The sequence below is a fragment of the Amblyomma americanum genome, chromosome 4, assembly GCF_052857255.1.
Source record: "Amblyomma americanum isolate KBUSLIRL-KWMA chromosome 4, ASM5285725v1, whole genome shotgun sequence".
Lineage (NCBI taxonomy): Eukaryota > Metazoa > Arthropoda > Arachnida > Ixodida > Ixodidae > Amblyomma > Amblyomma americanum.
In genome coordinates, this window is record NC_135500.1 from 104,793,108 (window position 1) to 104,915,003 (window position 121,896).

Sequence of the window (121,896 nt, forward strand, 5' to 3'; positions counted from 1 at the left end):
ATATTTTTAGCGAAGATACTAAACAGTACCGCATCATGAAAACGATCGGGCGGCAGAGACGAGGCGATGAGGCCCGGAATGCTTTTTTGTATGCAGTCCATCCGCTACCGGATAGACTGCCCGGTTTAGTCTTACCGCAGGACAACAACAATCTCCCCTCCGTTTTTCCTCATAGCTGCCACATCCTTAAGTGCACGCTGCGAACATTAGAAGGTGCGCGCGCAAGCGCCGTAGGGTCGTGCAATAACTTCCTCGTAACTTACGCACGCCAAAACACCGTCTTTTGTTCACGCAACCCCTCGCGGTCGTTCAGCGTTTCTGGTCGCGCGAGCCGATGTCCATTGCCTACAAAGTGCCAGCGGCTCGTAGACACTCACTGATTCCGACAACCTTGTTCGCCGTGCTGGCGTGTGCTTTTCTTTTTTTTTTCTAAATCCGCGGTGCTCTTTGCCGGGGGCTGAGCGTTCTGAGCCCGTGCGCCCAGCTCTTCGATGAACGTAGGCCGACGCCTGCGCGAGTGGTTGTCAACACTAAAAATAGCGCGTATGCGTATGCGTGCTCGTTTCCGCTTCGGCTTGCGTTTGCGCAGCGGGACCGCTCCGAAGTGGAGCAAGATCGTTCCCGATCGCCCGCCTCTCGGCTCTTTCTGCGTCTGCCTTTATGCCAGCGTAATACGATGTCCGCTCTCGCGCATGCAACACGCCTGCGGAGACGGCATCGACCGGAAGTGAGCGGGTCCGTGGGCTCTTGTTGGGTGCTTTCTAAAAATAAGAGTTAAACGGCGTGACAAAAGTTATGCCGTCAAAGGAGGGACGGGTGATGAGAGATTTGATTTGACCAGTTTAGTCAGGTTTGAGATGCGCCTCCTGGTCTGCCTATCGACGCGATGTTGTCTTCTTAAGGCACGGTTGAAGCGACTATCGCTTACCTACAGCTTTTATATAGACATGGCTTCGATACGTACGTAACAACGTTTTCTTTTCGTGGCACAGCGCTGTGGTGATAATGCACTCATTGCGAGATAAGTGCACAGAAGTGAGATCTTCTTTTGAGTAGTTTACACTTTTGAGTAATATCCGCGTCGAACTGGCCGGTCACAACAGCGAAAAGCTAAGTGACGTAGGCAGGTGACATATCATAAATTGTATGAAATTCAATCAATCAATCAATCAATCAATCAATCAATCAATCAATCAATCAATCAATCAATCAATCAATCAATCAATCAATCAATCAATCAATAATTTTATTTCTTCCTGACAAAAAGATTAGCGGAGGACGAGGAGGGCTCGAAGAAAAAGTGGAAGTTTCCACTTGACGAGCTTCGGGCCCCCTATTTATGAGGCATATACAGTGGAACATTAAGAAACATACATCTTTATACATTAGAAAGTTTAAAAGTCAGTATGTGTAATATGCAATACAAAAATAATATACTCATTTTAGAGCCACAAATAAAGGCCAGTATGTACAAGGAATGCAGCCACGGTAGCACACCAATTCTACAAGAGAATTTCTAAAATACAACAACAATTTCATACACGCTCACTGTCGCGTTAGAAAGGACTTAAGCATATTGTTGGTAATGGTGCTTATGTTAATTCCTTGACAATGAAGGTGGTTTAGTAGGGTCGGTAGGGCATGACGGAGCATTTGTTCAGATAGTCTTAAGCGTGAGTAAGGAATTTTCCAAATTAGATTAGTGTGTGTATTGTAGTGTCGTGTTTGAGGGGTCAAGTTAGCAAGTGTACGGAGAATTTCAAGCGAGTCATGCTTATATCGCTTTGCAAGGTAGAATGAGTACATATGATGGATGGAAAGAATGTCAAATTTAGTGAAAAGTTCGGATGTATGTTCACGATAATGAACATTTGCTATGCTGCGGATCGCTCTTTTGTGTAGGACATGTATGCGATTTAAATTACCAAGTGTTGTTTTACCCCACACTAAGAGACAGTAGTTAACATGTGAAAGGAAAAGTGAATTGTAAATGTGTAATTTAACGGCCGTCGGAAAGTACGATTTATATTTAGTTATGACCCCAGCAGCTTTTGCTATCTGTGTGGTAACGTGGTCAATGTGCGTGTCCCAGGACATATTTTTGTGAAAGTGGACACCAAGACATTTGACAGAATCTACGATTTCTACATCTGCGTCGCCTAAAGTGAACGTCATCTCTGGAGCGCTGGCTGCTTGTGTGGTAGTGAAAATAATGGCCTTTGTTTTATTAGCATTAATCTGTAAAGAGTTTATTTCGCTCCAGGTGGTCAGTTTTTCCAGAGTGTTGTTCATTTCGGATTGAAGAGAATGATAGGAACGACTGCGAAAAAATATTGTCGTGTCATCTGCATATGTTACGTATTCTGCGTTGCTACTAATGCACGTAATATCATTTGTGTACAAGTTAAATAATAGGGGACCAAGTATGCTGCCTTGGGGGACACCTGCTTTTATTGGCTGGCAAGAGGATAGAATTTCCTGTATGGAAACGCACTGCATTCTGTTTTCGAGGTAAGACTTTAAGAGGTCGAGAGGTATTCCACGTATTCCATATACTTCCAGTTTTTTTAACAAAGTAACATGGTTTATGCTATCGAATGCCTTCAAAAAGTCTATATATACACCTGCAATTACATATTTTTCTTCGATTGCGTTCAAAATTATTTCTTTTTGAGCCAAAAGAGCATATTCTGTGGACATTCCTTTTCTAAAGCCAAACTGAGTGGGATTAATTAAATTATGTTTAGTGGCAAACTTGGTAATTCGTATGTGGATGAGTTTTTCTAGACCTTCTGAGAAGACTGGCAGGATGGAAATTGGCCGATAGTTTGTCAGATTATTTTTGTCCCCTTTTTTAAATATAGCGACTACCTTAGCGATTTGCATCTTCCTGGGGAAAGTGCCTGTTGAGAGGCAAATATTGTACAAGTATGTGAGCGGCGACAAAATGAGGTCTAGTGCATATTTTACTGGTTTGATCTGGATATTATCAATATCACAAGCAAAGCTGTTTTTCAGTGAATGGTACACAGCACAGACCTCAGTCTCGCTTGTAGGGTCAATGTAAAAACTTTGTGGATTTCTAATCATTCCATTTATTGCCTCCGAGGAATGTGTGCTGGTGACCAAGTTTAGAAAAAAGGTAATAAATTCCTCTGCTAGCATCGCTCCCTTAATGACTTTATTGTTTAATATGATTTCAATAATATTTTCCTTTACGGGAACTCTATTTAGCAGCACATTAATTTTTTTCCATATATGTTCAGCTTTTGGGGCATTACCAACTTCAAAGTAGTTACATAAATAAACCTGTTTTGCCTTTCGCAGCTTAGCATTAGTTTTGTTTCTATGCCTTTTAAAAATTTCCCAGTCTTTCAGATTGCGAGTGCTTAAGAACCTAGTAAATAGCTTTTCTTTTTTTCTTATTAGTTTCAAACAATCGTTATCGATCCAAGGTTTTCGAATTTTTCTTCTTTTTTTGCATGTTTTCATTGGAAATGAACTTGAGTATGCATCAATAAACAATCTCAGAAAAAGTTCATAAGCACCATCGGCGCTCGGGGAGCTATACACTGGTTCCCAGTTTACCGCAGAAAGGTTTGTGCGAAATGTGTTCAAAGTTTTTTCATTAATTTCTTGAAATGCTTTAATTACATTGGCTCCGTCCGCATGTTTCCTTAGCGCATTTTTAGCGAGTAAGAAAATAGGCAAGTGGTCACTTATGCCGGACGTGATAACGCCACCAAAAACTTTGTGTTCAGGGATGTTTGTGACAAAGACATCCAATAAGGTACACGACGTTGTTGTTATACGTGTAGCGTCTTTGATCACATTGTGGCAGGAGTGTGATAGGAGTAAGGTTTGTAAGCACTGCTGAGTGTTGGATTTAGTTATCAGATCAATATTGAAATCACCACCCAAAAACAAGTTGAGGTTGTTATTGCTTGCATAGTTAAGGATGTCTTCAAGGTGACGAAGAAAAGAGTCAACTACTCCATTAGGAGGACGATACATGACAACTATAAGATACCTTTGACTTATTGCAGTAAGGCACTCTACATCATCGGAAACAATAGAAAACTGATCAAGCACATCACACTCGATACATTTTTTTACGTGCAACAACAGACCGCCACCACCTTTCCGAGTTCGATTCAGACAAAATGTATTGTACCTGTCATCAGTGATATTATCACACTCTGAATGAAGCCAAGCTTCTGTAAGCATTATTACCTCAAAATCGAAGTTAAATTTTTCTAGTAGAATATTAAGAAAATCTTGTTTATTGCGCACTGATCTTATATTAAGGTGAAAGCACTTAATTCCATTTATGTTCTCAGAGGCAGCAATGTGATTTACTTCATGAGGTTCCATCGCCATTCCTGATGACATTCCTGATGAATTGTAACAAGTTTGCAGCAAATTGAATGTTTCGAACATTATGCTGACTTGGAGAATGTAGACATTCGATTCGATTGGATAACAGTCAGCAAGGCTGGTGTGTATTTTTATAAAGAAAAAAAAATGCGACGAATTTATCTTTCCAGAGTTAACACCGGTCAACTACTGCGCCTGCAAGCTACTGGATAGACGAGTATAGAGTAGGCTGTCTCGGTAGTTGAATCATTTATGACTGACCGCGCACCATGTTTGCTCCGGCATTTTATACACTATTAGTTATTCAGCCTTCTCTGGCATAACAAACAAACAGGCCTCTCCACCTTTGCCTTATTCCTGAGTGTACTCTCTGCTTACGATTGTGTTCGGCTGAAGGCCATTTGTTTCAGCTTTCAAGGAACATGCAGCGCATGAGAATTCCTGCTCACCTGATTCGCCTCGTTCAAAAGTTTCTAGCTGGCCGCTAGATTCAAGTGCCCATTAAATGTACATGTGCAGCCTAAAGAGTCTGCCTTGGAGTGCCACGAGGAATCTGATGTCGAAACTCTCCCGTCTGTCACTCGACTCTCTTACATTATCCTGGATCCTCTGCTTCTTAACTAACCGCCAACAGTTCACAGTCGTCGTCGGTCATACATCCGAAACTACTAGAGTAATCGCCGGGGTCCCCCAGGGGTCGGTACTTGCTCCGTTACTGTTTTTAATATTTATCAATGAGCTGCCTTCTGGTATCTCATCAACCGTCCGTCTTTTCGCTGACGATTGTGTCATATATCGCCGCATCAGAAACAGCAGTGATCAGAAAATATTACAGGACGATCTCAGCAGAATCCAAAAGTGGTGCTCAACTGGCTAATGCAGCTCAATGTTTCAAAATGCTAATTCATGCACATTTCACGCAAATGCTCCAATCTCTATTTTTCATGCACCTTGAACTCTATAGCCTTGTCTCAAACTAATTCATACTGGTACCTTGGCATTGAGATAACTACCAGTCTATCATGGGCAGATCACATAACGAAATTATGCGCTAGTGCTTCCAGGACACTTAATTGGATTCATCAGGAGATCACTTGCCCTGTCTCCCCCCGCCATCAGAGAACTAGCATATGTAACATATATTCGCAGCAAACTAGAATACGGCTCAACAATAAGGAACCCTCACCAGGCCTACCTGATTGACTCACTAGAGGCCATCCAAAACCGGAAAGCACGTTTCATCACCTCGCAGTACATACCTCAGCTCAGTGTTACTGTCATGAAATCATCTCTCGGTTTGAAATCATTAGCGCTTCGCCGAAAAATTTGAATTCTCTGCCTCTTCCACAAACTGCACTTTAGCTTTCCAGCACTTCGCGAAAACCTCCTGCGCACTCCGGTACAATCATCGCGCCGCTTATTTAATTACTCTAGCATACAACGCTTGCACAGCTCCACCAATGCATTCAAGAAATCGTTTCTTCCTTGTGCGATTGAATTCTGGAATAACCTACCCGAAAACATTGTTGTTGAGACTAATCCTTCCAACTTTAGGCAGTTACTGATCGAACAATTTCAAGAATAATAAAACATTCCTATACCCGGTATCAGCTACGATGCACGGTAAAACGACCAAAAACTTTGTTGGACACGTTCTATTACTGTAGTGTGTATTTCTGTGTGCTTCCTTCTTCACATTTTCTTTGATTGACTATATTAATTTGTTTCTCTTTTATTTTGCCCAGTTTTCTCAATTTTGCTTGCCTTTTCATAGGTATGACCTTCGGACACTATGTATCCCCCCCTTATTTAATGTCCCTACGGGACCCTTAAGGGTTAAGAAATGATTATGATAAAATTATGAAGTGTGTATTAACCGCTATTGTACATAGTAGTTGAGTCATAAGAGGGCAGCGCAAAAAAAATTGGTGCTGGTTTAGGTTTGGTTAAACCTGGAGCGATGTGATATCTACAGCTGGCCGAGTGGAACTTTGTCACATGACCAACCACGTGACGAACCATGTGATCAGCCACGAAACCGCGCCGCCAGCGTCTGCTCCTCACCTTGTGACCAACCACGTGACAGCTTGGCGGCGCTGTCACAGGGTGGCAGCGCCGCCACGCTGGAAGGATCGAAATGCTACCGTAATGGAGCTATCGCTACTAAACGGCGCGTACCCTACAAGTAACACTGAATACAGGACGGGCGCTGTCCTGTCTTCAGTGTTATTTCTGTGTTCCGTGTTGTTTTTGCGCTGCCCTCTTATGACTCAGATATGAAGAAATTCATCAAACACAAATTTTAGTCTACATCAGATGACATGGCTGCGAGTCTTTTGAGATGCGAGACGCCAGCTAAAGTGGCTAAGCTTTCAGAGAGAGCGGTTTTTGCTAGTGGGAACAACTTCACTACGCTGACATTCTTTCTTTTTTCTTAAAATTACTACTTGATGTACCCGAAAGGAAACTGTGCAAGCGGTCAGTCGTATAATGGAAGGAAGGAGGGTTTCTTAAGGAGCGTATATTATGTGCTACGCTGTTGTCACTGAAGACGGAAAACTGGACTACTTGGAGGTTCATCTTATTGCAAACTAAATATCGCTTCTGATGAGGAATACGAACACCCCGAAGAAAGAAAACAGACCAGGTGGGCGGGGCTGTCACGGGAGCCGGAAAATGCCGCGAAAGGCCTAGACGAGCAGCCATAGTTTGCTCTGCAGTAACTCTTTCTCTGAATCTAAAGTTTAACAGGATTACGGAGGTGAGGAGTGCATTAGTGTCTACGTCCCGGAGGATGTACATAGGTATGAACGCTGCCGGCTGGATCTAACGACCACCATTTGTGCATGCCAACATTCTCCCCCATATCTTCTTGATGACATGCCAGTTGAGATAGTTGTTTAAAAGAGCGCCAAAAGAAGGAGTAACGATAAACAAGTTTCGTGCAAAAGTAGATCACATAACCTGCAAGTTCAAAGATGCGATCCAAAGTCGTCGAGGCTGACCGAAACCTCTCCTCCGGAAGACGGCTAAATAACATCCAAACAGCTTTCTCGGAGCAACGACCCGGACCCGTAAATTGAAACAGATGGATGTGAGAGAGAAACGATGGTAAGGACGACTCGGCACGGACGTCTGGCGAATACTAGTTCGCGCTACGCTTACTTTCGATTATAGAACGGCCGGTATTGAAACAAATAAACAAAAGTGGTATGGGCTTAACGCAGTTAGCCGGAGACATGAGAAAACTTGTGTTCGCTTTTCAGCTGGAGGAAACAAGGGCATGACGTGGTAGCTTTAGTGAGTTTATCTCTAATATACAGAACTGGTCACTCATAGATAAAGGCGAGTCCTCATACCGATAATAGCTCAGTGGCGGAGCGAATAAGCAACAGGTCACTGCACTGGCAGGTGGCTGTTTCTATCAGTTTCTATCACAGTCACCGGTAGGAATTGTGCCCCCAATATTGCTCTTCATAAGCAACCTCTCGCGACCAGTCATTAATTTAACTGCCACCTGCCACGGTGGTCAATTCGCTCAAAATCTGGTGGGCAGGTTTGATGACGCTACAAGGTCACGTGACCTAGGTGGCGTGACCCCTTCCTCACATTGTCTGCAGCTGACACAAGACAAGAACACAAGAGAAGATGACAAGATCTTGCTTGGGCCAGAATATTTCTTTCGCACTTCACAATTGCTTCATTGCTCCACAAGTACGCGGTGGCTTACGGACCTTTCTATAGCTTGACCTAAACAAATGATTTCTTGGGGCACCGCCCTAAGCCTATGTCCACGAAGTATCGAAATATCATTGGTTGAATAAACGTTTTTCCTCCGCCTTCTCCTCCACTAAATAATACGAAACGTAGACTGAAACTCTGTAGATAAAGCTTAAAATAATTTTTCTCCAAAAGCTGCAGGTGGCACTCAGAAGGGCTTCCTGCTGTGCATTACGAGCGCTGACAACCACTGCGGCTGGTTAGCACTCCTTACATGGTAGTTGCTGAAATTTAAATTGGACATAAAACAAAGTGCCCAGTCTATATCAAAACAAAAAAATGAAGTTGATCGAAAACATTCACTAGCGTTCACTCTCACTCCGCCACTTTATGCTCTAAATTGAAGTTTATTTCAAGAGGTTTGCTCAGCATTCAGGCCATTTTAATGATTCTAAAATGTAACGTATTTTTTCAGTGATCTAGACCACCTTGTTAACCGCTGTGATATTTCTGCTAAAGCAGAAAAGCTTCGAGGAGCATTTAGCGCAACAAAAAAATGTTAAACTGCCAATGACAAAGCTCACAGTGGTGCCTCTGCAAGGTTGAAACAATGCAATGAATGCAAACTGAAGCTCCGGTGCAAAACAGAATAAATAAAGCAATTTTAAGTTTCGTTTTGCTGTCTTGTTGGCCGTAGCTTTATACAGTCTTACTTATACTTATCAGTTTCATCGCTCTCCGTGGTATCTATTGCGGATGTGTTACAGGGAGTTTAAAAACATTTATTTCTTAATCTTGCAATGAGCCTTAGTAACCCATTTAAAAATACTGCATATGTTTTCTGAGAAGTAAAACGGAAGATAATTATATTTGTACACCCTTGTTTAAGTAGATTGCTTTCGAAAGAAGAATAAATGCAAATTAACTTTGCCTGTTATAAACAAACTATTCAAACAAAACACCGTGGCTCCGAGCTGTTGGAAATAACACGACAGAGTTAAATACGCCGGCTTTGGAAATTTATGAGACCAAGCTCAGAATGTCGTAGGCGTCGTGAGTGAGCATTTGGCTGCACCCCGACGCAGGTATCTTTGTAACTTCTTAGATTTGCTGGAAAACGCATCACGGTCGAGCTGAGCCATCGCTCAGGAGCCCCAGTGAAAAAATTAAGAAAGCCGTTTAAGCTGAAAACGCGTGCGGCAGCAATCTAGTCTATATGTTGACCTGGGAGCACATGCAACATGCTTTACATCTCAAACAACCTTTTCGGAGGCACCTGAAAGCGAGTACTCTATTTTTGTATTTGTAAAGCAGAGATGGACGTTAGATCCTGTAATACAGTGGCGATGTACGAGAAGTATCCTGTTGGCTTCGAGTTGAAGGGCATTTCCCTACTAAGTATGCCAGATATTCAACACTAATTAATAAAATATGGACTCCTAATCCTTACAGCTTGTTCCGCAATAATGAAAATCACGGCCAAAACACTACGCCGTCTATCAAAACGGGCGTAATCTAGAACTTTGGACTTATCTGCAGTAAGTTTTAAGGTTGTTACTGGAAGGTATAGTAAAAGCTTTCCTCGAAAGTTCGTTCTTATTTTCATTACATTGTTCGAAAGCACTGAAACATCAGGATATCGGGAACTTCCCGCACATATTCAAATGCGAAAAATTATACCATTTGACAGGGAGCGTTCTGAATCTCTTGTTTCATGACTACGACTCTATGCCTATGAGCAATTGAACTTCAGCTGTCTGTCAAAAGCCTAGCCATGGTCTTCACGCCGACAAAATGCAGGCACATTACCATTCATCTGCGGCACATAAAATATGGTTTAGCGCACGATAAACGAACAAAAAACAATTTAGATACGACTGCATTATATGTATAAGTGATGCTAAATTGACATAAAGTCAGTGCACCACCGATTCGCTTTTAATGCAGTTCAGGTTCGGCGAAGAACTTCAGCAAAGGTTTTCTGCACGTTCTACGTGACCCTTCGTCGTTCTTCAGAATTTGCCGTAAGCCCTTGTTTTGTAATCTAAATTATCGTCAGTATTCCCGGGAAGAATTAACTCTACTATTATTGCATTTTAATCTATATGAACTCACTCAAAGAGCGAGCATTCTATGAGCACACCTATATCTACCATCACATGCAGGCCTCAAGCGTGTTGCCGAGTTCTCGTATTAACTTTATTCCTGTAACTTGTGCTACTTCTAAAGATATTCTAGCTTGAGTTTATTATGCTCCATTAAACCCGTTTTGTTCTTGTGAGAGACATCAATTAGAAACAAAAGGAAGCGCGTACTCGCAATAGAGCGAGCTTCTCGTGATAGGGATTTTATAACGGTTGCTGCTGCAATAGGCCATTGAACGCTCTTAGTTCTGGAAGGGCGTGCTTGGATGCATCCAGAGCGAAGCGTACACGGTTGGGAAGCCTTGCTTCACGCGCCTCGATCCGTACTTCCTGGACAGCGCAGAGCTGCCGAAGCGCTAGCATTTTCTGTAACAAGCACTACTCGATTGATGCTGCGCTTGGAATTTACGAGCTTTCCGGTGCACATGGCTGCAAGTTTTTCGTAGTGCATTGCTGCATCCTCTTCCATAGCACTGCAAGGGACGCGTAATTATCCAAAAGTGTGCGCACACACCGCTTGAATGCCGACGGGCTCTTATTATTCTTTTCTTTCATTGCGATTACAAAACATTTACACTATAAAGCATATCTTGGGCTTGAGTTCAGTGGCCGTTACGACACATAGTTGACGAAATGAGAACTGGCGCAAAAAACGAGGACGAAATCAAAAACTAAGAAGGCACAAGCGCCAGGGGATTATAACAAAAAGGTTTAAAAACCCTGTCTTTTTCTGCAAATAAACTTAGTTGGTATTTGGCGCCTGTTCTTCCGCTTTCCATCCTAGTTTAGTTGCGTCAGTTCTCGTTTCTTCAGATATATCGCGAAAGCAAATCTAGGGGATGTGCTTAGAGCACACGGAGAAAACAGGTGATCTGGCGCAAAATTATAGAGCAATTTTCTCGTTTTGTGGGCACAACTAACCCTTTTAGCGAAGCAATTGAACTTAAAATACCAGCATTCACGATGGCAGGAACTGATTATACATCAAACTGTACTTTGCTAACTGAGGCCAAATATCCGCAGGCGAATTGTAAATTGTTTACCGGTGCAGGTGACGCGTAAGAAAAACAGCTTGTTTACGCCGTTTAGACTTTTGTTCGGAAGGCTATATAAGAGACGTTAACGCGTCATCAGTACGGAATGCAAATGTTAACATTTCAAGCGCTTTCATGTTTCTTTATACTGGTAAAAAGAAGAATTGCGTCCGTACTCGTCGTCTTAGGAAATTAAACCAGCAAGTTTACGACCTCTCCTCAATTTTTGACATCCGAGTAAATGCGTTCAGTAAGTTGAACGCAAGAAAATTGCGTATTATCACAAAAACAGGGCAGTTCACCAAAGTAAAATGGCAGATCACAAATAAAAGAGCTGTTCTGCAAGCCCCAGGCAATATAACAATGGAATGAGAACGTACCACTTATAACGAGCCACTTTGAAATTTGTGAAGAATTTGCTTAGCCCACGTCAAAGCAGGGCTCTTATAGTCAGCCTCGCCTTTTGTCCCTCTTACTTCAGTACAGAAGATTTCTATGGAAGTTTCATTGGTGAACATTTACGAAGGCCGCTACTGGTCTCCGGCTAGTTGCCATTATGAAAACCTGAATTTGCGCAGAGCGAAAGGATTCGCATTGTTAGGAGATAAGGGCGTTTAGCGGCCAGCAGAACACGAGTCTATGAGGCGGGGAAGGTTGCCCGCCATAGAAACCAAGTTCAAGGGTGCGAAAGGCCGCAGCATGAAATTAATTATCTGCGAGTTTATTGGCCTCATAACGAAACTATGAATACTCGGAGCAGAGAACTAAAGTGTCTGGTGAATTTCGACGACAGGCCGCACCAGTGGCCCCACGGTTGTATACCTGCCCCGGACCGCGTCACATACAGGCGCCTGTTATCTCAGCCTAAATGTGTTCCCGGAGGCAATCCACTTCTCTGCGCACATTCGCATTTCCATTGGTGTCAAAGGGTTCGGCTTATTTCACCAGGCGGCTGCACGTGATGTTTAAGCGATTTCGGCCGAGATACCGGCGCCTGGGTAACAACGACGGCGCCGCGTTGTTCGGTGCAGCGCGCTCTGTCCTTGCGTCCACAAGCCGGAAGTAGGGGACCGGGTCACTGGGCTCTCCCAGCCCTCATTCGGCGTGAGACGGAGGGTTCGTTGGTGTTGGCGTTGTTTTCGAAACTTCCTGCAGAGATTGTGCCGCGGACGTTGCGAACGTGTAGAGGGCCCGTTCTGCTGAGGGGCTGATACGGCGGACCGATTAATCAAAAAACAAACAATGGGTGTGCTTTCTTCTGTCGCCAGCGTAGTGTGCCGCAGTGAAATGCCTCAGGAGCGACTTCCAATCTGAATAAAGGCTGTCAAACTGACTACTCATTGTCAAATGACGACCTTTCCCTAAAAGCAGGAGCTTTGTACCAATGAGGGCCGGCTGTTCATGGGTGATGTGGGCATAGTACTGCGCCCTCTAGTTGGGCGGAAGCTTGACGCAGTGTTTGCCGTTGATGTTAACCTAAAAGCGGGCCACTCTCTAACATGTGAAAGCACTACTTACGGTTTTTGACACTATAGCAGCCCTGCAGCGATACATTTCAAGAATAAGAGGTTACCTTTATACTAAACATGTAAAGAATAGGCGTGAAAAGTTCATCAAATATGTTTAATGACACTCAGATCCACCTTTTTTTTTTGGTGTCGTGATCTGATATTGGGATACACCCACGGCGTGGTGTCCCAATCCTTATATGAAAGCTGGAATAATCACTTCACTCCTGCGAGACGAAAGGCGGCGCAAGTGCATAACGAGGCCGATGTTTATCTAGATGTGATCTGTGGTGTGTGGGACGGCAAAGAGAAGATTGCATGCTTAGCCAACTGGTTCCGCTTCCGTATACGGGTCTCGCCTATCTTTTTGAATGTACTAATAGCTGAAACCACATGAAAAGAAATAATTTTTCCTTTTTAGCTGCGGCTAGGTATGACTGCAGAAATCTGAAACAAGCGGCAAACTACTAAATTTGAAATCTTTGAGGCTGGCTATTTCACTGGACCAAATTGTAGGCGCTGCATAGTTTTTCAAGAAAAGAAATAAAGAGAAGCTAGGAAAGACGTCCGACACGCACACCCACCGCCCTATCCATGCTGAACGTCTTCCCTGACTTTTCGTCTTTTGTTCTTTTTTTCTTTTTTGTAAAACTATGCAGCGCCTGCAGTTTACCCTAGTGTAAAACAACAAACTAGCCCGAACACAAACTTCACTTGAATTTCACCCTCACATTTATTTGAGATCAAAACGAACAAAGACACAACCAAAAAAAGCCGCAAATGAAGTCAGAAGGGCAACTACAAAGTAATGCCAGATGTAGACCACTACATAGTTCTTCGCCTTTTGTTACCATCTAACGTGTCCCGCTTATGATTCCCCATCTGTACTCTTTATACCTCACCCAAGTTTGACTTCGAACTAAGATGGTAGCCATTGGTTTAAATTTAAAAAACCTGTCTGACTTGGAGCATTTACGACGGACGCTAGGTGAACAAAATAATTAGAGTGAAATACTGAGCGCAGTTCCTTCAAGGGATGTGTGTATAGCGTTCCTCAGTGCTGATATCACTGCCTTTTTATCTATCTGCTCTTCGTACACTGCGGATTGTTGTGTCCCAAGGATGGTTGGAGTTATTAATTTATTTAAGCTAAGGTATAAGGGTGCGTATAGCGCCATTGTGACGTTCCAACGAAACATCAGTGTGTTTTGTTTTTTTTTTCTGGAAATCTGCTAGTAGGGAGACATTAGCATAGTTGTCGATGAAAAAATAAACCGAAGAAAAGGCAATGTTTTTGCTTTACATTTCTGCATTGTACATCAAATATTCTTAAAAAGAAAAGTTTTTCGCCGGCTTGACAGAAACAGAGGGATTTCTCAGCGCCGCATGAACACGCCGGGCTTTGCAGCTTGAGAACTCAACCGGAAAACAACAACTGGGCTGTCATAGCCTAAGCGCATCTCCTAGTGCCGTAACTACTTGTTGTCCAGTGTGCACAATGCCTAAATAACGAAATGCGCCTGCACCTGTGCAATGAACGGCCGCTTAGCGATGAAATGTAACGACTACAGATTTGCTGCTAAATTATGTAGGCCTGTTGTTGTTGGCAGTCTCTAATCACTGATTCTTGATGAATTGAAGAGACGTTGGAGATAAACGAACTGGGCAGCAACAATGTGAGTGCGAACCCTCCAAGAGTTTGTTTTTCTGTTTTCGTCTTTCTTTTTTGTCAATTCTTACTTTTCTCCGATCATCCACTGCTATATTAACATGTATTAGCGCGGCTCGGCCGAAAATCCTACTTTTGTACGACCTCTTGTAGCTAAAACCCTAAACAATGCTTCTCGCTGCATGCAGAGTCAGCTATACGTCATAAAAAAATTGAACAATAAATGGCGCCCCCTAGCTCGCTTCTTTTTAATATTAGGTTGGTGTTCCAATATATTGTGTTCGATCTTTCAAATGCACATAAGTGAGATTTACCGTGGCAGAGACGTATTAGTGTAGAAGTACATCGAAATGCCGGACACCTTTTGCAAGTCTTCAGTGACCCCACCTGCCACAGTGCATGCTTAACAGCCATCCCGTAAACTGGTATATGTCTACGCTAATACGTTTCTGCAATGCTAAAACCCCATTTTTACGAGGTGCGCGACGTCTGTGATTCTATTTGGCCCTCTTCTCTGATCGAATTGCGTTAATCATTGCGCTATATCAATCTCCCCATACACCTTCAATAATGTTCCATGCTGTAGCAGAAATTTCCCTCACTTGAGCAAAAATTCCCCATTTCAAGCCTTTTCTCCCCGGCAGCTGCTTCAAAACTTCGTCGATGTGTGAAATGTGGAAGAAAAAATGCGGTTTCTTAAGTTCCCCAAAACACCGTGCAGCTTTCCTTTTCGCGAAATGCTACCCTTCAGATTCCCGGAAAAGAGAAAGATTCCCTGAACAGAATATCACGGCTCACCGTTACACCGTTCTATTACTGCTTTTAGCGAAGTCGCGACAGACTCAAAGCATTATGAAAAATTACGCTACATTTTATTCACACACAAACGGATGTATTTAGCTTCAATTTTTTTTATTTCTGTGCAGCCGAAACACCGGCATAACTGACACCTTTAATTATATTTTTAACCCCTTTCCTCTCGGAACAGCATTAAAGAATTATAGGTGAAACTCCACGTCATGAGACATGTCAAATGAGCCTGCTCTTAACGCCGGTGTCTTTATGAACCGAAGCTTCGAAGCATTTCCTCCTTTATTTTTACTTCCTTCTGCACTTAGCTTTTGCCTCTCACCTATATGGTCAAGGAAGCTCGCACTGGCCAAATTCAAAACATGTGCCGCTCTCTTCTATTGTTTCGTTCATTTCACGGTTTTGGCGGTAACATTGAAATCTTCCTTTACCCGAACAGGTGGTTTACATTAGACAACCTGTTTTTATTCATGGTATTCAAGCCATTAAAAACACCTCCGAGATATAAGTCGTACCGTAAAATACAGAACCGAAGAGACGGATGGGTACGTGTTGTGTCAGCAGAATATTTTATTCGCGGTAATCCACGTTTGGCTGCCTCGGGTTTTTTTTGCGGAAAAACTAGCCAGCAAAAGAAAGGAAAATGACTTTTTAGAAAATCTTCAAGCATGAAGATTGCTTTTCAGACATTGAGAAGCCTTTAAATGAAAACAAAGGTGTCAGATTAGATCAGAACATGGTTTCTAGATTGATCTTTTACTTCGTATATTGTGAGAAATACACAAACTAGGATGCTAGAATTCAGTAACCAGTGGTTGGCATTACTGATTACGCAGGATGCATGAGTTTACTTCTTGCGGGAATCACTGAGCGTTGGTTTGGTTCGCAAGAAGTGCTAAGCTTCGCGCACACCTACTAACGTAATTGAGCCAAACGGCTAACCACGTGTCCTCGCCTCTCGGCACTCCTTACTCATATGGGCTACTTCCTACCGTTCTCATCTGCTTTTCTCGGTTTCGCTGTATCAGTGATTATCACTGACGTTTTCAAAACAAGGCAGTTTCACACAACGTAATGTTTCACGGTCTGAGTGCTCATCTTATTGTGGTGGTTATGTAGTTTACAGATACCTACGTTAAATTAGGCCGCTATCAAAATCATAGAAGTAATTGGCGGTCTATTAAAGACCGCGTCCTAGAAATTTCAAATTAATTACGTCGAGCTCATACGTTTGACCACAATGACCAAACACATGAGCTCTACATAATTAGCACACATCAGCTCTACATAATTAGTTTGAAATTGCTAGCACAAGTCTTTCAGTGTCAGAGATCGTAGACAAGATTTGGGGGCTATATCACCAGCCACGGAATATTTTATTTATTTATGATGTACTCTGGACCAGATCGGCCCAAGCAGGCAGAGTAAAATACAAAACAATATAGTGCACAAACTGCGACCATGAAAAAAATATCATTCTGATAGAGAAAGCAGATAGCAGAAATGGAGAATAAAAAATTTTGCAGTGAACTCATGCGTCTTAGTATATTGAGGAGACAAATCAAGCATTTTTGACAATCAAATGAAGTGCTGCTTTCAAGCGCTTGGAAGAACGGCAGCATTTGGATCGCGCAATATGTCCGTTACGAACGGAATTTACGCAAGGCTGCTCGTGGCCTTCACTTTGCAGAAAGAGATCACTTTCTTGTGTTGTGTGCCTCGCTCCCACGCAGCGCTAATTCCCCAAAAGTAGGTTTTTCGCAATTAACCCGGTTGTTTTTCTTCGCGCCCCGTAGCTCGAAATCTGGCTCGTTGGCAGTATGTGCTAGCCCCGATCTGCTTGTGCTGACATCGGTATTTGGCGCAGCCGCCTCGGCTGGCCACTCTAGCAGAATTGATGTCCAGCCGATGCTCGATCACGAAGACGAAATTTCCGGGTAAAGATTAAGATTGGGAGAGGGAGGTGTGAGATTGGGAGATTGACACTTTCTTTGTGAAGACTTTGTAAGATTCCGCGAATGCAAAAGCTGGGATCCTCTCTAAAATGAAAACTTATGAGACCACCCGTGTTAATAATTTACAAACGTGATATTTAAAATAAAAAATCTTTGATGGGGCACGAATCTAATTAAAGTAAGGTCTTTTAGAAATTTCGTTAGACCAAATCATGGTAAAATTTGACTGGCCAGTAAAGTTAACGTATACTAATGAAGCAATTGCAGTCATTCTGTCCATTGCTTCTGCTGATGGTGAGGCCATGGTTTCCACTAAAGGTCGGTCTATTGAATTCCTGCTCGTCTCACAGCCAACCTCAAACTAGCTGCTTGAAATTGTTAAAGAAACTCGTATAAAGCTTCCATTCCTCAGCGCTTCTTTTCAAAGGCATCGCAGTTTTCAAAAATCTGGACGACTTTGCATGCGGTATGCATTCTTAATTTGGAATAGCGTTGTAATTGCTCTTCAAATACAGCAGATCCTGCCTTTAGAAGCTGTTCAATCTTCTGGAGGACTTCCTATCGCAGCTGGTATACCTTGCGCGTTGTGGCTGCTCGGGACGCTTGAATAAAATCAATACTTTCAAGTGTTCGTTCATAATGTGCAAAAGGTGAGACCGAAATATTATTTGCGTCTTCCCACCGTTTCTTCATTGCTGCTTCTTACGCTACACTCTAATACTTACCGAGGAATCTTGTGGTACACGCCAAGAAAAAACGCTCCATGAAATTTCGATATCCAAAAGAAAACAACTCCCAATGCATGGCAACACTGATTCGTGTAAAATGTGTACACAAGGGCGATTCTTGTGAAAAGTAAACGGACTACTTTTGACCCACATGGAACGAACTTGCACGACGAAAAGCCTGCGGCCAGCACCTGCGTGGCGGAAATCCAGTGTGCCGTCGCCGTACTGCATCACATGCGGCGAAAAACAGGCGGCCGCCACCGCCATGATTTCTATACTAATAGAAATGGTGTGATTCTATAATCTGAGCAAGATGCTGAAAAAAAATTTTTGAATTTGTAATTCAGCCATTATTTGTTCAACGACGGCAAAGATGGTGAATTACTGTTTAGTTTTTAAAGTTCATTCAATAATTTTTGTCATTTTGCATCAGTACATAGACTGGAGGACGCGCAGAAATCTTCCGGGCTGCCCACACTCTGTACTGGTAATCGTGACCGGGTGTTAGCCGTGGCGTATAGCTGCGCAAGTTGCGCCCGCGTTTTATTGTCCTAGAAAAATTGAAAAATGGTCGTCATGTCTGGGTGGCTGCGATTGATTTATTATTTTACGTGAAATTGGCAGCTTTTGTCATCATGCTCGCCCCACCTGGCTAGCCGAGTCAAATGCGCTGGGCGGAAGTCTGATGCGGCTGCGCCCAGATTGGTTCGCGTTGTCAGCCGGTATTGGCCACTTCCGGCGAGAAGCTGGCCTCTGACATCCCGGCGAACATGTGTAGTTCAGATTGATCGAAGACAAAAAGCCGCCAGCAACGAGACAGACGCCGCCGGGCAGCCTGTGCCGGTTTTAATGCGATAGTGTTAAACGCCCCGTTAAGGAGACAATGCGGCGCCGGCGTTATCGGCGTCGCATTATAGACGTTGTGAGCGAAATATCAAAAGCATGGCTCTTGCAGGTGGTCCCCAGAGATGCAACCTAAGAGGTTGGTTGACCACCTAGGTCACGTGACATTGCAGCGTCATCACAACCTGGCACCGAATAGTGAGCAAGCTGCCTGCTGAGGCAGGTGGCCGTCAAATTGATCATTGGTCTCTCGGGAACAGCAGCATGACCTTCCCAAAGCCCACCGCTGGCAGGAGCTGCCATCGCAGCTCAGTATCGCATCGCTTAACCGCTGCACCACTGCGCCAGGAGCAGTATTTGGACTCCCTAAGACCGGTCAATGTAAGGTAGAGAATGACATTCTGCATATATGGCAATTAAGCCATTACGCTCTCCCGTCATACCTTTTAAGTCGCATGTTAAGTGTTTTCTCCAGTTTTTTGCAGGAAAATCGTTCCATGTGGAGCGGCTTTTAAGGCTCCGTGATAGGTTCGCCAGCGTTGCCGTCGGAGGTATGCGAAGTTGCTCCGCAGTACGCTGGTGTTCCTTTGCGGCTCGGAAACGTTGGCACACAAGCTGAATGCCTGCCAAATTCTGCAATACTGCGCATGAGCGCTCTACGATCTCGCTTCCGTGTTCAGCCGACATATGGCGCCGCATTTCTCGTTTTAGGTGCCTTATTATTTTTTTCCTTACATGCGATAACGCGTTCTTTACCCATTAAAAGGAATGAGATACCAAATTTGGCCGTCTATTTTCTTTGTGTATAAAAGCTAAAAATAAAATTAACTCAGCGCATAGAATCCGCCTTCGCCTAATAAATAAAGCAGAATTGAATATCTCTTACGTTCTATCAGTTTCGACTTAAGCTTTGGAATGTTCACTACGAAGTTTACGTGGAGATCATATCACTTCAAGCGTAAATGGAAAGACAACTGCGCTAACATAGCTCCTTGTTAATTCCTTTCCATTCTGGCTCTTGATGTAAAGCCAGCGCGTATTGCGTTGTATGCAATGTACAGCTATTGGAACCGAAATCTAGAAAGTTATTTTCCTGAGTCCTTGTCTTTTCTTGCTTTGCGTTTTTTAGAAATCATTCAATCATGAACCAACAAGACTAAGTGTCTATCATGGTAAATTTTAAATCACGGCTTTTAACGTCCTTCACCGACACTTAAGTTATGATAGCAGTCGTAGTGAAGGACATCGGATAAATTTAGACCGCCAGAACTTCTTGACTGTGCGGTAATATTGTGCAACACACGGGCGCTTTTGTATATCGCCTGCTTAGAAATACAATCGCCACAGCCGCGGTCAAACCCGGGACATTGCGGTAGCAGCCGAACGTCAGAGCCATTGAGGTGCTACTGTGGAAGCAACCGAGTAATGTCTGAGAGAATAAATTCAATCTCAAGTTATTAACCGGATGCCGGTGCATTTCACGTTGTGATCCACGCGTCTCTTACACACCTCTACAAAGAAGAAAACGCGCTACCAATATTTTGTCTGCACCCATTTCAAATTTCACCACGTGGTCGCTGGGATCATTCGGCTCTGTCCCCCTCAAATTGTTCATACCTCGTCGACTGAGGCCTCGCATGTGCACAAAACGTTAGCGTCAGCTTGTGCGGGAGTCGGGTAAAGCACAAAGGATATCCGCTACTCAATCTGGAGGCCCCCTCAGTGCCTTCATTTCGCAGCACCTACAGACAGCAGTCGCAATGCATAACTTTACGGAAACTAGATTGCCGTAAGATATGGTGATAAGGTGATAGCTATATGGCTAAAGGAAATTGTAAAACCTTTTTCTGCGGGCAAAATCCCTGGGTTTTTAACTACTTTTTTTTTCTCTTCGCAGTCCTAAAGCAGATGCAGGTGACTGAACAGGGTCTAAATTAAGAACAGTGGGATCACTTCCTGCATATATAACCGGTTCACGTTAAGCGGGCTCCCTGTTCCAGTGCAGATTTTATCCAGACAAGATATGATCATGCAAGGGCAAAAGCAAGCTCGTATCAGGATTTGCGTTTCTTTTTCTCTCTTTGGGGGGTGAAGTGCGGTAATAGTCGGAACCCATCGCGTTGATTTACATTGTAGGAGTTCGCAGTGAACCACGCGGAAAAGTAATTTGGGGACAGCGCTTCGATGACAGTTTGCGCTTTCCGGTTACGTGACGAGACTTAAAGTGGCGCTATAGACCGGCTGGCATTCATCAAAACTGGCTCAGAAGGGCGCGCCACTCCCAGAATAAAAGTCCACGACACGGCGCAAGCAGACACGATGTCGCTGCTCACGGCACGGGATAGCGAACGTGATTCGAGCCCACCACTTCGTGCTCGCCGGCCTCAAAGCCTTGTTGCCTCGATAGCCACGAGTTCGGACACTCACACAGGCGCTATGACCTCCGTTCCTTCCAAGCCATTTTCCCACCCAAACCGGAGTAACGCGCCGGACGGCCGTTGCGTAACGTCCGTTGCGTCATCTCTCATCGCGGCGCGGTCTTCCTGTGCTAGGGGGGCAGCTGCGCGGCCAATTTTCATCACAACTGGGTGGACAGGCGTTCCTATAACCCCGAACAGGTGGTTGCGAAGCAGTTGCTCAACCGCGGAGGCCGATTTCCACGCGTGTTGATAGGCGCTCGCACTGTTAGGGCATGCCAGTAGGAGATGTAAGCGGAGCTGGAATGTATGCGAATGAAGGCTTGCTCTTTAGGTCACGTCAGGAGAAGCGAGACTAGAGCAAGTGCGGAAAGAAAAAAGAAGCGCTGTTATGGGTCCTGTCACGTTCTCTGAGCAGTATGCCTCGCGGACATTCGTCGTCATCCCGGGACGCGAATCAGCAAGTCGATCGGTTAGAGGCCGGTCAGGCTTCGATGAATGCACGCAGTGTCGCAATACGCGGTATACTATATGTCCCAGTCACAGAATTACCGGGCCTATAGCTTATGTACTGTGCGAATTTGACGAAGTTACTTTATACTTCTGGGCGTGAGCCCACAAGCAATCCATTCCGAACATGTACCTTACTTAGATGGCAGTTTTAGCGTAGATGTGAATACAAAGTGTATTAAACAAAAATGTTTATCATGCTCAAAGCCACGAGCCTCATCATTATTTATGCGTCCGAATTGCCCGTGTTAGTCGAATATTTTTTCGTTTAGAGTCGTAGTGATGACATATTCTAATGTGCAAATTTCCACAATGTGTTCTGCAATAGATAAAGGTGGGCACCTCATTCTCCACGTGCTGTGAAGGGTCGTGTTCCTGCGCGCTGTGAAACTCGTGGTCGTGAGCAGATAGCTACACACAAGCCTGAAAATAAATGCGGTGCCAAGCACGCAGATTGATGACAATGATTTTTCAGAAATATCCAAGATTCTGCATATGGAGAATTTCTCTGACTTGCGTTTCTGACGCTTTTAATAACCTTCTAATATCTGATGTGAAAGCGGCCAGAAATCGAAGAATATATTTTAAGGCTTCTCAACTTATTCCACTGGGCAAAAAAAATAAACACATATTCTTCATTGATTTTAAAACTACCCTAAGTGTTGTACTTCTAGTCTGTTTAAAGTCGTTTCGCAGCGACTCGGTGAAATAAAACTATAAAGCAATAACAGCTATCACCCCTCCTTTGTAGGATAAATAACTCTTTCGTTATTTAAAAGAGAACAAAAAACGCCTTTATATGCTTTCTTACACAATCGCTCAACCAAAAAAAAAATTCTTCACTAAATAGCGATGTAGGTAGGTAAACAGATTTTCTCGAATTATCAACAGCTTTCGCAATGAGAAATTTTTGAAATTTCGCCTTGAATAAGGGGTGTTTTGTCAGCGTTTGCTAGTTCTTTTTGCGAAGATGCAGGTTCCTAGAACAAAGGTCAGTTAGGGTCTTCGATGTGCTGGTGGAGCGACGACAGCCGATTCCTTATAAATAAAAAAATATGCTTCATTTCAATTTCTTTTGACCTCAGTAATTGGCCTCGAGTTGCCCTTGAGGCATGCATGGCGGCTTACGTCACAAGTGCGAGTATTACTTTGCTTATACGGCTATTTTACTGGGGGCGATTAAGATGATCAGAATGAGTTTCGCCGCCAGATGACAGCGAACACTGGTTTGAAAGAACGAAGAATTTGTCGCTTTTTGAGGGAACGGGTGAAAGCCGTTGTTTAGCGATGCCCAGCCGCACGGCTTGGTCGTCGACGAGTCAGCAAACACGACGACCTATTTGACTTGTGAGACAAGCTTTTTTTGGCAGTAGTTCCTCCATGAAAAGGAATTGCGCGCTGATTATGTCACGAATAGTCCGACGAGCAAGGAGTACATGGGGTGGGTTCAGCGCATTCTGTTGAATGACAAGTGTTTGTGCGCAGCGCATGGGACGTGACTACTCGTATTCGCAGGAAGAAAATTATTTATGGCAGAGAACAGTGAGCGCAGAGTAGTTCCAGACAAGCAATAACATATAAAGAAGTTAGTTCAGCGCAGTTGTGGCTATAACTTGTCTTCCTGCGCCCTCCGCCAGTGCTGCTATTGTCAGAATTATAATAGCCTGAAACCTCGCCCAGCAACGTACTTTGCTCCAGAAATAATCTTCACTAGAAAAGAATTCATGCTTACTCTTCTTCTGAGAGTAAAGTTCGAACATGAGGATATGGTACTACATTTTTCTTCGAAGCTCAATAAGTGGCAAATATATAGTTAGTTTCACTTATGTAATGCAGCTTGCAGGATGGTAGATCGAAGGGATAAAACCTACGAAACTATTTTTCTTGACATCGTGGGAATACACAACATTTGAACACTGCTCTCGCAGATACAATAAACATACTATAATTTCGATCCTGACATATGCATCGTTAGTTCACGGTTATACGTAGCATAGAAAAGTTCCCAGGTATGTAGGAAAGCCTGCGATAAATGTTATTATTGTGGTAATCAGTGTAGTGTTTCCAATTATTCTTGCTTGCTCATGTGCGGTTGGCTAGTTTTGTGATATTTGCGTAACCCTATTTTTGTGTTGTTTTTCTACAGCACATGTGTGACATCAGTCGGCTATATTATCAAGATAGTATTATTATCACCATCATCATCATCATCAGTCTGACTACGCCCACTGAAGGACAACGGTCTTTTCTATATATCTCCAACTAATCGTGTCCTATATTGTCAAGTAATGCTGCAAAAACAGGACGCATAGGTCGCAGTGTCGGATACGTCATTGTTATAAAGTTGAAGAAGAGGCCCTTAAACATGCCCTTTGACTCTTAAACAGACTAAGGATGTGGCAGCCGCCAGTCATAAAAACGTTGTTTTCAAGAAAGTAAAGGATGCGGTAACTCACTTCCTAAGCGACACCAGAATCACACCACGAAAGAAACGAAGCTGGCATCGTCTGTTAAAAAAAGAAATCGACCCAATTCAATACAACGCTTTTATGCTGCTCTACACTGCCTCCCTCATAACTCTGGAATATTCATTACATCAGTTCTAAAAAAAAAGCACCATTTTGTATAAGCTCGACGCTGGTAACGTTGCTTAATGTCATTTGTATGTGCACTGATATTTTCTAAATACCCGGTGGACGGTTACCTTTGTTTTCTTTTAGGACATTCGCAATCTCCACCTACTTGCACCGAGAAAGTAGCACTAGAGGGAAGTGAACTACCTTGAAAAATTGCACCAAGAAACGCTTCGCGCATGGGTTCTTAAAACTATTGATGATACTCTCACCGCTCCTGTCGACCAGAGCGGAACACAACTGAGAGAGAGCCCATATAGTCACGCTCACATTTGCATAACAGCTCTGATCGCTTTCGGCTTGAAGCCGGTGCTAACAGACAACTTGCTTCTCAGGTCCTCGCGCGTGTCCCGGCATGTGGTCCCGCGTGATCACACTCCGGTCAGGAAGTTTCAACTACTGCTTACACGGAAAAGGAAGTAGGACTAAATAGGATGCTGAGAGGTCGGTCACTTGAACTCGTTTAGCACGGGGAGGGCGGCGAAGGCGAAGGTAGCTTTAACAACGAATAATTAATATTCCTAGGATCGTGGTCCCAAACCTGAAAATTGGAGCGGCATACTTCGCTTTTAACTATAGCAATAACCGATGACCCCAGCTTATTTTCTCAGTCACGCCTCGTTTCTAAGAAGTTTCAGTTGACCTCGCCTCAGCGCATTTGCATTTTTTGCGCGACTTAACGCGAATAATCGAAAAAAATTTAGGAGGGCGCTTAAGAGTAGACACGATAGCGCCCGTTCCTTTGTTTTATTTTTTTTAATTACCAGAATATCAGCGCCCATCCCCAACACACCTTACTGTCATACACACAACAACGCGTTCAAATGGTGCCCCTTTAACGCATTTGAACCAACCACCCTTTGTAGCGTGTGCGTTGAGCGCTCGCCAGGCTCGCAGAGGGCCTGAGTCAGAACTCTAATGCTGGCGGATTTCTTTTCTTATTTGAAAGTTCTGCGAATATTTTCGTCACGTTTCTAGGTCATGGCGATGGCTTTGCGTCTGAGCAAGTTGTAAACGTTCTCGCGTAAAACCTTCTTGTTTATTAGTCACGTTCATTTTTTTTGTTGTGCCAAAGAAGCATTTGGCCGGATGATAAATAATTTGACAAGCCCTAAAACCACCATGTAAATATCTTCCACCCTTTTTTAGGCCAAGCAATCAACACCAAAGTTAAATCTAAAAAATCTAATGGTTAGTGCAAAGTAAAAATTAGCGCGCACCCACCACTAGCAAGTGGTCCTCACTTTAGCGGATTGCTTCAAATGTGCGAACCAACATTTTGTGAAAACGATTTGAACACTTTGTGACAAGCATACTTAATTGCACGGTCGAAGTGACTGTGTTCGGTCCGTGTTGTACGACACACAACTTCTGATGATCCAGAATACGTAAACTTTCTCCACAGAAACGCGGTGCGTATAAGTGAACTGACTCCTGGAAGGAAGGCATTACTGATGCGAAGCACCAGTTGATCCCACCCTCATCTGGGATAATCGCATATTTTTATCGCAGATCACATGGCGCTGTTTTTCTTTCTGCCCACGACAAATCTGTATCACAAAAGTACAATTAACCCACAAACTTCCTAATTTCCTAAACGACTATAAACTTCCTAAACGACTGCAACTTGAGTCCCGCGCGTTTCGGCCAGGCACCTGACAGCGCTTCTACGTGGTTCGCCGCTCCGCGCGTCAGTTTCACCGTACGTAGCATCGGCAGCATAAGGTTCGCGCGGCGTCGAAGGCGTTGGCCGTGAGTGACAAATCTCGGAAGGATGAATAGATGGAAAAGAGTAGCAAGTTGGTCTAGGTAGGGAATACAAAACCCATTACGCTGTCGCGTAATGTCCTCAAGGTTGGGTATGAGCGTCCCCTCCAATTTTATTCTTTCACTCCCTCCTTTATTTGATTTCGACTAGGATGCCATTACCCGCTCTGCACTCTTCCGGTCTCTTAACGTCATATTGCCTCAAAGCTCTTTGGTGCTTGTTTGTTGATTATTCAAAGCTGCCAACACGTAGATTTATTGCTGTGTTTACGTTGCGAAACGCGAGAAGATTCATCTCGATGATGGCACGCTGGCGAAGCCGACTCGACGTTGTTCATGGCTGTTGTGGTTTCTTTGGACGCCGTATCTCGGATGATCGTTGTGGGCTTTAAAATGAGCCCGACAAAGAGCGGTGGGCGTTCTGTTAGACGACCACCGAGCACCCTGAATGCTTCCCCCCTCCCCCCCCGTTGAGACATTCACTTCTTCTTGGGCGCGAGTCAGCCCATTAAACAGCTTCTTTCAGAAGCCCTTCTCGCGTCTTCCGGGCTGCTGGACTATCGTCACCGCTACGTGATAATGTCCACAATTTTACTTTACAACCTCGCTGCATTGACCTCAATTTTGGCTCACATCTTTGTGTTAGCCTCATTCTTCCTGCCCCACAGGCAAATACGGATAAGATACTGCAGCTTTAAAACCAAGCTTGTCACCTATGATGTTCTGCAATACATAAAAATAGTGTTTTTGAGATATAAGAACGCTTCTTTCAGCAGAGCATTATCAGTGGTGTAGTGCATCAGAATAAAACTAACACATGCAAACTAGTAGGCTGGTTAGCTAATAATGAATAGCTAACTTTTCATGTAGCCGAGCCCACTTATAAAAAACCTGACAGTCGCGCGGATTCCCTTCGTTGTGTTCGAGACTTGTAGTAAGTGGACTTCTACATTTAGAGCCAAAAATACGAAGTCCTACGTAAGTGGCGTTTATTTCTTACAACAGTTTGTTATCAGCGTCGGCTTCTTTCGTACGGCGCTTTCCAAGCTTTCATAAATTGTCATAACTTATGTTTGACCCTAAGGCCCTAAGTATCAACAATTAAGCTCTATTAAAAACACGATATAACTAATTGTGGTTAAAAGGCTCACGAATACTAGTGGCAAGTCGGCCTCGTCGTCATTCTCGTCAGATTCTTGGCAGTAGGGGGCCCCCCTACTTCGCGTACAACGGCTTCGTCAGTGCATGACTTTTCCAAAACGCGCCACGATCCCAACCAGCGCAGTCATCTCAGGCGAAATTATGACCGGCCCTTTGTGGACCAACAACGCGTTGAATCTATATGGGTCTGATCACGCGGATGTTTAGGTGTTCTCAGTTGTTCCTTGGCGCGTAAACCGTAATTTACGAAAACAATTCCTGATGCACTACACAGTCAGTCGCATTCACATGGACCTAATAATTTCCAAAGGAGTCGACAAAGATATCCGAAACAGAACATTGCCATCTGGTGTATTAAATCTTGAACGCGTGAATTACGCCCGTGTCCGGAGGCTAGAAGTTGCTCTTAGGATTTGGTGGCGCGATAAAAGTTGACACCACGGCCAGATAAGATAGATCGTCATCATTATCATGATCATAAGCCTGACTACGCCCACTATAGGGCAAAGGGTTCTGTCATACCGCTCTAATTAGCCCTGTTCTGTGCCAGCTGTGGTTGCCCTATCCTCGCATACTACATAAGGCTCGTTTATACTCCGATGTAGCGCGCGTGCGTGCTCACGGCGACATCACGTTGGCAAAAGCGTGGCCCTCTACACTCCAGCGGCGCTCGAACACCGGCGGGTTCGGCGGCTTCCGACGCGGTATGGAGCCGTCTCTGTTTCTCTGTTGCACTTGGTCTGGATCTACGGTGCCTACCTGCGCTAAATAGAAGTATTTCCTTACCCCTTTCAGCACCTCGTTACAAATTGTAAACGGGCGTTGCCTTCCGAGATTGTTAAACTTTGCTTTGGTTTTCTGCATTCTTTATATTTAGTGCAACTGTTGCGCACTGCCTAAGTCTTTGACCATGCTTTGTAATTCATTTCTTGAGTGACTTAGCAAGGCAATGCCATCAGCGGATCGAAGGTTACCAAGGTATTCTCCATAAGTCGTATCCCCAACTGTTCCCAATCCTGGCCTCGGAACACCTCCTGTAAACAAGCGGTAAATAGCATTGGCGAGATCGTGTCTCCTTGCTTGGCATCCTTCTTAATTTGAATTTTATTGCTTGCTTTACAGAGGACTCTGGTGGCTGTGCAGCCGTTGTAGACATCTTCGAGCAATTTTACATAAGGCACTTCTGCACACTCATTCCGTAATGCATGCAAGAGGGCTGAGGTTTCGACTTATTCAAATGCTTTGTCGTAATCTATGAGTGCTACGTATAATGGTTGGCTATATTTTGCGGATTTCTCTATCATCTGATTGATATTGCGATTATGGTCTATTGTCGAGTAGCCTTGCGGAAGCATGTCATAATATTTGGGTGATAGAAGTGTAAGGTTGTCCTCACTCTATTAGAGATTACTTCAGTAAATATATTATAGGAAACGGAAAGTAATTTGATCCCTCTGTAATTTTTCAAGTCATTGACGTCTCCTTTCTTAAGGATTAAAATGATGTTAGCGTCCCTCCAAGCTTCTGGTACGTTCGAGGTCAGAAGCTATTGCGTGTACAGCGTGGCTAGTGTTTTTAGCGCAATACCCCGCCAGCCTTCAACAGATCCATACTGAAGAAGTTGGCGCGGAAAAAACAAGGACAAGCGAGACAAGCAAAGACAAAGAGCGCTCGTCTTTGTTTGTCTCGCTTGTCCTCGTTTTTTCCGCGCCAACTTCTTCAGTATGCACTGCAACCAATAGCCCAACTTTCTGCTCTTCAACAGATCACCAGTTACCTGATCTTCAAAAGCTTATTTCCGCCTTTGCATTGTTCCTAAGGTGTTCTTTACTTCGTCATTTGTCAGTGGCAGGATGTGGCGTTGCTGTGTGCGCCTGCTTCTGTCGTTAACATCCTGATTACTTTGGCGTCTGTATAGATTTGTGTGGAACTGTTCGATTACTTTAACTATTTCGTCCACATTGCTAACGACTTTGCCCCTTTTTTGTCTTTTAACGCATACATCTGATATCTACGTATGCCCAGTTTTCTCTTCATCGCTTTTAGGCTACCTCCGCTCTTTAGAGTACGCTCCATTCTCTCCATAATAAACTTGCTCATGTCGGTTGCAGTATTAGTGCGAAAGCAATATTATGATGGGTAAACCCCGAGCAAGGTCTTTCGATGTACATGGGTTTGCTTGGGTTGTTTATGAGTTTCTCGTTTCCTTCGCTGCTGAGGCGTTAAGCCTACATTGGTGACCAAGGACGAGCAATGACCGATCCCGCAACATCCACGCAGCAGGATTCGCGTCCGCAGGACGTCTCGTCGCTGCAGGTTCGCCTTCCACCTTTCTGGCCCCAGAACCCGCAAGTTTGTTTCCACCAGGTTGAGGCGCAATTTTGCCTAGCCCGCATCACGTCGGAGACGACGCGCTACTACCATGTTGCCTCCAGCCTGCCTCCTGACGTTGCCGGTGAGCTCTCCGACGTTCTCTCCGCCCCCATGGGTGCTACGCCATATCAGCACCTGAAAACCAAGGTGCTGGAGAGATTTATGCCGTCGGACCGCACCCGCATCCAGCAGCTCCTTACCGGGGAAGACCTTGGCGACCGGCACCCCTCCCAGCATCTGCGCCGCATGCAACAGCTTCTCGGGGAGCGCGACATCCCCAACCACTCAGCGTTGCTTCGAGAGCTTTTCCTCCAACGCCTTCCCCAGCCCATCCGCCTCGTCCTTGCGGCGGCCGGTGACGTCACCCTCGACCGCCTGGCTGAGCTCGCAAATAACGCTCATGAGGACACCTCCCCGTCCGTCACTGCTGTTTTGCCGCCAAGAGACCCAGCGATTTCGCGCCTTGAGGTCCGTCTCGAGGAGCTTGCCGCCTCAGTCGCCGCACTCCGGAGCCGACCTCTGGAGACCCGTCCGTCTCGTCTTGATTATCGCGCTCTTTCGCGCTCACGTCAAGCTCGGAGTCCCAGCCCTACATCTCTCTGCTGGTACCACAGGCGTTTTCGCCACCGGGCCACGAAGTGTACACCGCCCTGTTCTTGGCCGGGAAACGCCCGCCGGGATCACTAACGGTGGCGTGTGGTTCCCCCTGTCATTCGAGCCTACTGTTCGTGGTCACTTACAAGTTCTCCGGCACCCAGTTTCTTATCGACACGGGCGCGGAAATCAGCGTGGTTCCACCGACTAAGGCAGATCGTTCCAAGCCATCAGGACTGTCGCTCCGTGCTGCCAACGCCTCGTCTACACCCACGTATGGGCTACGATCTCTCACCCTGGACTTCGTCCTACGCCGCACTTTTCGATGGGTCTTCGTCATCGCAGACGTGGTTCGCCCGATCATCGGCTCAGACTTCCTCTCCTACTTCGACTTAGACGTCAGCGTGCGCCATCGTCGCCTTATCGACGGTCTGACTCAGCTCTCCATCTCGGGAGTCTCGTCCGACCTTGCTCCCATGGGCATTCGCACGCTGATACCTTCCTCTCAGTTCAAAAAGTGTTGGCGGATTTCCCGGAGCTCACTAAGCCATGCAACCTCACTCAGGCGCCTAAACATACTGTGACACACCACATCGTCACCCGGGGTCCACCCGCAGCTGCTCGACCGCATCGCTTGTTTTGAGACCGTCTAGCTATCGCCAAACGTGAGTTTGACCACATGCTGGAGCTCGGCATTATACGCCCGTCGTCCAGCGCGTGGGCGTCTCCGCTGCATCTAGTGCCCAAGCGTGATCCCGGTGACTGGCGTTCCTGCGGCGACTATCGGGCGTTGAATGCCAACACTGTCCACGACAGCTGTCCGCTGCCCCACATCCAGGACTTTATATCGCGCCTCGCCGGCTGCGCCATTTTTAGCAAAGTTGACCTGGTTAAGGCGTATCACTAAATTCCCATTGAACCCGCCGACATACCTAAGACCGCCATCACGACGCCCTTTGATTTGTTTGAGTACGTCCGAATGCCTTTTGGACTACGCAATTCGGCTCAAACCTTCCAGCGGTTCATGGCTGAGGTCACGCGGGGCCTACCGAGTGTATTCGCGTACCTTGACGATGTCCTCATCGCCAGCCCTACACCTCATGATCATGAGCAAGACCTACGTGCTTTGTTCAAGCGTCTACAGCACTACGGCCTGGTTGTGAATGCCTCTAAGTGTGTTTTCGGTGCTTCTGAGCTCGAGTTTTTAGGTCATAACATATCTTCAGTGGGTATCCGCCCTCTCGCGTCCTCCTGCCCACAACCCTGCGCCTCCTGCGACAATTCCTGGGGCTGGTGAATTTCTCCCGCCGCTTTATCCCGCACTGTGCAGAGCTACTTCGCCCGCTCACCGACCTCCTCCGGTCAACCGCTGGCCCGTCCTCCGCAATCTCTTGGTCATCAGAATCCCAGGCCGCCTTTACTGCCGCGAAGCAAGCAGTCGCTAACGCCGTGCTTCTAGTCCATCCGCGCAACGACGCCCCTACGCGATTGATGGTGGATGCCTCCAGCGTGGCCATCGGAGCCGTCTTACAGCAGTACATTAACTCCAAGTGGAGACCATTATCTTTTTATTCTCGGAAGCTACTTCCTGCTGAGACCCGCTACAGCGTCTTCGGTCGAGAGCTCCTAGCCATCTACTCCACTATCCAGCACTTTCGGCATTTTGTAGAAGGATGCACGTTTCACGTGCTAACCGATCATAAACCGCTGGCATATGTGTTCCGGACCAATTCATCGAAGTACGTGTCACGTGAACTCCGTCAGCTCGCTTATATCTCGGAGTTTACTATCGACATCCGGCATGTGAAAGGTGCAGCCAACACCGCCGCTGACGCCCTCTCTAGTATCGTCGCGGTAGACGCTCCATCTTCCACTGTCGACTGGGCCGCATTCTCTTCTGGCCAGCAGAATGACGATGAGCTTGCCGCTTTTCGAGCGATCCCTCGTTCTCTCCTATTACGGCTTGTGCCCCACCCTTGCTCGCCTGAGCCCTTGTGGTGCGATGCTTCAACGGACTTTGCTCGCCCTTTTGTTCCGGCTTCACTACGTCGCCCTATCTTCCATTCTCTCCATGACATATGCCATCCAGGCATTCGGGCTACTCAGCGCCTTCTCACCCAGCGCTATGTTTGGCCCGGAATCAACGCTGATGTGCGTGCTTGGACGCGCCGGTGCCTACCCTGTCAGTCGACCAAGATATGTCGACATACCAAGACACCTTACCAAGCCTTTCTACCCCCTGGCCGTGGTTTCGTCCATGTTAATCTCGACATCGTGGGCCCTCTACCCATCTTTCGAGGCTACCGCTATATCTTGATCATAGTCGACCGCTTCACTCGCTGGCCGGTAGCAGTCCCCATTCCTGACATCACCGCAGAGACTGTTTCGCGCGCCTTCATTTCTGCGTGGGTATCTCGATTTGGTTGTCCTGGCACTGTGACAACCGACCGTGGACGCCAGTTTGAGTCCTCCCTGTTTGCTTCCCTTAATAATATTCTCGGCGCCAGGCATTGCACTAGCACTGCATATCACCCGTGTGCTAACGGCATGGTGGAACGCCTTCACCGCCAATTGAATGCCGCCCTCGCTGCCAGCCTCAATTGCGCCTCCTGGGTCGACTCCTTGCCCCTTGTGCTGCTTGGTCTAAGGGCCGTCATCCGAGAAGACTTAGTGCTCAGCTGCAGAGCTCGTGTATGGTAGTGCTTTGCGTCTTCCAGGCGACTTCTTTACATCCCAGTAACTTCCAGCCCAGCCCCAAGAAATCCTCCAACGCCTGCTGGACTGCGTTAAAGACCTCCGGCCTACTCCCCCCACGTCCGTCCCGCCCCCATACCATTTTCGTACACCCCGACCTGGCCACTTCGACCCACGTTTTTGCGCGCCGCGACGCTGTCCGAGCTCCACTCACACCGGCTTACGGCGGACCTTTCCGCGTTCTCCGCCGCACCCCTAAAACCGCCACCATCCTCCAAAACGGCCGCGAAGAGACCGTCAATCTAGACCGCCTTAAACCGGCTTGCATGGAGACCGCCCTGGAACGACTCCCAGCGCCGCCAGACCTAGTGCTCGAGTGCCATCGCCGGCCCTCCGTCCGTTTTGACTTCCAGTCTAGGCGGGGGGCCCTGTAGCACCCTCTCTTGGGCGGCGCCGACAACCCGGCTAGCGCGCGCCACCCTGCGAAGAGAATAAAGACGGCACCTGGTCGTGGCTCGTGCAGCCACGGCTGGCAGTTCTGTTCTGGTGTCGGCTCGTAGCAAAGGTCTCGTTTCCTTCGCTCCTGAGGCGTTAAGCCTACAGGTTTATGTCAAGTGAAATAAATAACAATAAATCAATGAAATATTACCGCGACTGTGATTCGAACCGCAGCGGCCCAAGCAGTTGTGCTTCGCTGGCGGCAGCGCTAGAGCACTAGTCTTTAGCCGCATGTTTTTTTTTTCTTTAATGCATGGAAATCAATCCCGCTCAGCTTCCAAATGTTTTACATACACAAGTACTCTTCCGCAATGCAGACACAGGTTCTCATGTCTTCGTACGCTGCGCTCCACGTGCGCATAAATAAAGCGGGACGCATACACATGCGTCATGAACCGGGAACCCTTCAGGCCACCGGTCCTGCGCCGCATAGCCCCCTTCACCAAGGCGCTTTGTTCACTAAACAGAGATTTAAATGAACGAGGTTGTTCTGCTTTTCGCTCCATCATGGAGCTTTTCCAGAGGCTAAAAAAGAACAATCAACAATAAGAGATGGCGCGGAATAGTGGAGTGTTTGAGAATATGCAGGGAACTTTTAGGGTACGCCGATATCTGACTGTCCTTTTTGATTGTCCGCTGAAGTATGTTGCAGAAAAACACTGCATCAATGCTCCACGTAAAGCAATGATCGATCGTCTCTGGTTGGCCGCACAGGCGGTTCACCGACCATTGCAGAAAAATCACCTTGGCGCGAAGTCAGGCCTTGGGGGGTAGGGCCGAAGGAGTTTAAAAAATGTTTTTGCAGCTGATTGAATATAGAATCGCATAACTCGCTCCAATACATTAGAATCCATAAGACCAAGGTAAGGCTGCCGATACACGAGTACAGGCAATACTCTATTAGTACTTTTGTTGAACACTAGTTGTGACCGGCTGTGGCTCGGCTATAGCCGCAGCTGATCACGCGTCGTGTTAATGTTCAACACACTATCACGCTGTGCATCGCACAACGTCAACTTCATGAAATAATACTTTTATAAAAATAATATTCCCGCTTTAAGCTATGCAGCGGGAGTGAGAGATGTGCGCTGCATGCGTTGGCGTGGACAACACTGTGGCAGAACACAGCAGTAGAGCTATATACGTTGGCGTTGGCTACGCCGCAATGAAGCATAGGCTACTATAGCGTACATTGGATGAATTGTCACTGACGATGAAAAAGTTGAAGACGCGCATAACTGGCTCCCTGGGTGAGTGGACACCTCGATCGCGCTTTCAGTAACATGGCGGTGGTGACCTCCTGCAAAAGACTGCGCTTTCGCCCACTTCTTGCTTAGCAATGCTAATCCGCCAACAATTTTTGATTAGGTTTGATAGCGCTGCTAGTTCTAATCTGTCCGTGGGGTTAGATGCTTTCGAACTACGATGTTTTGTTTCCTGAGAAAGCAGACCGGTATCCTGTCGAACCGTCCTACCGCCTACTTCTACGGCGCACTCCAGGCAACACGTGGTGCGTTGCATAGTTATCAATAAGAATATAGAGTTCGTATTTTTTTCGCTATCTCGGACTTGAACTTAACAAGCCACAAGTGAGCGAATTGTGCGCAATACCGATTGCGCCATTTGAACTTGCGCCCGGCTGTTATTGTAACACGGACCAAGGAGTCTAACATGTGCGCGAGTCAATGGGTCTTTCGAAACCCAATGGCGCAACTAAACGTGAAGGCCCTTCGCAGGCCGCGTTGCGATCCCGGACCGCACAGGGGTTCGGGCACAGCAACGGCCCGTCCCAGGCGCTCACTTGTCGCCGGGGCGGAGCGAGAGCGCACACGTTGGCACCCGAAAGATGGTAGTTGTGTTCCTTTCACCCCTTTCTCTTCCTTGATGTCAGCCCGAAGGGGAAAGGTAGAAGTTGTTGGATGCCGACGTCTTGAGGTTCTAAACTTGCTCAGTCACATTACTCGTGGAACTTCAGGAAGTAAACTGTTTAATCACACATAAAATAGTTAAGACAGAACGGAACGTACAACAAGGAGAACAACTATGTACATAGTGATTGATCCGCAGAGTGACCAGACGAAATCAACCCCCGGTCCCACCAACACGTCTTCTTTTAATTCCTAAGTCCCCGCCCTCAGTGGGGACACCAACCAATTAGGTCAAAACACAAGCACGCATCCAATCAAGGACCGGGGAAAGGAAAACACATCCAATAAAACACATGGGAGAGGAAAACACATTGAAAAAGAGACAGAGGAGCGTAAAACACGCCCAATCAAAGACTGGGGAGAGGGGACAGGTCACTGTCACGAATACTAACAATTCCCCTTTCGGATCACTCCATCCTCCCCCGCGGGGCGGCATGATTACTCGCTTAAAGAGCATGCGAGGGCCGCACAGATTGTCGAAAGCCGTGCCACTTAAGGCTCCACCGCTCCCCAATTCTTCCTGATGCCTCACGTGCACAGGAAGTGCCTGGCAGTCATATGGAGCTGATAAGCGCTCACAGTGAACACGAGGAACGCGTCTTCAAAATTGCCTCCTAGCCACACACTGAACGACCGCCGCCCGGGTAATGGCCATGGGCAGCGTCGCCGCGGTAGGGATGAAAGGCAACGCGCCTTCGTTGCTGCTTCTCGGAGCGGGCTGCGAACAATGGGGCCCGGCCAATCTGGGTCGTCTGCGCACCCCGAACTCCCCTCCGTCGCCGTCCGCTTGACTCGTTAGTTCCATGTGGAGTCAAAAGGAAATGGATCACAGCGTACGCACTCTTGTCCACATACAGGCGGCGTTCCGTACGTGATTACTTGAGGCTCCGGATGTGTCCAAGCCAGCCGCGCACGACACCTCCCCACCAAGTGTGCTGCATAACATCTTGGAATGAAGCACACACAGAAAACCGAAACAGACCAACGTGCCGCGGGCCCGGAGCCGAAGAAGCACCATCTGCCGCTGCCGAACCATATGCGTTGCCAAAGCCTCAGGGTACACCTCCATACATGACATACCTCCAGGCCCCGGATACCCCCACGCCTCTAGTTGGAAGCTACGAGTCGCGACATTGCATCGGCATTAGCGTTTTGCTCCCCCTTTTTGTGCTCGACCCGGATATCGAATCTCTGCAGAGCGAGTGCCCAGCGTGTCAGCTTGGCGCTGTGCGGACTACTCAGAGTCAAATATTTGAGCGGGTTATGGTCCGTTATGACCCTAATTTGTGCGCCACACAACCAGACTTCAAGTCGCCCTAATGCCCAAATGATGGCATAAGCCTCCTTCTCGATAGTCGCCCAGCGGGTCTGAGCCGGGCTTAGCTTTTTGCTCAGAAAAGCGATAGGCTGCTCGCGGCCCTCGTCATCGCACTGGGCAAGGCAGGCACCCACCGCGTAGTCCGAAGCATCGGTTGCGAGCACGAACTCCTTACTTGGGTCAGGCGCATGAAGTGAGGATGCGCTCTTCAAGCAAGCTTTCACCTCATCAAAAGCTTTCTGCGCCTCGTCATCCCATGGGAGCCGCTGCGGTGTCCGCCTGTTAGTTAAGCTCGTCAGTGGGAGCACGACGCGAGAATAGTCGGGGACATATTGTCGGTAATAGTTAGCTAAGCCCAGAAAGCTTCTGAGCTCCTTCTTTGTTTGGGGCCTCGGCATCTCGTCTATTGCTTTGACCTTTCCTGGATTAGCGCTGTGCTTCTCCGACCCAACCACATGGCCCAAAAATTCGACTTCTCGTCTCGCGAAATGACATTTGCCTGCGTTCACGGTGAACCCGGCGGCTGCGATCGAAGCGAGCACCGCCCGAACGTGCCTCAAATGCTCCTCCCAGGTGTCTGAATAAATCGCGAGGTCATCTATGTAGGCGCATGCGTACTCGCGGTGCGGTGCTAGTACCTGGTTTATGACCCTTTGAAATGTCGAACTCGCATTTCGAAGGCCGAAGGGCATGACCCTCCATGCATACTGCCCCACCGGAGTGACGAATGCCGTGAGGGCCTGTGCCTGCTCGTCAAGGGATATTTGCCAATAGCCTCTCAGCATGTCTATTAGGCTGATGAAGTTGGCCTTTGCTACTCGGAACAGCAGCTCGGACGGTAGGCTCATCGGAAAGGCGTCCTGCTCGGTTATCGCATTCAACTTCCGATAATCGCAGCACAGGCGCAGCCCCCCATCTTTTTTAGCGACGCAAACCACTGGGTGAGCATGAGGACTCTCAACGGGATATATTAGTCCCCACTCCAGGAGCTCATCTACTTGCCTCTCCACTTCCTTCCGATACGCCATCGGGACCTTGTACGCATGGCCAGCCCGTGGCTGAGCACCCTCCTTTAGCACGATTTTGTGCGCTCCAAGCGTGCATTTGCCGGGCCTACTGCTGAAAACCTGGCCATTCTCCTCGGTCAGTGCCTCTAGATCTCGGCGCTGCGCTTCGTTCAAATGTTCGAGAGCACCCGGCGGCAGCGCGTCGCTTGGCACTGAGCGGATGGGGAACGTGGGCACGTCGCCGAACTCCGCGTCGCACTCGAATATCACCCCTACTACATTCGCCCGTGCGTGGTATGCTCTGAGCTTGTTTGCGTGGACAGTCCGACATGCGCCATTGTCGAGCTTGATCAGATAACTGTACGGGCGCGTCTTCCGCATTACCGTCACAGGCCCCGTCCACTTGGACATCAACTTTCCCTCGCCATCCCTTTCAAGCAACAACACCTGCTGCCCATCTGTGAAGTGTTTATCGACAGCGCGCAAGTTGTATTGTCCAGTGTACCTTCGTTGCGCTACCGTGCTGTTGTCACTAGCCTTTGCGTTTGCCTCGGCCAGCTTCTCGCGCAAAGCTGACAGGTACTCTGCCGCCGGCGTTGCCAAAGAATCTGGTACTGCCCAGTCTCCCGTCCAAGTTTTTTGGAGAATGGATAGCGGTCCGGTCGGTATTCTGCCATACATTAACTCAAACGGCGACTGCCCGGTCGTCTCATTAGGTACCTCTCTGTAAGCCCAGAGCAAGAATGGCACAAGCCTATCCCAGTCACGTCCGTGCTCTTGAATAATCTGGAATAGCATGGATTTGAATGTTCCATTCCAGCGCTCGACCAGACCGTTGCTTTGAGGGTGGTCCGGCGTGGAAAACCTCGGAGAGGCGCCCAATTTTCTGAGAAGCTCTTGTGTAAGTTTTGCGGTAAAATTTGTGCCCTGGTCACAGCATACTGTTTCAGGGACTCCCAGGCGCGCGAATACCTGCAGAAGAGCGTCACACGTGGCCTTAGCGGTCAGCGCTTTTAAACACACGACTTCGGGCCAACGCGTGTTCATGTCCACTACACAAAGTGCATAGCGGTGCCCTCGAGCTGACGGTGGTTCTATCGGTCCTATACAGTCGATGTTTACCACTTGGAATGCGGCCTCTGGTCTAGCGATCGGCGCGATCGGCACTCGATCTGCTGTGCGTGCACGCGACTTCACCTGACATGAGTGGCATGAGCGGCAGTACTGCTTCACGTCGCGTGTGACCCCGGGCCAGAAGAATGAAGCCTTTATCCGCTGAAGCGTTTTCCGCTCGCCGAGATGACCTGCCCACACTGAGTCGTGCGCCATTTTTAACACCTCTGCGCGTCGCTCGGTTGGGAGGACAAGCTGAGTACATGGATGCCCAGCAACAGGCTCCTGGTGGAACAAAAGCTCGTCCCGGACCGTCATGCCGTGTGTTCCCTCTCTAGCCTGAGCCCACGCTTCCTGGAGTGATTCGTCTCCAATCTGCGCCTCGCGAAACCGTTGCCGCGTCGTCTGTGCCACCGCGGTTTCCCCTTCGCTGCAATCTGCTGCTACCGCGCCCGCTAGAACCTCGTCAACCCGCTTCTCCCTCTCTTCGATTTCTTCGTCAGAACCCTCGGCTTCTCCCTGTTCTTGCGCATGGACACGATCGCTCAGAAGCTGCTCATAGTCTTCGGGAGTGATTAACGCGCTTATCCCAGTTATAAGCTCGTCTGTGACTGCACACAGTATGCCCCGCTCCGACGGGTCAAATGATACTCGCGGTGCTCCCTGAGTTGTTACTAGGGGAACGTACGCCAGCTCCGCGACAACCTGCTTTCCGAAAGCCCCGGTGAGTTGTATTGTTGCCCCCGCGCATTCATATCGCGGCACGAGTGACCTGCGGATGACCGTGATGTCGGCCCCTGAGTCAATGCGCGCACTTATAGCGTTCCCGCTACTCAACAATGTCACCTCTCCGTCGCTGACCTTCTCCTCCGCGGGCTGCCTTTCCACTGAGCCGTGCACTGTCTCCCTGCCATGCAAGGGGACCGATATTCGGGCGATTACTGATTTCTGGTCTGCGCGTCCGCCCCCCATGTCTGGCTTTTCCGCGGTTTGTCTTTTCGGGCAAAATCTTGCGATGTGCCCATGCCCGTGGCAATGGAAACACTGTCCACGTCCCCGGGGCCGCGTGTTGTTTGGTCGGGACTGGGTTCCGTCGCACTGTGTTACCCCGACTGCCTCGTTCGTCGCCACCGCCGCGCTCGCTGCTTTCCCGACCTTATATCTTCGGCTTTCGTCGTGGTTTTCTGCCAGCGTGACAATCTCACTAGGTTTTAGGAACCCTGGCTTATCATTTAGAGCAACGTGCGCTCTCGCTTCTGCACTGAGGGCTTCCTTTAGTCGGTCCGCGACGGCTAGCAGTTTGAACTTCTCTAACGAAGTTACCTGACAGCTGTTTAAATAGTATTCCAGGTAGTTCTGCAGGCGTACCGCAAACTGCTCCCACGTCTCATTTGGGTTTTTGTTCGCGGATGAGTAAAGACGTTTGTATTCGGCGGCAGTGAGCCTCAAGCCGTCTAACACTTTAGTTTTCAGGAGTGCGTACTCGCTCCTTTCATCTGCGGACAACCGCGTGAGTAGCATGCGTGCCCTCTCGCTTAGGTGTGGCAAAACTAGTCCAGCCCACCACTGGGTTGGAGCTTCGTATGACCCCAACGTGGCCTCTACGTCCTCGAACCACCCTGGTACCAGGGCTTCTTGAAGCGGCATCGGCGTGAGAACGCCTTTCATAAGGTTAGCAAATTTCAACCTTCTGTCCTCGTCCATTCTTCCGCTCGCTCCCGCGCTCTCACCAAGCCCACCCGCTGTTCCGCTCTGCTTAAGATTCAGCCTTGTATTTTCTAAAGCCAACCGCTCCTTTTCCACCACTAGTTCAGCAATTCGTAATTGCACTTGCAACTCGGTCATTTGTTGCACCGGCGCGCTAACTGTCAGAGGGTGCGTCGGACCCTCATTTGCCTGACCCGCGGCTGCCAACTCTCCGTTTCCTGCCCCGTTCTCCATCTCTTTCTGTTTAACACTGTCACTTCTCAAAACCCAAGGCTTTGGCATAAGCACAAGCCCGACAGGAACAGAAAGGTACTCGCCTGGCTACCGAAGCTCCGCTTTACGAGGCTGCCGGTGCCCCAGCATGGAAGACTGGCCCGGAAGTTGGTCGCTGCTCCGCACGGTCCCGGTTGGAACTCGTCTCCTTGATCCGCGTCGTCGTCGGCTCCTCCTGATCAACAGCGCCCTCCTTGACTCTGGTCACCTGGTTCCTTCAGCTGCCCGCTGACTTGGGCCTTCAGCGTCACGTCGGCGTTGACCAGCTGTAACTCTTGAAATCTTCTCCTCTGGACGTGCCACGCTATAGCTCGTCCGCCGCCTTGTACTTCCGCCCTCCTTCAGTTGCCTCGAGTAGGAAGACGTCGCATTTCTGTCGACTGCGCCAGTTGTGTTCCTTTCACCCCTTTCTCTTCCTTGATGTCAGCCCGAAGGGGAAAGGTAGAAGTTGTTGGATGCCGACGTCTTGAGGTTCTAAACTTGCTCAGTCACATTACTCGTGGAACTTCAGGAAGTAAACTGTTTAATCACACATAAAATAGTTAAGACAGAACGGAACGTACAACAAGGAGAACAACTATGTACATAGTGATTGATCCGCAGAGTGACCAGACGAAATCAACCCCCGGTCCCACCAACACGTCTTCTTTTAATTCCTAAGTCCCCGCCCTCAGTGGGGACACCAACCAATTAGGTCAAAACACAAGCACGCATCCAATCAAGGACCGGGGAAAGGAAAACACATCCAATAAAACACATGGGAGAGGAAAACACATTGAAAAAGAGACAGAGGAGCGTAAAACACGCCCAATCAAAGATTGGGGAGAGGGGACAGGTCACTGTCACGAATACTAACAATTCCCCTCTCGGATCACTCCATCCTCCCCCGCGGGGCGGCATGATTACTCGCTTAAAGAGCATGCGAGGGCCGCACAGATTGTCGAAAGCCGTGCCACTTAAGGCTCCACCGCTCCTCAATTCTTCCTGATGCCTCACGTGCACAGGAAGTGCCTGGCAGTCATATGGAGCTGATAAGCGCTCACAAAGAGTATGGTGGAGCTGCCAAAAAAAAAAAACGTAAACCAATGAGCTCCTGCCTGTACCACTAAAGTATCACAGGCTTTAACCCAATCGTAATATAAATGAAAAGGCCCGAAGGCAATGTTGGGCTTTTGCCACCCGAAGGTGGGAAAATAAAAAAATGGGGTAATGCTACTAAGCGACCCACAGCCGGGGGAGCGGGCCCGGGGAGACTCCCCTGATCTCCCCTAGGACGTAGCGGAGGGGGTAGGACATAGGTTGTGGGAATGGGACTGAGGGAAGGGTTATGGGTAATGTGATGGGAATGGGGACAGCGAGATGTTGACCCTCATTTTATCATCGCTCGACTCCTGTCTGGCCAGGACAGGGAGGGCGTCGATGTTCTCCAATGGTGCGGCTCCACTCACGGGATGCCCGACCACCCAACGACGCAACAGCTCCGACTCGGAGACTGGGAATCCTAACCCGGGGCAGCTGCCTCAGGCTCCTCCACGACTTTCAGGGGTCCGGTTCGGACTTGCATTGCGCTCCCAGCTACTAACCGTCGAGTGTTTTTCGCGGCTTTTCAGACTCCGGAAGTATGTGTGGTGTGATCCGGCCAATAGAGACTTGGGCCGTCAGCCTATCGGCACGCAGCCCTCGGCGCCATGACCCACCCCTCCGTGGGGACCCACCTGTGCTTCCAACCAACCAACCATGCACTTATTTCCTCCCCTGGCTTGCTCCACACCTACTGAGGAGGGAGTGTTCAGGGCCGGGCTGACCGGGCCACAAACCAAGAACCTGGCCGAGGGTGAGATACCCCGGGCCTACTCCACCGGTACTCCGCAACATCGACGGTTTTTGCATCGGTCCTACTAAGGTCCCCCGCGCATCCTAGGAGCCCTTCTGCTGGAAACCCCCGCGCGGACTTGGCCTCTCCGTGGCCAGAAACCGACGCGCCAGCCGGTAGCCACGCACGCCCCCGCGTGCAGAGGCTTTTTGATTTTCGAGCAGTTTTTGAGTCCAATTCCGTGAGTCCAACCTGATAATGAAACCAGGCCTGCCTCCGCTCAGGCATCGGACCTCACGTGCGCGACTGGCCCACTCAGTCGCTTGGGAGTCGCTGCCACTCCCATGGGGTTTTGCATCCCCAGAGGACGGGCCCCGGCCAGCCCATCCCCACCGCTGTGCGTTGCACCGGAACAAAGCCTAGTAGCCGAAACTACACCGGCCCGTATCCGGTGGCAGGGGGGGCCACGGGCAGGCCGCACAGTCGGATTTCCCCCCCATAAGCGCTCACAGTGAACACGAGGAACGCGTCTTCAAAATTGCCTCCTAGCCACACACTGAACGACCGCCGCCCGGGTAATGGCCTTGTGCAGCGTCGCCGCGGTAGGGATGAAAGGCAACGCGCCTTCGTTGCTGCTTCTCGGAGCGGGCTGCGAACAATGGGGCCCGGCCAAGCTGGGTCGTCTGCGCACCCCGAACTCCCCTCCGTCGCCGTCCGCTTGACTCGTTAGTTCCATGTGGAGTCAAAAGGAAATGGATCACAGCGTACGCACTCTTGTCCACATACAGGCGGCGTTCCGTACGTGATTACTTGAGGCTCCGGATGTGTCCAAGCCAGCCGCGCACGACAGATGGTGAACTATGCCCGGGCAGGACGAGGCCAGAGTGGTGGAGGTCCGAAGCGATTCTGACGTGCAAATTGATCGTCCGATCCGGGTATAGGGGCGAAAGACCAATCGAACCATCTAGTAGCGAACCATCTAGTAACAAAACGTCATGCGTAAGTCAGGAATTTGTGTTCAATCTCTAACGTACGAAAACGTAGCTGCCAAGCTATCGCTATGCGCGAGACTTGCTTCTGACAAACTGTCGCCGGCAGTCGCGGCCATTCGTCCTCATGCACAATTGACATTAACCTTAAAGCTTGCCGTGCCCCTCACCAGTGCAGGTGTCGCCTTTCAAGGCATGCGCTTTCGACAGCAGCAACTGGGAAAACTGTGGCGTTCTGCCGGCAGCCTCTCGCCTTTTTCTATTGCCTTTCATGGGTCCGCATGGGGAGGGTGTCGCCGGCTCCTGGAGACGCCGATCCATCGCAGCGCTTACCAACATCGCGAGGCTTTCGACTCCCGAGCCGAGTTTACGGCTCCTCCTCCTCCTCCTTCATTCCAACCGACTGACGCCGCCCCGGTTGTTCGCTGCATCTGACACGCAGTCCCATTGCCCTGATGCATTCATTGAGGGTATCACCAACCTCGTTGGTAATAAGCAAGCGTTCTTTATAACTGCGGCTGTTATGAGTGGGCTGCACTGCATTCTTTTGTCTCCTTATTTATTGAGAGGCAGGTAGCTATTCGTAAGAGGTATCCCACATATTAGTTGTTAAATATTCGGAAACGCAGTTAACCTCGGCGCTGTGGCCCAACGTATTTTGCCTTCATCGCGTCAAACTAGATGGGCTTTCGGCACGCTTCCAGGAAAATCAACCCCTCCAGTGCACGTAACTCGTCGGAATATCGAAATTTTTTTCTGTCACAGCGCGGAGGGTAACTGCGTTTCCAAAATCTAAAAACTTATATGGCTATTTCTTATCCTGTGCTACATGTCTCACTAAATAAGGAGAGACTAACAATAATAGCTGAAAAGTTAAGCATTCAAAATTAGTTTACCAACCAGCTAGTTAACACATGTTAGCTGTATCCTGATGCGCTACACACCTGACAGTGCTATGTGAAAAACGCGCGCTTCTATTTCAAAAAGCATATTTTAAAATTGCAGAAAAAAACAACCGGTATACCTTCCTCTTGTTGGATATTGGTAAACCGCTCTTAGTCACCTGAAAGTGCATGAAAAATGCACTGCACACCATTCTTATGCATTTATCATACCAGTTTATTGGTCCAGATATGCGGTCGCTGCCTGCCTATAGGTAGACGTTTGCCTTTCCTCTTCCTAGGCTCCCCAGCCTATAGATACCGTAAACTGCTGCTCTTTTACAAGACTGTTAAACATTACTTTGTGCTTTTTGCATACAAATTTTTGAACCCAAGTTCTTCTTTGCCTGCCTATTTCCTAGATCATCTTTGATGACCTGGCCTAAAATCTACTCGGAGGAAGAACTTCGGGAAAGTCACTTGAGAGTGTCAGTAACATAATGCGTATATGCGGGAAGTACCCAGCGTGAGCACCTGTGAAGCAGAATGGAAGCCTCGCCGAGAAAACAATCCTGATATGCGATCCCATTAATTCCTGAAGGGACGCCTGCGACAGCAGCCTGAAATATGTTCTCATGAGAACGATGATACTGGACTCAAATGAAAAGGAAATCACCATAGCGCAACGCGGACATTGCGGAGCATAGCAAATGAAAACTTCTTTGACATCCGTGCTCCGTTTGTGGCACACTGTAGCTTTACAAGGACTTCCAAACACTCCCTGAGCGCAACCGCCCTTTTAATTGCAGTTAATGTAGACACAATAGAGAGGCGAAAGTCAACTTTGGCGTCAATTCAGCGTTAAAATGTCGGCTTTGCGCGTTCGAGCTGCTATAGACTCTCAGGGATGTCTGTGATGTTTAAAAGCTGCTTTCGCTTAATCGCCCTGATCTTTGAGTCCTAGGGAGGCGGGGTTGTGCGCCCAGATAGCCCAGAAATCTGAAGGGTCTTTGACGGCCTCCTGGCAGTTTTCCAGTTCCCGGCTTTGTGAATTTTGGATATCACTGCCTTCATTTACCAAGTGGGTTAGTTCCCAAATATATGTTTTGGCTACAAGGAAGTATTTGTGTTGTTACCTTTTAGCTAGCGTGTAAAGACGAAACAATATTTGATAATCTTTTTTTTACTCAAGCTTCCAGGACAATTTGGTATGTGTTTGAAGTATGCAACGCATAATGTTATAAGAGGATCGCCAAATCATACTGCGTGTTACGTCTTGCATGCGCGGAAAGGCAGCTGTCTCCCTAGCACCCAACAACGCAAGTATTTCCCTCCATTCTCAACAATCCTGGGCAAAATAATTTTTCAACAGGAAAGAATTTACGAACCCAATTTTTTCATATATTGTCAAACTTCCCTGTGACATTAAGTATAGCCGCCCAACTTCCGTAGGTAGGCATCTATTTTTTTATTGCTATTAACGTGCCTGCTATCGGCAGAAGCGTTCTCCCTGGATTTTCTAAGCTATCTTAACTAATCGATGCGAGCGACGGAAACACTAAAAGAAGGATTTTGACACATAACGGAAGAATGGAACGTTGCCTTCAATGTTTCAATAAAACTACCTCACAGTTTTGCAATATTCATAATTTTTGTTCAAAATTGTTGGACATCGGTAAGCAAGGAACACGTAGAAGTTAATAGGCGTGGCTTACGCCGCAGAAGATAAGGAAATGCAGTTTAATCCGACAGAAATAATCATTTCAGAGGTATCAAAAGGAATTGGAAACACTGTTCGTACTCTGCAAGTCTCCACCAGTCGCTTTTCTTTCTCTCAGATAGAGCAGTGCGCATATAGAGGGCGCGTCAACAGTTTCAAGATCACGGGGTCCGCTTTTGAGTCGCGCATTTTGGAGTTTGCGTCACCCGCGAGCAAGAGTGTAAAGTGTTACTTTGAACTGCGAGGACGTTTGGTAGCTTCATACGTTGCTAGGCATCTTAACTGACGGAATATATGGCCGAAACGCATAATTTGTGGCCTGGAAACTTTGGTGCCCCTTTACGTTTAATTAAACAGGCTGAACAGTTTTGATCATATCATTTCCTTCATTATGAACTTTCGCTGTTTCAATTCCTCGGTTTTTAATCAGGCACCCCAGATATTCACGAAGGTCTACGGTGCCGTCACTGCGCGACTCCATTCAGCCGTTCACTCTTAGCGTGTTGAAGTTCACGCCGAAGGGCCTTGCTCTGGAAGACAATCAGGTAAAATTAAGAGATGTGTTCGAAATTGGGAAAATGTGGCAATGGAAGAGGAAGAACAAAAATAACAAGCCGCACTGTCATCAGCGTGACCTAGTTAAAAAACCCGTATAAAATGAAACCTCAAGGCATATACGCAGGTTCCCCGTGCCCTATATTCTTATCTTTTTTCTTATGAGCACATGGAAGCGCAGTGGCGCCAGAAAAGAGCGCTCAGTCATTATCTTTATACTGGTCAGTATGTTGCAGACAACACTAGAGCTCAGATCAGTTGTCATGGCTTCTGAAATTGTTCTGCGCATGCCACCTCTGAATTAACGCACCATGTCGTAATTGACACTCACGTATGGTGAAATATGGTTTAATTTCCCTTCGGGTGTTCGTCCTGTTCACATCACAAGATTAGTCAAAATTTACGCATCATCGAAGCATGCTGGAAACATGCTGGGTACAATAATAGAAATGCCATGCGTTATTAGAAGTACACTGCTTGCCCTGAGATAACACCAAGCAATGATAATTCGCGAAAGAAATAGAGGCTTTCTTATTCGGATGTGAGATCAGAAGGAAACATGCAAAGTGGCAACACATCTGGCCAGTGCGTTTTGCCCCACTGCCTCCATGCTAACGTTTTTTTTTATAGCAGGAAATTTGAGTGGCATTGAAGACTGTCATGCAAAAAGACCTTACGCTAGGTGCTCAATTTATTTACTAATAAAGAAAATTCCGCCAATTTCCGTGAATTCAGCAGTTCTACAGATCTATTTCTGTCCTCAGCAGCGCAGGAGCCTCTTTTTATCTTCATGATTCAATGAATAGTTTGGCACTGTTCTGAACTCTGCTATTAAGAAAGAAAACATTATTTGTAAATTGACATTGCGCGCAAATGTTTAAGTATGCTGTGCATTCCAAACGGCTTTGTATCTCTTGGAGGCCTTGAAAAACGAAAGCTGGTTTGGCGTTAAAGCCAGTATAATCGATTGCACATGTATGTGGATTGGCACAATTAAGCATTATTCTGCTTGAAAATACTGCATGGATAACAACTTAGTTATTTTGTATTCGAGCGCCGCACTGCAGCTGCAGTGTCTGAAAAGTTTGCATTGACCACTGCATTTCTTTTTGTTACAGGCGGTGAAATTCTGCAAATCGGGCATTGCATGTTTAAAGAAACGATAAAAATGAAAACTTTTTTCACAGTCTGCTGCGTATGTCTATAATAATTTTTTCTTAGTTCAAGAAAATAAAATTAAATGGCTGTTGGTTGAACGCTTTGCGAGCACTATTCTGCCTTTGTTCTAAGTCAAATCTCTGCTGTTGGAACATTGATGTAGCAGAGCTCATTCTGGTCGCTAGTGATTTGCAAGGCCTACCAAATGCTTTTCGCCAACATCATGATGGCATCGAAGGTTAAAAAAAGGAGTTTTCTTCTGAGCTCCACTATTAGCCTCAAGTGGTTTCTGAAATATTGATGTGCCCCCTGATTTCCACATCTGTAACGCGAAAACATTTGTTCCACTTCAGAGGCAACAAATTCACCTTACCAAAGCCCAAAGTTTTTTGCTGAGACACTAGCTCAATAAATATCAAAAGCTCAACAGCAATAATGCGGTTGACCTTCTGTTTTCGGTGCGCCGACACGAGAATTTCAGCACACATTGTATGGCTGCATAAGATAACCTCGCCAGAGAGCCAAAACTTAGCCTCAACGCTTTCAGAGCACATCCCCTGCTTCACATGAGGAAATGTTGATAGTTAATCATGCCTGCTTGGGATGCACGAGCCATGTGAGCAACTAACGGTTCTGCTCCTTTTCTAAAATTCTGCGCGCAATAATGCTTATTGTGAGCACTTTTTGCGCTTTCGTCGTCGTCACCTCTCTGGCTGCGACTTCATCCTCTTTCCATGCACTGTACATTCCCATCGTCATCGCTTGGTGCTGTTCGCTGGGAGCACGTCTTTGCCAGCGGGCTGGAATAAACGTCTCCCGTGAAGTCTTCCCTTACACGTGGTGGCGGTGCTCCTTGGATCCCCGTATCCTCTTTCCTCGCTTCTCGCTGGAGCTGCGTTCCGGTCGTCGCTTGTGTACTCTCGCCGTCATGCCTCAAGAGGAGAACGCCGACGGCCCGGGTTCCTCCCGCTCTCCCTCTGCTGCCCCCGCAACTTGGACCGTGAGCAGCCATCAACGCGACCCCCAGATGTTTGCCGGCCTCCGCGGCGCCGACGTGGATGGCTGGCTTGACCACTACGACCGCGTGAGTTCGTTCAACCGCTGGGACGATTCCCTTAAACTCCTGAATGTGTCTTTTTATTTAACTGAGGTTGCACGGACATGGCTCCTAAATCTTGAGACAGATACACCCGACTGGACAAGTTTCAAGCAGCAGTTGTGACAGATTTTTGACTCTCCGGCTGTTCGATCGGAAGTCGCTAAGAAGAAGCTTGCTGACCGCATCCAGCGCCCTGCCGAGTCGTACACTTCATATATTGAGGATGTACTTGCTCTCTGCCGCCGTGTAAATGACACCATGGCCGAAGCTGACCGTGTTCGCCACGTCCTGAAGGGTATCGGCTCTCTGGCGTTCAATGCCCTTGCCGTCCAAAACCCTACTACCGTCGATGCTATCATCGCGACCTGTGAACGCCTCGATCGGCTGCAATCTATCCGTTTACAACCTGACCCGGATGCCTCCTTTTTGCCGGCCGACTCCGACCTGCGTGCCCTCATTCGTGCGCTCATTCGTGAGGAGCTTCTCGCTCACGGTTCTCCGTGCCTCACCGTACCTGCGCCTTCTGCTCCGTCCTCTACTGGTGCTGGCCTTCGCAGTGTCATCAAAAATGAGTTGGCCTCAGTAGCCTGCTCTCTGGCACCAGACACCCCTACTCTTCGCCCTCCACCCACGTACGCTCAGGTCGCTACCATGCCACCTGTCTTTGGTCCGCCTTCAACGCCAGCGCCGCCCCGCGACCATGTCACCGCTTTAGCACATCTAGCCTCAACGCCAGCGTTCTCCTCGCCCAGGCGCCCCCGCCGCTAGATTTGTTTTTATTGCGGATTCCGGGGCCATATTTCCCGCTTCTGTCGCCGGCGCCTTCAAGACGAACGTCGCGGGTATGCGGCCTTCGAAAGCGGCTACTCTACTTGTGCGCCCTCTCCTCAACGCCATGCCTTCCCTGACTCTTTGGGACCTTCTTCTTCACCTCCCCCACCTCTGCTCGCCCTCGTGGTTATCGGCCCACCAGAGCTCGAGCCCCTTCGCCGTTCCGCCGCTCTTCTCCGCTTCCGCCGGCTTCTGCGGCGCCTGACCTGCGCTCGGAAAACTAGCTGCTGCAATTTTTGAAGGAAAAGCTGCATGGTTTAGAAGAACTTTTTGTTGGGCTAGATGGTGCCTCTGTCTTGTGTTCGTCTTGGTCGCGCTACAGTTCTTTTGTTGCAAAAGCTGCATGCTTCGGACACCGACAAATACCTCCGGAGCGCCCGTCTAATAAGGTTTCAATGTGGGTTGAAGGTTTACAGATAGAGGCATTGATTGACACGGGTGCTGCAGTTTCTGTTATTCACGCAGACTTCTGTTCTCGCTTAAGGAAGGCGAAAACGCCGTACGATGGGCCTTCCCTGCGTGGCGCTAACGACGTCATCATTCGCCCATCCGCTATGTGCACTGTTCGGGTTTATATTGACGGTGTCCGTCACCACGTACAATTTGCTGTGCTTTCTCCGTGCACTCACCTTATCATTTTTGGTTGGGATTTCTTGTCTTCTGTCAGTGCTTTTATTTCATGCCGTGACCGCATCGTGCACATGACCGAGAGCGACCCATCATCTGAAGTCCTCGAGACCTGTCATCGCCTCATTGTCGCTGCTGATACGGTTTTGCCCGCTGGGGGTCAAGATCTTGTACGACTTCTGATTCCATCGTCCATGGGGATGTCTTCATCACGCCTTCTGCTCGCCATCTGATCAGGGGCCTTGCCTTGCTGCCTAGCCTGATTCGGTTTGAAAATGGGTCAGCCGTCGTCGCTGCCTTGAACACGTCTCGTGAACCGCTAGTATTACCCAAAGGCACTTCTTTTTCCTGCACATTGGACATGCACCCGGTTTCCCTCGTCGTGCTTACCGCACCCTCCTCCTCGTCTCCTCCCTCCGCGGATGTTTCTCTCTCCGTCCTCTCTGCCACCATCAATCCAGATCTCCCAGCGTCGCAACGGCAAGAGTTACTAGACTTGCTTCTCAAGCACCAGGGATCTTTTGATGTGGCTTCCTCTACCCTGGGCAAGACATCTGTGGCTGAGCACCGCATCGTGACCGAGGGTACCTCGGTTGTTCGCCGCCGACCGTACCGCGTTTCCTTATCTGAACGCAAAGTCGTCGAGGACAATGTGAGTGATATGCTCCGCCGAGACATTATTCGCCCTTCCGCCAGTCCTTGGTCATCACCGGTGGGTCTGGTGAAGAAGGATGGGTCAGTGCGCTTTTCTGTTGATTACCGTGCCCTCAACAAAATAACTCGTAAAGACGTTTACCCTATGCCCCGAATTGATGACTCCCACGACTCTCTTCAAGGAGCTGAATACTTTTCGACCCTAGATCTCCGTTCAGGTTATTGGCAGATCCCCATGCATGAAGCCGACAAGGAAAAAACCGCATTCGCTACTCCTGACGGCCTTTACGAATTTAATGTTATGCCTTCCGGACTGTGTAACGCTCCTGCTACTTTTGAACGCATGATTGATACAGTCCTTCGCGGCCTGAAATGGAAAACCTGCTTATGCTATCTGGACGATATTTTTATCTTCTCTTCGACTTTTTGCGAACACTTAGGCCGCCTCAATAAACTGCTCACTTGCCTCGCTTCTGCTGGCCTTCAATTAAATACGAAAAATGGCCATTTCGCCAGGAAGGAAATTTTAGGCCACCATTTTTAGGCCACCATTTTAGGCCACCACAATTTTAGGCCACCTCGTCAGCCGCGACGGCATTCGACCCGACCCTGACAAGCTTGCCGCTGTCCTGAACTTTGCCCGTCCCCAGCACACTAAAGAACTGCGTAGTTTCCTCGGTCTTTCCTCTTATTTTCGGCGCTTTATACGAAATTTTGCGACCATTGCCGCGGCATTGCATCAGCTCCTCACTGCTCACAGTGCTTTCGTTTGGACTGAGCAATGCGAAAGTGCTTTGCAAGCCTTAAAGCAAGCTCTCACCTCCGACCCTGTCTTTGGCCATTTCGACGATGCTGCTCCAACCATTCTACACACTGACGCTAGCGGCCACGGCCTTGGTGCTGTTGTTCTGCAGCGTGATACTACTTCTCACGAAAGCGTTATTGCGTTCGCCAGCCGCACTCTGACCCATGCCGAACGTAACTACACTATCACTGAGCAGGAATGTCTTGCCGTCGTTTGGGCAGTGCATTATATTCGCCCGTACCTTTACGGTCGCCACTTCACGGTCGTCACAGACCATCACGCTTTATGCTGGTTGTCTAGCCTGAAAAACTTGACTGGCTGCCTTGGCCGCTGGGTTCTTCGTCTCCAAGAATACCGTTTTGACGTCACCTACAAGTCCGGTCGAACACACCGAGACGCCGATGATCTTTCTCGTTGCCCTATTCTGGACTCTTCGTGTCTGTCTTCAACTCCACCTTCCACATCTCACAGCGCCTCCTCATCGTCGCAAGCTCTTCAGCACCTCGCCGCACTCCCCTGAGTCGCATCTGACGATTTAAACGATCTTGCATCGAACCAACGCAACGATGCGTATTGCCGCTCCCAAATCGACCGTCTCACGGAAGCTTCCTACCCTCCTACCGCTTGTTTGCGTCGGCAGCTTGGGCAGTTCAAACTCGAAAATGATGTGCTCTGCCGCTACGTTTACTGCCCTGACGGCACCCGCTGGGTTCCCGTGGTGCAACGTACACTTCGCTCCCGTATTTTGGAGGCCCTCCACGATGACGCGACAGCCGGTCACTTAGGTTTTCACAAAACGTAGGACCGCGTCAAGAGCCGTTTCTTCTGGCCTGGCCTTTCCTCCAGCGTCGCTAAATACGTCGCATCTTGCCCGCTCTGCCAGCGCCGAAAACGGGTGACTTCACCTGCCGCTGGACATCTGCAGCCTCTACCATGCCCCGCCACGCCGTTCGCCGTCGTCGTCATCGACTTGTATGGCCCGCTTCCTCGCACTACACGAGGTAATCGATGGATAGTCACTGCCATCGACCATCTAACACGCTACGCCGAGACCGCAGCCTTGCCTGATGGCTCGGCGCCCGAAGTTGCCTCCTCCTTTCTCCAATCCATCGTGCTCCGCCATGGCGCCCCTCAGGTGCTTCTCAGTGACCGTAGCCGGATGTTCCTTTCGACCGTTGGTGCCGAGGTTCTGCAAGCTTCTTTTACACTTCACAAGACGACGTCCAGCTACCATCCCCAGACCAATGGTCTTACAGAGCGGTTCCATCGCACCCACTCAGATATGATTGCTATGTACGTCGAACCTGACCACGGTAATTGGGACACAGTCCTTCCTTTCGTCACATTTGCCTACGATTCCGCGTTTCAACGAACAACTGGTTACTCCCCATTTTTCCTCGTGTACTGCCGTTCTCCCACTACCCTTCTCGACGCCTCTTTCTTCTCGACGCCTGCGAGCTCCTCACCGTCTCTCCCCGAACAATTTCTCTCCCGCGTGGCCCGATGTCACCACCTTGCTCGCCTAAACACTCACGCCTGCCAGGAGGATCGCAAGAGTCACTATGACATGACGCACCGCATTGCGTCGTTAAACCCTGGAGACGAAGTCTTGCTTTCTACCCCTCTGCGGACGCCTGGTCTTTGTGATAAGTTTCAGCCTCGTTTCATTTGTCCGTACTTGGTGCTCAACCAAACTTCACCAGTGAACTACCGCGTCACCCCTGTTGATCCTCCCCCGGACCGCCGCTACCGCGGGACTGAAATTGTCCACGTTTCCCGCTTGATGCCTTTCATTCGGCGCTTTGCATCGGACTAATCGCGGCTAGGCTGGCCGATTCTGACCGCGCGGGTAGTTAGTGTCAGCACTTTATGCGCTTTCGTCTTCGTCGCCTCTCTGGCTGCGACTTCATCCTCTTTTCATGCACATCCTCTTTTCATGCACTGTACATTCCCATCGTCATCGCTTGGTGCTGTTCGCTGGGAGCACGTCTTTGCCAGCGGGCTGGAATAAACGTCTCCCTTGAAGTCTTCCCTTACATTATTCTTTAACAGTAAACCGGGGAGCAAACACACCACACCATTTAGAGGAAGTGTTGACAAAAAGTTTCGTTTGGGAATTTAAATCTCTGGATCATGCACAACATGCAGCATAGCTGTAGTTTTAGGACTTACACGCACCAATCTTTCGAGAAAGCCTTAAGCAGGTAGCAATTTAGCGGCTCAAGAGGGTTCCACTTTCGTTGAGACAAGAAGCGCTACCCCAATGTACGCGAAGTTTATTCTACCTTTCGAAAACCAGTTTAGCCGTTCACTTCCTTTTACCCAATGCACGTGAATATTGAAAAGCTTATGAAAATTGAGTATTATGAATAAACAACGAAATGTTACTGCAGGAAATTTTCAAAAAAGAAAGCTGTCGGGGAAACAAATGCTGGAGAATCACGGGTGTTCTAAGAATAACTATCTTGATTAAGGAATGCCATATAACAAAATTCTCAACTTTTTCTTGTACCATTTTAATATATAAAAGTAAAAATCTGTCTGTTAGAACGGCGGCGCATAGAGTGCTTCAAGTCGTCGCACAGGAAGGAACAGTTACTAAATGCAAAATTCAGTTCATGGATGATGTAAAGATATATCCTGACTTGACAATTTTAGTGTTGGACAGTGCATTTATGGCAATGAGAAAGCGAAGGAAAAGTTCTGGTACTCAATGCGTAGCTGCTGCGTAGACAGTTTCTTTTAATATTTGGCGGAAATAATAGCGAACTAGAAAGTCAAATGGAATCATGGCAAGAAACAGCTTTTGTGGGAGGGTCTTGTTTCTGCAAAAAGTGTACTGTTCCAAAAGAAGTGACGTCAACATTAAAAAAATAAGACTAAAACTAGATTTCATAGTAGGCAGTCAGGTTACAACGAGTAATGCGTTCTTTTGTTTGCCAAGCGGCAGGTCAATAGCCCGTTGTGACAAATGGCCAAAGTGAACCCACGAAATAGAGCATGCACTCACGGGTCGTCAAGGTTGAAGAATCCAGCAATAGACCTCTGCGTGAAGTCGTACCTCCTAACGTTTCCGGCAGGAGCCACGTTCGCGAATTGGAACACGTTATGATTTGGTCCACCACGCAGGCCGAACCGATTGTATCCCAAGCCGGTGGCGTATCCGTAACCGCCACCAGTGGGGTAGATTGCACCAGGTGCAGGGTAAGGGTAGCCTTGGACGCCCACTCCATATGCTGTGCCTGGAACATAGCTTAGACCGGTTGCGTAGCCGTTGTAGGCTCGTCTTGGTTGCTGTAGCCGGGCCCTTTGTAGCGCAGTTAGGCCAGATCCAGGCCCAAGCCGAGCCGCCTGCACGAGCAGTGAGCTTCTCGCCGAGAGCTCGGCGAAGCCGGTCAGGGTTGCGACCATTACAACTGTGAATCGCATTGTCTCGTCTGGAATAAAACGGTAATGTTTAACAAGACTCAAAGCGGTGAAGGGCGCCAAGACTACCATGTAATATTTACAAATAACCCTAACAGTAGGTAAGAACAGAGAACTCTTCACTACTAGAGATCAATGTAGAGCTTTTATAACGCCGTGGGGTGTGAACAATTGACTTGGAGGCGGTATGCTCGTGTACAGCACTTCAAAGCGGTCTTATCAATCACTGAACCTCCACAGTGTGGTGAATTGCAGGTTGTAGAAGCGCTGCCACAGATGCTGGTCTTGTACGGCTTTTATACTCTGTGCTGTCAAATATCCCTATACCACCTACCCTGACAAATCAAACACATATTTGACCAATCCACGCGCTACTCAGACACCATACTACCTCTGACACAAATTCCAACCCCTCCAAGCACTAACTCTATTATCGGGAGAGTTGGGCTGCTTCTCCTACTGCACTACGACCTAAATTGTGGCCTATGCTGGTTTCCTACTTCCCACGCGTGTCAGGTGAAAACCTTACTGCACTGAGCTCCAGCTTCAACACACCGACTTTATACAGCACCCGGACTTGGGTTGCGCTGTACAGTTTTTTTTTACCTCCAACCCTCTCTGTCCCTCCTTGGGAGCGCTTACTAGTGCACAGGTAGTACCTAGTCTACGTATAGCGCATTAAAATCTTATTATCTTCTTTACATTTTCGCGCTGCTTTTGAGGCGATGCATCGTAGCACTTTAGTGCGCGGAAAGGCATGAAGGCATGAGCCATGCGTGTTGGTCTGGCGCTATCCGTTTTCCGTGTGCACGTCACTTCAAGTACATTCACATAATAATAATAATTGTTTTTTTTTTTGGCGGAAAGGAAATGGCGCAGTATCTGTCTCATATATCTTTGGACACCTGAACCGCGCCGTAAGGGAAGGGAAAAAGGAGGGAGTGAAAGAAGAAAGGAAGAATAGGTGCCGTAGTGGAGGGCTCCGGAATAATTTCGACCACCTGGGGATCTTTAACGTGCACTGACGTGCAGCCGCCGCGGTCGGGTTCGAACCCAGGAACTCCGGATCAGTAGTCGAGCGCCCTAGCCACTGAGCCACCGCGGCGGGGCTACATTCACATGCAGTAAACGTGTTGTACCCAAACGATGGTTTCAGCTTTCGGTCCAGGCCACAGCGGTTGCAGTTCCTAAAAAAAAAGGGGGGGGGGGGGTGTTTGCAGGGTTTTTCACCTCTTGAGCCAGGAGTACCCAAGGTCGCACATTTTCACCTTGCCCCTTTCGGGAGCACAACGCAGCGTGAAAGATGGAAGTAAAAGAATATACAAAGGACGAAACAGAAGAGAGAAGAAGCAGTTTTTTTTGCCCTCCGTAGTTTGGTTGGCTTGCCTTGCCGTGAATTATAAACGGGTCATTAAGCATTTGTGATGCTACTTGCGTACTGATTACACCCCGGCTCATCGTTGTAATTTGTGCCGAGTCTTGAGCTTTATTTATATGGCGGCATCGCCATATAATTACGAGCTTTTTCCTGTTGATTCCAAGGTCGCGGGATTCAATTCTGGCCTCTAGAGTTGGCCGAATTTCGGTTGAGGCGAAATGAACAAACGCCTGTGTGCTGCCCGATGTAGGCCCACACCAAAGAGCCCCCTCAAGAAGTCGAAAGTAATCCGGAGCGCCCTACTACTGCGTCCCTCCTAGCCCATGTTCCCCTAAGAACGTTAAACCCCACGTACCAAACACCTACGCCAATAACTTGTGTAGCCCTTGAAATTAGGGGCCAATAAGAGTGCGATGAGTGCTGCTAGGAGTCTTGTATCTGATACGTAAAAAAAAGAAGGGGCGTTTGCAGACTGCCTCATGTTGCCGCTGATCTCATGCACTGAGCCAAAAATTCTGAAAAACCAAGTGTTCTAAGATTGCACTCAGGTGTGCGAGATCTTAATTGATGTTTCTTATTCTGTCAGCTTAGTATTCTAGCAGGAGATCAAGTGCGCTGCTGTTTTTAGCAGAAAAGAACCTCCTGATGGCGAATGGAATCGCTCTGTAACGACGCTGCTATCGGCATCTGCAGAGCCAACGAAGTTGAAGCCTAGAGAGCGAGCTCGAACGCACGTGGATCTCAATTTTTTCAGCTAGCAGTCAAGCAGCAGCGTCGACAGCCCGCTCCGCCGGTTCACCAGCCGCGGCTACTGGGCCTCATTCAATAAATCTGGGCACCGTTCCACAAGTCCTTTGTGCTAAGGCAGCACGTTCACAGTCATTTATTGGGTCTTCTAGGCAGGGGGCAAGCTTTACGTTACCAGACTGTATGTTTCGCACTCGCTGTGTACAACTCTCAGGGGTCTATAATATTGAAGTGGGCGCAAATTGAATTTATGGAGCGCAAACACAGTACTTCAGCTTTATACGACTTGACTGTGACTAGATATGCGGATTTCCTTCGCTTAGGTCCGCGGCGGCTGCTTTTTTATGGAGGAAAAACGTTAAGGCGCCCGTGTGCTGTGCGATGTCAGTGCACGTTAAAGATCCCCAGGTGGTCGAAATTATTCCGGAGCCCTCCACTACGACGCCTCTCTCTTCCTTTCTCCTTTCACTCCCTCCTTTACCCTTCCCTTACGGCGCGGTTCAGGTGTCCAACGATATATTAGACAGATACTGCGCCATTTTCTTTCCCCAAAAAACCAATTATTATTATTATTATTATTAATATTATTATTATTATTATTCGCTTAGGCAACCGTTCAGGTCAGGTTGGAAATTTATGGCGTGTAGCTCAAGAAAGATGTGAAAAAAAAAAATTCTTTCAGGTATTGGATACTGAATGTGAAAAATACAGCCGGCGACAAACTTAGGGTGTAGCAACCAGTAGAGGTTCCTTCCTCACACTGAGGTGGAAAGACAAGCTTTTGAAATGTAAGGTGGATGTTAGCGACGTCGTCGTTTGCCACAGTTTTCGCATTTAAACTTCGGTCACTATTTTAGTCCGACTCATTAAAATGTAGGAATTCATACCAGTTTCGAATTGTCGTATACTGTTCGAATTGCTCAGTGACTGCATTTTTTTCGTTTAAAAGTGTACAGACTGCTTCCTCCCTGGAGACGAAAAAAAAAACTTCAACAAAACTAATTCGTACTTACTCTGCGCTTCACCTAAGGTCAATTTTTGCAGGGGAAGACTTAATATGTAAATTTGGCACAAAACCAGCGCTTTTATAAAAACGACATCTCATTGGCTTTCGGGAGGCAGTATGAAATACGGCTGGAGTTTTTCGGCACGAAGATGCGCCCACTGCTTGTTCACCTTTCAGACTTCGACTATATCCCCAGCTTGCCTCTAAATCATCCTGCACGTTGGGAGTTCATATCCATCATAGCCCTGAACACACTTTTCTTCGGGGATGCGGAGTGTTTGCACATAGGCGTCAGTTCTGGTGCTTTTTCTCATTTTTCTGCTCGTACTACGCGACTCGCCGCTACGCCGCGATGGCCCCATGGAACCGTTCTAGTGAAACAAGGTCACGTACATTAAAACGATAGAGTGCAGAGCTGACCTGGTTTAGCCGGCCGATGTGCGAGTCTGAAACGAATCTCCAAAACTCCTGCGACAGGATATTTGCAAGCCAAACACGTCTAAAGGTAGGTGCTTATTCGTTGCTTCGAGTTTTCCTAATTTATAAATACGTGGACTAATAGTGCTGGAAGCTAGGATCCTCTTCGCGTAGTCGAATAACAAATTGAAAGTTAATGGCCAGAAACAAGCGGAAACAAAGTTATGGGCCCACCTGAGCATTTACAATCGATTTTTCTTGTCTGGCAAAAAGAGTCCTGAAATTGGTAACATATGAAAGCGATTAGTGACGCGCCAGTTTATGCTAATGTCCCACCACCACCACCGTCTGATGTTCATTTTATATATCACAACGATGCTATTATTGTGCATAGATTTCTGGTTAACGTTTTGCGAAAGCGGCACTTGGATTACTTGAGCAAAAGTCCTTGGCGTCCTGAAAGATTTCGATGCGAATTACACAAGCTGTGATTCAAATTGAGCTGGGTACTCAGTGGCATAGGTAGGCGCAGTGTTTTTACGTCATTGCAGCCTCCCCAATTGCAGCAACCTTTCCTTCAGAAGCCGCCGCGGTGGCTGAGTGGTTACGGTGCTCGGCTGCTGGCCCGAAAGACGCGGGTTCGATCCCGGCCGCGGCGGTCGAATTTGGATGGAGGCGAAATTCTAGAGGCCCGTGTACTGTGCGATGTCAGTGCACGTTAAAGAACCCCAAGTGGTAGAAATTTCCGGAGCCCTTCACTACGGCGTCTGTCATAGCCTGAGTCGCATTGGGACGTTAAAACCCCCATAAACCAAAAACCTTTCCTTCAGTAGTGCATGTCTCTTCTCGTTCACACCTCCCCTCCCCCTTCTGCTCTATAATTCTCTCTGTCACTGGCTACGTATGGAGAGAGGGCTTGCGACGTGACGTAAAAGTAGTGTTGAAAGCGAGGTTGGTATGATTGCTGGGAGGAAAACTGAAACAATGTCGCAGAGGTCTTGAAAAAATTTCAGCTTCTCACAGACTAGGAAATTAGTATGCACAGATAAATCCAGTATTCTTGATTACATGTACGCATAATATTCGAATTCGAAAGCAGTAGTTTTAAAATTTGCGAATTCTGTTTTTGATAGCAGCTTCAATGAGGCCTTAAAAATTTTGAAATTTCAAGACATTTATGAAACGCAAAAAAGAAAAATAACAATAGTGTCTTTTTATGTTTGTATTACTAATGCGAATATTGAATGCAGAATACCTTAAACACAATATTCTATGCCTGGCGAAGCAATATTTAGGCTACCAAGTGGCATGCTTTGTTCGAAGTATAAAATAAAGTTTTAAGAGCGCTCTGTTTTCTAAGCTAGCCCTGTTTGTTGTGATTTGAGGCCCTCTGTTATTTCAAGCAAACTTCGGCGCATACCTGCAATGTTAAGCATTTAACTTCTAATTTCGCAATATATTAATATTTTAAAAGTATAAAACAATGTCAAGCCGCGAAACACCACTGATATCGTACCATAACGTTTTCTCTCTCAGGAACTGAAGCCCAATAAATATTAATTCTTCAACGTATTTAATCAAACATCCACATCGGTCCTTAGTACCTGTCCTACAATGCTCTAAGGTGCTTAATGCTTAGAGCTCGTCTTGCTGGTTCCTCAGTGCACAGCGACGTTTTGCATCAGCAGTCAAAAACAATGACGCCTGACCATTTCAGTGCACAAGAGAGTGCAAACAATGACGGTATTCAAGATATCACCACAACAAACGATGCTGTTCATCTGAAGTACTTATTTGTTCTTCTAGCGCTTGCAGTGAAAATCCCCGTGTTGAAAATTAGATTAGTCAAGAACCAGGAACGCCTTTACAAAGAAAAGTATAAAACTAAATGCATCTGTGACAGCGCAATTCCTGTTTAATGGGGGCTTATGCTTGCTAATTAATTCATACAAGACGATAGAAAATAAAATCATGAGAAGGCGTGTGGTGTTTATAAAGCAGCACATTGAATAGGAGAGACGACGTAGCCAAAGGCCCCAGAATAATTTTGACCTCCTGGGGCTCTGTAACGTGCACTGACTATTTTGCAAGCAAATGGGCATTTTCTCAGTTCGCCTCCATCGAAATGTGGCCCCTACGGCCAGAATCTGATCATTTGCCTTTAGGCTCAGCGGCTAAACACCACAGCTCTTAAGCATCCCGATGGAAAAAAAAACAACACGTATACTTAAAAATTAGGAATGGACGAATTTGGATTCGTTTGTCCCATCAAAAAGCGTTCGCTAACGCTTAATACATTGTGGCATTGAACATCTTTCGAGGCTTCATCATATAGGATTGCCCGCTACTCCACTTCAACCGGAATTCCTTCGTGTAGATTCCAGAAATTTTACAACTTGAACAAGCAATTTTTCCAAATTTCTATATTTTAAGCCTTTCCTCTATTAAAATCGAAAGCAGAGCCTGAATGATTATGGCGCTGTAATAAAGCATGCCAGCACACAGCAACTGGTTTAAGGAATATTAATTGCAAGCCCTCTAAGCCCTCTCGTGGAAATCAGGGAATTATTTTTATTATTGTGTAACAATAAATATGACGTATTAAGTTGTTATAGAGAAAGCGCGTTCCCTTCATATTACTTATTCGAACAAAGCTTCCGGTGGACTTCTAGTTTTATTGGGTTTCTTATTGATTGCCTATTTTATTGAGTTGCTTATTAATTGGGTTGCTTATTGCTTATTACACAGTGAGAGCTGTTTACTACCACCTGAACAAGGCTGACGTTATTCGCTCTATACTCGCCAAAAATAATATCTGTCCAGAAGACTCGACGTCATAATGCATTTAGTTTCCTGTAGAGAATAGTTAGCGCTTCTACTTAGGTTAATTCTTCAACACTACATCGACTTCTACAACGGGACATCTAATCGACTGCGTTTTCTTGTCTATCTCAACCTCCATGCCGAGACAGACATATTCGCTTAAAAGGTGTTTCGTGAATTGTTCGTAAAACCTTTTTGTGGTGTGTTGCTTCGCCATCTTTTACCGTTTTTTTTATTGATGCGCAAACGTGGGTGATTCAGTTCATTAGTTTCCTTTGCTTGAAACTGTGCCTTCAGCCTTGGTGAGGTGGAGCTGCCTTTTAATAAAAATAACATTATATGGCTTCACTGTTATTTCCTCCTTTTAGGACGGCGAGGTGATTTGCAGGCAACAGCACCAGGATGACGAGCGTCTTCCTCTTCGTCCCCAACCTGATCGGATACCTCCGCATGGCCATCGTCGCCTACGACTGGCTCGTGGTAACCGACGACCGTTTGTTCGCGTTGCTCTTCCTCCTCTCCATACTGCTGGACGGGGTGGACGGCTGGACTGCCCGCCTTCTGGGCCAGGCCTCAGCCTTCGGCACGCTCCTGGACGTCAGCATCGACCTGGGCGCCCGAGCCATGCTCTGGAGCCTCGTGTGGCCCCGCTTCGGGGGATTCATATCATCCGTCGAGTGGCTGGGACTCTTGTGCAACTACCGCGAAGCCGGCACGGACTGGAAGCGAGACGCGTGCCACCACCCGCGCTGGATCCGCGTGATTTTCGCCAACGGGTTCAAGAACCCGTGGGGAGCTGTGCTCGTCACCGGGACTCATTTTCTCCCCTTGGCGATATTTGTCTACGAACGCGGGATTTGGACCGGCTGCTGCGTCCCGTATGTGATCGCCTTCTTGTGGTTTGGCAAAGGAATTTGCTTCATGACTGAGGGCTATTTCGTGTGGTACCACGTAAAAAAATTGAACGCTTCTTGAACTGCGGGGCTTTAACTGCTTGTTCGTCAATACGGCAACGAAACCATAGCCGAGCTCATCTGGGTATTGCAGACGGGCGCAGCAGGAAGTAGAACAGAGGTTCGTTGAAACCGTTTCACGTAACGAGAAACGCACTGTTCTTATCGTTTCCTTATAGAGCGCTGCTACGAAGGAGCCAAGAATTTTATTTTTTTGATCGAGTAGTTATTTTTATTAAAGTGTTCCTGCGCTCGCTTCTAGTGCGGGAAGTGAATTTCAATAATGTAGCAGGAAGTTGAGATTAACTGTGCGCTATCTGTAAGGTTTACTCCTCGATATCCTATCTCAAAGACTTGCTCAGATGGCGTGTAACTTTTGCACATTTTGGGCTTCCCACTCTGTCACGTCCAGAAAGCGGACATTTAAAAAAGAAGGAAAAGTTCAGAGGCAGATTCAGAAAAAGGGATGAATTTATTAGTGAATATGAATGCTATTATATAACAAAGGTTTGTTTTCCTATGCATTCGATTTTATTATATCTTCTTCTGGGCAAAAACGCACGATATCAAAGGCTTGGAGGATGCATAGTGAATGACGACCACCGTGCCTTCACCGAACGGCAGAAAGGAAGACATTGATAAGTATGTTGAAAAAAGACTATTAGTACATTGAATTCTTGAAGAACTGTCGTTGCTAGTATGCCTGACTACTGTTGGAGCTAATGCTCGTCTTTGGAAGAGCGAAAGCGTCTTATTTATGTTCTCATATGCGTTGTACTGCTGGGCAACCAACTCTGCCAGCAGCATGCTCTGGACATATCACGGGGATAGTGATTAGTACTTAGTACACTAGGACTTACTAGGCTCTAAATGTTTCTGCATATCAAGGTATCTACCAGATGTCTAAGTGCAGGAGTGTAGTGTCGTTATGGGGCTGATTTAAACGAGGAAATAACGCTTATTTTTTCTACTGCTCTGGTTCTCTTCCTTGCAATAAGGGAGTAATTACTCCTATGCATCCAGCCAAGCGGAGTCATACGGCTGGGTGGATGCCAATGAATAATTACTTCCTTATTACAAATCCACTCCACCTTGGGGGATTCCTCTAAAACAGTTGACCGCCTTCCTTGTACTCAAATTTTTGGCATCGCTAATCGCTTCGTGCCACCAAGAACGCTTCTTTCGTTTATTTTATAATTAATCGATTCAATTTCTGAACTTACCATTTATTCATATGCTTAGCTTGCGAATAAGAGAACGATGCGCCTTGATGCCGTCGAATTTCCATCGCATATATATATACAGAAAAGCCTAATAAAGAATACGTAACGAAGGCTACAAGAATGAGGAATGATGGTCACTTCTTTATTGGAGTTCTCTGAAAGCTTACATAAAACGCACACATTTTGCTCAAAACTTATACACGTCCAGGCCATGCCGCTGGTTCTTTAGACACGCATATGCTCTGTACAGAAGAACACTCGGTTATTTGGTTCCAACAAAAAAAGACTAGAGTTTTAAACGTAACATCGAACTGCTGTAAAATGATTGAGTAAAAACACAACTTTTGTAGGCCCTAGAGCCACTTTTTTTCTTTTCTGCATTGGTGTGCAAGCTCTTAAAACGCAGACGCTCTTCTCAAGATATTGAGCCATATTTCTCTCTTTCTGTATAAGGCAACTTAAAGTTTTATGTTCTCAAAACATTCGCCAATTTCTATTTAAAAAGAAAGCCTACAGTGAGTAGGAATTAGCATAAGAGTTCTCTGAGTGTGGTCATTTTGTTCTCCGAAAAATCACATGGTTTTTTGGAATGCACTATCCTCCGCAGAAATTCAGCACTTGAAATAATTCTTCATTTTACAACAGTGATATTCTCTAGGCGAGATTGGGGAAAAGGGCTACGATCGAGGGTAAATGTCTTTTGCATATTTTTATGCATAGGGTGCTCAATAAAATGCTTTCCGAGAGCACCATAACTGCGACATAACAAGCCATTTCTTCGCTCTATATAGGTAGTGAAAACGAGAGTGCCTGTTAAAATGTGCAAATATCAGCGAAAGCAGGATCTCTTTTCAAAGCGGTGACTTTTATTAAACGTTAAATCTTGCGAACAGAACTTAAATCTTTCAGTACAGGAAGGAGAAACGCTGTCACTATGCACAAACGGAATTTGAGATATGTATAATGCCATCCACCCAAATAATATGGCAACAGAGGCGTCCTGCATTCGCCGATCTCCATGCCTTTGGTTGAAGTGCTCGAACCGCCTGATGTTGCAGTGCCACATCTGTGGGATTAAACCGCTAACACATGTACTTGACAATGAACGATGAAGCGCTCTTTGACTTCAAGAAACGCTGAAAAAAAAGGCAGCTTTAAATCCTTTTAATGCACGTACAGAGTTTGTTTAAATGTGTTAATAATAAATGTGTCTGGTGTCTCCTAGAGAAACTGCATGGGCACGCGATGCCAGTTTGAAAACGATACTTTGCCTCGCAATACAGACTTCGCTGCAAGTCACAGCAACTTAACGAATTGCTGCGAGCCTGCACATGGGCAAGAGTTCGAGGCAGTAAACATCGCTGTTCTTCATTATCTTAGTAGCTGGTAGCGCCTCATCCGTGGTGATGCTTCAACCTGCGAGGACAAGAATGCAACACAGAGTTAATTAAAAGTATGCAAAAAGCTAGAAATAAAAGATGTTTTAGTGCAGGCTCAGAAAATGATTACTCAATACGTCGAGAAATGAAAAGAAGCGCATGAAAAGGCTTAGGGCAAAGTATGCACACAAAAAAAAAAAACAAGAAAAGGGACACTTAAGGTCCCCGTTTAAGGGGCTCTGAAAAGGGCTCTCAATAAAGGTACTGCATTACAGGGTTGTTCAAAGATTCCGCTTCACGAAGATCCTCCAGCAAGAATTTTTTAACGCATATTGTAAAGGCTGAGTTAAGTGGAGTCAAAATTTGAATTTCAGCGTCTTCGCGCCTTTCCCTCTACTCTCGTCATTTTTTTTTTTACTCTCAAAGGTTCGTGCTCCTCCGCCGGCTGCCGACGTGAGCGGGAATTCCCCGAGGGGGCGGGATGGTTGCTACTTCCTGACCCGCTGGAGCGGTTGACTGGCCAAACCCATGGTAGCTGCGTGAGGTCCTAAAGACTGTAATCAATAGCCATCTCTCAACAGAATTACGCAGGTTCGGGCGACGGAGGACTGCGCAAGCGTGAAAAAGTTGTCAGAAAGCACTCGCCAACTTTCGCGCGTGATTGTAGGTTCTCTGCTTCGTGTAGAAGTGCATTGTTTGGCTGGGGTGTTCCTGAGGAGAGAATGTAGTGCATTCAGCGCGATTGTGTACCCAGTCCAGATGTTTCAGAGCCCCTTTAAGAGTATGATCCAAAGTGTTGATCGCTTGATGCTCGTTAATGCGGAATTCGTAATTCTATACATTACATTCGTAGATCACTGGAAGTCCTCATACCACTTCTGGCGCAGTGGTGAAGCAGTCAAGCGATAAGCCACTGCTCTGCACGGGCAGTTTTTGCGAGACACACGTTGCTCTTCCCGAGCAACGTCACGAGAACAGTCGTTAATTTATGTGCCATTAGCCAAGCTGTTTAGTTTGTGCGCAATCTCATGGGCAGGTTGTGACGACGCCACAAGGTCGCGTGGCCAATATGGCATACCAATGTTACCGGAACGGCCGGTTGCACCGGCCACCCTGGCGGGGAGGCTTCAGAGAGTCGCCGATGCCGGATAGTTATTTTCCGACATGGTGGCACTAATGTTCTCTAGTTAAATTAAAAGCAGGAAGGCACGGGCACAAAAACAGGTCAAATGAACAATGTCTAAGTCAAGCGTTTAACCAATACCAAGTAACAGCACTCAGGCAGGTGGGTTAGATTCAATGAGCATTAGTAGTGCGAACAGTTTAGCCATAGGCTGAGTAATGTTGAGATAACATAAAGTCTGCATTCAACTCTTACTTATGCCCAGGGTGCGCAGTCGGTAGACCGGTGATCTTTACAGTGTGAGTGTGAGCGAGTACACGAAGCACAGGAAAAAAAAAACCGCTCTATGATGACATCGTGTTTCTACGGCGGCTGAACTAGATCAACGCGAGCACTGGCCATAACAAGCTCTCTACTGTATTTTGGTATATTAAATCTGCTCAAAAGTGCATTCTAGCAGACATGAGGGCGTGCGCAACGACCATATCACCAGAACTGGCTTTTTCGATGATCATCTATTGTTATACAGAGGAGGCATAGTTTCAATAACGCCCAAATTCTGTCGCTACCCTAGATTATAAACTCAGTATTAGCTGTATAGGTGTCGTAGTCATACTTTAGTATTCTTAGTGCAAAGCATTTAACGGTGCACAATATAGCACGCGTAAGTTTACTAAGAACGCAATCAGACTTCTGCAAGGATTCTATCATTGAACCAAGTGAGCTAAATATGTAGTACATAGCCCAACAAAAAAAAGAGCGAATAAAATGCATTTTTTTTGTGTTCAAGCATCACACTGCGTTTTTACTTTCACTAAATACGAGCATTGTCGCCTAAAATGCCCTTCTTTGCAGCCTCGCTTATCTTAAGCTACAGTTAACCCTCCTGCTAATTAAGCCTTTTACTTCAAACCTCATTTCCCTGAAAATTAAAAGCTTGATTTCATCATCAAAAATATATTTAAAGGTGTATAAAAGGAGCAAGAATATCTGTGCGCCGTATTGTGAGTTTAACAAACTGTTGGAGGTAATCACTTTGCACTCGTGGCTGCCTTTGTGAGACTGTGCGTCTACGGCTCGCATCATTTTTTTCCGTACACTACCCTTCCCACTCTTTTACCATTTTGTTGCGCATCGGCATCACACCCCAACAATTATAAATCCGCTTTCCCCTTAAACGGTCACGCCCTGATACCAAAAGCCACCGCAGACTGCACATGAGTACTGCTACTACGTGTGTAGCTGATTTTACTTGGGGATTCTCATTCGTATTATGCCAGCGAGACACAGTTATCTCCGTTCTAACAGCTGTCTACAGCTGAAAGTTGGGGTTTCAGGAAAGGAAATGGAACAGTGACTATCGCACATATCTCGGCGGACACCAAAACCGCACCGTAAGGAAGGGATAAAGGAGGGCGTGAACGAAAGACAGATATAAAGAAAGAAAGGAAGAAAGAGAGAAAGCAAGACAAAAGAAAGAAGGAAGGAAAGAAAGAAAGAAAGAAAGAAAGAAAGAAAGAAAGAAAGAAAGAAAGAAAGAAAGGAAGAAAGAAAGAAAGATAGAAAGAAAGAAAGAAAGAAAGAAAGAAAGAGGTGCCGTAGAGGATGTCTCCGGAATAATTTCGACCTCCTGGGACCTTTAACGTGCACTGACATCATACAGCACACAGGCGCCTTTTTGCGTTTCGCCTCCTTTGAAACGCGGCCGCCGTGGTCGGGTGCGGGCCTGGGTACTCCGGCTCAGTAGCCGAGCGCCCCGAGCAACCGCGGCTACTGCTCTTTTTTCTCACTAATATATCGCCGTTCCTCTTCGCATCAATGCAACATCGCTCTCAACAAATATATGCACGTTCATTTGACATTTACTGCAGAGGTGGCCATATTCTGATGCGTTGTAGGTTGCGCGAAATTGCACACTAGCCATTGCACCGAAAAAGTGCAGATGCAACCTTTGAAGGCGTATTTCTCTTAATGGGCATAATCTCTCGAATGACTGAGCACTAACCACAATTTTAAACGTGATCGCAGTGAATGTATAAATTAATGACCGCCTCTGCGGAAAGTACTGCGTCACAGTGCTGAAGAGTTGCTTGCCATTAATCGCTTCTATTCGAAAACGTCTGAACCATTACAGAAGCGCGCGAAAACACGACGAAGCCACGGAACTCACGCATGAATCTTGCTCTTGAGCTTGTGCAGGAGACCAAATCCGTGTCCACCGCCGCCGTGGCCACCGTAGCCGCCGCCGCCGTAGCCTCCATCATAGCCACCACCATAGCCTCCCCCGTATCCTCCGCCGTATCCTCCGCCGTATCCTCCTCCATGACCATGGCCACCTTGCGTCTTGGTGACCTTGATGTTCACGTCAATCACAGCATGCACAGGCTTAGCGTGACCACCGCCATAGTCGTGTCCTCCGTGGCCGCCACCTCCCCATCCGCCACCGCCACCCCAGCCACCTCCTCCACCCCAGCCACCACCGCCACCGTAGCCACCACCACCGCCATAGCCACCACCGCCGTAGCCACCTCCGCCGTAGCCGCCGGCGATTACTTCCCGCAGAACAATGGCTGATAACACGAAGAGTATGAGGGTAGTCTTCATGTCGTCAAGCTGTTAAGTGGGCCAACAGCAATTATTTTTCAGTAGAGACGTGACCTGCACATGTGCCCGAAACGCATCAAGGTGAGAGACGTCTAGAAAGAGCAAATCGAAATATAATCATTCCCATTGTGCCTTAAAATTAGTGCTTCTGCATTACATCTGGCAATTGTGTTTAAAAATGGGCATGTTTATGCCTTTGGATATTTCATGCGCACACGTTTGAATACTCGCTTTGAAAATTCAAGTCGATCGCATTTATTTTTTGAGAAAAATACCTGGTTCACCCGAAGTAAATGCTATAGTCCCGCACGTTTTAAATACAGAAGCCATGGTTTTTTTACCGCGCTGTAGTTTTCGTGATACTGTTCCTGAGCAGTTCCTGTGAGCAGTTCCCCTGTGTTCTCAAAAACTGCAGATGACAACTTACAGAATTTGTGGACAAGCAACTTGAAACAAAAAATTTTCTTTTCCGGAAGAACGTAAAGGGTCGCTTATGTCTCAATACGAAACGCGGTTAGGTATGAACCAGGTTGAACGCTTTCCTCATGTGAACAAGTTCTGTCAATTCTGCGACCGAAAAATCTCTGCATAACCAAAACAACTTCCACGAATGCTTATCTGCCTGAGAAAATGGTAGAGGTTTGGAAGGTGGTAGTTTTCTGTTGAAGAGATCGGCTGCAGCAAGACCTTCTTTCATGCCACTAACTTCTTTCTCCTCCTTCAAAACTCCTTAGACAAGTTGAAATAACATAAAAGAAACCACTGAATTTAGCACACAACAAAAGCTTCGGTTTGGGTTTTGACGCACGGCAGAGTGGAGGGTCCTTAGTTCATTTGACTACGCTTAGTTCTTTAACGTACAACTCAGTCTAAGAGCATTGGCGGTTACGTAATTTGACTCCATTAAAATGGCGTTGGTGCTGCCAGAATCAAACACGCATGCCCGTGCTGGTCGCCAAATGTCACTTAAAAAGATCCACTGCGGCGGATGCGATACACTCAAGACTACCGCTTCAAATGCACCGTGCTCACCTGCAGAACGGCAGAATCCGAGTGCGCCGAATGCAGATGCCGTCTTTGGTGCGCAATTGCTTAGGCCGCTGAGGGCTCGGAATGATGTCTCGCGCTCCGTTGACTGCCGTCTAATACCCGCTGCGTCGTTTCCTGCGGGGAAATACCACGCGCTGAGAGTGTTCCTCGTGCGCCAGAGCTGGGGTCAAGGTCAGTACTTTCTTTCACAATGCCTTCATCCTTATCCTAGTGGACGACAGGCCTATCCTTACCTATTTGCCCCTTAATGACAACCCGGATGAGGCGTCCCCCATTAAGGCTTCCAGTGCAAGCGGACAACGCAGCCTCCAACTTTCGTCGTGATGTCACGGTTGAGAAAGAATGGGAGCTAGAGACTTTACGTCAGGCCGTGCCGGACACGACGACGCGTGGTTTTTATTTTCGCGCAACGTCCATCAGACAGCTTAACGTGAGAGCGTCGCTGTGACGCAAGCCGTCCGCAGGATACTAAGAGCGGTAATCGGTTACAATGTGTAAACAACTTAAGTCCATGAATAAGAACAGAGGCAGCTATGTACTTGTACGGAAATGCATAGAATGTGAAGTTCAGGCATATTATAACTAGGGAAATATGCTGAAATACAGCTGACTACGCATGCCATGGTTTCACTCCGCCCATCTGCAACGAGCTTTGGGTGTCGCAAATTCAAGACGCATATTCGATTCCTCGCTTTAGCCCATCAGAGGTCTACGTGCGCATGGGGTAAGCGCTCGAGTACTTGGAAAAATGCTACAGAGACTTCTGCACGTTTACTTCCGGAAGCTGAAACAATGTTTTCTTTGGTAGCAGCTACTCTGTGCGTTTTTGAAGGTCTTCGCATGACCTTCTTCAACGCAAGCCTCTCTTTCCTAAGTATCATTAAAAAATGGGTTCCTCAAGTGGAATTGTAAGGAGTTAGCCCCAGGGGCTTGACTTGAATGACTTGAATGACTACACATGTTACATGTGTAGTCATTCTCTGCAAAAGAAGCAGTCTGAAGAACTGTGCTCTCATAGATCCATATTTACCTTGCTCTCAGTGCGTTACGGAGGTCTCAGACGCGTTTGAAGCCGTTCAATAAAATACGAGTATTCATTTTAAAAAGCACGAATTCATCTTAAATAGATGAATTTTAATGCGTGAAGTGCTCCTGATAAAAGAAGGCGCCTACGGCTATTCTACCGCATAAGCTGGGCGCTTACGCATTCATGCCTTGCAATGGTCGTTAAAAAATAGGAAATAGTTGCTGTTATCTAAGCAGCGCGTTCGTTTCCTCAAAACAAAAAGTACTAACATTATTTTCTACCTCATGTAAAAAATATATTGGAGCAGCATATGATTTGAACGTCTCCTGCATTAGAATATGAACCCGCCATACCGGGTAATCATTCAGCCGGCAAAGTTCGCAGACTTTCCAGCCATCTGGCAGCCTTATGTGACGGTTGTAGACTGTAAAATATTGCAGCGAACTCTACTCTAATAATAAGCAGTAAACTTTACGAAAACATAACACAGTGGCAACTGAAAGACGTGGTTCTCTATATATAACACGTGAAAATGAAACACATAAAAAAAGCAGAGAAATAACAAATGAACCACAAAGTCTACAAGAGAGAAGGTCCTCAATAAGATCAAGACATATGGCAGGCACGAGAAACCAGAACCTTCAAGAAAAGGAAGATGAAGATTGCTGTTTTGCAGTATATTCAGCATTGTTTGAGGCCAACAACAACAACAACAATCAGCAAATGTTCCACCGTTTGAACAACTAGGCAACGGACACAAGGGAGGCATTCTTTTTTTCTACCTATTCCACAATCAGTCCACCCAGTCTTTGCAGCTCATGTGACTGCTGTGTAAAGTGTAAATATTTCAGTGTTCTCGCGAGAACGGAGCTGTGGGTATTGAGGCCGACCTTCACAACGTGTCAGAGCATCGACTGACAGGAAAGAGATATGGAGATCGCGTCGCACGCAAAGCAGCGGCCTATGTCTACGTCATTACTCAGTAAGAGGAGAGTTGGCACAGCAGTATTTGATGCAAGTGCGCTGAGCTTTGGTACACACAACTGAGAAATACGAACAAAGCGAGAACTTTTAAATCAAATTTCTTTATTCTTTCTAAATGATTATGTAGTTTATCTTGAAACCGCAACTGCAGGGGGTTACAAGTGTAAAAAAAACAAAAACAAAATCTATTTGAGACAGTACACTTGCGGTCTTGAAGGATGACTAGATTCACTGAGCGTCCAAAAAAACAAAGAAACAGGCGTACATACAATGTATTTGTCTTAGTTCGGTATTCCAAAATCTTAAGCCAATGGCCAGTGCGAGAAGAGATATAATGAGGCTTGTATAGGTATGCTCCTTCAAAATTTACTCCAGGAAAGCCAGCGAAGACGAAAGCACTGACGTGCAACTTACATTTACACCCGGAAAGGAAAAGCAAACTGTACCATCAATCAAGAAAATAAAGAGATAAAACCAAGAAATTGTAAACAAAGCCTCTGCGAACAAAGGTGTAGAGGCGAAGCACTCACGTCCAACACTTTCCTACAAGCTACAAGAAAGAGAAGCGAGGGAGTCACGCATCGCTGAATGACAAGCTTGTTTCCTATACTTTCTAAACCTTGTTCGTCGAATGTCGGGCGCATATCTCCCCTCAACTCCCCTACTCGTGTCTCCCCGAATGAAGCAGTAAACCTCCAACATTTGTCGATTAATTCATTTTTCTTTCATCCAGAAGCCTAGTTAGCACAACAGATGAGCACCAGGTGCAATAAATAAAATATATATTAAATCACGTTACGAGAGAGGACGGGGTCTAAATTATTGATTACTCCCTGAGCTTCAAGAAACAGAATAAGCTTTAGCTTGCAAGGACTGCGAAGCAGTCCTTCTTTTGTCGAAATCGAATGACTGCTGTTTATAATAAATGCGCAAATATGGGATCTCTAATGGATTGTTTTGCCAGTGCAAAGATATTTTAGTGTAGATTTAGTATGCCAAACGCAGTTGACGGTGCTTTTTTCTCTTCCGTGAAGTGCGTAAATTTAAATCTCAGTCACTTTATATTCAGAATAGACCCCACTGTACCGCATCAACCTCCGACCTTAGCTACAAGGAAGTTTATCATTCAAGCATTAAAACAGCGTTTCTTCCATTGCCAAATGGACAGTTTATTCTGACGCTGTTTCCTATTTCCGCAGCAGAGATGTAGCGAATCAGATGCCGACTCCGTGTCAGACAGAAACACCCTCCCTAACATTCCGAGCACTGTTTTCACCACAGTGAGAAATCTTTGGAAAACACATGACAGTACATAGGGCTGAAGCACAAAAGTGGGTTTTCCGCTCAGACAGCCTCTTTTCTTTTCGCAAGTGCACAGTGCTGGTAATCGCTTTTTGATGTTCCTGCCGGTAATGCAACATTGGCGTCCACTCTGGATGTTTCCGTCGTATTTGTTGTGTTGACGACGCACAATCGTTTTCTGTTTCTGCAAGAAGGCGAGTATTTTATCGTTCGTATTGTCTGAGTCATAATAATATCAAGCGTAAAATATCGTAACTTCTGTTTTGAAAGTTCCAGAGTTTACACAAAAGAGCTAATTGTAATTACAAGAAAAAAGCTAAAGGGACCGTTAACATTGTTGGTAAACTGTTAGCAGCTGATATTTTCAGATATCCTGTGAATACCGTTAGTACTCGGAAAAACACAAACGCCATTAAGCCTGACTTTTTGAAATTAAGCGCCAAGTACATGAACACAGACTGTCGATTCGTGCAGTGGAAATGATAGTGCTCATCTGAAACTAAACAGTGGTGCAATATAATTCCAATTATGCTACCAAGGACGGCAAGTGAAACATCGAAGCAATATTCGTTAGATATCTGCACCATTGAATCACATATATTGTTATCGTATAAATATTGCGTGCGTGGCCTCTGTGGAGGCGTTATTAGGTAGTTAACATTTTCTTGTTCAAGCAATTTTGGTGGTGCGCCAACTTCGGCATATTTGGCGATTCGATAGAAAATTCATGCCTCTAGGATGATCAACAATGAGCAAGAAGCACATCGATGACTGTCAATGCGAACTCAAATAGTCTGGTGAAGATATGAAATGAATGAAGAACATAAAGCTCAAGAAGTGAGCAAGTCGACAAAGCATACAACTCTGACCACTTCAAAAGACCACGGAGGACTCAGTTTCAAAATGCCGAGGTGTCTCGAAAGTAATCGCAAAAATATGCTTTCATATTCATTCAAAATTTCAAAATCAGGTACGCAAATTAATGAACTCACTCTTTGCATAGGATACGATGGTTTGGGTTAAGTAAGCGCCATCATGTACATTATAGCCGACTCCATCTTAGTTGCGTTATCAGCTCTCAGTGTTTTTTCGGCCGAGATATCAGGGCTGCATCATAAACCCCGGATATTTTATTTCAGGATTTAATGTTGGTATGATCACAACATCAAAACTAATATTAAAAACGTAGATCAACAAAAACCTAATGATTAGTTTCTCATCTTAACGAACTATTTTTTTTCAACACTGCGGGCTCTTTTGACATATGATCTTCGTAGCGACCAAACAGCTAGCTTCTGCCCCAATCCTGAAGCAATATTATAATTTTTTATTTTTATCGCCAGTATCCTGTGTGGCCATTACATTGAGAAAAAATAAATCTTTAATGTATGTATGCTTTATTCGCCGCAAATGGGACACACACTAACGCGGCAGTGACTAATTAGTGGTGAAGCGGGCTTCCCCAGCATGCCGTGTTTTACCAGATGCTAACCGATGTTCGAGGGCTACGCATTTCGCTGGTCGAGTGTTTAGTGAAACCCCCTCAGTTAAAGTCTTATACGTTTCTCAGGTTCTGCGCATCCACCTCGTCAGCTCGTTTTCTCTTACCATCCTCTCTGGAGATCTTTATAGATGTCTTTCTTACATAAGTCATCGGAAACTATAAAGGAGATGTCATTAAATATTAAGCGAAGATCCCACACCGAATTATATACCTCGGACGAAAACAACGGCGAAAAAAATGCAGTGAGCATTAAACGTTGTTAAAAGAAAGATTAAATTTCTCCACATCTCAATCTGTGTTTTTTTTGTTTTATAACTGTGAGAATAGTGAGCATTGGCTGAACAATTTGCAACAACTAAACAACTGATCAGAACAGTAAACTGTGAATGACGACCTACCAGCCACAACTGTTCATTTGAATTCCTGAGGTCGACCTCTTTGACGGCGTCCGCACGGACATCTGTTGAGAAGGGGAGAGGTCGAGAGATAGCATTCTTTGGGAGAGTGACACCGTCTGGAAGATAGGATTGTGTATCGATTCGATCGACTCCTAGCGACTGCGAACGCGAGTCGCTTCTCAACTGATCGGTTTAGCGAGCTTACCCAAAGCCAGCAAGTTACGGAGGCCAGAAGAAGCCGCGAAGGCGTTTGACAAGTTTTATAAGTAGTTCCAGTACAACTTTCTGACGGGCTAGTTGGTACATCTCTACTAAACAGCGTGCGCTAACAGGACGTACACAGGAAACTTGGAGACAGAGGAAAGAAGCGCAACTTCCAACTTTAATGACAGAAAAGGATGCCAGACGCTCTTTTATATCTGCTGGGGTGAGGGTGTGCGAAATGAATGACAGAGGAAAACAACTTCAAACAGCGGCAAACAAAAAAAAACAAAAAAAAACACGTGGCGTAACAAAGCTCACCATGCAGACCGAAAAGCTGAATGGAACAACAGGTGACCAAATAGTGCTAACGGTTGATATGAAGTGCACAACCATGAGCAGATAACGGTTGATATGAAGTGCAAAAACATGAGCAGAGAAAACGTAAGGAACAACACGAGGCATATGTCAAAGAAGAAACTTAAAAAGGCACATAAAGCGGCGTGTAAAAGGCGCATAAAAAACAGTAGAAACGGAACAACATAGGGGAATGCAGAGTAAGAGAATACTTCTAAAAAAACATAAGAAAAGAACCTAGACGAAACCATTTAAAAAGGATAGTTCCTTTCTAGAAAGAAGAATAGAAGGCGTGCTAACGCACTTGTCTTTTCTTTGGTCAATGTAAAAGGCCTCAATGACTTCTCTTTCAGTCTTGTCCGGTGCCTTGGCTAGGAACCTTATTTCGTGGAACTTGGGACGGCAATCTTTACATTGGCTGCAGTGTATAGGAAGGTTACCTCCCGTCTTGCTAATCAAGGTCACATTGTGCTTTCGGGCGCGCTCATTAAAACATTTTCCTGTTTGTCCCATGTAAACTCTGCCGCACGTCAAAAGGATCTCAACACCACATTTGGCAGTACAGTCTGTGAACTTTTTTTGATGTTTGATGAGACAGGACTTCTTAACTCGCTTACTGGAAACCATAGGTCAATGTTTTGCCAGCTTGCAGGGAGCTGAAAAAACCAGCTGCACCCCGTGTCTGGAAGCAACGTTTTTCAAATTGTGCGAAAAACCATGTAGGTAGTTTATGAACTGCAAAGGTTTCTGTTGAAACTCTCGTTTGTCACCTGGATTCTTCAGTTTTTGAAGAAGGCCTTCAGACACGCTGGTAATCAAGTGCGCTGGATAGCCTGCTGACAGAATTCTTCCAATCTGGCACTGGAAACTTTCACCTATCTTATGCGGGCAAGATTTGTCTAGGGCTGATTTTAAGCAGAGGGACAATATGCCACGTTTAACTAGCTTGGAATGGGAACTATCATAAGCCAAAAGTGACTTTTTTGATCGTGGTTGATACATCCAACATACGTCCTTGTAGGCGAAGGAAAGTTGCAGATCAAGAAACTGAAGACAATTGCTGCGTGCTCTTTCATGCGTAAATTTTAGACCTGTCGACATAGAAATAAAATCATTCAAAATTTTCGTGATAACAGACTCTGGGTCACACCCTGCTGGTACAACAATAAGCACTAGATAGTTATCCACGTATCTAAAGATACGAGAGACTGCCTTGTTACACAAGCTGCCCTCAAGTTTCCGGTCGAATGAGGCTAGAAACATTTCGCACAAGACGGGCGCTACTGAAGACCCTATACATATGCCTTGCTTTTGGACGAAACATTCCTCATCGAATCACACAGCAGTAGAATTTAAATAGAAAAGTAACAGGTCTAAAAAATTGCCTATTGTAATGCCAACTTCATTCTGAAATTTTAATTCGCCATAGCTTTCCAATTGCTCACGAACAGCCGTAAACAAGCCGTAAAGCATTTGGAAACCTATGGCGAATTAAAATTTCAGAATGAAGTGGGCATTACAATAGGCAATTTTTTAGACCTGTTACTTTTCTATTTAAATTCTACTGCTGTGTCATTCGATGAGGAATGTTTCGTCCAAAAGCAAGGCATATGTATAGGGTCTTCAGTAGCGCCCGTCTTGTGCGAAATGTTTCTAGCCTCATTCGACCGGAAACTTGAGGGCAGCTTGTGTAACAAGGCAGTCTCTCGTATCTTTAGATACGTGGATAACTATCTAGTGCTTATTGTTGTACCAGCAGGGTGTGACCCAGAGTCTGTTATCACGAAAATTTTGAATGATTTTATTTCTATGTCGACAGGTCTAAAATTTACGCATGAAAGAGCACGCAGCAGTTGTCTTCAGTTTCTTGATCTGCAACTTTCCTTCGCCTACAAGTACGTATGTTGGATGTATCAACCACGATCAAAAAAGTCACTTTTGGCTTATGATAGTTCCCATTCCAAGCTAGTTAAACGTGGCATATTGTCCCTCTCCTTAAAATCAGCCCTAGACAAATCTTGCCCGCATAAGATAGGTGAAAGTTTCCAGTGCCAGATTAGAAGAATTCTGTCAGCAGGCTATCCAGCGCACTTGATTACCAGCGTGTCTGAAGGCCTTCTTCAAAAACTGAAGAATCCAGGTGACAAACGAGTTTCAACAGAAACCTTTGCAGGTCATACCCTACCTACATGGTTTTTCGCACAATTTGAAAAAAGTTGCTTCCAGACACGGGGTGCAGCTGGTTTTTTCAGCTCCCTGCAAGCTGGCAAAACATTGACCTATGGTTTCCAGTAAGCGAGTTAAGAAGTCCTGTCTCATCAAACATCAAAAAAATTTCACAGAGTGTACTGCCAAATGTGGTATACGAGATCCTTTTGACGTGCGGCAGAGTTTACGTGGGACAAACAAAAAAATGTTCTAATGAGCGCGCCCGAAAGCCCAATGTGACCTTGAATAGCAAGACGGGAGGTAACCTTCCTATACACTGCAGCCAATGTAAAGATTGCCGTCCCAAGTTCCACGAAACAAGGTTCCTAGCCAAGGCATCGGACAAGACTGAAAGAGAAGTCATTGAGGCCTTTTACATTGACCAAAGAAAAGACAAGTGCGTTAGCACGCCTTCTATTCTTCTTTCTAGAAAGGAACTATCCTTTTTAGATGGTTTCGTCTAGGTTCTTTTCTTATGTTTTTTTAGCAGTATTCTCTTACTCTGCATTCCCCTATGTTGTTCCGTTTTTACTGTTTTTTATGCGCCTTTTACACGCCGCTTTATGTGCCTTTTTAAGTTTCTTCTTTGACATATGCCTCGTGTTGTTCCTTACGTTTTCTCTGCTCATGTTTTTGCACTTCATATCAACCGTTATCTGCTCATGTTTTTGCACTTCATATCAATCGTTAGCATTCAGCTTTTCGGTCTGCATGGTGAGCTTTGTTACGCCACGTGTTTTAGTTTTTGTTTTTTTTTTGGTTTGCCGCTGTTTGAAGTTGTTTTCCTCTGTCATTCATTTCGCACACCTTCACCCCAGCAGATATAAAAGAGCGTCTGGCATCCTTTCCTGTCATTAAAGTTGGAAGTTGCGCTTCTTTCCTCTGTCTCCAAGTTTCAGGTGCATGTCCTGTTAGCGCACGCTATATAATAGAATTAATAAGTAGTTCCGGGACAACCTGGTTAGATACGGTTAACTGCTGTGCGTGTGAGAGTCTGTTATTTTGCAAGAACCTCAAAGCATTATAGTCCGCTAGCCAAGAAAGCCTGCCAGAGGCGTTTCCGAGTGCCAGCATCACAGCGTTGGTGCAGTAGTCCAGCTGTCACTACAAGTAATGTTGAACTGCCTTAATTGTGGGGTAAATGTTTTCTGGTTCTTGCGTTTCACCACCTTCATGCCTGTTTAATTATCGGCATATGAAAAGCGAAATAAGAGGCAAAATTTTTAATCAAATTTGAAACTGTATTTGTTCTTTTTTGCATGATAGTTGCCGACAAGGTGGTACTCTTATAAATGCGATTAACAACATACATTTCTGACGTAGACGTCAGTGAAGCAACAACTCTGTCTACCCAATTTTCTAAAAGACCCGCCGCGGTGGCTCAGTGGTTAAGGCGTTCGTCTACTGATCCGGAGTACTCGGGCTCGAACCCGACCACGGCGGCAGCGTTTCGATAGAGACGAAGCGCAAAGGCGCCCGTGCGCTGCGCGATGTCAGTGCACATTAATGATCCCCAGGTGGTCGAAATTATTCCGAATCCCTCAAATACAGCATAAGTTTCTTTCCATCTTCTCTCTGTCCCGCCTGTGGCGCAGTTCAGGTTTCCGCAGAGATGTGGCACAGATACTGCGCCATTTACTTTCCCTAAAAATTCAATTTCCAATTTATTTAAAAGCGCTTTTGGCGTCAGTTCTTAGCGCCTTTCGAATCGATGTGGTTAAACTGTGTCCTACACATGTCCCATTCTTGTGCAAATGCATGGTAGCAGAAGCCGGGTCATATTTTTTGATGACGGACGCACTTACTACAGCGCGCCGTCTCAGTGGGTCAGTGGTTATGGCGCTCGGCTGTTAACCGAAAGACGCGGGTTCGATCCCGGCCGCGGCGGTTGAATTTCGATGGAGGTAAATGCTAGAGGCCCGTGTATTGTGCAATGGCAATACACTTGAAAGGGCCACAGAAAGGGGTGTTTGAGCTTGGCTTTCAACTGCCTGCACTATGTAGAGCGTCCATGCCGCTTACGAGACTTCAAAAGCGAGCGGGAAATTTATAATACATTTTTAAAAATTCCCGCTTTCGCACCTAGCGGCGACGCGCGGTACAGGGCTTTCGCGTGATAACCTGGCATACAACGTCACATCGTGCAAATGACGTCAACAGGTGAGGTTATCATTGGTTCACAGTGCAAAATTCTTTCGACGTCACGCGCTAAAGCGGCCGCGGCCACTCCGCGCGCGCCGCAGCCAGCAGAGATATAGGAGGGGCCGAGTGAGTGGGGCCGGTGGAGGAGCGCCGCCGTTTTGGCGTGCGAGAGGAGAGTGAAAAGCGCGAAGACGCGGAAGTTCAAATTTTGTCTGGATATAACTCAGCTTCCACAAAACGCATTAAAAAAACTCTTGCTGGGGGATAATTATGAACCGTTGTCTTTTAACATCTCAGGCATATAACACCTTCATTGAAGCCGTAGGTGGTCGAAATTTCTGAAGCCCTTAACTGCGGCGTCCGTCATAGCCGTAGTATTTTTCTGTCGTTAAACCCCCATAATCCATAAGCCAAGCACTCAAAACAGAAAGAAGCGCCTCGCGCACGTCACAACATCAATGTCCTTTTTGACGTGTTTCACCGGTACCGAGAGGTTTTCGAGACCTAAATGCTTTACACGTGCCGTGGTTTTGCTCAAAGATCCGGCGAAACATCATCATGGTCATAAATGGGCGTCCACGGTGAACGACGCTGCGTTTAAGGATTGCGCGCGTATACCGAGAAAAAACGAATAAAACAAGACGGCGTTGCGGCATCAAGCACAAAATGATGGGGACGTCTCTCAATCTATTGCGTTTCAGATACGACGTTTCCTCTGTGGCCCTCACATGCTACAACCTGTGAGAGCATAGATATGGCTAAATAAAAAACATACTTGTGGTGTTATCTGAAGCAAAGGGATTCTTCTAGAGAATAAATAACGAATTTTAACGCATATCAAACATACATACGTAACTTTGATGAAGCTGAAGATGCTGTGAGGTAGAGCAGCAAGTGGAATCAATAGCACTGAGCTTGGTGCCGTTTACAGGTGCGGACGGAAGTAAATGAGGAAACATACTGCGGCCGTAACAGAGCACTGAAGTGTCCACTAGCAGCATGCATTCACCATAAGCCGTAATTTGAGCCACGCATTGCGTGAAAATGTTGCATGACAATAGCGTGCTCCTTTCACTTTTGACCAAACCTGTGTATCACTCCGTTGTCTATAAAATGACAACCATGGCAGGAACCAAGCGAATGCGGGGAAGGATAACTGCATGGTAAAAGAACACAAAAACGTTTTCCAGTTTATCCTTACCCTCACATCGTTTTTAGGTGCTTCACGAACGCCATTTCCGCTGGAAAAGAATCTCTCAGTCTATCGAATATAAAGAAACGTAGATTTTGCTCTTACATTCTTAAAACAATATTTCAGTTGAAATATTAATTAGTGACGTTCTACCTCCTAGTTTATGTAGTTCAGAGAATCATTAATTTGGAGCACATCAATACGGTGTGTTGAATATAACGGGTAGTGCGCCGGCGCCCGCTCTCTGTATGTTGTTAAAGAAATTGAGCAGTTTGGCATGAATGCCCAGCTCGTCCGACACAGATCGCGCAGTGCTGTTGTCTTTTATAGTTTAAATATGAAAAGAGGGCTACAAGTAAGTAATCTAGGGTATCTCTGTACCACTTAGGGTGAGGTAAAAAAATAGCGCTTCTGGTTTTGATGTAAGGTGAGGAGACTGCTTTATTAGTTGATATCTCAGGAAGTTTGCAGACTATGGATATAAACGAGACGTTCTGGGGCTTATCTATAGCGCAAATAAGCCAGGCGTGATGATATTCGATCATGACTCTAATTATCTGCTTACAACACAAAAGGTGTCACAAACCTGAGGTGACAGAACACACATAAATTAGGGTGGAGGTAAACGAAGGACAGACCTGCATGGAAAAGTACGAACAGACTACTAGGACGTAAGGATAAAGTAATTCATTTACTTTTATTTTATTTACTAATACCATCAGGGCAGGTTGGCATGACAGAGGGGAGTGATTCAATGTATGGCAAATTAAAGAAAAACTCAAACACGGCAAAATAAAAATACAAGTTCCTAAGCTCCTAATTTCAAAGCGCAAGCTAGCGCATTTTGAAAATATTATGGTCTTCAGTGACGGCGATAAGTGCGGGAAGGCGGTTCCAATCTTCTGATTTGCGTGAAAGGAAAGTATGGGAACAGCAATCAGTGGTCAACGGGGGCAGAGCGATAGGACGGATTATAGATTAGGTCACTGCGCAGGAAAAAAAAACGAATTGTAAAAAAGGCATTGTTCTCGCAGAGGCGAGAACACCTAGCGGCGAGAAACAAGTTGCGGTATATTTAGGGCTTCTTTCACGGCGGGCATATTGAGAGTCCGATTATAATTGTGAAGATGGTACTCTTATAAATGCGATTAACAACACACATTTCTGAGGTAGACGTCAGTTAAGCAACAATATTTTCCATCCATTTTTTTAAAAGACCCGCCGCGGTGGCTGAGTGGTTAAGGCGTTCGTCTACTGATCCGGAGTACCGGGGCTTGAACCCGACCGCGGTAGCCGCGTTCCCATGAAGGTGAAACGCTAAGGCGCCCGTGTGTTTTGCGATGTCAGTGCACATTAAAGATCCCCAGGTGGTGGAAATTATTCCGGAGCCCTCCACTACGGCACCTCTTTCTTCCCTTCTTCTTTCACTCCCTCCTTTATCCCTTCCCTTACTGTGCGGGTAGGGTGTCCGCCGAGATGTGGCCTAGATACTGCGCCATTTACTTTCCCTAAAAAAACCAGTTTTCAATTTATTTAAAAGCGCTTTTCGCGTCAGTTCTTAGCGCCTTCCGAATCGACGTGGTTCAACTGCGTCCTACATATGTCCCATTCTTCTGCAAATGCAGTGTAGGAGGAGCCGATCCATATATATTGATGACGGACGCATTTACAACAAATAGCGCGCCGCCGCGGTGGCTCAGTGGTTATGGCTTTCGGCTGTTGTCCCAAAATACGCGGGTTAGATTCGGCCGCGGCTTTAGAATTTCGAGTAAGGCAAAATTCTAGAGGCCCGTGTAGTGTGCGATATATATATATATATATATATATATATATATATATATATATATATATATATATATATATATATATATATATATATATATATATATATATATATATATATATATATATATATATATATATATATATATATATATATATACCTTTTAGGCGTCTCATTTCTCATTTAATTTTTCTCTACACACCGAATGGACACATTCGTGAGGGACCTGTATGGGATTCTTAAGGGAAGTTTCTGTCTCCTTAAATTCCCTCACAGTGCGCTTTTCTTTAGGCTACCTGAATAGCCTCTCCACATGGCAGCTGACTCAGGCACTTACAGAGTATTTGTTCCCTGTACCGTTGCATCGGCAACCTTATATCAACCACGGGTAGATGCTTGCGCCATGGTCGGTGTACTGCCGCCTGTGCCGTACACCAGAGACAATTGACCATTGTTTCATTCTGTGCATTGATGCTGTGTTCTACCGGGATATATTGATGATGATGATTATGCATTTTTATGGCGCAAGAGAATCTATGGCCAAAGAGCGCCATGACACAAGGCATTTTGCATTTTCTCATGGTGGGGTCAAAGACCCATTTCCCAAGCCTTTCAACCTAAATAAGCCGAGCACCAGACAAAGGGAAAGCTTGTACCCATTGTATCACCGGTAGGTATCCGGCGGCACTGGGCATAGAACAGCGCACCTCCCGCATACGAGGCAGATGCTCAACCACTTGGCGAACGCTGCGGTTTCCTGAATATATTAGAACGAACAATTAAGAGCATTGACATCACACCTTACAGTATCCGTTTTTTGCCTGTGGACAAAAACAGTGCTGTGAAATATGATCTATTTATGTTTCTGGGACTATTTAGTCTCTGGAAGAGCCGCATGATGGACCGCCACGCCGAATCACCACGGTCGTCGAAATCTTTGTTTCGTGAACAATGCGCTTTGGTGCGGGGAGTACATGCTGCCCTGGAAGAGACGCCTAGCTGGTTCCCCTATCTGGATGCAAGTGTGTGTCTCACAGACTTCTGATGTTTTGGAAGGAGGGGTCATGCAGGATTAAGGTGGCCTGGTGTTTTTGTGCCGGGATCATGCCTAGACCTTTCGTTTCGGCACTATTTCTATGCTATAAAGAAAAAAAGCGCAGTGGCGCAGCGGTTTAAGAATGCACCGCTGCACTGGCAGAGGTGGCTGTTTCTATCACAGGCACCGCAGGCATTGCGCGACCCATGTTGCTCTTCCCGGGCAATGTCTCGTTAACAGTTATTAATTTTACTGCCAGTCCACATGTAGGGTTCGGTGCGCTGTCGCATCTTTTTGTACATGTGTTGCGAATATTCCGCGAGAGGGCAGTGACCTAGGCTGCGCGTCCGGTTTTGTTTTATTTTGTTTTGCTTTGGTGCACGCCGTTAGAAGGGGACTCATGCCTTTTTGGTTAATCTCCCCGTTCGTCCTTGCGGTTCCTTTCGCCGCTCCGGACGGCGGGGCTATCTGCCGGCCTCGACCTTGGACCGCTGTCCCCTTGGCGAAGGATTGCGAGACCACCTAGGGAGGAACTCGGGGGTAAGGGAAAACACTCACATCAGTTCTGAGCTTTCCTATTCGTCAAAACTGATGAGCCGCGTTTAGCAGTTTATTTTTACGTGTGGAAAGGGGCGCGGGCATCTTCGGTGTGTACCCGCGAAGGGAGCCGCGCCCGCGTGCTTTTGTCGCTCGAGCTACTCCTAGCGGGCAGGCGCTCGGTCTGGCCGAGTGCGGAGGGAGTGACCGTTGAGAGCTGGTGCAAGGCGCGCCAGTTTGACAGTTGGGACGCGGTGTCCCTCGCCTCTGTGCAGGCGGTCGGCTAGGCCGGCCACGGATAGGTGTGGCCTCATACTTACTTTTGTTTGCACCCATCTGTAAATAGCCTGTATAAAAGTTAGTTTCTCACTAAATCGCTTCGCCTGCAACTCATATCATCGAGAAGCCTTCAAGCGGTGCATCCAGTTTCTGGAAATCACCGGACCAACACCACCGGCAAACCTTTACTTCACATTTCATTGTGATGACGCCACAAGCTGACGTGGCCTAAGTGGCACGATGCCCTCCTCCTACAGGCCGCAGCTAGCGCGGCGCTCCTCCGAGCTCACCCGAGCTTTTGCCCCTCATTGGCTGCAGCTGTTGCGACGGTCCTCCGAGCTTAGCCGAGCTAACTTCTGTAATCTCGGGTTCGTTCGGAGCACAAGAGAAAGCGAGATGACAAGACTCTTCTTGAGGTTGGCATGTCTAATGTAGTGCATTCGTACTAACAGATTTGCGTATAAAGTATTGAAGTACATAAATAGCGTTGTCTCAAAGTGGCGGAAAAGGCCCAGAAAACTAATCGCTAAAAAAGCCAAAACAGGTAAATCTAGAGGTGTAAACACCAGGTAAACACGACATCATCATCATCATCATCATCATCATCATCGTCAGCCTCACAATGCCCACTGCAGTGCAAAGAACTCTTCCATGCATCTCCAATTAACCCTGTCCTTTGTCAGCTGTGGTCACCGTATCCCTGCAAACTTCTTCACCTCATCCGACCACCTAACCTTCTGAGGCCCCCTGCTACGCCTGTATTCTCTTGGAATCCACCCGTTTACCCATAATGACGAGCGGTTATATTGCCTTCACATTACATGCCCTGCCGAAGCCCATTTCTTCCTCTTGATTTCGACCAGGATATCACTAACTTGCATGTGTTCTGTCATCAACTCTGCCCGCTTCCGGTCTCTTAACGTTACATATGTCATTTTTCGTCCCGTAGCTGACTGCTTTGGCGTTATCTTAAGCTGAACCCTTTTCGTTAGCCTCCACCTTTCTGCCCGAGAGGTGAGCACCGGTAAGATAGAGCGGGTGTATACTTTTCTCTTAGGGGATATTGGTAAACTACCATTCATGATCTCAGAGAACCTGCCATATGCGCCCCACCGTGTTCTTATTCTTCCAGTTATTTTCTTTCCTGATTTTAGCCGCATCAGCGGTCACTATATGCCCTAAGTGGACGTATTCTCTTACCCCTTCCAGCACCTCGCCACGAAGTGTGAACTGCTGTTCCCTGCCAAGAGTGTTGAGCATTATTTTGGTTTTCTGCAATCTAATTTTAAGACGCACCGTTCGGCTCCTAACTCAATTATCATGCTTTGCAGCTCATCTCCTGAGTGACTTAGCAAGGGAATGTCATCGGTGAATCACAAGCTACTTGGGTGTTCTCGATTAATAGCGCAATGTTTGAAAGTTTCGAGCACTGGATGTTGTCGCTCAGTGCGAGCAGTAAGTGCCGCTGGCCAGTATTGATACTTTGTAGCCAGAGCCCAAGACATCTTAAGAGCACTTCGACACAAGGAATGGGGACATTATTCTGGCTTGCTTTTCTTCACTTTCACTGTGGATAACGTGCAACCTTGAGAATGTTGCTTTATTTGTCTGGAAAAAAATCTCGTACTTCGATCCGTCCTCTGTTGAGAGAGCGATGATGTTTTTAAAGGATGGGAGCCATAAGGTTTATGTGTGATTCAGCCATGGTGAAAGCCGCCGACCATGGAGCCAAACAAAGGGACGGGACAGGAACTTGCAGGCAAGCCCTGCCCGCGCCGGCTGTACACCCCAACTATAACCTAATATGGCGGAACGCAGGGATAGTTAGCCTCACAAGGTTAACCCTCGCAGCCTCGAAGAAGGAAAGACCAAGAATGGAGGAGAGGAGAGGAAAATTGTGAGATAGAAGATATGAAAGTTGAAGATAGAGGGGATGACAGGTAAAGGTGACTGCCACTTCCCCGGTCGGGTCAGGCCGGCGGTGTCGTCTACAGGAAGCTGGGACCAACGTGGAGTGTGGACTCCGCCAAGGGTCCTTAAAGGTCCAGAAGCTAGGCGTTGGCTCAACCACCAGCAAACCGTTTTCCCAGGAAACGGTGGTGCCACGCACGGCTAAGTGTGGGTGCTCGGGTCCGTTTTGGAGCACTGCTCACCAATATTCCTTTGCGGGGATGGCATTGCGGAGGCTGTCGAAACCGTGATGTCCCAACTCCCTATCATCTGCATGTTGCACATGCCTTTGCGGTGCTCCTGCCACTCCGGCCTCATGGTTTCGCACACCATGAGGCCATCCCATACAAAAATGTCCTATGGCCGGCTATAGAATTTTGGCCCAAATAGCTATACACCTTTCCTATTTCTGTCTATAGCTGTCTATACAGGCTGATATATTTTTCTATAGAGAGCTTAAGACAATTTTATGGTTCCAAAGCTATAGCTTTAGTGGCATAGATTTTTCAATAGCTGGCAATAATCACCTCTATAGGTGCTTATAGACGTTCATAAAGGGCCATAGACAGACATAGTTTTTTCCATAGACGCCCATAGAACTTTTTTGTATGGGATGCCCTTGTAAAGGCAAGTAGCCTCCAAATAAGCAGCGTAGTTCGGTGGTAAAATCTTTTGTCCTGTCCTTACCTAACATTCAGGACAACAAAATTCATTCAAAATTCAAAATAACATTCAGGACAACACGCGAGATATAGTCAGTCTTTGTTCTTCCAATGCTCTCAAAAAACCTTGTCCACAAAGTATGCAAATAAGGTCTGAAAAACAATATAGCAGGCTGCAGAAGCAGGCTGCCATTTATTTCTTCTAATCTTAGTCGCCCAAGAGCTCCAAAAACAGAACAAAAATGAAGTATGTCAGAATGATCTGGCTGAGCAAATAAAAATGAAATAAAGTTATCCGGCATGCCCTATCGCCACACTCTCTCACACAAACCTAGCAAAATGTGAATCGCACTAAAGTGAAAATAATTTTTTCCACTCCTGAAAAGCTACGATATGAAGCCCTTGTTCAATGAAACGAAGAATCTGTAACACGAATCATTAAAATCAATTTCTTGCATGCGAACAAAGTGATTTATGAAATTGTACTGAAAGTGGCCGAAAATATATCAGCCAAACTGCCGGGTGCCTAAAAGACCATTTGCGTGAGCGCAAAAAAGATGCGAAGAATAGCGTTAAAGGACATTTAGCCGCCCACTGCAAAACATTCACCGAGCGTCATTCAGATTTTGAGCACTGTGGCGTCATAGACCCATGCTGGTGAGCTCAGTAGGGAACTGATTGAGGCCAGCAACATATTATAAATGACACTTTTATCAGTGCACTATCACGACTTTCATCTGAACAATATATTATATTTCTTTCTGATGAAAAGTGCAACCTTTGTAAAGATAAATTTTCATTCATTAGTCTTTTTTTTTTCAGTTTTCTGTGCCTTTTCCTAATGCTTTCTTCTTTGTGGCCCAACCTGCCTATAAAAGTGGGCTTCTTCGCAATAAATCGTAAGTTGTAAGTCAGTGCTCGTGTGTACGTTTCTTCTTTGCGTCCTTGTCCTTTTCGCGCAGTTTTTGAGATTGATCTGCCACCAACTCTCCTATGCTCCTTCATTGGCGACCCTCTCCAGAAGCTCGTCAGCTCACGTGAACTCAAATTACTTGGCAGTAGCGACCGGCCGCTGTGGCAGAGTAGCTATCGAGCTCGGCTACTGAACTCAAAGACACCGGTACGAGGCGCTTGTCTTTGTGCAATATCAGTGCTTGGTTAAGATGATCAGGTGTTCGATATTAATCCGGTGTCATTCGCAGCGCTACTCCATCATTTTTTCTTCTTTCACTGCCCCGTTCGTTCTTCTCCTCAGGGCGCAGTTTATGCGTGCTTCGAGAAACGACAGTTACAGTGTATTAGATGTTCTCAAAACCATTTTTCAAATTTTAAACACCACCGAGTGGGCGCATACCACCACCTGTAGATCCAGTTTGGCTATGGTACTAATTCAACGGTGAAAACTGTGAAAAACTAATACGGCGCTAAATCAAACGCTTCAATATACTTCCCTGCTCGAGCCCCGGAGTTATGACGTTCACCTTCAGAGCTGGGAAGAAACCACGACGACGTCGTCTGGAGACCAGAGTGATTAATGTCGCATCGCTGAAGCCATGCTATTGTAGGTAACCGGTTGTGCGCTATATCCAAGGGTCAACGAAGAAGTTCGACCCACAGCAGTAGCAGACTGCGAGCCGGCCTGGAAATGGTGGCGACCGAAAATGAACGAAAAAATATGAACGTTGACATGCGTTAGGCAAAATCCGAATTAAGTGCGCTAGCGCTGGGCGATCGTTGTGTTGAATTTATTTATTTATTTTTTATTTATTTAGTTCTCAAATGCCCTTTGGACAGGGGTTTTACATGAGGTGTGGGCGGCTTCACAGACGATTTCAAAGGTGGGTGGCTTCACAAAAGAAAATTTGCAATGCCTGTCCTGAAATTTGTCGCACTGGAGTGGTGAACCGCTTTTTCAGGCAGATCATTCCAGTCTTTCGCTGTTTGTGGAAAAAACAAGTGAAGGTGCGATGATGTGCGCGCGTGAGGCGGGTATACAGACTTGGAATGATTGGTCCGGGATGAATGGCGGTGAGCCGGAGATATAACGCTGTTACCAATTGGAAAATGATAGAACTTATAGTTGTGAACGAGCCTGGCTATTTTACGTCGAGTTTATAGATTGCGAAGATTTGCATTAGATTTTAGAGCTGTGACACTAGTATAGGAAGAATAGTCATTAAAAATAAATCGAGCTGCCCGGTTTTGGATAGATTCAGTGGAGTTAGAAAGATTAGTCTGATGACGGTCCCAAACTGAACATGCATATTCTAGCTTGGGCCTTATAAGTGTTTTGTAAGCAAGAGTTTTTACGGAAGAGGAGCAGAATTTAAGATTTCGCCTTAGAAAGCCGACAGTGCGGTTAGTCTCATTAGATATTTTCGCTACTTGAGAGGACCATGAAAGATTCTGTGTCAGAATAAGACCTAGATATTTATGTAACAGGGGATATTGCTTTGCTACCAAAAAAATACTTGGGCACTACGTGAGAACGGCGGTGGTGAAAAGTAATTACTGACGTTATGCTGACATTTAAAGACAATAACCAAGTTTTACACCATTTTTCTACTGTTTGTAAGTCGCGTTGAAGAATGAGGGCATCTGAACAATCGTTAATCGGTCGGTATATAACACAATCATCAGCAAAAAGACGTATGTTAGAAGATATATTGTTAGGGAGGTCATTGATGTAGATTAAGAAGAGCAGTGGGCCGAGAACGGAACCCTGAGGCACACCAGAAATCGCAGGGGACAGCGGAGAGGAATGGTTATTTGCGAAAACGAACTGATGACGGCCAAATAAAAAACTACGGAACATGTTATAGACTAGGGGATGAAGATTTAGGCGTGAAAGTTTCAAGAAAAGTTGATTATGAGGAACCTTGTCAATAGCTTTCTGGAAGTCTAAAAACAGTGAATCTACGGGTATGTTGAAGTCTAGGTGGGAGCTGATGTCACTGATGAATAATGCAAGTTGTGTATCGCAAGATAAATTCTTAAGGAAGCCATGCTGACTGGAATAAAAAAAAGTTGTTACAAATAAGGAAATTCATGATTTGGCTAAAAATGATATGCTCCATCAGCTTAGAACAAACGCTAGTAATGGAAATTGGCCGGTAGTAGAGACATGATGATGATGGCCCTATTTTAGGAACTGGAATGACCTCACCCGTTTTACAATCCAGCGGCACCACTCCAGACGAAAGAGACTGTTGAAATATGTACGACAATATGACACTGGTAGTTACTTTGGTGTTTTTGAGTGCTTTGGCGTTGATGTCGTCTACTCCAGCAGTGGACGTTAGCTTCAGTGATTCGATTAGTTTGCAAATGCCGTGAGGTTCAAAAGTGATGTCTGGCATGCCAGGATGTTGAAGTTAGGAAAACAAGAGAGATTGCCTTCGGGTTCTTTGGAGAAAACTGAACAAAACGCAGAGTTTAGAGTGGTTGCAACTTCGGTATCAGGAATAGAAACGTCGTTTTGGTCAAGTAATCTTCTGAATTTCTTTGGGCTTGGATTTATAACCATCCAAAATTGACGGGGGTTAGTAAGCAGCATATCAGGAAGCGAAGTAGAAAAGAAAGATCGGTTAGTTTTTGCAGCTAGATACTGGAGCATTTTATCAGCGCTGCGGTACTTTTCTCATGCGCGTGCAGTATTACTTTCTTTGGCGATGGAATAGAGTCGTTTATTTTTATTGTTAAGGCGCTTTAACGTGTTATTTAACCAGGGGGAAGACGGCCGTTCGGTTACGGTAATTGTGGGAATATGGGCTTTGATTAATTCCTGCATTTTTTATTTAAAAATTTGCCAGTTATCTACAACTGAACGACACGGGAACGTATCAAGAAAAGAGAAACTAAACTGAGTTAACTTTTAATTGAAAGCGATGTAATCACCTTTTTCTTAGAGGGTTATTTTCGTTACTTTTTTCGGGTACGTATACGAGATTGATAAGGAGCGTGAATTACGGCATGATCGCTGAGCTCGGGCAAAAAAGTTAGCGCAGAAAGGTTATCAGGATGTGTGGTGAACAAAAGATCGAGCAGACTGGAAGCAATATTATTATGCCTTGTTGGAGTGGAGATAAGCTGTGACAAGCCAAACGTAAGACACGTGTTAAAAAATTCACTTTCAGTGTTGTTTTTCGACATTGTTAATGCTATGTTCGACCACGTTATGGCAGGAAAGTTGAAATCTCCGAACAAAAGGATTGGTGTGCTGGGAAAGAGATGTGCCAGAGTGCAAAGTGCTTCGGGGAAAAATGCGACAAAGCTTGGATCGGCGTCTGGGGGTCGGCAACATGCTCCTAGTATTAAAGGTGGGTGGGAAATTTTAGTGCAAACGAACAGTATTTCCAACGGAGAGGAGATATAAATTCTAAAGCAGTGCATACTACGGTTAGTTGCTATTAACACCCCTCCACCACGCCTCTCAACGCGATCGCAGCGGAAGATATCAAAGTTAGGTAAAGCAATCTGACATTCAGGATTGGCGATGGAAAAATTTAACCAGGTTTCAGTTATAATGACAACGTTGCTATCTCTAGTGGAAACAAGGTTAGCAACTGAGTCAAGCTTTGGCAGAATGCTTCTAATGTTAGTATATAAAACGCAAAAAGGACATTTTGGTGGTTGCTCTTCAGACCTAACTCTGAGCTATGTAGGACGTTCAACAACTTTCTCTGTAGGGTGATCATAAATATAGGTAGTGTGTTTCGTGGTCAACCTGTCATTTCGAAGTTATTAACTTTTACCTTTGGATTTCGCAAATTCAACAAGCTTTTTGCGGGCGAGCCGAGGTTTCAGTGAATAGTCCGATGACACACTGAAATTGGAGTCTTTCAGTTTACCCGCCTTTGCCAGAATACGGTCTTTAACTTTGAAATGTGCGAATTTAACAATTATTGGTCTTTTCTTATTGACGGCGAAAGAGCCAATCCTGTGTGCATGTTCAATGTCGACAGTGTGTAAATCAGTGTCAAGCTTTGTTTTGCCGAAATCAATCACCAAACCCTCGGCTTCATTCCAAGTTTCTCCTTGGCTATCTGATATGCCATAGAATAGAAGATTTGACCTACGGGCCCTATCCTCGAACACATCCACTTTTGACGACAGGTGGAAAAGTTTGCATTTTCTTGAGCGACACATTGTACGTCATCTAACTTTTCTTTCAATGCGGGAACAGAGGAACAATATTGTTCAATTTTTAGAAGCCGGTTCCGAATTTCTTCGAATTCCTTGTAATTTTGCGATAACTTTGCGTGCATTGCTTTCACTTCATTGAGTAATGATAACTGCCCTGATTTCAGTTCTTCGAGTGCAGACTTTGTCACCAGTAGTTTTAGTGGAACGTGGATTAGGGCCTGTGTTTAACTCGACATCACCCGACAAAACTAACAAAGATAGAGCAACTTCGGCACAGTCATACGCAATGGATAAACAACAGCACGGGCTCGGCAACGCTAAGAGCGCCCGGTAGCTCGTACGGGGAGCACACAACGAGAAGCAGTTCGTTACCTGCGCGGCAAAGAGGCGATAAATGTGAGCGAAGCCCATCGCTGCTGCGTTGCCGAGCCCACTGAAGACCAGTAGAAGCGCGCCGAGCCTTTTATCTTGACGGGCGATCTGACAGCTTGCGAACCAAGAGGCCCATCCGGTGCGCAGATGGGATGCTCCGTAGTGCACAGTACAGGGCAGGAGTGCACGGGCGCGGCAACACTTTCTGCTGGCCAAGGATCCGGCGAGGTTGGAAGCGGGTCCAAGGAACTTGTACGGTGTAGGTACGGTATGTCGGATCCACTCAGGGCGTAGGTGGACGAGAAGCAGGCCAGGGCAAGGGTGATTACCTGCGCGGCAAAGAGGCGATGAATGTGAGCGAAGCCCATCGCTGCTGCGTTGCCGAGCCCATTGAACTATGGTACGCCTGCTGTCTAGGTCACGTGAACTTGTCACTTCATCGCAACCTACCAGGTATGTGTATACATACACCTGGTGAGGTTCCCCACAACACGCTGGGCTAGCGGGCAGGCTTCCACAAAGCAGAGGTTAGACAAACAAACATTACACAACAGCTGTATGCGGGGAATGGACACTCTAGGTGCTAGCGCTCTCAGACTGCAGGTGACACATAACCTCCGTCTCAACGGCATGACGATATAGCATTAATGGGTCTATGCCCATATATGCAAACTTTGTTATTCTCTACTTTACGTTCATAGATCGGGGGAGAGTCCTCATACTATTCTTGGCGCTGTGTTGCAGTGTTTAAACGGGGCACCGATGCCCTGGAATGTAGCTCGTTCAAGCACTGCCACGGTGGTGCTTGTGAGACCTATGCTGCTCTTCCCGAGCAAACTCTTGCGACCACTCATTAACTGTCGCCTGCCAGTGTGGGCAGTTTGCTCACAGTCCAATGGGCAGGTTGTGATGGCGTCACAACTTCACGTAACATAGGCGACCATTCTCCCACCTAGGTTGCTTTGTAGATTTTGCGCTCACGCCGCCAAAGACGACGACGCTGCGTTTTTCGCTGCACAGAACCCTTAACGGTTTCACGCTAACACAAGCCAAGTGCATACCTTCCTCCCGTCCTCCTAGCGATCGATGAATGCCAATCATTGCTTTATTCATCGCTCGGAGAAGCGCCATTTACACAGGCGGGCGAAGAGGAAGTGCGAGGTATGGCGCTGCAGCTAGATGGTTGAAAAAATTGAGCTACTTTCAGCATCAAAAGACTCCATCAGCTGCCTGCATGGGCCGCCATCTACATACGACGCAAGACATTTCTTTGCAAGAAGTAATGAAACAGTGCTGCAGATGGCGCTGGCTTATTGTAAGGTAGAGCACTTTAAGGTAGAGGAGAGCGTGATATCAGCTGGCTTGCTCCGAGGTTGGTGTTGTATCTCGCAGAGCCAAGAGCAACGAATTCGATTAGAACAGCGATTAAATCGGAATGACTGGAAATCTGCTTGAAACCATTACGTGCGAAAACAATTGCTGTAGAGATCAAAAAGGCATTATTAAGATGGAGGATTGAAAGATGCATGATAGTGCGGAGAACTCGCAATATGTCGAAGTTTTCGTACATGTAGAGACCAGTATTAGACGCTCGTTAAGGGCTTATACATGTTGTTATCACTGAAAAGAAGCGGCAATCTAAAGTTAAATTTTCGCTCACTGTGTACTCTAAGATTTAGACATCCATGGAAAGGGCATGGATCACTGATTATCTACCTGCAGGACATGCTCGTACACATTGTTCTGGTTATAGCGCAGTGTACTGAGTTTGGTCAGTTGACACATGTTATCATAACACAATATGGCCATAAAGCATGCAGCCCACAGGCAAACAGAGCATAACGGTGTACTCCGAAATCAATATATTTTGAATTTCGTCATATTTAAGCCAACGGCGAAGGTTCTGCACTTGCGTTCACATGATACGCAGTACAAATAAATGTATGAAAAAAAACACATCAGATGTCAGTACCACGGGTGGTCGAAATTTTCGGAGCCCTTCACGACGGCGTCCTTCATAGCCTGTGTCGCTTTGAGAGGTTAAACCCCCGTAAACCATAAACCGTCACTTTTAAATCATTCCCTTTGCCTAGACGCGTTGTCACTAGTTCAGATTTGATTAGAGATCGAATTTCGTTTTCTGGGAAAGCCTCACTGGCATTTTGCTAAAATGTGAGTGTTAATAATCGGAACCATGTACTGAAATTTGCCGCCCACCCACACTCGATAATATATCGGGTGTTTCAACGAACAATTCGACATTTTTTTTAATTTGGCTTTTTGTGGTAAAAATATGGGTTTTTTCGGCATAGTGTTACCACCTTTGAAGGAGGCCAGAATACCGGTTGAACCGCCTTAAGTAGTAAGCTGGTTAAATATTTTTTAATTATTAACTTCTTACCTAGTTGGGTTAGGTACCTAGTTGCAATTAGAGGTTTGTAGCCTGTTGTTAGTGATAGCCATATCAGTTTTTAAAATTTAGAAAACAGCAACTACTCTTGGCGCTGTGGCTCGACAAAATTTGGTTTTCTTCGACTAGTTAAGTGCGCTGGAGGGGTTGCGTTGCCGGCATGCTTGTGAAAGCGGATTTTCGCACCATGCAGCCAAATTCTGTCGAGCCACAGCGACCGGGGTAATCACGCTTTCGAAATTCCAAACACTGGTATTGCTATTACTAACGACTGGCTGCAAATCTCTACTTACAACCTGTTGCCTATGTGTGATAATTAAAAAGTTATATCAGAAATTAGTTAAACAGCTTACTAATTCAGACATTTCACCGGCTTTTCCCTGTCCGCCAACACGGGTAATGCTCTGCCACAAAAGCCGTATTTTTACAACAAAAAGCTTATTTTTGAAAATTTTTGAATTTCGGGAAACACCTCGTATGTTTCCAAACTAGGGTGGACAAGCAAGGTCTCTGCGTGTGGCCAACGGAAATTACAGGTTTAAACGTTTCGAGTCGACACATCGGATATGAGGAACGCTGTGGCAGAGGGCTCCGGATAAAATTTAGACGACCTATGATTCTTTAAGATGCAGCGACTTCGCACAGCAGGCGGGCGTTTGTCTGTTTGGCATCCGTCGAAAAACAGCCGCTGCGGCCTTTGCAAATGTTTCCCGCATTCTTTGCATGCAGATGTTCGTGTTCCAATAATCGGGCATAATAATGCGCCCTAAGTCGCCATTGGCGCTATCGCTTCACGCAAAAGAAATACTTTCCGTGCGTGCCAAAAGATACAGCGGAGATTAATTGCCTCCGCCTGCATCGGCGCTTTCCGTTCCCCTTCCAAGGAAAATTATTTTAGCGCGACACATAAGTGGCCAGTCAAGGCTAAAACCGAATAAAGCAATGTCATGGTCTTCCAAAACAAAGCAGGAATTTCTGTGTTAAACTCCATGCGCCTGCACGAATTTTATCTCAGTGCCACGCTTGTCTGCTTTCGTAACGACTTGTATGTACAGCGACACGGCATTTGCATAGGTTCATGTGTGGCACCTGTTCTGTCTAACATCCTCCTCGCTTCCATAAGTCTTGACATTAATGGTACCTGTAACGACGAATGCGTTGTGAGAACCTTTAGATATGCTGGTACTACTAATAGAGCAACCGGCTTCGACCTACCTGAACAAGGTGGAACTTGTTTTAAACATCTTTAGGCCACATTGAAAAAGCGTAGTTTCTAGACATTTGAAGTGACAGCTGAAACGAAACATACCTGCTGGATGTATAACCCACGATTCAAAAAGAACTACTCCAGTATGACTCCGCTCACTCAAAAACAGTTAAGAGAGCAATAGCAAATCTATACCTAGATTCAGCACTAAAGTTCTGCGTTCATATGGTTGAACATAGTTTCTCTGAGCAGATTAAGAGGCTAAGAGAATAAGGGTACCCTAAGCATGTTATTTTGTCATTCACTGAGACATTGCGGCAGAAAGTGAAAAGGCGAAAGAAAACACCGAAAAACTCCGAAAAGAGTGCCATATTATTCATCGAATGTCCCACAATCTGTAAAAAAGTCGCTAAAAAGCAGAAAGTCTCGGTTGTTTTCTCAGCTCCCCTGAAACTTACGAAGTAATTCCCCTGCATAATGGATGCAAAATGGAAATATGTTGGATGCGGGAAGCGCCATGCCAACCCGTATGTGAAGTATGCTAGCGGCGCTGTGTATATATGAACGGGCTCTGTCATGCGGTATGGTATACATTGGACAGTCAACCAAATATGTAAATGATAGGGCACGGCAGCATTAGCTGTCTGTGTTAAATGATGCAAACCTACATCTGCCAAAGCATTGCAAAAATTGTAAATAGAAACCACAGTTTACCAACATAAATATCATAGGCAGAGGTCGCGACACTGTGGCACTTGAACTACTCGAAGCGTTTTTGATCTGAAAAAAAAAAAGCCAAATGTTTGTATTAGCCACACTTTGGTGTGCTTGCGACAAAAACATTTCTTGGCGAGACATGTGTAAGATTGTGAACATTCTGATATGCTGGATGACTTTATGAGTATATATAATGTATGTAAGCGCGTTTTTTATGAATAAACAGTTTTGAGTTAGCTCCCGTCTTGTCCCGTTTATGTGTCGCTCTAAAAAAGAAATTCTCGTGGAAGAAACATGAACCAACTAGCTCTCAAGCAAACGCTCTTGAAATACCTTTCTGTTCTCCACAGAATATTTTGCTCAATGCTATAATATTCATGCTAGCCGCCGCGGTGCCTTAGTGGCTACGGTGCTCGGCTGGTAACCCGAGAGACGACGGTTTGATCCAGAAATGATAGAGGCCCGTGCACTGTGCGTTATCAGTGCACGCTAAAGAGCACTAGGTGGTTGATATTATCCAGAGCGTTCCAAGACGGCGTCCCCCATAGCCAGTGTCGCTTTGGGAACTTAAAATCCCCATAAACCAAGCCAAATGAACCAAAATATTCATGCTTTTTTAAACTGATGACATTTTGGCCCGCCCTGTTTGCACTGCCACTCGCGCTGACCTACGGATAGCACTCCAAAAAAAGAAAGACATAAGTTTGCCTAAGATGTAATCCCAAGTTGCGAGTGAGCTCTTTGCCGAAGTAATTCAGCCTGTCCTTCGTCCTAATGGCTCTATGTTTGTATACGTCTCTCCTGAGCATACATGTGCTAAAGGTTATCTGCAAATATCCTAGTGCTTACTTCAAACGCTACAGAAATGCACTAAAAGAAGGAAGCAAAAATGACTTCCTGTGCTCTTTGGCCCGCAAAACATGAGTGATATCTTATCTCGCTATAGTCAAGAGCCCAAATATTGCCTGTTTTGTCGCATACCGTTTTTTACTCAACGAAGCCCCGCAGGGGGGCGCCTGCAGCTTGCAGGCGTCGCGACGGTGAGTGGCGACACCGCGGGTTCCCGAGCATCCGCAGGGACATCTCCGAAAGGGGATGATGGTGAACTGTGCATCACCACGGACCCGAGCACCCGCGCCTCGCCGTGCGTGGCATCGCTGTGTCCGGGGAAAAGGGGATCCTGGTGGTTGAGCCGATGCCGAGCGTTTGGACCCTTAAGGCCCCTTGGCGGAGGCAACACACCACTTTGGCCCCAGCTTCCTGCAGACGGCACCTCCGGCCTGACCCAACCGAGGGGAATCGGCAGTCGCCTTTTCCTATCCTCCTCTTCATCTTTAACTTTCCTATCTCTGTCTCACAACTCTCCTGTATCCTACTCGCTTCTTGGTTTTTCCTTTTTTCCTGGCGGCGAGGGTTAACCTTGTGTGACCAACTACCCTGAGTTGCGTCATATTTGGTTATAGTTGAGGTGTACAGCTGGCGTGGGCAGGACTTGCTATCAAGTTCCTGTCCCGTCCCCTTGTTGGACTCCGTGGTGGGTGGCTGGCATCATGACCGAAAAACAAAGTTTTTTTATGGCTCCCCAACTTTCAAAACCTGATCGCTCTCTCAAAAGAGGGCGGAACGAGGCAGACAACTTCTTTCAAAAAAGAAAAGTAACTTTCCCCAAATATCATGTGATCCACAGTGAACAACAAGATAAACAGGCAAGAATAATATCCCCCTTCCTTGTGTAAAAGTGCTTGACTGAAACCCTAGGCATTGGCTATAAGCTGTCAAAAATGGCCAGCGGCGACTTATTGCTCGAACTGGGTGACAATGTCCAACATTCTAAGCTCTCCAACCTAACGTCCATAGGGGAAATCCCGGTCTCCGTGACTCCTCATCGCTCACTAAACACTGTCCGAGGCGTAATATCGGAAAATGATTTTCTTCACATAACTGAAAAAGAAATGTTCGAAGGGCTCATCGACCAAGACGTCATAGATGTCCACCGAATCAAAATCCGGAAGGACAACAAGGAAATAGACACAAAACACATGATCCTGACGTTCAACACCAGCACCCTGCCCGACACAATCGACGTGGGATATTTGAAAATCAATGTAAGACCATACATACCAAACCCTCGCAGGTGTTTCAACTGCCAAAGGTTCGGCCACGGCTTACAGAGCTGCCGCGGTCGTAAAACGTGCGCAAAATGTGCCTCTAACGATCACCAGTCTGATGTATGTGACGCAGACCTGTGCTGTGCAAACTGTGAAGGAGAACATGCTGCATACTCCAGGGCGTGTCCGTCCTGGAAGAAAGAAAAAGAAATTATCACCATAAAAACCAAAGAAAACATTTCTTTTAAAGAAGCGAGAAGGCGTTTTGCGCTTACAAACACATTCTCCTTCACAGCAAAACAAAACTTCGCCTATGTGGTGCGCAGGGGCGTAGCACCACACAGCACTCCGGCACCTGCCAAGGCCGCTCCCACCGAGCCTTTGGCCGGGCCATCCACGCCCCAGGCAGGGTTAGCGAAAGCTGCCCTGTAACTGCCAAAGCAGGGACCGCCGGTCCATGGGTCGGCATCCCGCAGGACCTCCCCCCGTCGGGAGAGGCCTGAAACTAACACAACCGCGGCTGCGCGGTCCTCCAGCACCTCTGTTGAGGTGATGGATACAACACCCACTCCGCCTCCATTACAGCGGCGGAACAGCTCTCTTGAGCGAAAAAAAGACAGGCCCCTCATAACGGGCCCACCACATAAGTAAATCCCCTTTCATTTTCTTTTAAAAACACAAGCATGGCTTTTTTAATTCAATGGAATTGCAGAGGACTTATGCGGAATTATAGTGACATAACACATATTTTAGGGTCATTGTTACCCATAGTTTTATGTCTTCAGGAGACCAATCTTGGTCCACAACATGTGCATATCCTGAAACACTATCAAACTTTTAGACGCGATCGCGAGCAGGCAAATCGACTCTCAGGAGGCGTCGCAATTGTCGTCCAAAGCGGCGTCCCTGCTCGAGAAATCAAGCTCAATACAAAACTTGAGGCGGTTGCAGTCAGCATCGTCAGCTATAAAACACTAACAATCTGTTCCGTATACATTCCTCCACATTTTACATTAACAGTCCATGAGCTAGAAGAATTGATAGATGAACTTCCAGAGCCATATCTGGTAGTTGGAGATTTTAACGCTCACTCCCCTTTTTGGGGAAGCGAGCGCTGCGACTCTAGGGGACAAACAATCGAAGATTTTATCCTCTCAAATAACATCTGTCTTTTAAATACAGGAAAAGCAACTTATTGTTGCCCAAGCTCGGCAAAAATAAGCTTTCTCGATTTAGCTTTCGCATCACCATCGCTTTTTAACGATTTTAAATGGGATGTTTTAAATGATCCTCTGGGAAGTGATCACCTACCCACTGTCATCAGACTCTCGTCTTCCACTCCAGTCATCCCCACAAGACCACGGCGCTGGAAATTTCACCTCGCCGACTGGTAACTTTTTACAGAAAGTGCCACTCTAGATAAAGAATTTTCTGAAGACCTCAGCATAGATGAAATTAATGAAAGGTTTACTGCATGCATAATATCTGCTGCAACACTCGCTATACCACAAACAACCGGACTCGTACAGAAGAAACACAAAGTATGGTGAACACAAGGATGTACATTTGCAAAAAAACAGCAAAATAAAGCATGGGGCACCCTACGTCGGTACCCCACTGCAGAGAACTTACTCACTTTTAAGAGGGCCAAGGCGAGAGCGCGGTACGTGCGCAGGATTGCTGAGAAAACCTCCTGGCAGAAATATGTGTCCTCTATAAATAGTTCAATACCATCAAAGAAAATGTGGGACAAAGTTCGTAAATTCACTGGTGACCGTACTTCCTTCACACTTCCACTTTTCACAACACCCGGTACACAAACATCGTTGGAAGAACAGGCCAATTTATTGGGCGAGCACTTTGCTGAAGTCTCAAGGTCATCCCACTACACAAACACATTCCAGAAACACAAAGCTATAGCTGAAAAACAAAAACTTTCATTTGGAACAGGCATGCAGGAAGACTACAACCAGCCCATTATGCTCCAGGAATTAAATAGGGTATTATCTTCCGGTAAAAAGACAGCACCAGGCCCAGACAAAGTGCATTACAATATGCTTGCCCATCTCTCTGATACTGCCGTACAGGCACTGTTAAAATTCTTCAATAAAATATGGATGACTGGCAGAATACCTGAGGAGTGGAAGAAAGCAGTAATAGTACCTTTTCTGAAACCCGGAAAACCACCAATAAGTACTGACAATTACAGACCAATAGCCCTCACCAGCTGCATTGCTAAATCTTTTGAAAGTGTAATAAACATTAGACTCACCTTTGTACTCGAATCTCGGCAACTATTAGATGTACATCAATGTGGATTCAGAAAAGCATGCTCAACCACCTATCACCTTGTCCGCCTAGAGAACACCATACGGGAGGCGTTCATCCACAAGCAGCAGTGTATCGGGGTCTTCTTCGACATGGAGAAGGCATACGATACCACGTGGAAGTTCGGCATCCTCCGCGACCTAGCAGAGCTAGGTATCCGAGGCAGGATGCTGAACTGCTTGAACGACTTCCTGGCTAACCGCACATTTAGGGTCCGCCTAGGAACAACTCTCTCCATGACTTTCACCCAAGAGAATGGCGTACCCCAAGGTTGCATTCTAAGCACGACACTCTTCGTAGTAAAAATGAATTCGTTAGCCAAAGTAATACCCAAGTCCATAATGTATTCGGTTTATGTAGATGACCTACAGATAGCATGCACTTCCTCCAGCATATCGTCCTGCGAGAGACAAATACAAATCACACTAAATAAACTGGCTGCTTGGGCAGAGATAAATGGGTTCAAGTTCTCTCCTCAAAAAACAGTAGCTGTTCTGTTCTCATTGCGACGATGCCTACAATTCATTTCCAACCTATACTTGAATCAAGCCACACTACCAATTAAACCAGGACATAAATTTTTAGGACTCACTTTTGACAAGAAACTCACATTTCTACCACACATTAACAACCTTAAAAAGAAAGCATCCCAAGCCCTCAATGTATTAAAGGTGCTCTCGCGAAAACGGTGGGGGTCCGATAGAACATGCCTATTACACATCTATCGCTCTCTGGTACGCTCCAAGCTGGACTATGGGTGCATAGTATACGGTTCAGCAAGAGCATCCTACTTGAAACGACTGGACCCTGTTCATAATCTTGGTCTGCGACTATCAACTGGAGCATATAGAACATCCCCGGTAAACAGTCTTTACATTGAAGCTAATGAGCCTGCACTAGAGGATAGAAGAGTCACACTGACATGCGCATACGTCCTAAAAACCCGTTCTCTTCCTAAACATCTCTGCCATCCCATTGTTACCAAGTGCCTATCCAAAAGATTATTCAACAACAAACCACAATCCATCCGGCCACTAATAATGCGCTTTGAAGATAAATGTGAAGAGTTAGGAGTACTGGATGCCCTGCCGAATATTGCACAAAAATATGAAAATTTACCACCATGGTACAGCCTGCCTTCAGTGTGCGACTTCACACTGACACACTTACATAAAACGGAAATGCCACATCAGCTCATACTACAAGAATTCTTTGAACTGCAAGAAAAATATGACACCTTCACTGAATTTTACACTGATGGGTCAAAAACAGAAAGTCATGTTGGAAGTGCAGTAATTGAAGGAAAAAATGAAAAAATGATACGACTGCCACAGTATGCATCGGTTTTTACTGCCGAGGGGTATGCAGTCTTTGTAGCCGTAGACCAAATAGTAAAAGAAAACATTAAAAATAGCGTCATTTACACCGATTCACTGAGTATGCTCAAAGCGCTGCACTGTAGAAACGCTGCTGAACCCATAATAGGAAACATCATACATAACATAATTAAAATAAAAAAACAAAAACATAACATTATATTCTGCTGGGTGCCCAGCCATGTTGGAATTGTCGGTAATGAGAGAGCAGATGCATGCGCAGCACAAGCTCGAATTGATCAAATAAAACAAGATAACATACCACACAGGGATTTTTTGAAATTAGTGCACAGTAAACTCAGAATTAAGTGGCAGGCTGCATGGGAAGAACAGGCAAACAACAAACTGCATTCTATAAAACCCGTTTTAGGAGAATGGAAATCATGTAGACATCAAGAACGTTTCACTGAAGTTATTTTATGTCGGCTACGCATTGGGCACACACACCTTACACACAACTTCTTACTGACAAAACAAGACAAACCTCTCTGCGAAATGTGCGGCGATGTACTCACTGTAAACCACATTTTAATTTCATGTACAAAACTGGAACAACTGAGGAAAAAATATTTTACAACACTCTACAATAAATACATCCCATTGCACCTCAAGTTACTTTTAGGTGATCAAGCACTAGTTGATATTTCAAGTATTTTTAAGTTTCTTAATGAAGCCAATGTTTTAAACAAACTCTAGTTATAAAAAAGTGTAACATTTAACAAAAACCTAACCTTGTGTTTGGCGCATCATAGCCATAGTTGCTTTTGCGCCATTAAAACCAATATAACTAACTAACTTACTCAACGAAGCGCGCAGCATGGCGGCTGGAAACACGAAACTTCTCACCCTGTTCTCGCTATTGCTAGCACGTGGAGTGGAAGCGATATGACAGGCATACCGGCAAAGTTGATAAGACGTGCACTGGCATACGGTTTTGTCCACAGCGTCAGCGGCTAGCGAGTCCCGTGAATGCCTACTCTTTCTTATGCACATTCTGGAAACTAAAGATTTAAAAGGATACCTAGAAGAACTCGCTGTATTGAGACGGCTTATAAAAAGTCCGTTCATTTTTCAATTTGAGCTATACTTTTTCATACGAGACATAGATTTCTAAGCTTGCCTCTGGAGTATAAAGGGCTTCTAGAGGATCGGCTCGCTGCGGCTTCGTATGTCTCCATTTCATAGATGGTGGAATTGGTTTTTAAAAATATTTATTATACAATGCCAGCTATTTTTAAATCGCGCAAAAATGCAGTTTATTGAAATTACACCCAAAAATGTTCACAGAAATAAATTACCTTACAGCTACCAAGAATAACGCCTTTATTTTCAGTTACTTCTTAGTTTAAAATACTACAGTGGTCTCAACCCTTGCAAGCACCCGGCTGTTCAGCGTAGCTAAGAGAAAACATAATAATAATTAGTAATAAGAGAAGCACTTGGAAGCTCAGATTTCGAAGAGTTCGGTGATTCGTACTTCCACTTGTTCTCTAGTGTCTCGCCCTGATAAATTGACTTCTTACATCATTTTCGGTGGTGGTCACGCAGTTCTGCAGTAATATAGAACATAGCTTTGCTGATGTCACTGTCTTAGTTCCAGATATGGCGAGACATTTGTGCTTGGAACTAAATGACGTTATTTGCCATTTTTCAGTGAAGTAAAGAATTCTACAACAGCTTGACTTAGTAGGTGACCTTAAACAATACAGCCTTTCTGAAGTATTTAAAAAAAAGATATTGGTTACACTATACTGAGAATTGTCTATCCAACATATTTGAAAAAGGAAGGCAACAAATAAATATAGCGCGATGACAAATCATGAAGTGTTCTCGTTAAAAAGGAGACTACATGAATTCGCAGCTTATTTATTTAAGAACGAAAAGTGGTAATATATAGTGAACATAGATAGATAGATATGTTTATTTGAGTGTGCCTCAACAGCCAAGTGGCCTAAACGAGCGCACACTAGGTCAGATACATCAAAAACACCACTTCAAAAGATTTAAAAGCAGGCACGAAAACAACAATTAGGCAAATATGTCCATGTCATTAAACGTTTTGTTATATAAGATTTGTAAACGAGTCATTGGACAGATAGCGTGCAAATCGGGATAAAATGTGTCGCAACATTTTGCAGCTTTTGCATGCGGCACACGAAAATTCAGCGACATCAGTAAGGTCCCACAGTTAATGTAACCGCGCACGACGTTTTGCAGAAACTGCATGTCACGTATGCGTCGCCTGTCGCCAAGGGTAGACATATTGAGGTCTGCCAAGAGAGAATCATAGTCGTAGAAACGACGGCGACCAATATATATATCATAATAGATGCGTATGAACTTACGCTGGACATTTTCAATTTTCGTGCAATAGGCGACAGATACGCTATTCCAGGCTACTGACGCGAACTCAAGACGCGGTCTCACAAGGGCAGAGTATAGAGTGCGTAGACATTCGTGCCGTCGAAATTTTTTTGTTAATCTAGAGATAAGACCAATATGCCTCAATGCGCGTAACACAATTGAATTTACATGCAGTCTAAAATCAAGCTTTGAATCAACAACAACACCAAGGTCTCGTACATGGGCCACGCGAGAAATCTCACCCGCCAAAAGTGTGTAATCAAACGTAACTGTGTCGCGTTTCCTAGTTAGAGACAGGACGGAAGTCTTCTTAATATTCAGTTTTAAGCGATTCATCAAACACCAATTCTCAACGTTGTTAATGTCAGCTTGCAATTGGCGGCAGTCCTCAATATCTCCAATATTACGGTCAGCGCGTCGTTGCAATTACTGTTCTAGAATCGCTGATACAAAACAAACAGGCAAAAGACAAGTCGCTTCATGGTGCTTGTGAGATACTGAACTTCACTGATGGCTGTTATTGACAGTTTTCGTACGCCTAATTCTTTTTCGACAGTTAGCCAGCCTTTCATAGAACGCAGCGGTATCGGGAAGGAGCTCTTTATACATATGCGATTTTTAGTGTCGTTGAAATACAATAGAAGTAATACATTGCTAAGTTGATGTCGAAAATGCTATTACAGCCTAATGCAACAGCATTATTGTGATGCAATAATCCATTACATGATGTGTATCAGGCCTAAGCGGGTGGTGCTTGCAGTGTTTTTGTTTTTCGAAGGGTGAATTTAATATACTTGGCAATGTGTTGCTTCATTTATAGTGCTGTTAGTAGCCTCTTGCATCACTTACCGCACTTACCCCTCGGTAACAGGCGCCCTACTGAAGGTGCATTTTACCGGACTCTCCCTTTCTTCGCGCAGCGCCACCAGCCATTAGCGACATTTTGACCAGTTTCTACACAATATAGAAAACCGTGGAAATGGCAGGCTCATTTGTCGCTTTTCTAAGCTGTCAAAAAATTTTGTACGTAGGGCACGATGAACGGTTGCGTAATAATTTGTGTTCAATTACCTCGTGCCCCATCCCTCTTTCAGATAAATTTCTGTATAACTGATTCAAACGCCGTGGCGCACATACCTTCCAAAACCCACCTGCAGCATCAATATGAGACCTTCATGGAACAACCACATGGACCACACTGAAAGCATTCAGTATTGTTGTGCGAGTTTTATTTTATTCAAGACTTACCCCAGTGCAACTGGCACTCTAAAATATCTGATCAGAACTTGCTTGGTCGCGGACTCACCTGTAAAAATTTGACATATGTGTCTGTTCCTTAAAATGTGATATTTAATGTTTGCTCTCTAAATTCTCTTCTCTTGCCGCCGTCGTACAATTCATCCCGTAATGATTGCCACAAATTATTTGCCGAAACGACGCATCTTTGTGATCTTTTATTCTTAAAACATGCAACAACTGGAACCACCGCCCCTGAATTTATGTCAATCTGAAATGCCAACTTATTTAATCAACCAAGTGTAAAAACTTTGTACAACCCTGCTGTTTATTTTATTCCGTTAATGTTTTCAGCGATCCTGTATTAAATACTTGAGAAAATGAGAAAAATAATTATAAATGTAATAATACGCGTGGACATGAGCTGGAAAGAGCTGACTGGGAACTGCCGGGAAATCGTGTCGTCATGACCGTTTTCGAGTGGTATGAATTGATGACCTAATAATATTAAACTACAAGAAGTCTTAGCAACTGCTTTATGAAAATTCTCAACTCAATATCGACTTATGATGTTATCTGACCTGTTCTAAATGATTGTGCTTCATTGTTTTGGTGCTCGCCTTGTTTTCTAGCAAAAGATTTAAAACAATGTTCGTAGAAAGAAGGTATGTATACTCTGCATGCTATGGTTGTGTCAGTCCTATCTCAGCCGTTCGTTAGTGCCACTTTATTTGTAAGCCTTTATTTGTAGGCCTTTGTTCCTCGCTTCACCGTCATGCTAATGAGGGTTTTGATCCGACCCAATCTCTCAATGCTCAGCCCTTCTTTCTAGCGCTAATTTTCATTTCTGCCGGCTGCCTTAATACTTCGGGGTTCATCCTTTCTCTCAGTTATAAACTTAAGGCTGCCACGCTGCGAATTACCGAGTACTTTTCTACATCGTAATACAGCCATGGCACTTCGAAAAGCCTTTCCCTAAGATTACCGACTTAGAGGCGAGGGCGTGCTATTCTTATTAGCAGCCTCCGGAGCTTTTGAGAGCGTGAGCTGTTCAGGAAGTGGAATCGACATCGTCGTCCACAGTGCCGCTGCAGCAGCATCCTCCGCTCATCGTCACCGTGATCATCAGCACAACTATGCCCTCTGCACGACGAAGGCATGTCTTTCTGACCTGCAAATAACCCTCGCCTGCTCAGCTGCCTTATCCTCGAAAACTTGTGGATCTCATCTTTGCGTTTTCTTAGAATGCATTGCGTCAGCGTAAAGGACCATCAGTTATCTTGACTTCGCATTACATGTCGTGCCCTTGCCAGTTTCGTGGTCTTGATCTCAGTTCCAATATCATTACCTCCCAATTTTGTTTCCTGTCCTCAAATTTCGAAAAAAATGTATATTTCGCTTCTACATTGTCAGCACAGGCAAATCTCAGGCCTAAACGCTCAATACAGGAAACGCACGTTCTGATTCAGCACCCATGAAAATGCCAAGCTCGTTAATCGCTCGTTTAGCCTCTGACAAAAATTATGCAGATAGGGCATGGTCTGGGGTTGTGTATTTATTGGCGTAAAGTTGCCTCATGCGCAATCTCGCTGTTGGTAAAATTTTTGCATAAGTGACTCAAACACCACGACCAACGTGCCTTCCAAAACACCTACGTCATCAATGTGAACTGCTGGATTGAGGACATTGAAGGCATTCGGTATTGTTCTTCTAATTTTTTTATTCAGCATTTATAGCACTGCATTTGACACGTTGAGAAATCTTTTGAAAACTTCCGTGAGATTCAGCACATAACCCTTTTTCTTTCATCTACCAGTGATGGCTACGGTGAAAACGTCAATATTTAGCGATGTTAATGCGTGCTTACGCACCCATTCAAACTTTCATGCTACCAAATCTACTACATCTACTCGTACGTTCCCTAAAGTATTTGCCAAACAAATGCTACGCATACATTGGCGCTTTTTGCAGATTCCAAATAAAAGAGGCGGGACAAGGATACTGCGAGGAAAATGAATATAAGACAACTGAAGCGGAACATAAGGGTATAGTGGGTGTCAGTGCAGTTTTGTGAGCACATTTATCAAATCAACCAATGTTAGGAACACGGAATGTTTCTGTTCTAAGCTAAAAAACTCTCGCCTGCCATATCTCGTGGAATAAAATTGAAGGCGAAACGCATGGCATCCGGACGCCAGTTGCCCTGATATTACGTTCGATGTTTCTTGGTAAACCAGAACGCTTGGTAAGCGGCTGCGTCGCGCTTTCTGTACCCGTTCTTAAGTTCATTTCCCTACGATCAGCGCTTTCGGCTTTTAAGCCAGCGAGTACAAGCGCGAGGTGAGGTTCGGGGTCGTGGCTGCTTCACGGTGCCGCGGTCAAGTTGACGCCCGCTCGCACCAGCAGGACAGGAGTGCCGTTGAGTTAAGGAGTTGAGTGCTGAGCGCAAGCTTACGAGTGGGTTAATTTACATATTTTACATCTTCTAGAGCGTACGGTAGAGTCGCTTGGCCACAAGCAAGGCCGAGTTATATCGAGCTCTCATTCCCTAAAGCCCCTAAGTAGAGGACACCCGCGCACAGCCGGGAGTGGTCTGAACATTCACTTATGCCCACAACCACACACTTTCTTTTATTTATAGACGCGCCTCTGCCACGTGCTTGAACTTGAGGGTCAGGAGAATGCGCAATGGTGCAACCAGCCCAAATGGACGCAGGACAAGAGGAAGTAGGCACACACACAACAACGGTGGAGAATGCCGACGAGATCGCGCAGGCTGCGTTAGGTCAGCACGTGTTGTTCCATGGCCAGCTGGTGGTTGACATGTGTTGCCAAAACCTGTCCCTCATAGGACCCGCCCCGTGAAGCAGGCTCGCAGGACGGTAAACGCCGAATTCCAGACCATTGCCTCCAGACATGGTGGTGGCAACTGGGGACAATAACGGCCGCCTGCTAGATGCTGTGACTCTTGGCACGTCAGGCGACACCGGAAATGGGCGCTTTTGTGTTGAAACTGTAGACCGTCCAACTTTTGGGTGGAAGACGGCCGCACTCCGACGCAGCAAAGCCCGTTACCAGAGATCAGATGAGAGCTGGGCCCTCTCCTGGTGGTCCATTACGGCAGGGCCTGCCGTAGGGAGCCAAGTGGTAGTAGGAGCGGAGAGGACTACAGGAAGACGGTGGTGGACTCCCGCCAGCAGCCACAAGAACTTGTCAGCAGCAGGCAAAGTGTAGCCAGGATCCGTCGACAGCGTCAGGAAACGCCGTAGGCTTAATGCAGGCGATCCAAGGGGGACCTGTCGGCAGCAGGGACCCAAAGTTTATCGGCTGCCACCTCCATGCTTTATGCCGCAGGAGGCTTGCGTCGATGATCAAAGGGAGGCCCACGGCAGCATGGACCCAACTTCCGACGGCTGCCACCGCCACTCTTGAATCCCAAGACCTCCACTGCGCTGTCTCCCTTCACACCTCGGTTTCCTCACACATCAGTAATCCACTCATCGTGCTCGTCACGCTCTCTTTCGTCGTCGCCTCGTAAACACTAATTTCGACACACCGCTGCTGGTGACGCCTACACTAACCCCCCCCCCCCCCTCCGATGATTTGTTGTGCATCTCATACATGCATGATCACGTCATCTTCGCTAAAGCTTCAGTAGACACACACCACATGTCGCCAGACAAAGTTCGCACTCGCCAATAAGGCGCCTTTCACTGCGCATAAGGCTCACTGGCGCGCCCAACGGTGTGTGTGTGGATGTGTGTGTGCGTGCGTGCGTTTGCGTAATTCCATGCGTTGCGGGTTATGGCCGACGCTCCATAGCTTGCCGGCCTCTTCGGGTTTCCTAACATACACTGATGACGCGTAATATATAGACATTTTATTTCGATAGCACTAGAAGACACATTGAGAAAAAAATGCTTTGTTTTTCATGAAAATTGCCCATTTGGCCGGAGAGGAGTGACGGAGAGGAGGATAAGTCCCTTTCACTGGAATAAAGGTTCATCACCAAACCGGTAGTGATGTTACTTTCAGTAAAGGGACCAACAACTTCGAATGTTATCGCATTGCCAACTGATGATGTAAATACGTGTCTCTGTTACATATTGTATTTCGCCTTCATCAAAATTAGGCGATCGCGGCTGAGATTTGTTGTTGTTTTTATGGTTGTCTTCGTGGCCAAGATAAAACTCCGCGTTCTTGGCGTGCGAATTGTCTTTATCCTTTTTTTTTGGTTGGACGGTTTTCACGCGCGTACGAGATTCTCCTGACCTGGTGCTAGGTGTTTCCGGGACAAATTCGGAGAGAAAAATTCGGACCCATATCGGGCTCACACAACATGCTCTCATTGGCACTATTTGGGAAAATGACACACATTAAGAAGAAAAAATTGAATCATCATATAGCATTTAAAGCTGCGTGTAGCCCATTCCAGTACATGGAAGGTGGCACATGTAGTTCCAGTACTGAAGCCTGGAAAAGACATGACGGACCTTGCCTCGTATCGCCCTGTGTCATTGACCTCCTGTGTAGCTAAGCTAATGGAGAAGCTGGTAAATGACCGCTTATCGAGGTGGCTTGAGGACAGCAAGGCACTGCCAACATGTATGACAGTATTCCGCCGAGGTCTTACCCCCGTATTCAAGAATGTTCCTTATCTTAACATGAAAGTCGCTCTTTTGAAAGTAGGTCTTAAGAATACGGATAAGCAAAGTACGACGATCATTTCAGAAACGCCCCTTATGCTGTCTGAAAGCGACCTTTCAAAAGGAGCACTTTTCGGGTTAACAAAGTAGCTGGGAGCGAGGTTATGAAATTTTACGTTCATAGGCTCAAAGAATACACATGTATTATGTAGTTTATACAAAAATAGGGGTTAACAAAATGCAAAAGAGCGATTTTGAAACAGTCTTGCAGCCAACAGTAAACCTTAAGCTGCTGCCATAAGCGTCTTTTCGTTTTGGTCTGGCCACCATCACAAGCTGTCAATATAGCGTCACTAGCTGCCTCTACCGTTCATGTCTTTTGGTTTTTGTTTGATAGCCTGAACACGTGCTTTTTTCCTTCTGTTTTTTTTTGTTAAGCCGCTTTGTTTGTAATTTATTAGAATTTTTTAAGCCAAGAATGCAGAAAAGAAAAGTGAATTTCACGGAAGCAGAGCACGCAATCCCCCCTCTATATTTCTATTTACACAAGTCGGGTTTGGCGCTCTCTCCCCTTTGTGCATTTTGCCGTGAGCCAGAATCTATTGAACATTTTTGGCTGTATTGTCGCCGATTCAACTCACTGAGAAAAAGGTTGCTGGAGGAGTCCTTGCAGCATCTTGGCCTTAGTTTGAGCAGCCCGCTCTTGCTATCATTTGGCGCCACCACATTTGGGTTCAGCCACAGATCTGTTTGCACCGCTGTTCAAAATTTCCTGATAGAATCTCACCGACTGCCTTGCTAAGTGTTCCAACATTTTCTTTTCTATCAATTATTACATTTTGACTAAATCATTAATATTTAATCACTCTCTTTATTATTATTCTTAAAATTTTAAAATCAGAACACTCATCTCTTTTCTGTTCATGACGAAAAATTCACCGGTGTTGCGTTCCCACGTGCTTTTCCTTTTTGTAAACTGCGTTCAGGTGAATAGCCACCCGATTCTTGGCCGATCCCCCAGTGTGGGTATGTGCCATCTTTTGATAGGCTAACAACAACAACAACAAGAAGGCAGCTTGGCTCGCGACAGAGCAAGAATTTAACTGCCGGCACGGCGTATCGAAGCGGTACGGAAAACAGCTCAAGAAATGCTGGGACAATCTCAAGGAGAAGTGGAGAAAAGAAAAGGCTGCAGATTCTCGTGAGGTTTTTCTACAGGTATGCTTGCACGCTCTCATTTTGTGTTAAAACATATGAAGCGACATATGAAGGACGCGAGTGGCTATAAGAGCGAGCGACGAGCGCTGCTATGAGCACAGCGCTGCTTATGTGGCCTTCAGAATTCAGAAGTGACGGGCGCTTAAGATCCTGCTCGCATCTGCCGTCAAATGTGTCCTTCGTGGTTGCCGATTTATCAAGTCTGATCGCTGTGGTCTCCACGCATGTGCCGATTATTGCTATGCTGATTATCGTGTCACGTACACGAGAGATCGCCACCAGATGAAAGGCGGTTGCGCGTGTGTCAAACGCGTAAGCTCACGGTTTTTTCTTGGCAGGCTGCGATCTGTTGTGATCGAGATCAGAGGCCAGTAACTGGGTCGGCATATATGAAAGGACAGAATACAAAATTTGTAAGCGCAATGTTAAGAGCTGAACAAGTTTGTTGCATGGCAGTGCCTGGCAGTGGCCAGGCACGACGGGTATTAACGGAAGCGGTACAGCGGTACAGGTACACGCAGGAGTGGTGACGATGTTTGCTTAGATTTTATGAACGGCGTGTGGCTGAGGTAAATCCAATGAAAACAGCATAAGGAATGCATTACCACATTGGACGTTGTTATGCGTTTATCTACTTCCATACCAGGTGCAGACGAATTGCTGGGGTGGACATCTCTGATTGTATTTTGTCCTGCGTTTTTTGACACACATTTGTACTTACCAATACAGGAGGTCCTGATTCACTCTATCCCAGTGGGACCTCCTTCTGTACAACCTGCTTCTGACTGTGCATCCAAAAAACTGATAAAACTACATTGATTTAACGAATTTAAATAGCATTTTGGCCATTGAATGTTTTTCAATGTTGCTACTTCTTGAACAATGAAACACGTAGCCGTACATGAAAGATTGCAATCACTTTACTGGACTGACATGAATGTATTTGTGTCAAAATGTATGTGGCATATGTTGCCATGAGTTTGCTAATCCTGTAAAACATGCACTGTGTCAGGTGGTGGGAGCCCGCAACGCAGGGAAATGACAGATCAGCTGCAACGAGTTGGTGCCGTGGCGTCTCACATGAATGTGAGAGTTGACAACTGCTACGACAGTGACCGTAGACGGCATGGCACCGACCTTCGTAACAACGGCAGCTTAACCCCTGCTGTCATGGCCCTCTTACAAGCGACCCAAGAGGCAAACGGTAAGCTTTTTGTGTGGTCCTTCCGGAGCTGCATGGTCTTCTTTTCACTTCATTCCAAAATTCGCACCCTTCAAACATTATGGGTTCGAGCCCCTGTCACAGTGTCAGAGCACATCACCGACATCTACAAAACATTTTGGTCAGCGCATCTCCACATTGACCTGTTGCTAAAAAAGCCCGCAACATGCATGAGAGGACAGAGTGGTAGTAATGAGCTCTGAAGGCACTACAGGTTTGAACGGAAATTGTACAGAGAGACACTAAGGTCGGGAGGATGTTTGCTTGGGTGTTATGAAAGGTGTGCGATTGAGGTATGGTGAGGTTAAACCAATGTGAACAGAACAACTGATTAATCACTGTATGACTATTGCATCATTACGTATTTAACCACTGCCATATCAGTGGCAGCAAAATTTGGTGGGGTGAACATCTGTGATCACATTTTTGTCCTGCATATTTTGACACTCCTTTGTTTTTACTACTACTGGAGGTCTTGATGCAGTCTATCCCAGTAGAACCTTCCTCTGTATAACCTGCTTGTGACTGTACATCCAACTAACTGATACAATTTGCAATAATTCATTGATTAAATTTTGAACTAACAGTTTAACAAATGGAAACAGTATTTAGGACAGTCACCATTATTAATGCTGCTTCCAGAGCAAGGGTGCATATGGATGCACACGACACATTGCTGAAACATCACTGGATTCTGCCGAATGGCTGTCTGTCACATTTTGTCGTATATGTTGCTGAGAGAATGCTAATCTTGAAAAACATGCATTCTTCCGGGTGGTGAGAGCCCACCCAGGAACCAGATGACTGATGAGCTGCAAAAGGTTGGTGCTGAGGCTGGTCACATGAACACAAGAGTCGTGAACATCTACGACGGCGACCATGGCCGGCACAGCACTGACCCTTGCAGCAGTGGCAATTGCACCCCTCCTTTAGCAGCCCTACTGCAAGAAGCTCAAGATTCTAATGGTAAGATTTTTGTGCGTTTCTTCATAAACTTGGCTGACAACTTTTTCTCTTCAATTAAAAAAACTGCCCTTCATGCAGTATGGTTCTCAGGTTCTACCACATTGCCAAAGCACACCTGTGACAAGAACAATACATGTTGGTCATTGTGCCTCCACATCGACTTGTTGCTAAAAAAACCTGCCACACGACACGAGTACCTTGTGTACTGCTCGTGTAGCGGCTAGGAGATACGAGTGTCTCCAAGCCATGCAGCATAAACATTGTCAGTTATGCCATGCCAGGCTGTTTAACCAGCGAGCAGCATGCAAGCCGATACTTCGGGCATTATGCTCATGTATGCAGACAGTGTAATGGGTGTGCTTATGTCATGTGATGAACAGCTGTTTTGCTATATAACTTCTGTTGGTCATATTTTGCATTTATTTGCTGTCTAGTGCGTTATCATACCAGTTCGACGATTTTGCTTGGAGCATAAGTTCGAGTTAGATCGAAAACTTCTTTTTTCACGTGCCTCAGTTTTACTCCCATGTTTACTTTTCACCGTTCTATATCTAGTTTTTTTTTTCTTTTTTACTTGTATGATGTTAGAGCACAGCAAACTATTAGCAGTCCTTTCTTCCCTCTTTTTCAGCAGTTGTACCTGTCGCATACCCTTTTCTATGGATTGCTATTTTTTAGCATTCCACTTTTATTTGGAGTTTGTTTTATGATACGATGATGGCTAATATCTTTGCAGAAGCTGACTGGCAAGAGCACCAGCTCAGCCAAGATGACTTCGCGGATGCAGAGCATGAACCAAGTTTGGAGCCTGCGCCTGCACCAAGTCAAGAACCATCAGGTGAGCCTGCAACTCACGCATCGTGCTCGCGTGCAAGTGGTACTGCTGCAGATCCCCCAGCTGTAGTCCCACGGCCACGCAAGCGCAAAAGCACTGCGTTTGGCGACGCAGAGTTGCAGGCTCGCTTGGTGGGAGTTGAACAAGAAAATGAGCGCAAAAAAAGGACACCTTTTGCGAATGAGGTAGTTGCGAGCTCAACTGGAGCAACAAAAGCAACAGAAGCAGCTTTTGGAGTTGAATTTAGAAATAAAGAAGGCCAAACTAGACCTTTCCTACACAAAAACTGCCCTGTTGAAGTGAGAGCAATTACAATAAACAGTTCATTGCTTTAGTCTGTCGTCTCATGAGGAATACTGCTGGCTTTGGTGCCTTTTCAGTGACTGTCCCTAGCTTTAGCGTGAAAATGGGCTCACTGGTGAATGCACAGCCAGACGTCTGGAAATGTACATAACAGGCTGTTACCACATTGCGTAGCCAGAACGCTCTTCTACAGCTATAGTTAGGCAGTGCAGTGTTAGACGGATGAAGTCTGGAATTTAGGAAAGTGAGTTAATTAGGAATAGTCAAATTAATACAATGAACATGGATGACAGAAAAGCATGACATCGCATGCGCTGAAGCCAGTGCATGTGCTGTAATTCTTTTCTTTCGTCCGTGTTCATTGAACTGATTTGCTTGTTCCTTTATTTATATGCACATACGACTCAGCGCAGCTTCATTTTCATGAAGCTTTGCTTGCGATGTATGGTATGATGTATGGTATTTTTGGTTTTCACACCTCCATATCTGCTCTTTCATTTGCTTGTACACTCTAAAACCAGAGCAAATTATTGCATTCCTTTCTTCCCTAGTTTTGCAGTGCAGCGTATCGCGTACCTGTTTTCACGGGCTACTATTCATGGTATCCCACTTTTATTGATGTTGGTGCTGCTTCTTTGCAGAAAACTCACCATGAAAGGTGCGTTGTGATATGAAAATAGCTAACATCTTTCCAGAGGCTGACTGGCGAGATCATTGAGTGAGCCCAGATGATGACTAGCACATGGCACAAATTGAGCCAAACATGGAATGTGCGGTTGAAGAGACTTCAGGTGGGCTGCAGCCCCATATATCTATGTTGCCTGCAACACAATCGCACTCTATGGATTTGCCCCGAGTGGTCTCACCCCGAGTGGTCTCACCCCGAGTTATCCAACCCCCAGTGGTTCCACCGCCAGAAGTGCCACAGGCAGGAAAGCGCAACAGCACTGCCTTTTGAGAGGCAGAGCTCGAAACTTTGTTGCTGGGGCTTGCTCATGAAAAGAAAGGAGCGTGTGCTCTTTATGAATTTAAGGGCTAAGCTGGAGCACCAGAAACTCACAATGGAATTAAAACTGAATTCGCGCAGGGAGAGAAAAAGCAATGAACAAGTCACATATTTTTGTCACCGAACATCATTTTGGTCAGTTTTGGTTCATTGAAATACTGCTGTGTCTGGTGCAATTTCAGCGATTTCTGCTAGCTTTAGGATGTGAATGGTCTCACTAGTGAGCGTCTGCATAGCTAGACGTCATCTGAAAATATTCAAAAGAGGATGTGTTACTGCTCAATTATGAACCTACGGGGATGGTTAGGCCAAAAACTTTATTTATACGCACAGTACAATGATGCATACAATCATAATGCAAAATTGAAGAACGATCAGCTTACTGTCAAGTTATTTCAAGCTATTTGCTAAGGTAAGCGCTTCAGTCAACCAACGGACCATACAAGCTTTCGTTAAGGCTGCTTAACAGTGAACCATATTCACGCTATGAACTACGTGACAGACAAATGCACAGAATATAACCTATGAACTAGGTGACAGACAAATGCACAAAATATAAATGCACAGAAAATAATATAGCTTTACAGTGGGATTGCATTTGACTCGGTGGACACCTCTGCAGTCATGCAGGAATTGTCGAACTGAAGTGTCGGAAAGCCATAGTGAGATTACTGAGCGGTATCTACAATGGATGTACAGCGGCTTCTACGGGTAAGGAAGGATGCTAGGCAAGAAGACGCGATCTCTCCAGTGCTATTTACAGCTTGTTTACAGGAGGTTTTCCTCTATATAGGTAACAGTTGGGGCTCAAATTTTAATGCGAATTCACTCGTGGAAAAAAAGCAAGCACATTTTAGATACAGGTGGCTTTTACTGAAACCTATTATAAGTTTCTAGTAAAGTATACAGCAAGGATGTATGCTGGGTTATTTTTATTAATATTTATGTATATGAATGTCTTCAAAGACCTGGATTGGGAACAATTAGGGCTAAGACAGTTGATGGAGAATACAGTAGTAGTCTGCGATTTGCTGATATTGCCTTGATAGTAACTCAGCGGATGAATTGAACCACATGGTCACCGACCGGGACAAACAAAGAACAGCAGTGTGTCTAAAAATTAGTATGTGGAGAACAATGTCCAACAGTGAATAATATTCGAAACAAAATCAGTAAGAATAATTGGGCTTGGGCAGGGCACGTAAACGCAAAGGCAGAATGACCAATGGCCACAATGGGTAAATGGAGTTCCAAAAGAAGGCAAGCGTAGCAGGGGACAGATGAGATCAGGAAGTTTGTTGGTAATGTGGCAGCAGCTGGCATGTGAGTACGTTAATTGAGATATTGGAGAGGCCTTTGCTCTGCAGTGCACAGAGTCAGGCTGATGATGATGGTGACGATGACACTGCTCTTATATTAAATGATACTCTGTTTCACAAGCTGTTTGTAGCACTGCGCGATTGTGCTCCTTTTGCCGACGGCAAAACGTTACAGTCCGAGTGAAATCACGCAGTGTGGGCTACCCTGATTGGCTCAGATTTCTCTTACCTATCGTAGTGCTGCAAACAGTTTGTGAAAGGGAGTATAGGCTGCATGGATTCTGCAGGTTTCAGTCAATGCTTGGCAATTATTTACGGAAAATGCTCTTGAATGAGTCTTGCGCGTGCTCTGAAGCCATCTGATGACTGGTGGTGGCCCGATGGCTGATTGTGGTTGACCGGAGGAGGCTGCTGCGGTGCAGGTGGGCATGGCTCGCTGAGTAGCCGGCTCAAGTAATGTAGGTCAGCACAGTCGGTTATCACGATGGGTGTTGTGGTTTTAATCTGCAAGGTCATGTCCAGAGATGGAAATATCCTTTGGCAAATGCCAATGCCCTTTCGATCGTATTTCTTGTCTTGATTTGAGACTTGTTGTACCTGCATGAAGAAAAAAAATAATTCAACTCGCTCAATAAGGTGACAGGTTGAGTATCTGGTTTCATTTATTTCAGCACTGTTGTATTTCCATTTATATGAATTGCCATTTATATGGATTGATTGCTTGCACGTTAAAACTATAGTAACTTGTGCATGATGCATCATTTCAGTTAAAACCATATCAACACAGAATAAAAAAAACATGCCGCAAATTTGTACAAAACAGTTGAATGATTAATTGTATTGTTTTGGGTTTTATGGCGCATGAGCAACTCAGGCTATCATGCGCCAAACACATGATATAACGTTGAATGGTTAAAGCCTGGAAGTATAGAACGGTATATTTACACGTTTCAGTTGCTGATGTTGATCTTTATAGTGTGCAAATGCCTTTCAAAAATATCTGTATGGACCAGTTAGCAGCAAGTACCATTGATCACATCACCTTACTTGTGTTCTGGGCTGCCCACTTGTCCAGGGTCTCTTGTTGGCGTCATCAAATAAGAGCGGCAAGCATACCCCTGGTCTCCAAGCAGCAGGCCAGGCACGCTCCCACTCTCGTACTTCGCACAGGCACTGCTGCTGTCAAATATGCGGCTGTCGTGAGCTGACCCTGGCCAACTCGCCACAACGTCGAAGAACTGTAAATTTGGTCCTGTGATGGCCTGAGGTGGGGTATAAAAATGTAAATAATCTGATATTAAGCTATGCTGTATGTTTATATGCAATTAACACATACCAAGAACTTGTGCTGCAGATGTTCTTGCACACATTACAAGAAACGTTTCAATGTCAGAGAACTTGATCACAGTCAAATTTTCCCACTGGCTTGTACCGCATGCATGAGGGACAACAGTATGATAAAGAACAAAAGCAGTTAATAGGTATTACGTAGATAATAACGATGAGCTACGAATTTCGTTTTGCTACTAGTACTTTGCAAGTGTTTGCGAATGAAACTACCACTTTTTAAAGTTACCAATATCTGACCAGTTAACATAGCCAAGGCAAGGCTACTACTCAAACAGTTGCAGGAACGGAAAGGTTTATACAGGGTGTTTCACAGCGGCGCAACAGTAATGTGCGCCCCCTTTCGCCGCTTCCACCCGAGCGCTGCTTAAAGAGAGCAAGGGAAAGGCGCGCCGCTGCGCGACACGCTCTCGTAGGCGTGGCTAGCTATCCGGCCGCGATCGAACATGCATCTTCAGGCTCAGCAGTCGAGCGGCCTAACCACTGAGCCACCGCGGCGGGGCTCAGCACGATTAACCTTATAGTGAATACATTCATCATTTGATGTGCACTTACCTGCACATTGTAGGAGAAATATCCTTTCCTATTCCAAAAAACTTCGGCGTTTTCAACTCCCGGGCTCTTGATCGGCACATGTGCACAATCTGTCACACCGGGGAAACTAGCGAATGCTAGTAATAGAATGCGAGCATGACGGCTGGGGCTTGCCCAGCACTCGGTAGTTTGACGAGAGCAGGGAAGAGGGCAGCGGCGATCATTCTCGACACTCGTCCGATGATCCGAGACACGGTGGGCTGGGAAATACCAACAAGGTCGCCGGTCACGATCTGGAAGCACCCGGCTCCGTAGAACCGGAGCACGACCAGAAGTTGGAGGAGCGGCGGCAAGGGATTGCCGCGTTGGTCAGCGCTGGCATGGAAGGGCAGCATCTCGAGCAGGCGTAGCACATCTCGCTTCGAAAAGCGGTAGCGGCAGGTGAACTCGAGCTCGCCAAACACTTCCATTGGGTTCTGGAGGTTCCTTATCATTCGCCTTGCCGGTGGCGCGTACACGTACGCTCACCGCTCCTCAACTTCTTCAACACGGGCGTAGAACTCCAAGAACTCGGTCATGCTCACGTCCATCTCCTCGTAGTCCGCCATGTTGAAAAAGCAGCTAAAGTAAAGCTTTAGGTAGACAGGCCCCTAAGTGCACCTTCGGATCGGTAAAGTGTAAGGAAAGGATAGATTTGTTCATAAGTACTGTTTATGAACTTAAGCGCTTAAGGCGCTTTAAATTGGCTGGAGACTAAAGTTAAGGAAAAGTTACGTTTGTGAATACGGCGGTTAGTCCCCATGATAGCGTCTTAGTCTTCGTGAGTCACATTGAACGCCAGAGAGCGTTCGGCCTTTCCACCTTAGCCATATTTATCTTGACGTTGCAAAAGCTTATGCTAACGTGCATCAGAGCTCAATTATAAACAGCTTGCAAAGCATGGGCATAGAGGGCCATATGTTAAGATTAATTTACAAGTTTATAAGTGATCGTGCGGTTCGTGTACGATTAGGGGAGTACTTTAAGCACCGAAAGGATTCTATCACGAGGTGTGCCTCAAGGAAGTGTTCTTTCCCCCACGCTTTTTAACGTTGGAATGGCTGCCCTTCCCGATTCGTTGCAAAAAATTGCAGGCAAGTGCGCATGTCAGTATATGCTGACGACATCTGTATTTGGATTACCGGCTACCAACACAAGCGATTAGCCCTGATAGCTCGACAGGCTCTATTTTGGTGCAAGCTTACCTTCAGGGCTGGGATTGTCTCTATCAGTGAAAAAATCCGGCTTTGTTCTGTTTAAAGGTGTAGGAAGACGTCAAGCGCGGTTGAAGTTAGACCTTGCTCACTCTTGTATCCGCTAATTGAACCACACGCGTTTCCTTGGCGTCATTATTGACTCCCGTCTAGAGTGGTGAAAAGCTGTCGACGCGATTGTTTCATCTCTTTCTTCGCGTCTCAGTGTGATCCTTAGAATTGCAAGTGAGCAATGGGGAAACCATCCTTTTTCATTGGTCAGACTTCATGAGGAGCTGATGGTGAGTCACATAATGTATCAATTACATTTAATTTCAAACTCGGCATCACAGCTTGAACGTCTCAATGATCCATAAAAGCGCGACAGACGGGACAGAGAA

The 121,896-nt window shown here is 46.1% G+C and overlaps 3 protein-coding genes and 1 long non-coding RNA gene across 5 annotated transcripts; 2 read left to right on the forward strand and 2 right to left on the reverse strand.

Annotated features, from left to right (window-relative positions):
* Positions 1-46,665: 46,665 nt before the first annotated feature.
* On the reverse strand, positions 46,666-55,342 carry LOC144130288 (uncharacterized). The gene is made up of 2 exons (XM_077664241.1): positions 54,924-55,342; positions 46,666-46,714 (listed from the first exon to the last, which is right to left on the reverse strand). The coding sequence occupies exons 1-2, from the start codon at positions 55,340-55,342 to the stop codon at positions 46,666-46,668; spliced, it is 468 nt and encodes a 155-aa protein (XP_077520367.1).
* A 6,758-nt stretch (positions 55,343-62,100) lies between these two features.
* Positions 62,101-62,778, forward strand: LOC144130289 (uncharacterized). The gene has a single exon (XM_077664242.1). The coding sequence runs from the start codon at positions 62,113-62,115 to the stop codon at positions 62,683-62,685; it is 573 nt and encodes a 190-aa protein (XP_077520368.1). The 5' UTR covers positions 62,101-62,112; the 3' UTR covers positions 62,686-62,778.
* A 172-nt stretch (positions 62,779-62,950) lies between these two features.
* Positions 62,951-93,436, reverse strand: LOC144128188 (uncharacterized). Of its 2 annotated transcripts, XM_077661336.1 has the most exons (4): positions 93,122-93,436; positions 70,025-70,156; positions 68,559-69,046; positions 62,951-65,302 (listed from the first exon to the last, which is right to left on the reverse strand). In XM_077661336.1, exons 3-4 carry the CDS (start codon positions 68,990-68,992, stop codon positions 65,281-65,283), a joined length of 456 nt encoding a protein of 151 aa, XP_077517462.1. In that variant the 5' UTR covers positions 68,993-69,046; positions 70,025-70,156; positions 93,122-93,436; the 3' UTR covers positions 62,951-65,280. The 2 variants fall into 2 exon arrangements, with proteins under 2 accessions (XP_077517462.1, XP_077517463.1); XM_077661337.1 differs by lacking the exon at positions 93,122-93,436 and having other exon boundaries at positions 70,025-70,407.
* Positions 93,437-114,732: 21,296 nt separating this feature from the next.
* On the forward strand, positions 114,733-119,650 carry LOC144130290 (uncharacterized). The gene is made up of 3 exons (XR_013314049.1): positions 114,733-114,919; positions 115,656-115,757; positions 119,458-119,650. It is a non-coding gene; the product is annotated as an uncharacterized LOC144130290 (long non-coding RNA).
* The last annotated feature ends 2,246 nt before the right edge of the window (positions 119,651-121,896 follow it).

Bases quoted from the DNA above. Each gene is read 5' to 3' on its own strand.
- LOC144130288 (XM_077664241.1), bottom strand. From the start codon at position 55,342: ATGCGATTCACAGTTGTAATGGTCGCAACCCTGACCGGCTTCGCCGAG. The intron at 46,715-54,923 runs GTGAGTGCATGC...ATTGTCTTCCAG, and splicing joins TTCTTCAACCTTGACGACCC to AGCAAGGCCCTTCGGCGTGA.
- LOC144130289 (XM_077664242.1), top strand. From the start codon at position 62,113: ATGACGAGCGTCTTCCTCTTCGTCCCCAACCTGATCGGATACCTCCGC.
- LOC144128188 (XM_077661336.1), bottom strand. From the start codon at position 68,992: ATGAAGACTACCCTCATACTCTTCGTGTTATCAGCCATTGTTCTGCGG. The intron at 65,303-68,558 runs GTGAGTTCCGTG...TTGTCCTCGCAG, and splicing joins CTCAAGAGCAAGATTCATGC to GTTGAAGCATCACCACGGAT.